The sequence below is a fragment of the Panicum virgatum genome, chromosome 5K, assembly GCF_016808335.1.
Source record: "Panicum virgatum strain AP13 chromosome 5K, P.virgatum_v5, whole genome shotgun sequence".
Lineage (NCBI taxonomy): Eukaryota > Viridiplantae > Streptophyta > Magnoliopsida > Poales > Poaceae > Panicum > Panicum virgatum.
Window position 1 is genome coordinate 43812542 of NC_053140.1, and position 114090 is coordinate 43926631.

Consider the following 114090-nt stretch of genomic DNA (forward strand, 5'->3'; position numbering starts at 1 on the left):
TTAGCTAGGTGGTTGTTGTGGTTTTAGTCCGATTTTCCCAAATTAACCGAGCAATGTGGGTTTTGTCTCATTTTTCCTAAAAATGAGGCCTTTGATCTGTAGTCTGCCACACTTTTTGAATACAATTCAGGTGGGGATACTCCCCCCGGTGACCATTCAAAAAAAATGTCACGTAAGTGATATCCTTTTTCCCCTTTATGTAGCTATTTTATTTCTCCCTAGTTTCAAAGTCACTTATGTGATGTATGTTTTTATTATTAGCTATTTTATTTCTATAATTATAAAATATAAAATCAATATTATTATTAGTTTGTCTGTTTTTTTACTTAATAAGAGAACTTAAAATTTAAAGTTATGAATTTATATATAGCTAGTTGCATCGGACATGCACTCGTCGCTCCAGTTTATTTGTTAGTTTGTTGTCCTGCTTATTTATTCATCGATTGTTTTAGTAAGTTGACCCGTGCTATTAGTTTATTATTATTTAATATTAAATTTGCTTAATTTTCTATCTATAGTGATTTTGTTTCTAAATTCTTGGCAGTCTTCTTAGCTATCTTAGTACCCCTTGAAAGGCCCTTGTTTGGTTTTGGTAATTGAGTGACAACTTAGATGGACTAATAAGTGTTTATGTTGAGATACACAGGAGATTAGTCCACACAAAGACACTAGTATGAGCAACATGTGCCATGGAGGAGAAATGGCTAAGGGTTGATGCTATGCTCATATAGTGTGATCGAGGAGCTCATTGCATATGAGACATGACATGGAGTTATGTGACCAAAGTGGAGAAGATCAAGACAAGGCTTGGCTTGATGGACCGGTTGCAATGGAGAAGGGCAAGTCAAGGCTTTGAAGCGAGGGACCGCGAGGCGGTGAAGCTTGGGCAAGATTTGGCGCCGATGGACCGAGGCAACGGTGAAGAGCGAGCAAGGTCAAGATCGATGAACCAAAGAGGTCATGTGATAATATGGAGTGGATCATATCATTCAAGAAAGATCAAGCCAAGTGTTGACTCATGATAATGATCAAAAGGCTTGATGGAGTTTGGTGCTTGTGTGGCATCAATATTTGGGAAGATGAAATGGAATGCGCAAGGCAAATGTATGACTTGTAGGGCATTTCATTTCACCGGTCAAAGGTTGTGTAGAGAAGTGCATGACCGGATTTAGGATAGATGGCCGTACTATCAAGAGGGGCAAACTTGTTTGCATATCGGTCATCTAGTGCCACTTGAGCGATCTAACATTGCGATGTTGCTAGGATCGAGTGACGTGGTGAGATCAAGTGAAAATCCTTTGAAAACGTTTGTGAAATGCTAACACACATGCACATGGTGTTGTTCACGTGGTGTTGTCGGCACATTTGCAAAGGAGAAAGAGTTGGAGTTGATGTTTATCAACTTGGGGAAGCAATAAAGGCTTTTCGGTGTTCTTCGGAGATTAGGTTGGCTCTTGGAGTGAAATACTGCTTTGATCCATTGTGTTTTGGATCAAATATTCAGTTGGGTTGTGTAGCCCTCTGAATAAACTTTCCATAGAGTCCAAGATCACCAAATTTGGACATTGGAGCTAAGAGTTATGTCCGTTTTACCGAGGTACATTTCTGTTGGAAATAGACCCGCGGACGGTCCGCTCCTTGGGGGCGGACGGTCCGCCGTTATCTCGGATGAGCTTGAACATAACCGTTTTTGGCTCTGTTGGTGGTCCAAAATGAACTGCGGACCGTCCGGTCCATGGGGGCGGACGGTCCGCCTTTAAAAGCTGAAACGGGCGCAGAAACTTGGTAGTTCTGTCTTGGGTGTCCAAATTGTACTGCGGACGGTCCAGCCCTTGGGGGCGGACGGTCCGCCTCCTACTGAAAATTCTGGAACAGAAACACTACGGTTTCTGTGTGTGCTCACTTTTTGAACTGCGGACGGTCCGCCCCTGGGGAGCGGACAGTCCGCCGGTCACTTCCAGATTTAGTCAGAGACGTTTGTAAATCGGTTGGTTCGAAGTTTTGAACCTCGGACGGTCCGCCCCAGGGGTACGGACTGTCCGCCAGGGGCTCTAACGGTTGACTCTGACACATAATTATTGCAGTTCTAGCCGTTGGTTTTGAATGGCGGACGGTCCGGTCTCTGTGAGGCGGACAGTCCGCGAAAACTCTGTTTTCACGGGATTTGAGTGTAACGGCTAGTTTGGAGCCTCCCTCTATAAATAGAGGGTGTGGCCGGCCATTTGAGGTGGCTGAGCACCTTGGGGACTTGGTGTCCATGTGTGAGAGTGCTTGAGAGCCCTCTACTCACTCTAACTGATAGTAATCATCCGATCGAGTAAGAGAGCGGTTCTAGTGCGATTGCTTTGAGAGATTGCATCGAGTGGCACTAGGTGATCGTGTTGCAAGCCGGTGTGCTTGTTACTCTTGGAGGTTCACGCAGAGAGCAATTCGGGAGAAGACGCCGAGGAGCAGAGAAGATAGAGGGACACCTCTCGGAGAGCCGGGTCGTGCTAGTTGTCTAGGGTTTGCCCTAGCCGACGTGGGAACCTTGCAAGGAAGACCACGTCGGAGTTCTGGAGCTAGGATCATCAAGATCAAGGTAGGGCCTCGGTTGTGATCTTGTGATGTACAATCATGGTGAAGTTATTTGTGTTTCCGAATGTTTAGCGACCATGTTCCCCTCTTCTGATTTCGTTCTTTTCTTTGGGTTCGCTTCATCTTAGATCTATTATCGAGATAGATCACTTAGCATGATCTTGTAGTCATGGTGGCTAGAGGTTCATGGCGGAACTACCAAAGTGAGTTCGACTTGCTTCAGGGTATCCCGTTGAAAAGGGAGCCGTCGTGACAGGCCGTCTCCACAGAGTAGGTTGGGTATCGAGGGATCGGATTGGAGATTTTGGGTTTAAGAGGCTTTTCATTGAGATTCAATTATCTTACTTCACTTTATCTAGCTGGAACTACAACATATGCATGATCTAGGTGATCTAGATTGGTTATCTCTAAATTTTCTTGCTACCTTTGGTGTTTGTCGTGTTTTTAGTAGATTAGATTCGTTTTCACATCTCACACAAAGGAATCTCTATGCTAGTAGATTGTTTCTTGTCTCTTTGGTTCCGTGGATTGATAAACCTTGGGGGAATACTCTGAGGGAAAAGCTACACGAAACCGTGCGCTTGTGGTATATAAATTGGGGGCGCTAAGGAGCGTCAACAAGTTTTTCTAGCGCCGTTGCCGGGGAACCATCGATTTAAGATCCAATCTTACTTGCATTCGTAAATATTTCTTGATTTTTCTTTTTTATTTTTTTTAGATCTCTTATTTTTCTGAGCTAACTAAAAAAACGGATCTATTCCACGAAAATCAATCTAATCTAGAGTTTGCTTTATTTTTTTTTAGGTTTTAGATCTTGTATATTCATCTTTTAGATCTCGTATATATTTTTCTTTTTCACTAACCCCTAACAGGAGATGGACGGGAGCCTCTCCAACAAACCCGAAAATTTTGTGGATGATCCAGAAAAAATTTACAGGCAAAGAAGACGAGAAGCACGATCAAGGAAGCCGGAACTAAGTAGATCCAGAAGTTGAAGCCGACGATTCATCAGTCTTCACCTCAAGCAACTCCACCAACAAGTCCAAAGGAGGCGCCACTTCACCAAGGGATGGCGCTACCGGAGCCAGAGCGTACGATCGGAGAGCTATGCACTCCGGACGTTCGGGACTTGCCGATCCAAAATCTCGACAACATCGGAGTTCCGTTCGAGATCAAGACTTCAATCATAAGGATGGTGCAAGGCTCGCCCTTCACTGGAAAAGAAGACGCTAATCTACATCTTCAAGCGTTCCTCCAACTATGCCGCACCTTCGACATGCAAGGGATGACTCAAGATCAAATAAGAGCGAGGCTCTTTCCATTCTCTCTACTTGGGAGAGCGCTGCAATGGTTTCATTCTCTACCACCGCACACGGTGCAAAATTGGGAGTCCTTGATGAAAGAGTTCATGACGGAGTTCTACTCGCCGGGCAAGACCCAGATTCTGCGCAACAAGATTGCAACATTCGCGCAAGCCCCGACAGAGACTATTGCCGAAGCCTATGAGCGCTTCAACGACTACATCCGCGCCGTACCTCATCACAAGTTCTCAAGGGAGGATGTGGTCCAGAAGTTCTATCAAGGCCTCACTACTGCATCAAGGGGGATCATTGACGTATCGGCCAGAGGTTCTATCATTGAGCTCACACCTACTCAAGTTTTCAAACTATTCAAGAAGGTGGCGGACAATGACGCATGGGCATCATCGAGGCGCCTGCAACCACTCCAAGCCGTGGGCGCCGCGAAGAGTGTATTACAAGTGGAACGCGAAGAAGTGCTAGAAGGGAAGATCGACTCGCTCATGAGAAGGTTGGAGAAGATGGAAGTGGAAAAGAGAGAAGCCCAAGCTATCGATTTGAAGGCGGCCGAAGCAAGGTCTACATGTGAAGAATGTGGAGAGTACGGCCATGTGCAAAAGAATTGCCCGGAGGAAGCCAAGATGCTCGATTACATGAAGAAGGGAGAATGGATTCCGCCGACCAACTTCCGCTACGGGCAAGGTAGACCCCAATTTAATGCAAGCTCTTCCATTCAAAACTCGGTACCTCTTCATATACAATTGAAGGAGTTTATGGAGGAGCAAGGCAAGATCAACAAGGACACCGTCACCAAGTTCAAGGACTATGGACAAGATCTTAGAGAACATTGATGGCAAGGTGACGGAGGTCGGGAGCTCTAACCTTCAAGTACTCAACATGATGAAGATGCTAGAAACACAAGTAGTCCAGCTCGTCGGACGCCTATCTAGCAACGAAGGAAAATTGCCCGGGCAACCTCAAAGTCCAGAGACGGCTAAGGCAATTCAAACTCGCTCGGGAAAGGAGACCGAAGAACCCGAACATGCAGCGGGAGCAAGGAAGCCTAAGCCAAGAGTTGAAGTGGAGACCATCATCAACGAGAAGGCACCTACTCCTATGCCAGAGATAGTCACCGAAGAGCCGGAGTTTGAGCTAGATGATATAGACACCAAGATTCTACCGCCAAGGCCACGATATCGGAAAGGTAAACATGAAGATGAGCAATTCAACAAATTTGTTGAGATGGTACGCAGGTTGAGGATCAATATGCCGCTCCTGGACGCTCTACAAATTCCGACGTATTCTCGCTACTTCAAAGACATCATGGGAAACAAGCGCGAGATACCGCCAAGCACTGTCAAGCTAACTGAGGAATGTAGCGTGGCAATCGCTAATGAAGCTCCAGAAAAGAAGAGGGACCCCGGATGTCCTACCATCCCGTGTTCCATTGGATCTCTTATGTTCGAAAGAGCACTTTGTGATCTCGGTGCAAGTGTGAGCGTCATGCCAAAGAATGTGTTCGAGAAGCTATGCTTACCGGAGCCGGAACCCACCGCCATGTGCCTAGAGTTAGCGGACAATTCCGTTCGCTATCCTTTGGGAATCGCCGAAGACGTGCCCGTGAAGATTGGAGAACACTTAGTCCCCGTTGACTTTGTGATTCTCGATATGGGAGAAGGGAGCAAGGCGCCTCTCATACTTGGGAGGCCTTTCCTCAAGACCGCAAGGGCAAACATCGACGTTGGCAAGGGGGAGATAAAGTTCGACATCAATGGCACCACAAGCGAATTCAAGTTTCGTCCACGCCTTGAGGTATGCAACATGATCAATGTTAAATATGTTCCGCCTCACCGCCGTGTCACAGAGGAGAAGCCAAAGAAAGAAGAGGAGCCGAGCAAGAAGGAAGCGAAGAAGGAGATAGAAGTCGTCGCGTCCATCGCGACAAAGAAGATCGTTACACCCGTCAAGAAGAAAGCTAAAAGCCCGCCTGTGAAGACCAAAAAGACGACTAACGTAGAAGACAAACCCGCACCAAGGATTGTGCGGAAGTGGGTACCCAAGACTGCAGCGCCATCACCGAGCGTTGGTCCGAAGTGAAGAAGAAGAAAGTCTAGCTATAGACTATAAACGAAGCGCTTTGCGGGAGGCAACCCGTTCGTCGAGTCAAGAATAAAGCTGCCGGGAGTTCAACCCGTTCGTCGAGTCAAGAATAAGCTGCCGGGAGGACAACCCGCGAAAGGTTTAGGTAAGTGAGTCGAGAATTTTGCTACGCAGGAACATGATATACTTTTGAACAATTGGGAGTTCGGTCAAACAATTCGATTTGGATTTTATTCGCTCGGTCATTCCAATGTTATTTCTTATTTTAAACCAATGACATGAGCCATCCTATGATTTATTTGCCTCTTCTTGAGAAAGTCACATCCAAAATTCCATACCTATTTTTGGCGACCGTCCTCTCCATGACGGCCGGACCAAGTTGAGTTAAAACACACGAGTAGAGCCGCGCTATGTTACTTAAATTCTTGATGCGTAGGTTCACACAAACATAGAGAGAATTTTTCAGTTTCATTACCATAGGACTAGAATTTTCCTAACCTTAATTATTCTCTTTTTCAAAATTCTCTCTCTCATTTTGGTAGAAATTAGAACCTAAACCCAAGACCCACGGTTGAATTCGAGATTGTTCGCTATCAATTCATGAAAGTGAACGGTTCCGGGGCAACTAAAATTAATGTAGTCGGGAAATATTTTTCGACTTACAAATGTAAAGATGTTTCAATTCCCCTCTAATTATTCATTTAAACTCATTGCATGCTTTGAGTCAATTCTGAAATTTCGAAGTTAGAGGAGGATTAAACATCTAAGCATCATTTGGAAAGGGTCTATGTGCTTGATTAACATCCATTGATCAAAGTGAGTTCACGGAAAGAGTTGTGCTCTCTACCTACCACCACATGCAAATAATTCAAAGGAGGGAGCAGCCATGCATGGGAAGGACAAGTGATTTTCAGCAAAGATGGCACCATGTGATGAATGATTAAGCATGGGACAAGGTGAATGACACAAAGTGGAGAAATAATGTTGCAAGTGGACATCAAAGGCAAAGAAGGAGTGGTTCACATGATTTGGGCAGTGCAAAGCATACAAAATGTACTGGACAGAAGCAAATAATTGCACCAGGAAGCCACCAGAGAAAATTGAAGTGGAGAAGAGGGAAAAACACCCTAGGCCGGCCGGCCCCAAGGCCCTAGGCCGGCCGGCCTGGCCCCTATTTATGCCCTCTGGTGCTCCCCTTTGGCAGGTATACTCCTCACTCAGTTCCTTGCTTATGTTCTTCAAGTTCTTTGCCCAGAAACATCAGTTAGAGCCCTGAAAAATTCGTCCACCAAAATCTACTCCAAAAATCTCAGAAAATTCACCACAATTCCTAGTTTGCTCTACTCTTCGATATATTGTTCTCCCGCCGGCAAGAAACCCCCGGTGTGTTTGTTTTTGAGTGTGTGCAGCAATGAGTCACCATGAGTGGCCTCATGAAGTTCATCGCCGGGAGGAGAAGGACACGTTCATCAACATCCGACGCATCGGCAAGTTCTTCGCGGAGGCACTCGGTCTCCGAGTCTCCGCGGAGCATGGAGGAAGACAACCCCGCACTGAGGAGCGACATGTTGCTCCTTGGTGGGATGAGAGACCCGAGAAGCTCCTCCATGAGATTCACCGAAGGGATGCCACCTCCTCCACGGCGTTCGACAAGGTCATCCGCACCACCACCATACAAGCCCAAGAATTCAGAATATGGGTTTATTATCTTGTCGAAGGAAGAAGAAGAAAGGCTAAAGTTCATGAAGGGAAGACTACGAGCAAATTATGATTTTGATGATGAAGCATTGGTGAAGCTAGGATTTCATCATGACATCTATGAGCTATTGGAAAACATCGGTTGGAAGTTATTTTCCGATGGTGTCACGGTTTATATGCAAGAAGAAGTGGCTCTTGAGATGTTCATGACATTAGAAAAATCAACGGAAATGGTGGATGGTGAAGAAGTTTCATGTCTGAAATTTAGGCTCAAGAATGAAGAGAAAGTAATCACCTATGGTGAAATAGGAAGCTTGCTCGGATTCAAAAATAATGCATATGAAATGGTGCAAGTTGAAGATGGAGAGCTTGATGAATTTTGGATAAAAATAGCAAAAGACTGTCAACCGCCAAAGAAAGAATATAAGTAATGTTACCTCTCCAAATATTCCACTCTTGGTTGAGCAAAAGAATTCTCGGGAGGATGAGAGAATCAAAGGTCACCGACCAGGAATTAAGTTGGATGTATGCTGCATTGGTGAAGAAGCAAGTAATTGATCCCACCAACATCATGGTTGAAAGGTGGCTTTGTGAAGCATCATCCGGCATGGGAGAAGTTGGTTCGGGATGTTATCTCACAATGATAGCCCGAGCAATGATTCCGAGGTTACGAGTGATCCAAAAATTTTATGTCCCGGGAAGAGATATTGGGATTGATCATTTGAGGCAAGGCCATGATATCGGAGGAGATGAAAAGAAGGGATTTACTATTTCTGAGATGGATATTTCCCTCCCCGATCAAAGGCTGAAATTATTTGCAAGAGAGGAGGACTGATTGGCGAGTTGAAAACATTGGAAAAAAGGTGAAGAAATCAAAAAGAGGAAGGTTAATTGAAGGGACATCGGTATCGGCACAACAAGAAGACTTGGAAGTAAATCTTCCACCGCCAAGTTCTGCTTATTGGAGAAATGAATTTCAAGGTGCATCAAGTGGACAGGGATACCCGCAAGGATGGATGAGTCAATGGGAAGGAAGCCAAGAACAAGCATGGGGGCACGCTGCGGCGGCACCCCCACCATTTAGCAACTACGGATGCCCACCCTCGTCATATCAAGGAGAGATGCCCGACCCATCATTTGGAGCACAATATTTTGACCTCCCTCAACCAGAACAAGGAATGAGAATTATGGGTGCTTATGCGAGAAGAAATATGGAAGATATAGATGTCATCCGGAGGCATACAACCCAACTAGAAGATGGAACTGCAGGAATTGCATATCAAATGGGACTTCTAGGCCTGGCGCCACCGGAACAATTTAATGGAGGAGCATTTCAGCAGTATTATGATCAAGGATACAACGCAAGAGCTAACCAAGGAGATTGATCGACGGCACGACCAAGAATAAAATGCTCGCATGTGTGGTTTGGATTTTCTATTTCTTTTCATTTATTTTCAGCATGTGTGCAAGCTTGTGTGTGCGTAGAGATTTTCTGTTTTATTTATTTCAGCATGTGTGCAATTTGTTTTCTTTTGTCTTCATCACCATGATAAATAAATGCATCACCCACACTTTAATGTCATGGTTAGTAATGATGATAGAAAGTTAATGCCATGTTAAAATATGATGATCGTTGCCGCTTTGTCTACTTTCTTGTGCTTGGTTTATGCATGATTAAACTAATGCTCTCTTTAACATGATCTGAAAATTAATTAAATGCCGGCTGATTCAATTGTGGAGGTTATGATAAATTAGGACCCATATCTTTTATTCTTGCTCTCTTACTTAAGCTTGTCAAGGAAAATTTATTTTGGATTTAATTTTGAGCTAACCTTGTCAATGATACCTTTTGCATTTGCTCTACCCTTCTACAAGCTTAAATGATATATCATAAAAATCATAGAGCAAGAATTATTTTCAGGTGAATTAATTCAGGATTTATCTTCTTTGGTACGAGACTAAGAAGTTGACCATTCCGTATTTTTGCGTACCTATCTTTTGCTAGCCATTCTATCCATGCATTGTGAGTTTCTATACCGGAAACATCGCAAACCTCACTGGATATCCACCCTTAACCAAAAACATCTTTTTGTGAAACACCTCCTTGACCACAACCTATATATTGAGTATATCTATTTCGACGGAAAAACAGTGGAATCAAGAGCAAAATTCAGTAAAACATAAGCTTGGGAAGCATCAAAGAATTCGCAGAAGAAAAATCCGAAGAAGTGGAGGCCTACAGGCAGTAGGCCGGCCGGCTCAACACCCCTAGGCCGGCCGGCCTGCCCCTTTTCCTCCTTTGTTGGCTTCAATCTTTCACGAGGAGATGCTCCCCTGAATTCCAAAGTTATGTCCAGAGAATTGATAAAGGTTTTGCGCACTCACTCCATCAAGTTATCATCACTTCATTGCTTGAGGACAAGCAAAAGTTCAAGCATGGGGAAGGTGGAGTAAGTGCATTGTGTTGCCAGTGGTTCTGAGGAGCAAATAGAATAAAAAAAAAGAGAGAAAGAAAGAAAAAAATGAAATAAATAATGATGAAAAGCTCCTCGGTTCCGTTTGCTTCATTAAACTCCGGGTACTTTGAAGATTATTCTATACTCAATTATTCCAACCATGTGCAATCCGATAACAAGGACTTTAGTCGTGCCTTGGGATCAACCGTTGCCATTTGCACATGTCCACCATCTAAAGTGTGTGTTCCATTCTCTCCCTCTCCACAAAGAAATTATTTTCCAATGGTCTATTTGACGAGTCTCGGTAAATCCATAAGAAGTATTTCTTGTTTTGATAATATCTTGATTATAATATCTTTTGTTAGGACTAACCTTTCCAGAGCTCCAGATAAAGCCTCACACATACATATGAGAGAAAGAAAGGAGAGAGTTCTAGCAAGTTTGAGAGACAAGATGAGCTGAGAGTTTCCATGAGCAAATTGCAATGAGGTTTGAATTATTGATCTTGGTTTAGCATTACTTATGGAACTTACTTTCTTACTCCTGAGACTTGTTTAATTTTGAGAGCATGTGCTTAATAATTGTGTGGAAGCATTTAACTTGTATCTACCTTCCACATTGAAAAAGCTGGTTACAACTTGAACTATTAACTGCAAAATATTTTTGGGAGCATTATGTTTTCTCGTGTATGATCAAGTACAGGGATTGGACACTGAAAGGCAGCGCTGATTTTTATCAAAGACTTACTCGAGGACGAGCAAGGTTTAAGCATGGGGGGAATGTTGGCGCTCCTTAAGTATCCATTTTATCCCCTGTTTAACTTAGATAATGGCATGAATTTAATATCAAAATCACTAACCATCCTAACCTCGGCCCAATTATTGGTCGTTTTCACGTTTGCACATATATTTTGGAGGTACTTCGTTTTTGCAGGTTTTTGACCAATTTTGGAGCATGAAATGGCGAGGCCCACGATCACGCGATGACAAGAAGAATGACGAAGGCCAAAGCCCGAACAAAGGGTCGAAGGCCATGATGATTGGAGGCCCATTCATGCACATCCACCCTCCAATGAAGCCCAAAAGACAAAGCCCACAAAATAAGATTGAGATACTTCGGAGCTAAGCAAAGCAAAGAGATATTTAAGGAAGGATTTTCCATCCTATCCTTCTCCTCGAAGAAATCTCGAATATAACGACGTCTAAAGGGGTGCAATCGTGAAAGACATAAACTCTAGAAGATTCCAGGAGGCTTGGGGAGAAAGTTGAGCGCGAGCCGGCGAAGGAAAGTGCTAGGCCGGCCGGCCTAGGCTCATTGGGCCGGCTGGCCCAGGCCTTTTTTAGGTCGGTTCGACCTCCCCTTTGACCGAGGGTTCCCTGAGGCTATTTAAAGACCCCTCCCCAAGGTTCACGCAGAGAGCAATTCGGGAGACGACGCCGAGGAGCAGAGAAGATAGAGGGACACCTCTCGGAGAGCCGAGGGTCGTGCTAGTTGTCTAGGGTTTGCCCTAGCCGACGTGGGAACCTTGCAAGGAAGACCACGTCGGAGTTCTGGAGCTAGGATCATCAAGATCAAGGTAGGGCCCTGGTTGTGATCTTGTGATGTACAATCATTCATGGTGAAGTTATTTGTGTTTCCGAATGTTTAGCGACCATGTTCTCCTCTTTCGATTTCGTTCTTTTCTTTGGGTTCGCTTCATCTTAGATCTATTATCGAGATAGATCACTTAGCATGATCTTGTAGTCATGGTGGCTAGAGGTTCATGGCGAAACTACCAAAGTGAGTTCGACTTGCTTCAGGGTATCCCGTTGAAAAGGGAGCCAGTCGTGACAGGCCGTCTCCACAGAGTAGGTTGGGTATCGAGGGATCGGATTGGAGATTTTGGGTTTAAAGAGGCTTTTCATTGAGATTCACATTTATCTTACTTCACTTTATCTAGCTGGAACTACAACATATGCATGATCTAGGTGATCTAGATTGGTTATCTCTAAATTTCTCTTGCTACCTTTGGTGTTTGTCGTGTTTTTAGTAGATTAGATTCGTTTTCACCATCTCACACTAAAGGAATCTCTATGCTAGTAGATTGTTTCTTGTCTCTTTGGTTCCGTGGATTGATAAACCTTGGGGGAATACTCTGAGGGAAAAGCTATACGAAACCGTGCGCTTGCGGTATATAAATCGGGGGCGCTAAGGAGCGTCAACACAAGCCTTGTATTTACATTCATCTATATCTTGTGCTTGTGTAGTTGCTCTCTAGTGTAACTAGTTAGCTTGTGTAGCTTAATTAGTTGATCTTGCTTAGATTGTGTAGCTAAGCAAGTTGAGCTCTTGGATTTGGATTGTGTATCCTTGTCCTTGAGCATCTAGTGAGCATAGGTTTGGCTTTGTGCTTTTACTCATTAGAATTGTGTAGGAGCTCCCTCGATTTGTGAAGTACTAGTGCTTAGACTTATGTGGCTTGGCATTAGAATTGTTACGAGAGCTCTTGCTAGTTTGGCACTGCATTTGCTTTGTGTAGGATCTTTTTGGAGGTGCTTTAGAGTCATAATTAGAGGGGTGAAGTCTTGGCTAAGCGAATAGTTTCAATTCCGCATAAGTTTTGGTTAGCCGGCACAATTAGTTTTAGAAAAGACTATTCACCCCCCTCTAGTCCGCCATCTCGACCCTACAAGTGGTATCAGAGCCAAAGTCTCTCATTTGTGGTCCTTACCGACCCGAGAGGATGGCGACTTATGTGCTAGATGTTGAGTGTCCACATATTTTTGATGGCACACATTTTGCACGGTGCAAAATTAGATGATATGCAATTTTAAATTTATTTGCCCTCAAATGTGGTGGATGGGGGATGTAGGTTTTTCTCATGTGTTAGATGAAGGAAATCTAACTCCAACACAAGAGAAATGACTAGATCTAGACATCCAAGCTACTAACATCTTGTTTAGATCTTTGCATAATTGCATTCTTGGTGAGATCATGGACAAGGAAACCGCCCATGAGATTTTAAGTTACTAACATCTTGTTTAGATCTTTGCATAATTGCATTCTTGGTGAGATCATGGACAAGGAAACCGCCCATGAGATTTTAAGTTATCTAAATGAGAAATATGGAGTGTCCTCCGATGATCATGATGATTATAAGACCAAGGAAGAAGTGCATGAGGATGATGAGCACATCCATGACATGGTGGTTGTGGAAGATTGCTCCACCTCATGGTCAAGTGATAATGATGATAATCAATCTACAATAAGTTCACTTGACATGATTGATGATGATGATGATTCAAGTGTTGCAAATTATGATTCTACTCCAAGCACACTTGATGATCAAGTTGGCTCATGCACGGATGATATTGCTACGTCAAGCTCATCTCCATCGTCACATTGCTTCATGTTACAAGGTGACACAAAAGGTATCAAATTGCAATGTGATTGATCTTAATTCATATGATGAGCTTTTGAGTAGATATGCTAGCTTGACCAAATTATTTGAGGAAGTGTTAACCAAAACAATCAAATTTGAAAAAGAAAACTCTTTTGTCAAAGACACATGTGAACAACAAAAGTATCTACTTTATGTCATAAGTTGTTCCCATGAGGAGCTAAAATTGACTCATGAGGAGCTTAGTGTTGCTCATGAGAATTTGGTACTAGACTATGCTTTACTCACTAGCAAGCTTTCTAGTAAAGTAATTAAAACTAGTGAGAGCTCATCACATGGGTCAAAAGATCAATTGCAAAATGTTGCTAACCCTTGTGATGTAGGCAAGAAACATGTATCCACCTCATGTGATGATTTATTGTCTATACCATGTACTTCACATATATATGCTTGTTCTTCTTCTACTATGCAATATGAGACTAACCTTGTAGAAAAAAACAAAGAGCTCCAAAGTCAAGTGAAGTATTTGAGCAACAAGATAGAGAGATGGACAAAATCGAAAGTCACACTTGAAAGCATAATAAAAAACCAAAGAAGCTTCGGTGACATGAGTGGCATTGGTTCCAACAAGAGTAAAGTAAAAGGCAAGAAATGGGGCAAGAATAAATATAATAGGAAGATGAAGAAGCAAGAAGAAATAAAGCTATCTCATTTCATGTGCTTTCAATGCCATGAGATGGGACACTTTGCAAATGGTTGCCCCAACAAAGAAAAGCTCAAGTTGAAGAAGGAAGAAGAGAAGCTTAAACATGTCAAATGCTTCAAGTGCCGCACTTGGGGTCACCTCACCTCAATGTGCCCAACCAAGCAATTGGTGAAGCAACAAGAACCTCAACCAAAGCCACAAGTTGAGCAAGAGAAGGTACCCCAACCTCAAGTCAAGATCAACCATGATGATCAAGTTGATGACTTGAAGATGATGAAAAAGAGAACAAGAAGGGGTGGCAAGGCAAGAGCAAGGCATCCAACTCACATTCAAGATGCCAAGATGTTTAGCAAGAACAAGATCCAAGAGAAGAATCCACATGCTCACATCAAGTGCCATAGTTGTGCAATATTGGGTCACCTAGCTTCGGGTTGCCCAAACAAGCTTGTGAAGAAGGCTCAAGCAAACAATGAGAAACAAGACAATGACAAGCATCAAATGAGTAAGTAAGAAAAGGCTCAACAAAAGAGAATATGCTACTTATGCCGGGAAATGGGACACATGGCTTATTCATGTCCCTTAGGTAACAATTCTAAGTCTATTTTAATTGATGCAAATATTATGCTTAGAAAGGATGGTAATGGTACCTCATTTGTTACTATTAAAAAACATCCCGCTATTCATACTAAGGCATTGCCAAAGTATGTTACTCCTAACTTGAGAGGACCCAACCTAATTTGGGTACCATCAAAACGTGGATGAATGTGTGTAGGTACCAAAGGCATTGGAAGCTTGATTCAAATTAAATTCTTATTTTTGATCTTATGATTGAATAAAGGAATTGAAGTTTTCTTTGCATATATACAACCCAATACCAAGTCAAAACAATGAAGTCCAAGTGCTACAACATACAAGTATCTTATTCTTGTTGTGAGAAATTCATTGGAAATATTTGATGGCTTGCAAACTTATTTGTGTTAAATCTTACTTTTGGATGAAAAATCTTTTTGCAAATTGAAAAATGAGCTAAATGTCTTTTACTTCTCAAATGTGGCTTAAAAACTAGTACATATGACATTTGGTTCTTATGTGCACTCTCTGCGTCAAATTTTTGATTTTTCAAAGCTTTTATGGGCTATTTATGAGTTTCCTTGATTTTACTTGTTTTATTTTTGATTTCTCATTCTTACTCACTCATTTGAGTCTTTGGATGGTGTTCATGCTAGTTTTGAGATTTTTGGAATTTTATTTGAGCAATAATCCCAATTCAAAGTTGAAATTGTGAAAGTAGGCAAAATTCTGGGCTGTCTGAAATTTGGTAGCGCGGACGGTCCGCGTGTAAGAGGCGGGCGGTCCGCCATTCATGAAGTGTTTCACCAGAGGCTCTGATCAACAGAAAATTGCAGCGCGGACAGTCCGCCCATGGACCGCGGATGGTCTGCCCGATGCAGCGGTAAGCTTCGGTTACACCGATGATGTGTCCACTATGCAAGCGCGGACGGTCCGCCAAGTATCCGCGGACGGTCCGCCTGAGATAAGTTGAATCTGCTCAGAAACAAACTCTACTCTGTCCAAATCAGAATGTAAACAGCAGACAGTCCGCCCAAGGCAAGCGGACCGTCCGCTCTTGCTGTTTTCAGGAGGATCCTGGCAGCTAGACTTATCATGAGCTACAAAGGTCCTCAAGTTGGAATCATCTTTACAAGTGACTGAAGAACCTAGGTTTGGTTTTGAAATGATCTATAAGCATGACGAGTATTGGGTACAAGGCCATTTGATTGAGAAGTATTTTTGGCACACTTTTGGTACTCAAGTTGAGAATCAAGACCAACCTCAAGTAGAAAGAAAAGGACTTAGAGCAGATTCCAAAATTGCTCATTATGACAAGTCCATTGTTTGACCAATCAACTAAATTCATTTCAAGTGAGTGTCAAGAATGGTTCTTGGAGAGATCACTTCTCTCTGGAGAGAGGCGAGCCGCCCAAGAGTGGGATTGACAAGCAAGGTGCTTGGAAGGCCAACATAGAAGTGGTTATCTAGAGTCATTGTAGATGCTTAGTTGAAGATATCAAATGGGTTGATCAAGAAAAGCAAGCAACACCCAAAGTAGAGAGATTCATGAAAATTCAAGTGATATTCAAATGGTATTCTCTCATGCAAGCAAAAATCAAAGAGATGAAGCAAGCCAACCACAAGAAGATAGTGCATTTGATGATAAGTGGTATTCATTCTATATGGGTGAAGAATGGTTTTCATATTGGTATTCATTGTCTTCACCAAGCTATTATAATTGGACTTCATGATGCTATTTGGAAAGCTAAATTGGAATCTAATGACTATCCTCTAATCCAACATAGCAAGGTGAAATTGCTTGACATATGCATTCATACTATGCTAAGGACATGATTAGTGCATATAGTCATATATAGTGATCATTCATGAAAAATAAAATAATTTTAAATGTTTTATGACGCCACTATTGCTTCTATGCTTGATATGATCTAGTGGTAACATATGACATGTTCATGAGCTAGTAAACCCAAGTAGTTGATCTAGAAAATGAGCTTTCAAGTGTTTAACTCAACATTGTCAAGATAACCCTTAGAATGAGGTGTGTAGAAGCTTGTCATTGGTTCAAACTGAGTTGAATTATTTGGGCAAGTAGTCTAGATCAAGTCAAAGAGAAAGAAGCTCATGGAAACAATCTCGTTCAAGAATTGATTATCAAAGTCAAATTCAACAAAGTGGTCCATCATGATTTTACAAGTGATACTAGATTCAATAAAAGGTATATCATTGTATCTCTACAAGTGATATATATGGTCATACAAGTGGTATTCATTCAAGTAGATCTAATGCAACAATGGTGGTTCCACAAGTGATCCTCAACTTTAAGTGATCAATTCAAATCAAGAAAGCTACCCTCATCAAGAAGAGCTCAAGATTCAAGTAGATTGACAAACACTTTGACATAGGGGAGGAGCCCCACTACAAGGTATCAAGGTCAAGAATCCTACTAGTGTCCTACATGTGGCATTTCAAGGTGGTCTTCATGCTTCCACATGTTGTTGTTACAAGTGGTGTCAATTCCAATCAACTTGAAAGTATCCATCAAAAATGAAGATTCAAGACTCAACCATCTACCCAAGTCCAACTCTTTGTATCAAACCACAAGCGCTTTATATGATTGCCTACAAGGGGTATTCAAGTGGTAACCCTACAAATACAAGAGGTACAACTTCAAGTGGTAGCCATTGATCTTCACATGGAAAATTTCATGTGGTTTCGGCCTTTTTTATGGTCATTGATGACAAAGGGGGAGAGGAATGAACAAAGATATGAATTATCCTTGGATGACAAAGGGGGAGATGAGATGAGAGTGCGATCATGGACATGGATCAAGAGGAGCAATATTTGGATGACAAAGGGGGAGATGAGATGAGAGTGCGATCATGGACATGGATCAAGAGGAGCAATATTGAGGAGGATCAATATTCTTGGACAAGAGGAGCACACAAGTAGGGGGAGCAAGCTCATGAACTTTTGTTTGCAACTTGTTTGTTTGCATTTGATATGTGCATATTCATGTGCTTGCTTGCATTTGCATAAGTTTTAAAATTTATATATGCATTGCTTGTGTGTGATGTATGCTAGTCATATAACTTGATTGATGATTTGATAACTAGCATGCATAGATTGTAGCTAGGCATTTTTTTTACAAGTGAATCAAGAGCCTTGCTAATATTGTTGATCTCATGAGGTTTATCCTATATACCTTAGCATCACTTAGTAGTGATAACAATCCCACAAATTTCATATTTATGCATGTGTGTGAGTTTAAAACCAAATCTCTTGAGCACACATGTAGGGGGGTTATCACTACCAAGTTGGATTTTTATGGTGCTTATCCAATCTTTTACAAGTGGTGTTAATGGTGGATAAGAAACATAAAATCCAAACCAAGTTAGCTATTTACACGTGTGTGAAGTGCTAGCTTGGAATATGCTTAATTTCCATATCTTTGTAGAGTTGTCATCAATTACCAAAAAGGGGGAGATTGAAAGGCCCTTGTTTAGTTTGGGTAATTGAGTGACAACTTAGGTGGACTAATAAGTGTTTATGTTGAGATACACAGGAGATTAGTCCACACAAAGACACTAGTATGAGCAACATGTGCCATGGAGGAGAAATGACTAAGGATTGATGCCATGCTCATATAGTGTGATCGAGGAGCTCATTGCATATGAGACATGACATGGAGTTATGTGACCAAAGTGGAGAAGATTAAGACAAGGCTTGGCTTGATGGACCGGTTGCAATGGAGAAGGGCAAGTCAAGGCTTTGAAGCGAGGGACCGCGAGGCGGTGAAGCTTGGGCAAGATTTGGCGCCGATGTACCGAGGCAACGGTGAAGAGCGAGCAAGGTCAAGATCGATGAACCAAAGAGGTCATGTGATAATATGGAGTGGATCATATCATTTAAGAAAGATCAAGCCAAGTGTTGACTCATGATAATGATCAAAAGGCTTGATGGAGTTTGGTGCTTGTGTGGCATCAATATTTGGGAAGATGAAATGGAATGCGCAAGGCAAATGTATGACTTGTAGGGCATTTCATTTCACCGGTCAAAGGTTGTGTAGAGAAGTGCATGACCGGATTTAGGATAGATGGTCGTACTATCAAGAGGGGCAAACTTGTTTGCATATCGGTCATCTAGTACCACTTGAGCGATCTAATATTGCGATGTTGCTAGGATCGAGTGGCGTGGTGAGATCAAGTGAAAATCCTTTGAAAACATTTGTGAAATGCTAACACACATGCACATGGTGTTGTTCACGTGGTGTTGTTGGCACATTTGCAAAGGAGAAAGAGTTAGAGTTGATGTTTATCAACTTGGGGAAGCAAGAAAGGCTTTTCGGTGTTCTTCGGAGATTAGGTTGGCTCTTGGAGTGAAATACTGCTTTGATCCATTGTGTTTTGGATCAAATATTCAGTTGGGTTGTGTAGCCCTCTGAATAAGCTTTCCATCGAGTCCAAGATCACCAAATTTGGACATTGGAGCTAAGAGTTATGGCCGTTTTACCGAGGTACATTTCTGTTGGAAATAGACCTGCGGACGGTCCGCTTCTTGGGGGCGGACGGTCCGCCGTTATCTCGGATGAGCTCGAACAGAACCGTTTTTGGCTCTGTTGGTGGTCCAAATTGAACTGCGGACCGTCCGATCCATGGGGGCGGACGGTCCGCCTTTAAAAGCTGAAACGGGCGCAGAAACTTGGTAGTTCTGTCTTGGGTGTCCAAATTGTACTGCGGACGGTCCAGTCCTTGGGTGCGGACGGTCCGCCTCCTACTGAAAATTCTGAGACAGAAACACTGTGGTTTCTGTGTGCTCACTTTTTGAACTGCGGACGGTCCGCCCCTGGGGAGCGGACAGTCGGCCGGTCACTTCCAGATTTAGTCAGAGACGTTTGCAAATCGGTTGGTTCGAAGTTTTGAACCGCGGACGGTCCGCCCCGGGGGTGCGAACAGTCCACCAGGGGCTCTAACGGTCGACTCTGACACATAATCATTGCAGTTCTAGCTGTTGGTTTTGAATGGCTGACGGTCCGGTCTCTGTGAGGCGGACAATCCGCGAAAACTCTGTTTTCACGGGATTTGAGTGTAACGGCGAGTTTGGGGCCTCCCTCTATAAATAGAGGGTGTGGCCGGCCATTTGAGGTGGCTGAGCACCTTGGGGACTTGGTGTCCATGTGTGAGAGTGCTTGAGAGCCCTCTACTCACTCTAACTTGATAGTAATCATCCGATCGAGTGAGAGAGCGGTTCTAGTGCGATTGCTTTGAGAGATTGCATCGAGTGGCACTAGGTGATCGTGTTGCAAGCCGGTGTGCTTGTTACTCTTGGAGGTTGCCACCTCCTAGACGGCTTGGTGGCAAGAGGCTCCGTTGAAGCCCGCAAGAAGATTGTGCGGTGCTCCGGAGAAGAGATTGTGAGGGGTATTGTGCTCACCCCGCGGGAGCCGCGAAGAGCAACTCTAGTTGAGCGAAACGTGAAGAGCAACAAGTGGTTCGGCCGGATCATGTGCTAGAGCTCGGTGTGAGCACTCCACGTGGGAGAGTGTGACTTGAGAGTCACCACTAGCAAGAGGATCGGCGGCAACCTTGGAGCTTGTCTCAACGGGGATTAGCTTGGTGGAAACCAAGTGAACCTCGGGATAAGAATCACCGTGTCAATTTTGTCTACTCTTCTCGGTGGTTTGCATTCTCCAAATCACAAGCCTTGTATTTACATTCATCTATATCTTGTGCTTGTGTAGTTGCTCTCTAGTGTAACTAGTTAGCTTGTGTAGCTTAATTAGTTGCTCTTACTTAGATTGTGTAGCTAAGCAAGTTGAGCTCTTGGATTTGGACTGTGTATCCTTGTCCTTGAGCATCTAGTGAGTTTAGGTTTGGCTTTGTGCTTTTGCTCATTAGAATTGTGTAGGAGCTCCCCCGGTTTGTGAAGTACTAGTGCTTAGACTTATGTGGCTTGGCATTAGAATTGTTAGGAGAGCTCTTGCTAGCTTGGCACTCCATTTGTTTTGTGTAGGATCTTTTTGGAGGTGCTTTAGAGTCATAATTAGAGGGGTGAAGTCTTGGCTAAGCGAATAGTTTCAATTCCGCATAAATTTCGGTTAGCCGGCGCAATTAGTTTTAGAAAGGACTATTCACCCCCTCTAGTCCGCCATCTCGACCCTACACCCCTTCTGTTTCAAAATACTCCCTTAGTTTTTATTTACATGTCATATTATGTTTGTCCTAAGTCAAATCTAGCTAACATTGACCATGTGTATAAAAAAATATAACAATAACTATACTCAACATATGCACCATCAGCATATATTTCAAAGTGGATTCAATAAAATAAATTTAGTATTGTAAATATTATTTTTTCTATGAATTTGGTCAAAGTTAGTCTAATTTGACTTAGGACAAACCTAATATGTCATCCAAATAAAAACAGAGGGAGTATAAGTCATTTCAACTTTCTTGAAGAGTCAAAGCATCTCATGTTTGACCAAAATTATACAACAAATTACTAACATTAATGATACCAAATAAGTACCATTAGTTTTTTCATTAAATATGTTTTCACAGATATCTACTCAGTATCATAAACTTTTGTAATCCCAATTTATAATTTTGGTCAAACATAAAATGGTTCATCTCTCTAAGAAAGTTGGAATGTCTTATAATTTAGAACCGAGGGAGTATTATACAAGTTTACTTGCTTCGTTTTTATGAACTCCATCAAGAGAAGCACTTTGTTGCTTTGATTACCCGTGTCTACGTGCACACGGTCGACTGGCTATTGCCTTGAAGGAAACATGGCACCTCAGCCCTTTTTGCTTAGCTCTTCCTCTCGCTAGTCCTGCCTGCTGCTCCTCCTCTACATAGTATGTTGTGGCCTTGTGCTCACTGGCTCACCCAGACGATGCCATTGCTTTTTTTATCATCTATTGTTGTTGTGCTGCAGAGCATGATCTGGCTCGTGGCGAGTATTTGCTCGATCTAGATGCTGATGCCGTTGGTTCAAGAAATTATTCCATCAATTCCTGCAATGCTACTCAATTTCACCAAACAAAGTGCTTTCTCAGTGATCTTCTAGCATCTACATTTTTTCATCTCATATTCGTCCTTCTGCTTGGGCGTCTATTGTTGCTGAGCTAAGACACCATAAAAATAAATCTAGCTAGATGCTTTGCTTTCTCTCATCATTATATCCAATCACGATCTCGTTACTGGTTAAATTGGACTGTCGGATAATAGACATCATGTTTAGACGCCTCTAAAGCATTTAGCCAAAGTGACATATATTCGTCACCTAGATCGATGGACGAAGGAGACGTTACCAAATTTACTGATGTCATCAAAGAATTTGATACCATGACACATCTGGTATGTCTAGTTGCTCAGAGCACCTCCGTATGCTCCTCCCCCCTCCTGTTTTTGTTGTTGCTGATTGCATCGAATTGCCTTGGATTTAAGATGAATTGAGCTCCATCTACCCCTTGAATTTAAGATGAATTGAGCTCCATCTGCCCATATCGGACTGCTCTTTATATTAAATAAAGATCAATTTACTTTTTTTTTGAAGAAACAGGAGGGGCAAGATGCCCCTACTGGTTAATATATTAAATATAAGATTTTTTAAAAAAAACTGAAGACAATATTTACTTTTTAAATATTAGAGACAAATTGAATACCAAAGCCAAATGAAGACAATATTAGAGACCAAATGAGGATGACAGGACAGTGTAGTGGGTACGGCGAGCTCCTAGAAAGTTGCAACAAACTGAAGGTTGTGTTTAGTTCGTGAAAAAGTTTGGGTTTTGATACTGTAGCACATTTCGTTGTTACTTGACAAATAATATCTAATTATGGACTAATTAGGTTTAAAAGATTCATCTTATGCTAATCAGTTAGACTGTATAATTAGTTATTTATTTCAACTGCATTTAATGCTTTATGCATGTGTCCAAAAATTCGATGTGATGGGTACTGTAGAATTTTTTTTAGAAACTAAACAGGGCCTAAACGAAGCAAGTAATCTTTATGGCTGGTTTGATCAATTTATTAAATATAAATATATTTACTTTTAACAATAGACTTTTAACGCTGCAAAAACAATGCAGTCCGTGTGATGTTTCCTTTTTTTATACTGTCAACAAACGGGAGCATGTTACCTTTATTAATGGAGTCCTAGTACCAATGCACTTTTAACATCGTGAAAACAATGCAATCCCAGTGAAAGCAATGCAATCCTAGTCAATAGGAAATATTATTATTTGGATTTTAATATGATATAAATTCTTTAGAATAATATACACCATCAGATCTTCATAAAATCCAACGGTGTATATCCTTCTATTTTTTGAATTAACGTGGGAATTTCTAGACTCTCTCGACGAACGTGGTGGCTTTTTTTAACACTATTGTATTAAGATAATAGATTTTCCCAACTTTCAGTGTTGAATTCTGATATGGATTTTTCAGATGGAGTTTTGTAATTGTGAGATACAACAATTTTCAATGATTTTTGGAATTTGAAGTTAATTTAGAGTGAGCCAAGTTTTTAAATTTAACCCTGATTTTATTAGTTGTAAACCTAATTAGTTGTAAACCTAATTTTATATTAATTTAGAGCGAGCCAAGTTAATTTATTAATTGTAAATTTAATTTTATATTAATTCTAAATAATCTGTGAAGAAGCATATGTTGATAGGCTAGTAGAATAAAATAGTAAAGAAAACCGCACGAAAGGAGCGTTGCATGTCAGGAGCTATGGAACCAGATATTTGTCAACTAGTCCCTTCAGTATTTGCAATTTTTACTGTCAATTCGTAGCAGATTCATAAAAACTCTAAATGGCTGGCGTTTACTTTGACAAGTGTGGGTTTGTCAAATTATTGGTGCACTTTGTCTTCCATGCAGGAATGCGGTGAGAGGACTCAGTAGTCCTCCTCTGAATATTCTGAACTGTACTAGCAGCATATCAGTATTCCGTATATGTTCCCCGTGATGTAGACCACAATGATCTTAAAAAAATTGACATCAAATGACAATCTTTTCTTCCTATCAATTGAATGCCAGTGGTCTATGGCTCTGTTTATTTCCGCGTTCGCTTCGCTTATGAGCCAAATAAGCGGAATAAACCCACCAAACAGCTTGCGTTGAACGCGCGTTGCACAGCCGCCGGCCATTGAAAATCGCAAAGATTGAACTGCGTGGCCCATAATCGCAGAAGCGGGTCGGGAGCTGCGTCGCGCTTGTTTCCCTCTCGCTTATCAGGCTCGCCGTCCCAAACAGAGCCTATACTCTACCACACCCTTCAGCTCCACATTGTTGACTAGCCGAGTACCTCGGACCACATATAGTGTCTTTGCTATTGTGCTCACATTCACACCCTCAGAAAGCCAGTGGCTATTCAACAAGTTCCATTCGAGCGCAGTGTGTGCGTGCGCCAGATCCAACGCCGTGGAGAAGCGAGAATAGCCAGGGAGCAATGGAGCATGCCTAGCCTCGCCACGGCTTAACCAGATATTAGGCAACCTAGTATATGGATTTATGACCAAAGAGATAGTGAAAAAAAAACTTTCTAATACCTTCCCTGAATTTTTAAAAAGCTAAAAAATTTTTGGCCTTGCTAAATCGCCGAATCAAGTATGAACCAAATATAGTTTAGTTGGTTTGGTTTCTTGTGCAATGAAACTTGTCCGCGTGAGTTCAAGTCCCCGACTGTTGCTCATATTTATCGCTAATTATCCTTTCGATGGTATAGTTGTTCGCAGGCAGTTAAAAAGTATGTGTGTGCGTGCATATAAGTATAGAAAATAACTAACCTCTAGCCTCATAGTTAACGGAGCATACAAGTCTGCAAAATAAACTAACCTCTACCTTCATAGTTAAGGTTGCTAAATGAGGCTTTTTTTTCAAACAATATAGGACTAACTTAAATTGTGGTGGCTGGAAGGTAAATCCTTCCCACTCACCCAATGTGCAAGGCCTTGCTGCTAGTCATACGTGCTAGCATGGACTCGAGTAGGGATGGATTCGGATTGAATATGTATGGAATCGAATTTTGATGACACATTTTACCATAGTTTGATTGGAATTCAAATACAAATATTATTATTATCGGATATGAATACAAACCGAATAGCTCAAATTCGGATACCTTCACAATTTAGAAGATAGCACCATCACAAGTATCGATTTATTTCATCAATGAATTTGTAATAGATGAAAACCAATGTACAAGATTACTAGTAGGGACTAAAGGATGAGTATATAGCACATGTACAGAAAGATAGCTAATAAAAAATAACATACTTATCAACAGTTTTTTAAATAATTAAATATATTAAAATAATTATAATATAAATGAAATAAATAAATAAATGGTGTACATCATTAGTAAGTAATAACAGAGATAATTTTTTTATGGTTTCATTAGGTACTTTTTCTTTGCGGATATAGATAATATATTGAATTTCCAAAACATCCATTTAGCATCCATATTAACATCATATTTGATATCTAGGTGATGTAAGTGTCAGATAGTAGAATAAAAAAACTAGCTAGCACTACTACAAGAAGCATTTTTAGGAGGCGGGTAAAAAAGTATTTTTAGGGACAGTTTGATATCTCCTCCTAGTTCTCGCAGCTAAAAATTCATTTTTAGGGGCGGGTGATGCTACATCCCGCCCCTAAAAATATTTTTTTACTTTATCCAAAAATTCATTTAAATCTTTACATATAGCAAAAAAAGTTACACTATAGTCATTGTGAACTATAGAAACATAAAATATACCAAGTATATTTCAGTGTATATAAATATTAAGATTGTGAAAATTTTAAAATATGACTTAAGTTTTATAAGATACTATATAGTTATAGATATTAGAGAACTTATAATAATTTTTTGGACCATTAAATGACCTCAAATAAAAAGTTATCAACTACAAAATTTCGGTGTCATTCTCTACAGTTTTGATATAAAGTTCGACTTCATATGAAAACATATAAAAAAGTTACGAATTTTTTTAGCGTGAGACCAACCCTAAAAATGGTGGTATTTTTAAGGACGGGTGACAGGATCACTCACTTCTAAAAATGGTGGCCATTTTCAGGGACGGCCCGTGTACGCCGCCCGCCTTTAGAAATGTATTTTTAGAAGCGGGTCGGTTGCTACAGTAGCCGCACTCTCTTTGTAGCAATGGCTCACATTTTGACCCGTCCCTAAGAAGAAAATGGGACGTTGCTATTGAGGCCTTGTTTAGTTGCCTTCAAAATTCCAAAGCTTTACAAGATTCTCCATCACATCGAATATTTCAACGCATGCATGAAGTATTAGATGTAGCTAAACAAAATAACTAATTACAAAGTTTGTCTATAATTTGCGAGACGAATCTTTTGAGCCTAATTAACTCATGACGGGATAATAATTACCAAATACAAACGAAAGTGCTACAGTACTTTACACCCAAAATTTACACATCTAAATAGGGCTTGAATCGTTTTTTAGTAGTGTAGACGTGTCATTTGCGGGTCTTTCTAATTCGCGCGCGCGTGTCATGAGCTGTCCGATCAAACCACCCACCGCATTACCCGCTGGGCGGCTCCCCTCCCGGGCTCCCCGTGGTCCGCACACTCACTAGTACAGTAGTACCCACTGCGGACCCCATTCGAGTGTCGGACTGAGGCCATGCACGCCGTGGCCCTTTGTTCTCTTTTATCCCTCCAAACAAAATATATATACGAATAAAAATATAAAACCAAAATTTGTCAATATAAATTATAAAAAAATATATGTAAAGATGAATCATTAAAAACAATTATAAAATAAAAAATTATATACATCATTTACTAAAAATTGTAAAAATATAAATTCACATATAAACAATATGTTCATAAATTATGCATGAAGCACAAAAATATTTGCATAAATTGCATGACATAAAATTTATGTGCATAAATTGTACTACAAAAATTATGCACATAGACTCCTGTTCATAAGTTATGCAAATAAAAAAAACATAAATTGTATGCACACGTTATATGAAACAAAAATTTATGTTCATAAGTTTACAAAAACACAGACTCATGTTCATAAGTTGTGCAAAATAAAAAAGCATAAAATTGTATTCACACATTATATGAAAACAAAATTTATGTTCGTAAGTTGTGTATTTACAAAATGTTGTGAAGTAAAATATTAAGGAACAAAAAATCTAATAAAAAAGAAAAGAAAAAGTCATGGTCGGATTACCGCTTGTGCCGGCTACTGCTGGCTGTTGGTTCACGCGGAGAAGGGAAATGAAAACTAATTAAAGTATGCATCACATCATATGTGGTGTGTGCATGCGTCTGCGCACCTGTCAGAAAAATCGAGCGCCCGCATGGCAGGCAACGCTCGCGCGTCCGATTGGATTTCCGGTCATTGGGGGGGGGGGGGGGGGGCACCTTGCTAGTTTATCGGTGATGTAAACAAACGATCCCACGACATTCCGTTTGCGAAGGGATTTTCGGAAACGGGTTCTCTCTGCCATTCGTCTGTTATCAGATTCAACCTGTTTAAACTCCTGCGGTCAAGTCAACAAACGATTTACGGGACATGGGAAGCTTCCTTCCTGGGCAGGTGTGTGTGAGTGGCAATTAGTGGGCCCGTCTTCACCAGCAGCAGATAATAATCCTGTGGGCTCTATGAGGTGAACTTGCAGCAAGACTTGCTATAAACACCACACCGCCACCGTAAGCATTGGCGAAACTCCCGACCAAAATGGCTTCTCACAACTTGGCTGTTTGCCGCCTCTGCTTCCTCTTCCTCCTCGTGTCCACCACGACCCTCTCCTCCGCCGCCTCTGACCCCTCCTCCCTCTGCACCATCCGCCCGTCCCATGCCCCCGAACGCATCCCGGCCGGCGATGAGGAGGCGCTCCCGCTCCTGCGCTCCTTGGAGCTCAGCGCCGCCTACTTCTTCGGAGGCGAAGACATCCACTTCACGAAAGACGAGAGCAACGCCACGTCCTACTCCTACGTCGCCCGCGCCTTCTCCTTGCTCCCTCTCCATGTCGATCGCACCACCGACCCCGCCCTCTTCCACGTCGCCGCCACCTTAACCCTTTCCGGCGGCCGCGACCTTGAATACATCGATTTGGGAGGCGGCCGGCGGCGCTACGTGGGTAGTCACACCGTCACCTTCTACCTGCACGGCTACTACTCCGCCGACTCCGCGGAGCTTTGCATGGCCGGCTCAGGCTCCTACCGCGAGGACGACGGCTCCAACGCGCGCCTCCTCGGCGTCGCCCTCCACCTCCTCGTCCCCAACCCGGCCAGCATCCTGGACCCCTTCGTCACCGGCCGCCTCAGGGGCGCCGGCTTCAAGACCATCTCCCTCGTCGCGTACGCCGAGGGCGACTACACCTACGGGGGCGGCGGCCAGAGCAGCGCCTCCTGCCCGCCGCGGCAGCCGTCTGCTGCTGCCCCGAGGCGCGGCGGCGACGACTTCTCCTGCGCGCACCTCCAGGGGCAGCTCGTGGGCCCGTACAAGCTGCAGCACGGCGGCGCGTCCACGTCGAGCTCCGGCACCGGCGCCCCTCCGCCGCTTCTAGATCCGCGGCTGCGGGCGCCGAGCATGCACGTCGGCCAGGTGCAGTGCGCCGCGGACGGCGCCGTGCGCGCGTACGCGGCGTTCTCCAACGGCACGGACACGGAGCGGCGGAGCAGGAGGCGGCGGCTTCAGCCAAGAGGGCGGCGCCCACCCTTCGTGGTCGGGGACGAGGTGGTCGTCGCCGAAGGGCGCTGGGATGCAGCTCGGCGCATGCTCTGCCTCCGGGCGTGCCGCGTGGTGCGCTCGGAGTCGGAGATGTCCGTGGCGGTGGACAAGGGGTGCGGCCTCGGCATGAGCTTCTGGTTCCCGGGAGTCTGGACGATCCGGGACCGGAGCGCCGTCGCCGGCGCGCTCTGGAACTCGACCCTGGCGGCGGCTGGCGGCACCAACGACGGCGGCTCCGGCGTGATACCGGTGTCCAGCGCCGGCGTCCACATCCATAGGAGTAACTTCTCAGACTTGAAGTACAGCTACAACGACACGTTGGTTGAGGCGGCGAGGAAGCGCTATCTCACCTCTGAGTTGAGCACTTCCAAGATGGCCATCAGCGGGTCGTTCATGCCCCCGAACTACACTCGCCATGACTTCGAGTTCAGATTCTACGACACCAAAGACAGTGGGCATGGAGACGCCTACCCGGTCGCCATCGGCTCGACGATCGTCTACGGCGATCAGCTGGTGGCCGACGATTCCTTCTCCCGGGACGCCGTGGTGGACCTGGAGAAGCACGAGCTGCTGCGCGTGAGCTACGAGATCAGTATACATCAAGTCATCCGACTCAAGAACCGGACGCGCCATGATCGAAACGCCTCGCCCATCTCCATTGAAGAGCGCAAGCTGACGGCGGAAGGTGTCTTCGATCCCAAGACGGGCATCCTGTGCATGATTGCCTGCCAAGAGCGCAACGGCTCGACGGACTGCGAGATCCTGATCACCGTCCACTTGGCCTCGCTGGACGCAACGGCACGCGCCCATGGAAGGGGAGCGATCAGCAGTCTCAGGAACAAGACGGCGGACCCTCTCTTCTTCGAGAAGATCGAGATCGTCCTGTACGGGATGTACAGAGGCCAGGTGGCCGAGTCGGTCTCGAGGATGGACCTAGAGAGCATCATGCTGGTGATATCCACGACGCTGCCGTGCGTCTTCGCCGTCCTGCAGATCTTCCACGTCAGGAGGAGGCCAGAGGCAGCCGCCGGCACGTCGATCACCATGCTCGTCGTCCTGGCGCTGGGGCACGTCGCCCCCCTGGTGGTCGGCTCCGAGGCGCTGTTCCTGAGCAGGAGGAGGCACTACGCCCCATTCCCGTTCGACAGCTACCTGCCGTACGAGCTGAGCCAGGCGATGATGAGGGCGCCCACCCTGATCGCCCTGCTGCTGCAGCTGCGCCTCATCCAGCTGGCCTGGTCGGCGCGGAGGAAGACGCCCGACGATGCCGGCCGGGGCGCGGCCGCCGCCGAGAGGCGCGCGCTCTGGCTGTGCGTGCCGGTGTACCTGGCCGGCGGGGCGCTGACCGTCGTGGCCCACGCGATGAGCGCCCGCTGCGAAGACTGCTCCCTCACCGTCCGCCTCGACCCGGAGCCGGCGACGCTGTGGGAGGACCTCGTGTCGTCCGCGGGGCTGGCGCTCGACGCGTTCCTGCTCCCGCAGGTCGCCATGAACGCGCTCGCCGGCCCGGCCGCCGGCGCCGGCAGGGTCCGGGCCCTCTCGCCGTGGTTCTACGCCGGCGGCACCGTTGTCCGGGCGCTGCCGCACGTGTACGACGTCGTCAGGGCCCGGGGCTACGTGCCGAGCCTGAGGCCGTCCTACGTCTACGCGAGCCCCCGGTACGACCGCTACGGCGTCGGCTGGGACGTCGCCGTGCCGTGCGCGGCGGCGCTGCTGGCCGTGCTGCTCTACCTGCAGCAGCGGGTCCGTCGTCCGGCGGCGGCGCCGCCTCTGTTCCCTTCACGGAGGAGGCAGGGCGAGTACGAGCTGGTCTCTAATCTTTAGCTCGAGGCCTTGCGCGAGCTCGACCCGTCACTGCTGCAGGTCAGGAGGGACGACCGGCCGGCCGCCGGTCTCGTGTGTCTGCTCCAATGTCCATCCATCGTCGTCGTCGTTACCACTGCGGCACGGCGCATTTCTCTGTCGCACCCGTATCTCGTCATGAATCTGCGCTGGCCAGTGGAGCACTGGTCGCGATGGCGCGTAAGATAATGTATTTTATTTTATTTTATTTTATTTTATTTTATTTTATTTCTCTCGAATAGCAGCTTCGTAATGAGAATCTCAATGGTTGACGTTTACTTTGAAAAGCTAGCAGTGGATCGGTAGCTTGGATTTTTCGCGCGAGCATTGCTAGTCACTCTCGTGGGTGCCATAATTTTTTCGTCCCACGCTTACCTTTCCTGTCTTCCCTGGCTGGACAGAGGTGTTAGTAGTGTACTGGTCTTCCTTGAATTTTCAAACCCTTCTAGCAGCTCTCGGTCTCATCATGGGAGACTCTTCAAGACTTCAAGCGTCGATATGTGCATAAGCTAGTCAGTATCATGGATTGTAATATCACATCATACTTTTTGTTCATATATTTTATCCAAGTACAGCACTTAGGGTGCCTTTGCTAAAACGAACTCCAAGGTGCTACAGCCAACTACGCCAAGGGAGGAGCCAACGGAGCTAGAAAAATGGTTCCTCCGGCTCTGTGCTACACTAGCGACCGGTACTGTGTGAGAATATGCTCCACTATAGCACGGAGTTAAAACGAACTCCGATGTGCTATAGCCAATTGCGCGAGGGGAGGAGCCGATAAAGCTGGAGAAAGTGGCTCCTCCGACTTCGTACTATATTAGTGATCGGTACTGTGTGAGAATGTGCTACACTATAGCACGGAGCAAAAACGAACTTCAAGGTGCTACAACCAACTACGCGAGAGGAGGAGCGGGCAGAGGTGGAAAAGTGGCTCCCCGGCTTTGTGCTACAGCAGTGTTACAATGAGCTACAGTAGATAAAGCCGATCGAAGCTGGAGGAGCCTGACCAAACGGAGCCTTAACCCCTGTTTGGATCTGGCTGCTAATTATACAATATTAAAATTATTACAAGTGGTTAAAAAAAACACACCCAACTATAGCTCGCAATAAATTACATACCAAGCTAATTAGAAGCTAGAGCTAATAGTTGGCCCTGAGCTATGCCAAACAGTTTTTTTTTTGGACTAGCTTCAGGCTTGAAGCCATTCATGAAGCTACCCATGTGCTTCCACTGACGGGGTGAAGTCACAAAACGTGGCTTCACCCAGTTTCACCAGGGAGAAGCTTTTTTGCCAAACATTTTTTAAAATAGTTTCAGTTTCGCCAGAGAAACTGCTTCACTAGCTATTTCAAAGGAAGCCGAAGCTATGCCGAACGGGGTCTAAATGCCCGCAGCTAACTTCAAAGGATAGCAAAAGGAGATATATAGCAGGTAAAATCTCAAGGTCCAACTCGACCCATCCGTGAGATATGAAATTGACGTGTACAAGAAAAGCTCCTATTTGGTTGTTGGCCAAAACTAATTCTAGTGGTAGATGTAGGCTGTAGCCTCCCACTACTCAAAACGCTAACCGCAGAGGCAGGCGCGCGCGTTCATGCATTGCAGTGGCTGGAGCCTCTAAGCTAGCCTCGACGCCTGCACACGGTCGGGCGCCGGAAAATAATATCAACCCGGCCGCGCGGTGACGCGCCGGTAGCGTGGCACGTCGTTGCATGGGATGGGGAAGTGGAGGAGGAGGACCGACCGTGACACGCACGGCACGGGCGGACGGGGAGGTGCGGAGCGGCCTCGCGCGGCGTTCTGTCCGTTTCAACGCGTTCTTGTTTCCATTCCATTCCGCTCCGATCCATCCCCGTTCTTGTTGACACGTAAAGAGAGGTGGCCGCAAGTCGTGGCTCGCGCAGCGTCGTCGTTGGCAGCGGCTGCCCCCCGGCCACGGCCAGCCCAATTTTATCTATCTATCTATCTATTTATTTATTTATTTATCTATCTATTTATTTTGAGTGGAGACCCGCCCAGACTTTAAAATGGCAACAGTGTAGCTAGCTTCTTTTGACCCCAGTTAGTAGTCAGAGAGCTAGGCTCACTACTAGAAAACAGGTCAAAGATCCCGACCAAAAGTGCCAGTTGTTTTTTCAACCGGTGCTAATGTGAGGCATCAACACCGGCAGCAGCAGCCGGTACTCGTAGCCTGTACCAGCCCGGCACTAGACATTGGGTACCTGGTCGTGGCATGACCCGATTCTAATGCTTCAACATGGGCACCGGGTAGTGCCAGAAACCGGTACCAAATGGAGAAGGCGACAAAGACACCGATTTGTGACATTGCCCGGTGCCTATTTTTCAGTCATTGGCACCGGGTGAACAAATACTCCGGCACCAAAAGATGTAGGCCCTCCCTTCTCGATACTTTTAAACCAGGCCGGCTCTTCTCATCTACTCCTATCTCTCTACCTCTCATTTCTCTACCTCTCCTCTCTCTCTCTATCTTATCATTTCTCACCTCGTGGGCGGCGCAGAGGCACGCACAGTGGCGCCGGCCTCGCAGGCGCGGGGTGGAGCGTGGCACACGCGCGGAGTAGGGCGCAGCCTCGCCGCCGCTGCCACTACGGGAGCAGGCCGCCGCAGCCGCCGCCGTGGTGGAGTGCGAGGGCCGCACCGCGAGCGTGAGGGCCGCACTGCCTCCGCCGTGGTGAAGCTCATGTATGGCCTGCATGGTGGCAGGCGAGAAGAGCAAGCTGTCCTGGGTGAAAAGGAAGCTGGGACCTAAACCTCCTCGGCACATAGATCCCCCGCGCGCGGAGGACTCTACCTCTCCCTACTCCGCCCACCCTCCTCGCCGCCGCGAAGAGGCTGCTCCTCCCTCGCCTCGCCTCGTGCTCTCCACCTTCCTACCTCGCTTCCTTCTCCGCGAGTCCTCCACGCTGCACGGCGTTAGCGCCGTCGCCTCCACCAAGCCCAGATCCGCTGCCCCAGGTACGTACGTGTCCGCTTACCCATGCGGGCTGACCCAAGTGGTGATGAGCGGCTGACCGATCCCGACACGCCTCGCTTCGCCTCTGCAGCGGGGAGGACGGAGCGCGAGGCAGGAGCGTGAGGAGCGTGCGAGTGGCCGCTGCGGCGGTCAAGGGAGGTGCGGGCCCGAGCGCGGCAGTAGGAGCGGCGACAGCCAAGGGAGGAGGGCGGATCTTGGCGGCGGAGCTCCGGGCCCGAGCGCGGCAGCAGGAGCGGCGGCCGGCACGAGTGGCTCGGAGCGTGGCAGCAGGAGCGGCGACGGCGACGGCGACGAGGCGAAGCTCCGGGCCCGAGCGCCGGCAGCAGGATGCCTGCTTATTTTTTTTGTTTGCCAAAAATGCTTTGATACCGGTTGTTCTTTCCAACCGGTACCAATGGATGCCTAAAGCACCGGGTGAAAAACCCGGTGTCCTACACTGAGGCCAATGGTCTCGGTTTGGGGATACCGGTTGTAAAACCAGTGCCTAAGCACCTCTTCAACCAGTTCTGAAGACTTGTTTTCTAGTAGTGACTCAGAGCAGCGAAACCCCGTCCACCGCGCCATGAGTTCATAAATCATAATGATTTCGTACTAAACCTCGCACTTACGCAAATGGAGCGTTCATAATGATTTCGCACCGTCCCCTTGTGTTAGTTAAACAGCCGTGGCGTATTAGGAGTAAGTAGCAATGTCTGTCTGACCAACATCAATTATTCAAACCTTGGAAAAGTAGTGGCATGTCACGTGCTCATATAACCATAGCAAATACATACAGTATCGTTCTGGCTTACTTTAACCCCAACTCTCAGGTAGCAACTCCGAAGCTGCAGTTGAAGAGCAGCAGCTCGATCTCTACCTGCTTCAGTTCCTCGAGATAGCACAAAGGCAAATTAGCAGCATCATATCGCGCACCGTCAGAGTAATTAAGCTCGCAAAGCAGCTCGAAGCTTTGCTAGTAGTACTAGTGCATATAAGATCATGGGGCGAGGACAGAATTTGATCTGAAGCACGCAGCAGTGACCGTGCACACCGAGTGACAGACAGCAGAGAGTGCACACCGAGTGACAGACAGCAGAGACGGGCTTTATTTCCTGTAAGGAACATGGCCCATCTAGACCATTGTTTGTAATTTTGGTGATTGAATGACAATATAATCAATGAGACTAACAAATTTGTGAGATCACATTTGTAGGAGTCTTTAGACCCCATGGATATGATTCAACACGTCTAATTCATCATCAAGACGCAATGTTCAATCTATCGTCGAGACGTCATGTCCAATCCACCATCAAGATGACAAATCCAATCAGTAGTAGAGGTGTCAAAGTATAGTGCCAAAGTTCAAGGATCCAATTGATCACCGCGACGAATTGGATGAGAAGATGCAGTTTCTACTGCACCGGTTTAACCGATGCCCCACCATCGGAACATCCGATGGTTGTCGGAAGAACCGACGCCACTGCATCGGTGTAATTGGGCGTGCATACTAAGCCAAGTGAGGAAAACTCAATAGCACCGGTTTAACCAACGGTTCACTCAGAGGCATCGATGCAATCAACGTACTATTGTCCAGAGACGATGTCAAGTGCGCAGCAGCCAAGCCTTCAGCACTGGAAGAACCGATGCCCCCATCGGAGCAAGTCGGTGCAATGATGTCAGCAAGGAATTATCAAGTGCAATGGCTACGAGAAGATCCTGTACCACCGGAAGAACCGACGCCCAAGCATCGGTTTAACCGATGGTCCCAAAAAGTTGCTGCAGCCGTGTCAGATGGGCCAAAGGCTAGAACCATTCTGTGAGTGACCGGAAGAACCGATGCTCTAGCACTGGAAGTTCCGATGCCTACGCAGAAAATTGGCCAACGGCTCTAAACGGCTAGTTCAAATTGGAGGAGGGCTATAGATATGAGCACCCCCGGCCATTTGAAGCTTGCTGGAGACTAGAGAGACCTCGTACACATTGAAGAACACCTCCAAGCCAACCCAAGTGCATATTGATCAAATCCTTAGGTTTAGCACTAGCTTTGTGAGTCTAAGTGCTAGATTAGCTTTTGAGTGAGTGAGTAAGTAAGGTAGAGATCCTTGTGCTGCGGTTCTTGAGTGAACCAACTATTATATCTCGGTGTGCCGGCTCCTTAGAGCATTGGTGGCTCGCCGGCACGTCAACGACCCTCCGGCTTGGTGTGGAGCGGCGTTGACAACATTGTGCGGGGGACGGAGGCCCCTCCTTCGTGGGCAAGCTCCCCTTAGTGGAAAGCAGGATCAAGGTGATCGTGATTGTGTTCACGGAAGAAACTTTATTGCCGGAAAGCGATACTCTTCGTGAGTGCTTCAACAACATGGGTGTAGGAACTGCCTTTGTGGCAATTCGAACCACGGGATAAATCCTCGTGTCGAGAGTTTGCTTCCTCTCATCCCTCCTCTTTAAACTTCTGAATTTCATATTGAAACTTGTGTGCCTTTATTTTTTTAGTATAGTATCTTGTTAGGATTGACTATAGGTTGCAAAATTCTTTTTGGGATGAGGGTTTCACACTAGAAGAATCATAATTGCACATCTAGATAGATTGATTTAGTTTAAGTTTTTGTGCAAACTAGTTGAAGCCATAGATTAAGATTTTAGAGTGCCTAATTCGTCCTCTCCCCTTCTTAAGCTAGAGCACCCGATCACTTTCATTTCATTTCGTCTTCCTCTCTCTTACCGACCGGCCTGGCCTAACGAACTGTGGAAGAATGCAAGGGATCGGAGCTAAGCTACTAGCGGTAATGGCGGTTTAATTTTGAAACAAGCACGTACGAAAGTTTCAACGCGCTAACCACCGCAAGTTCTAACATCTAGACCATACGAGTCTTCGGTCAGTCATCACCGGTGTGGACGACGGCGCGACGTCCCTATCTCCTCACTGATCGCTCGCTGACACCTCCTCCGGCAGGCTCCAGCTCCACCGCTACTTAAAGGCCAGCCAGCCAGCCACACTGACGGATCAGAGAGCACGCCGCAGTTGTTCGCCCGTGTCTCAAACGCGCACCCCCTCGCCGCCGTGCTCCGGTCAGCACAGCCGCCGTCGATCGTACTCGCCACCGGCGTCGTCCCCACCTCCGATCCAATCCTACTCCTCCCGACCGGGCAGTCACCTTGTTCGGCGGGCATGGACGGCCAGCAGGTGCTCGAGTCGATCCGGGGGATGGTGGTGGGCCTGCGGGGGATGGACGCGCGGAGCATCGCCAGGGCGTGGCCGGCCTCCACCACGCTGCTCTGCGTCTTGGTCGTCCTCCAGACGCTCCGCGCCACGAGGAAGCAGGAGGAACCTCGTCGTCCTCCTGCCGCCATGTCGGCGGCCGCGCTCGCCGCCCTTGTCCTTCTGGACCTGGTCCTGTCGCACTGGGTGTTCGTTCTCGTCACCTTCGTCTACTTGTTCAGCTAGCGCGGTAGCGCCCTGATGAGGCGGGGGCGGGCACGCGCTCACACGCCGATCTTTCTGTTGCTTTATTTAACATGTAATTGTAATCTGGTTCGTGTAATTAAAAGATGATGAACAACATCAGAAAAGCTAGCTGCAAAGGTTCCACGCCACGCAAAGTTAGCATCGTCTCGTGCTCTGATCTGCTTGCATTGTGTGCTCTCCTGCTTGTCAAGCGGTTCGTGCAGCTCACCAGCAAGGGTGTGCGCCCGATCGAGCTGAACGACCTGACGCTGACGGCGCCCAGCCGGAGCGATCGCCTTCTATCTTGAACCGGCGCAATGCATGGCGCGACCCTCCCTCCCAGTGTTTTCCATGAATCAACGATCAAGGCAGTACGACAGGGTGTAACCCATCAGTAAGACTCCCATCATCGGCCCCGGGCCCCCGCCTTAAACGACAATTTCGAAACTACTACCTGATAGTGTTCTACAGAAAAACGGTGGTGAATAACAGATATGTGAGCTCCGGCACTTGTGATGTCGATTCTTTTTTTTTTTGGTAATTTTTCTCATCTATATCTTTCTTTTATTTTTTTGGAAAGTTATAACTTTTGCACACAGTATTTTTATTTTCGAACAACTTCTCCGGACAACTTGAAAGAAATGAAAAGGCTTCGATCTCTACTCTCTAGAGAACCTTTTTGCAAAAACATGTTAAGAACCGAACCGAAGATTGTCCTGCAACTTATCAAGGAGGAAATGCAGCTGCGGTTTAGGACCTGTGGCGCCCCCGTTGTATCTTAGTTTCCCATGTTAAGTTTTTTTCGAGTATTGAGTTTATGCTTCTTTTATGTAATCACAACTATGTAAGACACTCGCATTCTCTTCTTACTTAAATGACATGGCAGTGCTCCTGCCCGAATTTTCGAAAAAAAACATGGCAAGAAAATTTTTCTGGGAAAACTTTTCATGACGGCTCTTCAAACAAGTTCCCTGGATAACTTTGTCAGATATATTTTCCTGAATACTTCTCCAAGCGAAATTTCTCAAAAACATGTGCAGACAAGATGTTTAAGAACATCTTCGGGTAAATTTTGGGTAGAACAACAAAGGGGATGGATGATTGCGGGAACTTGTGTCGGATTGGAGGCTCTCAAAGTTTTCACTCGGTGCATGCGTCCGCTGCCAGATTTTGGCATCTAATCCGTCTAAACCGCTGTCCATCGCCTTTTCCGTCACCCACCCTACAGAAAATTGCAACGACGGGGAGCTTTCTTGACTCGTGTTCAAAACGGACAAGCCCCGAGATGGATCATATCGGAATCTCCCGTCCCACGTCATCATGATTCCTCTTCTGCAAGTGTCCCAGAAAACTAACCGTCACCTTGCACAAATGGAGCATCAGTATTGTCCTCCGTACGCCTCCTTGCTTAAACAACAGTGCCATGGGAATAGCAAAGGTTGACGTTTACTTGGAAAAGTAGCAAGCATGACAAACATGCATGCACGTATAACACTGCGGACTGTACCATCCGTCCTCTCTTTACTCCCAAATCGGAAGCAACCTCGATCACCTGCTCCATTGAAGGGGAAACAACACTCTGTCAGAGCATGCACGTTGGCCATTAGGTCAGTTATCATCAGCCTTATCTGACATACCCATTTAAGTATGAGCAACAGTCCTTTAGATTAACTTGAAATACGCAGACGCAGGGACACAGAACTGTCCTATCCTTTTCCTCGTGCAGCAATGTAGTAGTAATCATCGATATGCATGTATGATGCATGGAAGAATGAAACCATCCGAAAGTTCTGTTCACCCTCCCGTGATCACTTGGGAACAATGCATAAAATGAGCAAGTGGTGCATTAAAATTCACCTCCAGTAATCTGAATGTTTGGTGAGAATTGTCTTACTATATTAGATGTTCTTGCCGTCTGAATCACAAGAATTAGATAGAGTGCTACCTAAAATCAGGGGTGGTAAGTGGGCATCAAATTTTAGTCTAGATAATCTAAGGCCCGAGCTCAGAAAGAGCCGAATCTTATCTTACATTAATACTCCCTACATCCCACAGTATAAGCAGTCAAAATGAGATTTGTTCCATTTTGACTATAAACAGTAAATAATTTATAAAGATCTCTAAGATAAAAAATAATATTACTAGATTCGTTACGAAAGCAATTATCATAATATATAAGTGCTCATATTTCAAATAATTCATTCATTAGAATATTGATGATCAAAGTTGAACAACTTTGACTTTGACCTAGAAATACTTATATTTTGGGACAAAGGTAGAGGTAGTACAATTTTGAGTTAACATATATAAATATAAGTATTTCTAGGTGGCGAAGAGAGCACTAGGGTCATTATCCGTTACCACTCTAGTAAAATGAGCAGAATGAATTTGTTTCAAACAAAATGAGCAGAACAAATGAGCACATGTAGAAATGAAGGCATCAACTTTGGTCAATTCTGCTCCCTCCGTCACAAATTATTACTAGTCATTTTGATTTTTCTAGATGCATAATTTTTGTTATGCATCTAGATATATATCATATCTAGGTGCATAGCAAAATTTATGTATCTAAAAAAACCAAAACTACTAATAATTTGGGATGGATGGAGTATTAAGAGTAAAGTCCATCACCGGTCCCTAAACTTGTTTAGCTGTGTCATCCCAGTCTCTAAACTTGCAAATCGACCGTTTAGATCCTCAAACTTGTTCAGCTATGTCATCCCGGTCCCTAAACTTATAAATCATCCGTTTAGGTCCTCAAACTTGTTCAGTTGTGTTATCCCGGTCTCTAAACTTGATTTTGAGTCTAATCTGGGTCAAAACAGGATGATCTAAAAACTCTATATTAAAAAATAATTCATAACTTTTTCATATGAACTTGAATGAAGATAAACTCTATGTCAAAATTATAGCCCTCGACACAGTCTACAACTTTGTAGTTGATTTTTTATTTGAAGTTATTTGGTGTCCCAAAATTTAATTTAAGTTTTAAATTTCAAAATCTATAGACTTATAGCAATATTTTGGGACCCTAAACAGTTTTAGTTCAGAAACTTTCAACTACAAAGTTATAGATCGCGTTGAGGGCTACAATTTTGATATAAAATTTGTCTTCATTCAAGTTTATATGAAAAAGTTATGAATTATTTTTTGATATAGAATTTTTAGATCGTATTGTTTGACCTAGATGAGATTCAAAATACAGATTTACGAATCAGAATGAAACAACTGAACAAGTTTGAAGATCTAAAATTTCTAAGTTCATGCCCCCGGCTGCCGATAGGCACGGCGGCGGCCACCGCGTGGCCCGCGCTCCAGCCTCAGAACGGCAGCTTCTCTTGCTCTGCCCTCGGAGCCCGGTACGTCACCAAGTACAGGCTGGAGTACGGGAGCGGGCGCGCGCCAAACACGTCCGCCTCCCTGCCGTGGTAGCGCGAGCCACGGATGAGCGTGAACCGGGGGTGCGCTGCGCCGCCAACGGCTCGGTGCGCGTGCACGCGGTGCTCTCCAACGACACGAGCCTGTTGGCGCCCCGGGACCGCTTCTCCGTCGAGGAGCTGGCCGTCGTCGCCGACGGGTTCTGGGACGCGGCGACGAGCCGGCTCTGCCTCAGCGCGTGCCGGGTGGCGCGCTCGGCGGCGCCGGGCCATCCGCCACGGAGAATCTGGCGGTGCGCGAGTGCGTGTTCGGCCCGGGACCGGGAACCGGCCGGCCGGGAGAGCAAGGCCGCCGCCGCCGCCACGGAGCGGAGCGCGCTGCAGGTGTGCCTGCCCCTGGCCGGGGGAGCCACCGCTGCCACCGCTCACTTGAGAAGCAGCCGCACCGCGCGGGGCGAGCCTGGCCGTTCGCCTCGGCCCGGCGCCGGCCACGCTGTGGGTGTGGCAGAGCCTCGCGTCCTACGCGGGGCTGGTGCTGGACGGGTTCCTGCTGCCCCAGGTCGTGATGAACGCCTTCTCCGGGTCCGGGGCCTGGTTCTACGCCGGGGGCACCGCGATCCGGGTGGCGCCTCACCTGTACGATGCGGCCAGGGCGCGGAGCTAGGTGCCCAGCGCGAGGCCAGCCTACATGTCCGCCGGTCCGGGCGACGGCCTCTTCGGCGCCGCGTGGGACACCGTCGTGCCGTGCGGAGCGGCGTCGCTGGCTCTGCTGCTGTTCTTACAGCAGCGGCTCGGCGCTGACTTCTCCCGTCGTTCGAGGAGCAGGCCAGGAGGTTACCAGATGGTCTCCTATCTCCACGGTTAGCTTTTAGCAAGGAACAGGGATGGCACTCCATCGGACTCCGTTAGCTAGTCTCTACTTCCATTTCCTCTCCGATGAGGCATGAATCGCTTCTCATTAATATCAGATCGGGCACCTTTGATTTTCAGAACGTCCATTTAGACATTTAGTTTCAGAAGAGTTGCTAAATGTGGCGCGATGGCTTGAGCTCCCCTTGAATACTGCGTATTCTTTAGTCCAAAATCAGAAATGCTTCTGGATATACAGGCAAAAAAATTGGAGTATACATATAGACTCAAATAGCAGGTAGTATATAAACATCTGTCCATATCAGTAGTATCATTTTTAAGCTGCACACAAATAATATATACCGATTGGTGTATCACTTGAGGCTGTAAGATGAGACGGGTGCGGTTCATGATCGAAGTTGTGGATGAAGTTAAAGAAACGAGGAGGGTAGTACCATGAAGATAAGCTATTAATCTGTGTTTTGAGATCCATCAAGTTCATTGCTCAGCATATGGTGCAGAAGAATATCAACCGTGGTACCCTTTGTCTTCACACTGCAACAAGTCAACGCTGGCTAAGTACAGGCTGCAACAGTAAGCTAACAAACAATAATACAGTGGATTACCGCATTGATCGCCGCTTGTTTCTTCCTTGGGGAGTAGGATCCTGCAAGGATAGAAAAATGCTCTCAATATATTAGTTATTTTGATTTTTTTATCCATATAATTGACCATACTGAAATACTTATGGCAAATGGGAAAAATGAGGACAGCTGGTAACAGTAAAAGAATCTAAGCATGTCAACTTTTTCTCTAGCAAGTATTTGCACACTAAAACTTGCTGAAACCATGCTATTAGTGCCAGATGCGCTGTTGGTAATAGGTATATAGTAAAGCTTCCTAATCAAATCAATTGGTAAGCAAGTAAACTTCAGAGTAGAGATATGAATTTTCCAACTTTTCCCAACAATATTGTAGCATTGTGACATACAGAAAGGACGATGTAAAACTTAAAACTGAATAGTGTTTCGGCTTCAATAGTAAATATGGTTCCAGCAATACTTGGTTAGTCACAGACTTGCCCACTAATTTCGCTAGTAGTACACTAATGTGTAATGATAACTTGTTGCGAGCAGAAATGTTAATCTAAATTTGTTATGAGCAGAAATGCTAATCTAACCTGCATGTCAGATTCTCCAGTTTTCTCCAGTTCCATCTCAGCAAAAAATGCCTCCAGGACAAATGCCACAATCTGAAAAAGAGAAGGCAATATGCAATTTACTTGACATATGTTTCTTTGCTATACCATCCCATAACTAAATATCTAACGACCACAAATATTAGGTAAAAGTATACTTGGAATTATCATTCATCAATGAAATTTTAATGCCAAGGGCGAAACAATCATAATTAATAAAGCTTCCATGGTTGAAGTGAAAACAAAAAAAAATCGATATCTTACCAGATTAAGCAGCAGCAGTACTGAAATAAGGTAAAAGCTGACAAAATAAACCAGGCTCCAAGAACTTCCAGTCAGGTGTGCATAGCTCTGAGAAAAAAGGGAAAGGTTGCAATAAGCAGGTTAGTCAATACAAACATTTCTTTAATACTTCTAGGCAGATAACTTCAAAACTTGTTTGGGTAGACAATCCAGAACCCATGAAATCGAGGGGGGCAAATGAAGCTCTTTCCCTCACTCATTTTACTACTTCAGGGGCAGACTTCAGTATTTTAATTTAATTTCTTAAATTTCATAAATTCAAGCAAACAAAATAATAGACAAGAATATCGAGGGAACAAACTAAAAGGATAAATATAAACAACTGGATACGTATCAGACCCCCCTCCCCCCCCCCCCCCAAAAAAAAAGAAAGAAAATAAAAGAATGAGGCAAGAAACGAGGCAGACTACACTCAAGGGTGCTTGTGATATTCTTACCTCCATCCAGATTTGCCAATTGCCCATCACTAACAAATTGAACAGAGTAACCATACCACTTGGGTAGTCATTGAAGTTAAAAAGAAGATAACTGAACATGTCAAGGGTAAAACTTGAGAATGGCATAGCAGAGTACATTTTGATTGCACAGTTGATGTTTTAGTGTGGAACCTATGTGAGCCATGACAAACTGTGGGAGGCTATGTGGATAACAAGAATGAAAAAGGATACTCGTTACCAAAAAGATCTGTTTCTTCCAACTTCGGGTTTCCTGCAAACACAATGCCCCCAAAAATCTGCAAAAAAAAAAGGGCCTCAACTAAAATGCCAAAAATGCTTATGATACTTGAACAATGAACGCATTGAGTTCAGCCTCAGGAAAAGCTCAAGGGACAGGTGTTATGAGTAGTTTGTGAGCAAAGTTTGAGATTGCATGCAGTTGCACAGTTGTTCAATTAAACAAATTAAATCAGCTCATTGCAACCCTTCTCCATGCTGTAAATCTGGCTAAAACCTTACACTGGACAGTTTTGGTAAATAATCATATATGCTACATTTTTTATAATAATTAAGCTTTCAGACGAACCAATTCAGGCATAAAATTTAACACAGGGAAGCAAAAGAATATAAGGACCTGCAAACCGATGGAGCAGTATACGCAAAGTATACAAAACACAATCCCCAAGTATGGCATCAAGCTAGACATAAGAGCAAAGAATGTCGCAACAAAAGCTCTAAAACGCCGAACTTGCAACAAAATTCTTGTTAAACGTAACATCCTTCCAAGGAGAAGATATCGAATCCTGTTTCAGAGAAAATAAGGAAAATGAATCACATATTTGATAGCAAGGTTGTCAGTTTAGATTTTTCTCAGCACCGCATCTTCTTGAAACCTGTCTAAGGGTCAAAATGTTCAATTTTGAATTCTTAGAAATAAAGTACAGACATCTCTGAAGTACAGCCTGACTCATCAGCACATAGGTCAACATGATTGTAACAGTGGCAGGTTCTTGGCTTCTTGCAATTACAATAACATGGAACTGAAGAATAGCATATTATAGATGCATAATGTAGATTTCTTCACAAGCATACTGACTTTGTTTAGTTATGCTATATTACCTCTAGGGCTGAGTTCTGACCTTCTGCAAGGTAGCATCTTGTTCATTCAGTTTCCAGGATTTTTTTGGGGAAAAAAAGCATGGTACCTTACTTGTAAAGACAATATATATTTATGACCTAACAATAGTTTGGAAAGTAATGCATACAAAACAGTGAGATTACCATTCTCCATTTGAAAGAAAAGGAAGCTTTGATGGGAAGATGAATGTCAAGGCCTCACCAATAACTACACGGAAATGGGATGTTAGATACTGCAACAATTATCTAGTGATATTTTTTTTTCAAAAAAATCGCTGACTTCAGAAGATGCCCTCATCGAAATTGAATAAGTAACTCAAGTCATAAATCTAGTAAGCATTAACTTGTTTACAGTAAGAACTACAGCAGATGGATCCAAACTCCCAAAATATAAAAAGAATGTTCTGTTGTTCCTCAGATTGCTTTGTAGGCAAATGATTGTTGTTTTGTCACTTATTCACTTCATTGCTATTCTTTTTCACTTTTTTCTGCACTTTTTGTTACCCCCTTAATGCAAGGCTATATAGTGTTCTACAAAAGTATATAGAAAAAAGGCTTAACAAGCATTAATATCTGGCACAATCATATTCTTCCATAAGAACATGGGTTGGATTAGGAAGTTGATTACCATTTCAATCTGAACCAAGACAAACAAATGGTAATATATACCAAAACTATAAATAAATATGCACACCATTTATTACATAATACATATAGAAAGATAGATTTACGTTCTTGTAAAATAGTAGAAGCGTAAAACATCACTGTAATGCATGACTGGACGAAATTAACATGTTTTATTGTGAAAATGGATCCCCCCCCCCCCCCTGTTGAACCAAAATATTTCGCAGTGCATGGATTTTTCTGTAATGATTCAAGATGGAAGAAATTGAGAGTACAAATAAACTCCCCTCCTAGAAATGAGAACATACTTACATATAGTCCAAGTAATCACAAAATCAAACTTGTTTTGTCCTTCCATCCAATAGGCGCCAAATCCTAATGAAAATATTTTGAGTGCCATCTCCACAACATAGATCCATCCTGCAGCATCGTATTAGTATTAATCCCTCATGTGTCATGGTAGCATGGGAGATTGAATATATGCTTAGATTAATGTTTCAGAAATTGTGTCCACCAGGATGAAATAGCACCATTGAAACACTTCAAATGCTCAGATAGGCGCCAAAAGGGAACATAGGAGGTGACAAAGAAAGAAGAAACGTAGGACATGCAATTCATGATTTCACGTGTGTGATAACACCTGTACTATAATGTTACCCCACTAAGAACATTATGGGTGTGTGAGGATTGAGTCTGGGTGGGTGTGTGGGATGTAGATGGTTTCTTTTCTCCTCTTTAATGAAATGGCATGCAGCTCTCCTGTCATCCTGTGTGTTCAAGAAAAAAAATGTTGATATTTATTCATTTGTTTTATGTTGTTCTGTCTTTATATGTTACAGATCATTGCGTTGATTCATATTTTGCCCCAGTACTAGGACTGTACTGCAGCCTATCAGGCTACTACAACATGAATAAAAAGGTAAATGTCCCTTCGACCAAATTAAGCACAAAAGAAAATTTTCATCAGAGGTAAGTAAATACTTGTTAAACAGTGCAGTTGACGACATGTTCATCACAATATACTTACCAAACACAAATTCAACTTCTTGCCACACTTTTTGTGAAGAGCTATTCTCTATATCTAGCTGCAAAAGATCACATATGATTTGTCACAGAGACAGACTTTATATGTGAAGAGCTATTCTCTATATCAACAGGTCACTAATTCATTGCAAAGTTTGTAGTTGTAAAAGAAAGGCATGCTAACTTATCTAGCATAGTTTTGTTTAAAAGAAAAGAGAGATTGAAGAATCATGGCTTTCAATGGAAAACTCGTCTAACTCTTAACTAATACAGTTGTAATGTATATTCTTTATTAGAATAGGAATCATGTCATATGAGTACTAGCATGAATATGAATAAACCAAACTTCTTGCTTGAAGTTCCTCATATGGGAAAAAAATATATCCACATATTCATTATGTGAACACACACTTATTGTGGGAACCTGTTACTTTTGCTTCCACCCAGTAGAAAGCGTTGTTTTTTTATTTGTAAAGAAATACTGATTATTTGAAATTTTGCTGCATAAATTCCAAAGATTCAAAATATTTGACCTGTCAGAAGCATCAAGCTATATATCATAAATCATATTTATTGATCAAAGCAACACTACACTGCCCGGAAAATATTAAAAAAACATGGCTGTTGATTGTGAGATTGAGTTAAATGTAAAATGTGAATAATAGGAAATAACACTGTCACTGCCATACCGTTGTTTCAATAATGACAGCAATTAGGTTCATCAGAAGAACAAAGACAACAATATACTCAAACAGGCGACTCCGTACAAAGGATTTTAGCCTTTCACATTGTGGTGAATGGTAAAAAGATGGGTACTTCTCCAGATAAGAAGGCTGCAAACACGTGTACAACATTAAGTCAAACAAGCGAAAATGTTGGGTATAACAGAATGAAATCATCACTAAAGTGATTCAAAGCCATCAAAACAGTACAAATCTCGATCTGAAAAGAACACTAAGTTTACACCAGTGTTGGTCATATTTTTGTATTGTAGCTAGTGCTCTCATGCAGGAAGGAAGTCAGAAAGTTATTATCAGGGGTCCATATAGCTGTAACTAAACATTAGAGAATGCTAAGTAAAGTTTTTTTTTCTTGTTTACATGAAAAATTGTAGTACTATAGAGAAAAATAAAGCATTGGGGGGCAAGGCTCCCCCTCTGCCCCCAACTGTATCCATGCCTGCTTATAATGTCTCATTGCCTCCCAAAATGTAAACGTAAATGTAAAAATCAAAAGGCCCTCTATGCACTTTCTGATTTGCAGCTCTCCTTCTATGGTTGATCATAATAACATTATTATCCATACATTGTACAGGCCATGAAAAATAACAGGGTTTTTTTGGCGTAAAATATGATTTCATTAAATTATAAGTTCAATATGCTGTATTATGGCTTTTTCTTGTATAATGACAACTTAGTGTTCAAAATTGTCTGTTTAACTTTGATCAAACTAGGCCAAATTTATGCATAAATTTCATGACACAGAATAAGCATAGGGTTATGAGCATCTAAGAAGTAAACATACTGGTGGTTCTTTCTGAAATTTTATAGCAATAGTATTGCATAGATCGGCAAATTCCTCCGGGGTAACCTGTATAAGGGTACACAATCCAAAATCATTAATACTGACAATTATTGTTTCTTCTTCACTGTGATGCTATTACTAATGATTTCGGCAAATTAATTTATTTTCTGATTTATAAATGCTAGAAATCCAAATGCTCTTAAAAATACCAAATAAATTCTAAAAAAACAAATCACAACATTTTTGGAATTCAATATTATTCCAACTCAAGTTGATATTTTATTTTGAATATTCATAGTAAATCAATTTTAAATCCGAAATTCCAATAAGACATTAGACAAATCACCAAATAAAAAAAGAAAAGCTAATATTTAAATACTATATAACAAACCATTTTGTGGGTGTGGGTGTGGGTGGGGGAGTGGGGGGGTATTACAGTATAAGAGCAGACTAACAGAGCATACCTTGAAATCACCACTCTGATCAAGCTCGGTAAAGATTAGTTCAAAATCTTCCCTTGAGGTCTTGGGTAACGACCTAGAAAGAGGCGCCATGGCATGAGTCATCAGGACGTTAATCTATTCAATAATTTCTAATGCAAAAGTTCCATCTTTAACTTGTGTGTTCACTAATGAACAATTAAAAGTTCTAGTGTCAACTGAATCGAAAGTTTGTATCAGTAGTAACATATAGAAAAACTGAAAATCACAGAGTATAACATGATGCATTTACTATAGCTGCCAAATGAGGATATTTAAACAAAATTGGTTCTGAGGTTAGTTATCAATGTCCTAAATAGAGGAGGAATTTTTATAATGTGTATACAATGCAACAAAAACAAAGCTTCTTAGACCCAAGAAAACTGTAGGCTATAGATAAAGATAAAACACAACCAAGAACCAACAGCAACAAGGATGAAAACCAAAAGAAATTTCAAAGTGTGTATGCCAATATACAGTCAGAGTGTCAAAATAACATAAACTGATAAATTAATATCATTGCTAAAAATTTAGAACTTTTTTGAATTTCTCAATAACAATAAAAAATGTACCAGAGTAAAAGGAGATGCTTTGGTTACCTGTACTTGTTTAGCTCAACAAGTAATGATAGGCACTGTTCCTTGTTGAGATAGCCCTGACCCTGGTGCACACAAAAAGACAAGAAAGCAATATCAACAGCAAAACAGTAAAAAGGTCTTGGTAAATGGTATTACTGCTAAGTGAAATAGTACATGTGTGTCCAAGAGAACAAAAACAAAAAGCACTCACATTAGTATCGATGAGATCAAATGCCTTCTGTAGAATAGTTTTCCTTATAAAGTCCATCTGAGCAAGTTGTTTTGCTAGCTGGATCACAAAAGCCATGCCATGTGCATATTCAAATTTTATTTACCCATAGCAAGAACACACCAGAATTCAGAATATAAGAACATACTTATGATCAAGATAATTAGGATGTAAGGAAGGAATCTACCTGCTCTTTAAAGCTATCATAAATGACGGCAAGAATTAAATTTGTTAGGAAGTAAACTCCTAACAGCACATAGATAACAATAAACAGGGCATACCAACGAGAGCTCCTGGTCAAATATATGTGAGAATATATGAGTGCATCAGAAAGGAATTATCATAAACGCTTCAGGAATTGAGATAGGCAGCTTACTTGTAAGCAGGGACCCATACATCAGGATTATTGGATGTGGTGAAGAGGACAAACATCTGGTATAACGTTGTACCATATGATGTAAAAATGGTCTTTCCTTGTGGTGTGTCCTCAAATGTTACATAGGCTAGCCAGCTTGCAAATAATAGGAACAACAGCAAAAGAGCCTGAAATGCAGATGGCAAAATTATATGATGAACTGAAAAGTTAATGTGCACAAAGAACTCATGGAAGCAAGAATTGCTAGGGGATAATCTCAGTGTATATCTCCAAACCCTAGAAGGGTGGGTAATATAGTAGCTGTACATGGGCCTCTAGATGGGCCTAACACAAGGGCCATATGGGTTGTACATATATACACCAACACCCCCCCGCAGTTTGAATTACCGGCGCAGCGGAGTTCAAGACTGGACAACAAAGAAAGCACACACAGGGACAACACCCCCCCGCAGCCACAGCTAGCCACCTACTACGTTGAGGCTGGAGCGAAACTCCGAGAAAGTCGAGGAGGGGAGACCCTTGGCGAAGATGTCAGCAAACTGGGAGGTGGTCGGGACATGGAGGACCCGAACATCGCCGATAGCGATCCTGTCGCGAATGAAGTGCAAGTCGATCTCCACATGCTTCGTCCGCTAATGCTGAACGGGGTTGGTGGAGAGATACACGGCGCTGACGTTGTCGCAGTAGACGAGCGTGCTCTTGGCGAGCGGGCTATGGAGCTCCGCCAAGAGCTGTCGAAGCCAGGACGCCTCCGCCGCGCCGTTAGCTACAGCACGGTACTCCACCTCGGCACTGGAGCGGGAGACAACCGGCTGCCGCTTGGACGACCAGGAGACAAGGTTGCCGCCCAGAAAGACAGCATAGCCGGAAGTGGAGCGGCGAGTGTCCGGACAGCCAGCCCAGTCAGCGTCGGTGTAGACAACCAGCTCAGCAGAGGGAGATCGGTGAAGAACCAGGCCGAAGTCAACAGTGCCACGGACGTAGCGGAGGAGACGCTTCAACGCAGCAAGATGTGACTCCCGGGGATCATGCATATGAAGACAGACCTGCTGAACGGCATATGTGAGGTCCGGCCTGGTGAAAGTGAGGTACTGCAAGGCGCCAGCGAGACTCCGATAGGCAGTAGCATCAACCACGGGATCACCAAGAGCAGCAGACAGCTTCGCCTAAGTGTCGATAGGAGTGGAACATGGCTTGCAATCAGTCATCCCAGTCCGCTCCAGAATATCAAGTGCATACTGCCGCTGGTGAAGGAGAAGGCCAGAAGAGCGAGGCTCAACAATAACACCCAAAAAGTGATGGAGCTGACTAAGATCCTTCATAGCAAACTCCTGCTGCAGAGAGGAGATGATGCGCTGAAGCAACTGCTGACTGGAAGCTGTGAGCACAATGTCATCAACATAGAGCAGCAGGTAGGCAGTCTCATCCCCACGGCGGTAGATGAATAGAGAAGTGTCAGACTTGACCTCGGTGAAGCCCAATGTCAGCAAGAATGTGGCGAACTAAGAATACCAAGCCCGAGGAGCCTGCTTCAGACCATAGAGAGACTTGTTGAGCCGACAGACCATGTCCGGACGACTGGAGTCCACAAATCCCGTTGGCTGACTACAGTAGACTGTCTCTGACAAAGTGCCATGAAGAAATGCATTCTTCACATCCAGCTGGTGCACGGGCCATGAGCGAGAGAGAGCAAGCGAGAGGACTGTGCGCACTGTAGCAGGCTTCACTACTGAACTGAAGGTCTAATCATAGTCCACACCAGGCCGCTGGGTGAAACCCCGGAGAACCCAGCGAGCCTTGTACCGATCTAGTGTGCCATCAGCCCGACGCTTATGCGTCCAAATCTATTTGACAGTGACCATATTGCAACCAGACGGACGTGGCACGAGGTCCCACGTCTGGTTGGCAAGAAGAGACGCATACTCCTCTTCCATCGCACGACGCCAGTGAGGATCCGCCAGGGCGTCGCGGACAGAGGAGGGTACCGGAGAGATCCGCGGCTCTCTCTCGGTGGCGGAGAGAGTCGCGGACTGAGAAGCCATCCGCCGAATCACCATGCGATGAATACGACCAGGGTCCCGATCGATGACGGGCGGGTGGTACACCGCTGGCTCGACACGAGAGCGAGACGGTAGAGGTGGCGGTGGCGACGGCTCCGGTGTAGGTGGCGGCGGCGACGGCTCCGGTGTAGGCGACGCTGGAGCCTCCGGAGCCGGAGTCAGCGCCAGTGTCGGCACCGAACGACGCCGGTACACCTGCACCGGCTAAGCGTAGCGCGCAGGTGCAGGAGGAGGCACCGGGGCCGCACGTGGCGCAGCAGGAAACACCGGGGCCGCGCGAGGCGCAGCAGAGATCACCGGAGGCGGTGCCGGTGTACCAGGAAACCTGCAGGGAAAGGACAGACAGACAAAGGTGGCTGAACCACCGGGTCAGGCGAAAACAGGGACTCCAACTCGAGGTCAGGGGAAGGTGTAGAGGAGGTGGAGTAGGGGAAATCCGACTCGTCAAACACAACGTGTCGGGAGATGAGGACCCGGCGAGAGGTGAGGTCAAAGCATCAGTACCCCTTGTGGTCAGGGGAGTAACCAAAAAACACACAACGAGTCGAGCGGGGCGCCAGCTTGTGAGGAGCAGTAGCGGAGATGTTAGGATAACATGCACACCCGAAGACACGAAGGTGGTCGTAGCGAGGAGGGGTACTGAAAAGAGCGTGGTGTGGAGTGGGAGCAGGGGAAGCCGTGGACGGAAGGCGGTTGAGCAAGTAGATGGCGGTGTGGAGACTCTCAGCCCAGAAGCGGGGAGGCAGAGAGGCCTGGATCAGAAGGGTGCGCATGACGTCGTTCGTCGTGCGAATCATCCGCTCAGCCTTGCCGTTCTGGGGAGAGGTATACGGACAAGACATACGCAGCTGAACACCCCGAAAGAGGAAAAAAGAACGGGAGGTGGAGTTGTCGAACTCACGCCCGTTGTCACACTGGACGGCCTTAATGGTGAGGCCGAACTGAGTGGACACCCAAACAAAGAAGTGGAGGAGGTGAGAAAGGTCTCAAACTTGGCACGCAAAGGAAAAGTCCAAGAGTAATGAGAGAAATCATCAACCACCACAAGATAGTATTTATCACCAGAAATGCTGAGTACAGAGAGGTCCACATGTCACAGTGAACAAGATCAAAGGCATGCGTCGCATGCGAAGAAAAAGGAGAAAAAGGAAGTCTAACATGATGACCTAGCTGGCACGCATGACAGAGGTGCTCAGCAGGAGCCATAGTATAAGGAACATCGGTACTACGACTGAGCTGAGCCAAAATGTCGCGGCCGGGGTGACCAAGCCGGCGGTGCCAGGTGGTGGAAGACGGCGTCGCGGCAAAGGCAGCAGACGAAGAAGAAGTCGAATGCGGAGCAGCGGAAGCAGGAAGACGAAGGGTGTAAAGGGGCCCCGAGCTGTCACATCGGAGGAGCGGACGCCGGGAAGCCGAATCCTTCACAGTAAGACCAGAGGAGTCAAATTCGATGGAACAAGAATTGTCAGCAGTAAACTGGCGAATGGAAAGAAGATTATGAATCATCTGAGGAGCAACAAGAACATTGGGAAGACGAAAATAACCAGGAGCAGAACCCATGGCGGTGACAAGAAGACAAGACCCATCGCCAACCATGATGGAAGAAGGACAAGAGGGATGTGGGGGTCGGACAGAAGAGAGGATACCGGCATCTGGGGTGGTGTGGAAGGAGGCACCCGAGTCGGCGATCCACTCAGTGCTGACCGGCGGTGTCAGCCCCATGGTGCTAAAGGACTGCGCCAGCGTGGCCTGGTCCCACCCCCCAGGCCAGGTCGGTGGCTGGCTGGGCTGAGCGGGTGGAGTCCAGGACGGCGCGAACAAAGGAGCAGTACCGGTGAACATAGCCGACGGCTAGAGCTAAGGACGAGCCCCCCCTCCTGACCCTGACCATGGGTTGCTGAAGGATGGCCAGAGCGTACCTCCAGGGGCAAGGGCAGGAGCGAGAGCCGGAGCCGGAGTCGACGTGCCCCGACGGCCCCCACCAGCACCACTACCGGTACCAGCACCACCAGAAGCAGGGCCACCAGTACCACCACCACCACGTCCCCCCGCCGACGACGTCCACCACGGCCCCCTCCACCCCCGGTCTGTCCGGTGGGAGGAGCACCAAGGAGGGAGGTGGCTGGCGAGGCGGAGGAAGCCGGTGGAGCAGCCATGAGCGCGGTGGAGGAGGACGAGGACGAGCCGGTCGTGGGACCCCTGGTGATCTCCTCGAGGACGAGGTCATCCCGGACCTGCAGGAAGGAGGGGAAGGGCCTCTGGCGGGTGATCCATGTCGGCAGGTGGTCATAGGTGCTGTTGAGACCCCGCAGGACATTGAGCACCAAGACCCGATCGGGCACCGGGCACCCGAGGTCGTGAAGAGCATCAGCCATGCCCTTCATCCTCCTACAGAACTCACCAACAGAGAGGTCCCAAAGATCCACGACATGGCGACGCTGTCGAGACGCAGTCACACCATGTCCCGCGCCTCGACTGGCGTGTCGAGGAGGACGTGGTCGTCGAGGGCGTAGCGGCAGAGGGCGAGGACCTGGTCCCGCCAGCGTCCGTAGGAGGAGGACGTAGGGTCGAGGAGGACGGAGACCAGGGCCTTGATGTTCTGGACACCGGCGACCTGGAGGTGAAGTTGGGCGACCATGGGATCGATCGGGTCGTGCCGGGGTCCACAACCAGAGGGCGGAGCCTGGTGGGAAGAAGAGGCGGCGTGCTCGGTGAAGGGAACGACAGGCTGCTGGCTGGAGGAGACAAGGAAGTAGTGCTCCGCCTCGGCGACCCGGAGAGCAAGAGCATCGGACGCGGAGCGCTCGCGCTCCCAAGCGAGGGCAGCCGCGCGGACCCTCTCCTGAGCCGCCACAGCCTAGGACTTGGCGGCGAGGAGGGCTGCGGCGAGAGCAGCGTCGTCCAGAGCAGCTCCGGCGACGAGGGTCTACTGCCCGCGGAGGGCAGCGGCGGGCAACGGCGCGTCCGCGGGGGGCATACCCAGCCCGCGCCCGCGCCCAGGGTGGCGGCGGCCGGAAGAGGAGCGCCGGGGGAACCGCGCCCTCGCCCTCGCTGCCCCCCCCCCCCCCCCCCCCCGCGCCCGCGCCCAGGGCGGGCGACGACTGGCTGGAGCCCCGACTGCGGCAAGAGGCACGGCGGCGGCCACAGGAGGCCGCCCTGGCACACGCGGGCGCCGAGCAGCGGCGCATTGTGCAACAGAGGAGAGGGGTGGTGCCGGCGGCCGGCCGGCCATGGAGGCGGCGATTGCGGCGGCAGGGGAGAGGAAGAGAGAGGCTAGTCTGATACCATGCTAGGGAATAATCTCAGTGTATATCTTCAAATCCTAGAAGGGTGGGTAATATAGTAGCTGTACATGGGCCTCTAGATGGGCCTAACACAAGGGCCATATGGTTTGTACATATATACACCAACAAGAATGTCAACATGAAGAAGCGCACAACTGATGAATGATGAAACCAAATGCACATAAAAATGAAAGATGACCATCTTACTACCAGTATCACTATAACTACACCTCAAAAGGTGTTTAGTGCAAGGATGATTATGAAAAAAACGCTTACTTTACTATAGAAAAGCACAAAGAACTACGAGCAAATATATGTGTAACTGAATGGCCCACCATGCTCCTGTAGATTCTATTTTATCCTTTTGCCCCTAGAAAAAAGGAAGCTGTTGGACAGGTAATCTGAATTTCATTTTCCTGGACTGGAAGTCAAGAAAATAATTTCCAGATACAGGTTATCCAATATTCTTTTTTGTTTTGAAATAATGAGATTGGAATCTGCTGTTTGAACGATAACAGAGCGTCCTGGGGAAGATTTTTTTATGTCACCCTCCTCTCTATTTTTCAAAGATATAGTATGTTACTAGCTAACCACCCTCCTTATTTATAAGATGGCACCCACCCCAAAATTTGGTAGTCACTCCACAAGTAACTTTTACTCCATACTTCCTCCAGACACTAAATAATAACTATCTTTTTCAAATGTTTATAGCCAACACATTAGAGATTTGACAATAGATATTTCTTTGGATATTTCAAATTAACTTTTGGGTATGGCTATAATCGTTGTCAATAGTAGTTTCAAACATCACACAATTGCTAAATGGTTTGATACTGTTAATTCATGGTCAAAGTAGTGTCATGCTGATTGCGTCACTGTCTGAAATGTCAGTTATTTGAAGACTGGAGAGAGTACAATTAAACTATAGTTAATGATTTTTCATTGTTAGTTTTGTTCCATAGGCATTGGAGAAAATCATAGTTTATTGTGGAGTCAACTTGGTACATATAGATATATGATAACAAATTGGTAATGAACAAAACCTTACCAAAACATTGAGATATGTCCCAACAATACCAACCAGCGTAACAGCACACATTCGCAGTTCCCTATTGCAGAAAAGGAACATCAATCAGAGTGTGAAATGCTCAGTAGTCCTTAACTAACAATGAATATGCTCTGTGCAGGCGTAACAACGAATATACTTTGTGCAGGCGTATCTGTATTATGTATCTCAAAGTCGTTTCTAAACGGTATGGCCTGCCTTGATAGGAAACCCAACTGTTATGTTCATTATGGTAGCAAGAAGCAGCAGCAGTTTGAGAAGATACAATGCATACCTGATAGTCATAATAAGAAATGCAACACGGATGTATGGAGCTATTCTGAAAGGTCCAGGACTAAACATAAACACCAGCATGTCGCATGTTAAGATGAATAGAAGAAGAACCTGGAATAAAAAGCAGAACCATGGACGAATTATGATGACTGGAACAGCAAAAATGCATACCCAAACCCATCACAGTAAATTTGGTAAAACTAGAAAAGAGCATCTTCTGCTTGAACATAGGCGCTATCTAGAATGCAAACCCCAAAAGAATCTAGACCTGTGCAAAGCTACTGTGGTGCTACTGACTGAATTTATGTAGTTCATCTGATCCAATACAAAATATGGAAGGAAAAAAACTTATGCTGAGCGTAACAGCATATATCCTTTTACAAATTTAGTGGCTACTTTGACTCGAAAAAGTATATGCATTACCAAACGTAGTGATATGGTACTCACTGCTTCTATTTGTGGGAGAGAATAATGCTTGTATTCCTCCAACCCTAGATGGGTGGGTATATATAATACCTATACATGGGCCTCTAGATGGGCCTCTATACACACGGGCTCAATATACTCCAACACCCCCCCCCCCACGCAGTCTGAACTACCGGCGCAGCGGTGTTCAAGACTGGACAACAAGAAAGCTAACACCCCCCGCAGTCTGAACTACCGACGCAACGGTGTTCATGACTGGACAAGATGACAATACAAATAGAGTACAAAGGGCAAATACCCCCCGCAGCCACAACTAGCCACCGGCTACGTTGAGGCTGGATCGAAACTCCGAGAAGGTCGACGAGGGCAGCCCCTTGGTGAAGATGTCAGCAAACTGGGAGGTAGTCGGAACATGGAGTACCCGAACATCGCCGATGGCGACTCTGTCGCGCACGAAGTGTAGGTCGATCTCCACGTGCTTCGTCCGCTGATGCTGGACGGGGTTGGTGGAGAGGTACACGGCGCTGACGTTGTCGCAGTAGACGAGCGTGCTCTTGGCGAGCGTGCTCTTGGCGAGCGGGCTGTGGAGCTCCGCCAAGAGCTGTCGTAGCCAGGACGCCTCTGCCACGCCGTTAGCGACAGCCCGGTACTCCGCCTCGGCACTGGAGCGGGAGACAACCGGCTGCCGCTTGGACGACCAGGAGACCAGGTTGCCGCCCAGGAAGACGGCGTAGCCGGAGGTGGAGCGACGAGTGTCCGGGCAGCCAGCCCAGACAGCGTCTGTGTAGACCACCAGCTCAGCAGAGGACGAGCGGTGAAGTACCAGGCCGAGGTCCACAGTGCCACGGACGTACCGGACGAGACGCTTCAACGCAGCAAGGTGTGACTCCCGGGGATCATGCATAGAGAGACAGACCTGCTGAACAGCGTAGGTGAGATCCGGCCTGGTGAAGGTGAGGTACTGCAAAGCGCCGGCGAGACTCCGGTAGGCAGTAGGATCATCCACCGGATCACCCAGATCAGCAGACAGCTTCGCCTGAGTGTCGACTGGAGTTGAGCAGGGCTTGCAATCAGTTATCCCAGCCCGCTCCAGAATATCGAGGGCGTACTGCCGCTGGTGAAGGAGAAGACCAGACGGGCGAGGCTCAACAGTGACGCCCAAGAAGTGGTGGAGCTGACCGAGATCCTTCATAGCGAACTCCTGCTGCAGAGAGGAGATGACACTCTGAAGTAACTGCTGACTGGAAGCTGTGAGCAGAATGTCGTCGACATATAGCAGCAGATAGGCAGTCTCATCCCCACGTCGGTAGATGAAGAGAGACGTGTCAGACTTGGCCTCGGCGAACCCCAGTGTCATCATGAACGTGGCGAACCGAGAGTACCAAGCCCGAGGTGCCTGCTTCAGCCCATAAAGAGACTTGTTGAACCGGCAGACCATATCCGGACGACTCGAGTCCACAAATCCCGCAGGCTGAGAGCAGTAAATAGTCTCTGACAAGGTGCCGTGAAGAAACGCATTCTTCACGTCCAGCTGGTGCACAGGCCAAGTGCGCGAGAGCGCAAGCGAGAGGACCGTGCGCACCGTAGCAGGCTTCACGACCGGGCTGAAGGTCTCATCATAGTCCACTCCAGGCCGCTGAGTGAACCCCCGGAGAACCCAGCGAGCCTTGTAGCGCTCCAATGTGCCGTCAGCCCGACGCTTATGCGTCCAGATCCACTTGCCAGTCACCACATTGCAACCAGACGGACGCGGCACGAGGTCCCACGTCTGGTTGGCAAGAAGAGCCGCGTACTCCTCTTCCATCGCGCGACGCCAGTGAGGATCCGCCAAGGCGTCGCGGACAGAGGAGGGTACCGGCGAGACCCGCGGCTCTCCCTCGGTGGCGGAGAGAGTCGCGGCCTGAGACGCCATCCGCCGAGTCACCATGGGATGGATATGCCGAGGATCCCGATGGATGACCGGCGGGTGGTACACCTCCGGCTCGGCTCGAGAGGGAGCCGGAGGAGGCGGCGGCGGCGACGGCTCCGGTGTCGGCGTCGCAGGAGCCTCCGGAGCAGGAGGCGGCGCCGGTGTCGACGCCGAACGACGCTGGTACACCTGCACCGGCTCAGCGTACCGCTGTGGCGCCGGGTTCGGCGCCGAGCGACGCCGGTACACCTGCACTGGCTGAGCGTACCGCTCAGGTGCAGGGGAAGGCACCGGTGCCGCGCGTGGCGTAGCGGGAGACACCGGGTCCGTGCGCGGCATGACCGGAGGTCCGGGGGCCGCGCGTGGCGCGACTGCGGGCACCGGGGCCGCGCTCGGCGCAGCAGGGATCACCGGAAGCGGTGCCGGTGCGCCGGGAAAACCTGCAGGAAAAGGACAGACAGGTAACGGTGGCTGAACCACCGGGTCAGTCGGAAACAGAGATGCGAGCTCGGGATCAGAAGAAGGTGTGGAGGAGGTGGAGTAGGAGAAATCCGACTCGTCGAAGACGACGTGTCGGGAGATCAGAACGCGGCGAGGTGAGGTCAAAACATCGGTACCCCTTGTGGTCAGGGGAGTACCCAAGGAACACACAACGAGTCGAGCGGGACGCCAGCTTGTGAGAAGCGGTGGCGGAGGTGTTAGGTTAACACGCACACCCGAAGACCCGAAGGTGGTCGTAGCGAGGAGGGGTACCGAAAAGAGCGTGGTGTGGTGTGGGAGCAGGAGAAGCAGTGAACGGAAGGCGGTTGAGCAGGTAGGTGGCGGTGTGGAGGCTCTCAGCCCAGAAGCGCGGGGGAGAAGCTTGGATCAAAAGGGTGCGCACGACGTCGTTCGTCGTGCGAATCATCCGCTCAGCCTTGCCGCTCTGAGGAGAGGTATACGGACAAGACATACGCAGCTGAACACCCCGAGACAGGAAGAAAGACCGTGAGGTGGAGTTATCAAACTCCCGCCCGTTGTCACACTGGACGGCCTTAACGTTGAGGCCGAATTGAGTGGACACCCAGGCAAAGAAGTAGAGGAGGGTGGGGAAGGTCTCAGACTTGGCGCGCAAAGGGAAAGTCCAAGAGTAATGAGAAAAATCATCAACAATGACCAGATAATATCTATAGCCGGACATGCTGAGTACAGGAGATGTCCACAGGTCACAGTGAATGAGATCAAAAACATGCGCAGCATGCGAAGAAGAAAAGGAAAACGGAAGTCTAACATGACGACCTAACTGGCACGCATGACAGAGGTGCTCAGCAGGGGCCCTAGTACATGGAACATCGGCACTACGGCGGAGCTGAGCCAAAACGTCGCGGCCGGGGTGACCAAGCCGGCGGTGCCAGGTGGTGGAAGAAAGCGTCACGGCAAAAGCAGAAGACGAAGAAGCCGAAGGCGAGGCAGCGGAAGCAGGAAGCCGAAGAGTGTAAAGGGGCCCCGGGCTGTCACATCGGAGGAGCGGACGCCGGGAAGCCGAATCCTTCACAGTAAGACCAGAGGAGTCAAATTCGATAGAACAAGAGTTGTCAGTAGTAAACTGGCGAATAGAAAGAAGGTTGTGAACCATTTGAGGAGCAACAAGAACATTAGGAAGACGAGGAGCAGAACCCACGGCGGTGACAGGAAGGCAAGACCCATCACCAACCATGATAGAAGGATAAGAGGGGTGTGGGGGTCGGATAGAAGATAGGATACCAGCATCGGGAGTGGTGTGGAACGAGGCACCCGAGTCGGCGATCCACTCGGTGCTGGTCGGCGGCATCAGTCCCATGGTGCTGAAGGACTGCGCCAGAGCGGCCTGGTCCCACCCCCCAGGCCAGGTCGGCTGCTGGCTGGGCTGAGCGGGCGGGGTCCAGGTCGGCGCGAAGAGTGGGGCAGCGCCAGTGAACATGGCCGCCGGCTGGAGCTGAGGACGAGGCCCCCCCTCCCGGACCCTGGAACGGCCACATCGAGATGCGCCCTGACCATGGGTTGCTGAAGGATGGCCAGGGCGTACCTCCAGCGGCAGGGGCAGGAGCGGGAGCCGGTGTCGGCGCGCCCCGACGGCCCCCACCGGTACCGGTGCTCCCAGAGGCAGGGCCACCAGTGCCACCACCAGCACCCCAGCGCCGGCGACGTCCACGGCCCCCCCTCCTCCGGTCTGCCCGGCGGGAGCAGCACCAAGGAGGGAGGTGGCAGGAGCAGCGGAGGAGGCCGGTGGAGTAGCAACGAGCGCGGCGGGGGTGGGCGAGGGCGATCCGGGTGCGAGACCCCTGGTGATCTCCTCGAGGGCGAGGTCGTCCCGGACCTGCAGGAAAGTGGGGAAGGGCCTCTGGCGGGCGATCCAGCCCTTCAGGTGGTCGTCGGTGCTGCTCAGTCCCCGTAGGACATTGAGCACCAAGCCCAAATCGGACACCGGATCCCCGAGGTCGTGAAGAGCATCGGCCATGCTCTCCATCCGCCGGTAGTACTCACCGACGGAGAGGTCCCCCTGCACGAAGGTGCGGAAGGTGGCGTCGAGCTGGAGGGCGCGGTACTCGGCGTTGCCGAGGAACTGCCCCTCGAGCGCCACCCAAGCCTGCCGCGCAGTGCCGCCGTGAGTCCTGACAAGGTCTTGCAGATCTAGGGAAATGGTCCCAAAGATCCAGGATAGGGCGACGCTGTCGAGGCGCAGCCACGTCACGTCCCGCGCCTCGATCGGCGAGTCGACGAGGATGTGGTCGTCGAGGGCGTAGCGGCGGAGGGTGAGGACCTGGTCCCGCCAGCGGCCGTAGGAGGAGGACGCGGGGTCGAGGAGGACGGAGACCAGGGCCCTGATGTTCTGGACGCCGGCGGCCTGGAGGTGGAGCTGGGCGACCATGGGGTCAGTCGGGTCGTACCGGGCTCCAGATCCAGCAGGCGGGGCACGGCGGGAGGAGCTACCGGGCTCGGGGTCGACGGGCAACTGGCCGGAGGAGATGCGGAGAAAGCGCTCCGCCTCGGCGACCCGGAGGGCGAGGACGTCGACCGTGGCACGCTCGCGTTCCCAGGCGAGGGCAGCCACGCGGACCCGCTCCTGGGCCGCCGAAGCCTCTGACTTGGCGGCGAGGAGGGCCGCGGCGAGAGCGTCGTCGGCCTGCTGCCAACGGAGTGCGGCGGCGGCGAGCGGCGCATCCTCGGGCGGCATACCGGGCCCGGTCCACGCGGGAGAAGCCTCAGGAAGGGCGGCGTCGACGGCGGGCTGTTTGCCGGCCGCGACAGTGGCGCGATGGGCGGCGGCCCCAGCGGGCGCCAGCATCCCAGGTGGCGCTGGCAGCGGCCCAGGCAGTGGCGCAGGCGGCGCAGGCGGCTCCAGCAGCTGCGGTAGCTGCCCGGGAGGCGCCTGGGGCAGGGGCCGGCGGATCCGGGCGGAGCAGAGGCCCAGGCGGCGGATCCGGGCGGAGCAGAGGACCAGGCGGCGATGGATCGGGTCGCGGCGGCGCCTGCAGAGGACGGAGCGACCGGCCAGGCGCTCGGCGCAGAGGAGGCGCCAGCAGCAGAGGACGAGGAGGTGAGGGGAGGGAAGGAGGAGAGAGGAGGGGGCGCCGGCGGCCGGCGGCCGGCCATGGCTGCCGGCGGCGGCGGCTGCAGCCCTGAGGTAGGAGAGGAGAAAACCTAGGCAAAAGATACCATGTGGGAGAGAATAATGCTTGTATTCCTCCAATCCTAGATGGGTGGGTATATATAATACCTATACATTGGCCTCTAGATGGGCCTCTATACACACGGGATCAATATACTCCAACACTATTTACTATCTTTAGTCATTTACTCCACTAAAAAGAAGAAAAAAAGCACCATGTTGGATGTTGACATGGTCTTCAAAACACAACTTTAGCTACACAAACTAAGTTATTTACAGAACCTATAAACATTATATGATGGTTTTATACATCACTTTTTATATGATCAATCAAAATATGCATGAATTTATTGATAACCTAAATACAACAAGTGTGACTGTGCATTCCAAAGTGACACTTGTGTTTTAATGGATAGAAGATATTACAATGTATTAAACCTACTTTCAGTATTTCAAGCCAGATCTTCGCTGATATGTATCCAAGAATTCATAAGTGAAGATAGATATATTACCTTCAACTTATTCATAGAGTTCTTCCAGAAAAGATGTAATCCTTCATAGGAAAGTGGATAGAAGACATCCAAGACAAGAATGACAAGGGTAAGCCCCTGAAATTAAGAGCAAACAACATCAAGCTCTAATCTCTATAGTCATTATAAACAATATATGTTCTTCAATCAAAATATGTGTATTTGTGTGTTATGATAGCTCAACTGAAACCAATTGCAAAAGTGCACTTCAGGTAATTGGACGTGATTATTCCATAATCCATATGCATGGTGTGACACAAACTATCCACTATTCTACTACTAACCAAACTGCCTTGAGATTTTAATTAAGTTCTTGCTTGAGCACAGTAGCACTACTCGTATCAAGGAAGCCTTACCTCATATATAAGTGATTCGGTTTTGTTTAAGTATGGCAGCTGCCCAAGAAAGTAAAGATCCCTTTGGTCACAAGTATGTAGGGTATATTTCTGGCACCATAGAGGCTTCTGAAAATGCAAATGAAATATCTCATTAAGTGTTGTAAATTTTAATGATCCATACAAAGACGAGCCATTTTGTAGCCAAAGCAAATTTGGTACACTCAAGATGCCTAGCTTTAGCTAACAGTAACACAAGGTCAATCTCTTGACCTATGAACCATAACAAAAAAAAATTCTCAAACATGCAGGAGAGCTGTGTATCAATATATTAAGAAGAAAAGGGTGTAAAGAAACCATAACAAATTGATACGGCAGTTTTTGGTAACTAACCTCAAGGAAATTCAATAGAATCAAAGCAAATAGGTTAAGCGACCACAGCCAATCCAATCGAAGATACACGAAATAAAACCGTATGGCCCTCTCGAACCTTGCGTCATTCAAGACATCCTCAGGGATACCGACACCATCTTCTGCCTGTGGATCAAAACTGCAATAAGATTTTCGAGGTGCACGACAACAAAAATCTAACTTCAAATTTCCAAATAAGCTTCTATGTGTTTTCTTCATTTACTCTCAAGGAAAAGGTGAGTTTCACTTTATTTCGAGGTTCGAATCAAAATTTAAAAATGAATGCCATGATTACTACAGTAAAATGTTGATTCTCTAAGGTAAACCATTTTGTGCCAGCCGTAAACATTTTTTTTACTTCGAACTGTGAAATCACATGTGAAATACGACAACAACATAGCACGACTAAGCGTAATCTCCAGGCAAGCATTAGAACTACTCCCTCCTTCCCTGTTTATAAGGCATACACGTATATCAAGATTCAAACCTTGTCATCTTTGACCAATAATTTGACTATTAAATTTTTATTTTTATAATGCAAATTTCATATAATTAGATTCATAATCAAATATATTTTACAATGATTATAAGTTTATAATCAAAAGTGATATAATATATGATAAATAAATGGTCAAAGTGTTGTTTAGAAGACCGTGTCATGTTCCACCATGCCTTATAAACGGGGAAGGAGGGAGTATAAAACTTAAGTATGGAAGCCACACGCACACTCTGGTCAACGGTCGACTCCACAAGCACCAGCACGTAAAAACACTCCTATCCACCCCCAAACCAAACTGAAAACGAATGAAGCAGCACCTCGCCTCAATTCTCAGTTGCGGCAAAGCAGCACAGCATTTCGCTTAGCGAAGCAGAGCAAGGGAGAGAGAGCAGTGCGAGGCGGAGCGGGAACCGACGAGGTCGACGAGGGCGGCCGCCTTCTGGTACCGGTCGCCGTAGGCGAGCGCGTCCGAGCGCCGTTGGTACTGCCTCCCGCCCCTGCCGCCGCCGGAGCGGCCCCCTCCGGCCGTCGTGGAGCCGCGGAAGCCGCGCCCCTCCTCCCCCTCCGCCTCTGCCTCCGTGATGAGCGGCGCCTCCGCTTCCCTCATCGCTCTCCACCCCTTCGACGCGCGGGGGCGCACGCCGACACGGCCGAGAGATCTGTAACTGTAACGATGATCTGAAGCGAAGCGGGGGGTTTCGCTGGGGGGGGGGGGGGTAGGTTACGAGCGATGTGTTGAGAAGGTGGGGGCGGGGGGAGTGTGGGAATGTATGTAGGATTAAGTAATCCGGCGCGAACGTGTTCAGCTCGGAAGCCCGCCACGCCACGCCACGCTCGCGGACATGTCCGTCGTAATCATGTCGCGGTTTAGCAGGCTGGAGCGGGGTTCCCGGGCGGCGCAGCGGGGCGCCGTCGCGGCGCACACGCGTCCGCGTCGGCACGCTCGCGCGCAGGGGGAGCTGGTCCATTGGTGGGCGACGGTGTGTGGTGTGCCGCGTACGGCCGCTGCCGTGGTGTGTCGGCCGAAAGGTCCGAAACGGGTAGCTTTCGGGACGGATAGGTTTGGCATGAGGTCACCAGAGGGTTATCTGGCAGGACGCGGACAGTCATTACGACTTTGTCCTGCACTGTTGCCAGATTTGTTTTAGTAGGGAGAAATGTTTGAATTCTGCAAGTCCACAGGTGATGCCTGATTTCTCGCTGGTATTTTTTTTGGGTCCTCTTGCTCAGATTTCTCGGAGTGCCTCCTTCCCCTGCTGATACCGTGCTATTAAGAATCATAATAACTATGCTTAATAAGCCAAGAAGGTTATGCTCCGGTTTAAATGACACGTGGTGCCCCGTTACTTAGAAAAGGAACAATTTGGTACCATTTTGCAACGTTCACGACACTCTGCTCATCTTGCGACTTTGCTTTTTTTCTGTTCTACTCTTCTCCCTCATGTTCCCAACATTTTTGTTGCCTCATCACACACCGCGAAAAGCACGAGAAATAAGGTGTGTTTGGCCGTCTTCTAGTATGTATTACCACACTCCTTTACCAAACCAAGTACAAGTACCACCAATAGTTTACTCGTCTCAAGCAAGATTAAGAAGTTTTGTGTTTTATGAAAATTGGGGGAAAATAGTATATACCTATTGAGCAAAAAAATAGTTCAAGATTAGCAAAAATATAGTTCAAGATTAGCAAAAATAGTTACGTTAATGAAATAAAACATAAGAACTGCGACATGTTTTATGGGAAAATTTTTAATAACTATTCTAAATTCCATATTTTTTTATAATCAACTAACCAAACACACATATAAATCGGAAAATCCAATACCAAGCATATTGTATGAGCTACAATGACTAATATGTACCAATGTACTATGAGACAAAACTTAGATCCAAAGTGAAAAAACTAGTGGAGAGGTATCGCCGTATCGGTGGATTATGTAATTAAGATAAGTTGGATCGCGGAATCAAAGAGGAAAAAGATGTCCACCTGTCTCGGTTAGAATACACGTTACTTCCTCACTGTTCATACAATGCAATCATGCTAGGGAATAAGATGAACCGTATTCGCGTTTCGTTTGCGTAAAAGCAAACCTCCGCCTTCGAACTCCTCGGCCTGACCACCATACCCCACCCGCAGTACCAACTCCTCCCGGATAAGATAACACCGCCTGCACGAGCACGAGCAGCAGCTCGGCCGCCTCCCAGCGCAGCCATGGCCGCCACCTCTACCTCCCCGCTATTCTCGCTCTCCTCCCTCTCCGCCTCGCTCCCTTCCCCCACCCGGCTCCCCACCACCCTCTCCCTTCGCACCCTCTCCCCACGTGCCCGCCTCTCGGCCTCCCTCCCCTTCGCCTCCCCACATGGTACGGCTCAGGCGCGCTTTTGGTTTCCCTTCCTCAGCAATGTCTCTGCGTTGCCTCATCGGTGTTCTTGCTGCGCGTGATTCTTTCAGGCGTGTACGGGGCCTGGGCCGCGGCGTCGACGTCGTCGGCGGGGAGGTTGAGACGGCGGGGGCTGGAGGTGGTGTGCGAGGCCGCGACCGGCCGGCGGCCTGACTCGGTCGCGAAGAGGGAGCGCCAGAACGAGAAGCACCGCATCCGCAACCACGCGCGCAAGGCTGAGATGCGCACCAGGATGAAGAAGGTAGCTGACCGACGCCTAGTGGCGGCGGCTGCATTCTTCTCCCCTTGCTGCTTATAATTTCGCCAGCAATTTAACCGCATTGTGTGATAGAATAGCTTAAGTGGCACTGCGCAGTTAGAAAGGGAGTTTAGTTTTGGAAGCGCACCGGTAACTGCCAAGATTGCAGTATTGGTACCTTTTTCTGAGTTAGCTTTGTCTTGAAAAATCAGCTTGTTAGATGGACTCGATTTGTGAAACGCAGGACCAATTCGATTGCTGAGCTTGTTGTTCGTTAAGTAATTGGGAATTTTGGTTTACTTAGGCAGTTTGGCTGTTAGCCGGTATATATCATGTGTTAATGTGTATGGATTGAAGAGCATGGAGAAATGCACAAGAATTTCTTAGACTATGCATTTGCAGAGTTAAACACTATTGGTGTTAATTGAAATATTAAAATGTCAGCTCATTATTTGAATATATATGTGGAAGTAAATAGTTTGCTATTCAATTACAAGGTAATATTGTATGAATCATTGCCATTAAAAAAGGCAACAGCTCAAGAAAAAGGAGAGACCTAATTAGTGAGTTTTATTCCTTGGTTTGCTGCGACTGAATTATAGTTGTTTTCTGTTGTTGTGATAAGTTGTATAACATGAAAAGGCTGATGGGGATGGGATATGAAATCCCACTCTCCTACAGCATTCAATACTGTTTTGCTTTAAAAAGAATCATAAGTTGTTACGCTTTCATTAGGTCTTCAGAGCACTTGAAAAGCTTAGGAAGAAAGTTGATGCCCAGCCTGAAGAAATAATTGAAATAGAGAAAATGATCTCTGAGGCGTACAAAGCAATCGACAAGACAGTGCAAGTTGGTGCCCTGCACAGGAACACTGGGAACCATCGCAAGTCCAGATTGGCAAGGAGGAAGAAGGCCATTGAGATACTCCGTGGCTGGTATGTTCCAAATGCCGAACCTGTTGCCTAGGATTCTTGAGAAATCATTGTCATGGATTAGTGGAAGCTTTTCATCAAAGCTCACCAATTTTGGGCGACATGTTATTCCACGGATCTCAATTGCTTGACAAGTTCTCTCCATTCAAGTGGTCTGTTTATACTTTTTGTATCATCTTCTATGTTTATGTGCTTGCTCTGTACTAGAAGCCGCAACTAGAGTGGCCAGTTCTCCCCTGCTTCTGTTATTGTTCACCTCGCTGTTGTAAAACTTCAGATCGGAAAATTTAAAATATAGCTGTCATCTGATCTGTCCAGATTTCCTCAGCTGGAGAAAAATATATCAGTACGCATAATCCTATTACTTTTTTTTCTTTTTTGAGCAGACGCATAATCCTATTACTGCCCTGCCATTGTGCAAATGGTTAAATATCCATCGCAACCATTTTACTAGTTACGAGGGACAAGGTATGAGGCTGGATAACACGTTGCTTCCTTTCTGAATGCGGTAACTACAAAAGGGATATTTTCTTTTACTTTATACCCTGACATTTTTTTATCAAAATGACCCTAGTTGCTTAGGATTGTTGCAATATATTTCAAACTTCAGGAACAGATTGCCAGCAGTTACGTATTACTGAACTTAAACTTCTGTACAATGCACAGCAGTTGCGTGTGCAGAGGTCTCTTAGACTCTCCAACAATGAGAACCCAAATAGGGGCCCTGTTTGGTTTGTTCTGGTACTAGGAATAGTAATATTTTGACCGCTTATTACGGTTTCAAACAAAGTCAGTTTACAAAACCAATTTTAAAATCCCTGCGCTAGGAACCCTGAAGAATCTAATGAGGTCTTTGACCGCGTGATTAGAGGATGGTTACTATAGTATTATTGTAGTCAATCATCGATTAATTACCGTCATTAAATTTGTCGCGAAAAGTTACACTCATTCCTAAAAAGGTTTCGCAAATAGACTTCATTTAATATTCTATACATGCGAGATTCTTATCTCGAAAAACATGCACGCTAGGTCCTAGTGGGAACCAAACAAGACCAGGATATCTATTCTCTGGTTTGGGTCATGCACACAAGCAAAGGATCCCCACCCAAAACTTGCCATTCTCCAACATGAAAGGCAAATCAGAGAACCCAAATCTCCTCCCGTCCACTGCCATGGCACCGCCTCCATGGAACGCCGCACCTCGCCGCCCGGCCGGGGGCCCCGGCCGTGCCGCCACGGGCCTGCCGCACCTCGACGCGCCGCCGCGGGCCCGCCCCGGCCGCACCTTGCGGCAGGCAAAACACTGTATGTGTCTACTACGTGACCCATTTTGGATTTGGGTCGCGCTTCTCCTACGCTGCTGGAGACAGCTGCAAAAGTGTTTTGCTGGCATTTAAGGCCGGGCTTTTCCGATCGGCTGCTTTTGTCTGGTCAAACCGGCCCGGTTCCGGTTTGAGCCGGTACCAAACCGACCCAAATTCAAAATTTAAATTTAAATTCAAAAAATAAAAAATTCCTAAAAATTCCTAAAAATACTTCGAGGTGCGAGAAACCTAATGGTGTCAAATTTTCTCAAAAATTCGTTCATTTAGTATAGTTTGCGGTGATTTGAAGTTAAAAAAAACGTGCATACAAATTATACAAATACAATGTAAAAGTAGTACAAAAGAGGGTTGAAGGGTTCATTTAGACTAAAATATGTTATACAAATATTTATTTAGTATACTTTGCGGGCATTTGAATTTAAACCAAAAAAGAAAAAAAATTGAATTTGACCGGTTACCAGTCAAACCGACCGGTATACCGGCCAAACCGGATGGTATACCGGTCAAACCGGTCGGTTCGCAAATGCGCCGGACGATTTGAATTTGCACTGGGATTTGACCGGTTTCCGGTGAAACCGGTCCGGTTTACCGGAACCGGAGTGCTCCGGTTTGGGGTGTCCGGTTGGGAAAAAAAACCCTGGATAGAATAGCTTGGCATTGTGTGATCCAAAGCAACAGAGAATCACTTCTCCAAGCCAAGCTCTGTTGCTTTCTTGGGTTACATTATATGATCCAAACATTTTTTTTCCACACCTTTGTTCGTAATCAGGTACAGGTTCAATCAATCTATCTATATTAAAAAAATCGAAAATAATTGAAAATATTTCTCACCTAAATTGGATCCACCATATTCCATTGTACCTCTCACGCTGGACCCACCTGCGAGTTAGGAGATGTTTATCAAAAAGCAATTGTTTTTGTCATCGCGTCCGCATCTTACCTGTATTGTACCCGCTGATTTGTTCTGCCCATTAAGATCTTGGTCCTCGAATTCCTCTGACCTCCCCCATCGGCCTCCACTTCAAGAACTCTTCCTTCCAGCTCCGGCTCACCGGCCGTTGCCTCCTGAGGCGTCTCTCTGTCGAGGACGGCGCCCCGGCCGCGACGCACCGCCAGCTCCAAACGAAGAAGGGCAAGGGGGTGCCGGAGGGCCACATCCCTGTGTATGTCGGCGAGGAGGGTGGCCCATCGAGCACTTCGCCGTGTGCGCTGAGCTGCTGGGCGAGTCGGCGCGCTCCTCTGCCGTGCCGCGCAAGAGTACGGGTACGCCCACCCGGGAGCGCCCTGCGTCCCTGCATTAGCCGCCGAGTTCCGCCGCCTCCTGCTACGATCTCCGATAACGACCCCGCTGCTGCCTCCACGAGCTGCCTACGGGCGGATGTCAGGTGCACAGAGGTGGCCAGCGGTGGTGCCAATCCCGCGATCCCATCGACAAGACCTGCTTTGTTTTTTGTTCAATTGATATGCTTTTGGTCCGTTAGATATCCACTAGCTCCGAGTGTCATCGACACAAAACTACCTAGACTGAAATTTTAAAAACTGTTTATGATATTTTTTTTTCTTTTCTCATATTATTAGTATATGTTAATAAATTTAATATCCATAATATTCTTATGACACTTCCACTGAGATTGATCTAAGTCAATTGATGTCGTAGCTTTTTGCTATAAATTTCATCTAACTCTTGACTGGATTCCCATGATTTTTGTGACAGTGATTATCATCAAATTGTATGTCTATATTCCAGGTTGGGGTAAGCATCTTTTTTCATTTTGTCACACAATGTCTATGTTTCTGAATTTTTTTCTTTTTGCATAATGTGGCTGATTTGACCTATTATTTTTCTATAATATAGAAATCGTATTGAATGTTTATGCAAAAAAATTGATTTTTCTTACCGAATATTTTGCTTACCCGCCTGCTCATACCCCTCCAAGCTCGCCGACGTGCAAGCCAATCTTGCTAAGGTCAGATCGAGCCTTGCGAACGGCTCGCGAAGCTCCAGGCCCTGTGAACGGAGGAGTACCTTGCGCTTATTAGGGTGGCGCGCCGTGCCGACCCGGGGCTCCTCTGGTTTCGGCGGCAATCACGGGCCAGCGCCCGTGGAGCGACAGGCGCACTGAGGTCAACAATCTCTACAACAACAGCGGCGACAATGATGACGGGGACTGAGAGGAGAGGTATTCCCGCCGGACGAGCTCATATTCACGGGGGTGTTCCTCTTGCAAGAATCCCCACGCGGTGCCTCCTCACCTTGCGAGAATATGATGGAAAATCCCTCTGAACTAGCTTATGAAGAAGAGACAGGAAGCTTGTGTCTAATCACGTTCACGTGCGTGTCGCACGTGCATCTAACCCCTCACACTAGACCCACTTGTCCGGTTGGAGGGAGTTGAGAGAGAGGGTAAACCCATAAAAATCGCATGTTGGAGAATATTTTTGCCAAAATCAATTTATTTTTCTCACCGATCGTTACCCTACCCGCCGGCCTACCACGCGCCCTCTCTCTCTCTCGGACGCTCCCGCAGGTGGATGGCGCCACGCCCAAGATCGTCCTCCACGGCCGCGGCGTCCGAGCTCCCTCTCAAGAGAAGTCAAATGCCACCGCATCTTCAGTCTGATGTTTGTGCATTCGATAAATGAGAAACTACTTGCCAATCATCCTGCTGTTTCTCCGAAGAAACTACTTGCCCACATCTCCCATTCCTCACTTTTGCAAATGAGAACGACTGATTTTGCTTAGCTGATACTCCTTTCATCCCAAATTATAATTCATGTTTTCGTTTTGGAACGAATCCATTCCTAATTATTAAGCTGATCATGAATTCATGATGTGACGATGGGTGAACAGTACCCATTCTACTTCTAAGACAAAGAATCTAGTAGAGGACATGTCCATGTTCCAGGAACACCAAGCATTCACCAAAAAGAATTAATTGTCAATTATTGTGTCATGTGCCTTCATGAATTTTGAGGAAGTGTGACCTACGTGTGTCACATCGCTCTCGAAAGCATTATTCACCGAAGCACGTGCGGCACGCACGTGTTTAAGAAAACTACAGATCACATGTGCTATATTCATAGAACAAATGTAATAGAATCAAATGTTTATTCAACATCTTTCACACATACTTTGAGATTGCAATATCTCGTTGCTTATAGCGTTGCTAGGCATATATAAAGAAAAAGAATAAGCAAGAAAGGTTACCTCAGCCAAAAATGTCACCTTTGATTAATATCACCTTGATTAAAAAGCATGCAAAAAAAAGTCTCATATAAAAGAACATGCCCACCATGGCAGCAGCTACCTCGCGGGATTAGTAGCTAGGAATAAAATTCAGCGTGAGAAAGAATATCTACCAACAGGCACAAATAGTTACAAATCGAGCACAACTTGTTTTTAATATAAATGCAAATGCTTCACAGTACCTCTGCAGAGGTAAGCAAATTGAAGCAATTGAAACTCTTTGCTAAATTTTTTTCTTTTTCGACACGAGGCACTCCCCCATTTCCATTACAGCAACGGAAATTCCACAGTACAGAGTATCAAGAGCCAGACTGATGGGACAAAAGAAGAAGGGGAGGAAAGGAGGGGGGCTACCTAATCTGAGTCAGATCAGGAAGCACTGCAAAGTTAAGACCCAGGCTTCCTAGGTCGCAGCAGTACCCCAGTCGGAATATTACACCACACGTTTTAACACCAAGTTCACAAGACTGCAAAGAGAGACGAGAGGAAGACGCCACTTCAGTTCTGATCACCATCCTCTTGTTCATCGTCGGAGGGAGAGGGGAGGATCCTGGCAGTGCTTGACCGGGACGGTTGGCGGGCCATCATCTTGTGAGCGCAGGTTAGCAGAGCTTGAACTCCCTCCAGGATCTTCCCTTGTGTTTCAGAATTGTAGAGACCTGTCCAATAAGATAATAAGGAACAAACATGGGTTAAGATAGGCAACGGGTTCTTTATGACTTTCTTCTCGAAGCATGCCTTATTCCTACATTTCCAGATGGCCCAGCATACTGCTGCACAACCACTGGTGTAGATAAAGTCCCACCAGGCAACCGCTTTTTAATCCAGAGTTTATACTGATGTAAATTTGCAGGAATATCAGTGGCTCCAAGGCAAATTCCAATAATCCCCCAGGTTACCCTGGCAACAGGACATTGGAAGAAAAGATGCTCAATAGATTCATCAGTGAGACAGAAATGACAGGTGGGACTGCCTGTCTAGTGCCTTTTGATCAGGTTGTCCTTTGTCAGAATTGCATTGTTCTCAACAAGCCACAAGAAAATTTTTATTTTATAAGGGATTTTAGCTTTCCAGACATGTTTGAAATGCTTTCTTGAGTTTTCTTTAGTCAGGAAGTTGTACACTGACTGAGAAGAAAAAATCTTATTTTTATTCCACGCCCAAACTGGAGTGTCTTCACTGTTCACAAAAGGGTGATTGTAAACTGAGTTAATTATTCCCAGCCATTGTTCAAAAAGAACATGAGGAAGCCATCTACTGAAATGAAGCTGGCCCTGTTTAGCTAAGAAACTGTGTACAGAGATATTCTTCTCACAACAAAGGTCAAAAAGGACAGGGGCGAAGAAGCTTAGTGGTCTATTATGTAGCCAAGAGTCCAGCCAAAGGGAGGTCTTTCTCCCATTTTTGGCTACCAGAGATCTACCCATCAAGTAGATAGGCTTTATTTTCAGCAGATCATTCCACACAGGTGAGTTGTTAAGTCTGTGCTTCACAGAGCTAACAGTCTCACCCTGCATGTACTTCATCTTAACAATCTCCTGCCACAGACCAGTCCCAGTTTCCAGCTTCCACCACCACTTACATAATAGGTTAATATTCATTAATTGAATGTTTTTGATTCCCAGACCACCATACTTTTTGCTCTTGTTGATGATCTCCCATCTGACTAAGTGGTATTTCCTTTGGTGACTACCACCCTGCCAAAAGAAGGTTCTTCTCTGTCTATCTAGTCTGCCAGTTGTGGTTTTTGGTAGGAGGTATATGGACATGTGATAGACAAAAGAATTAGACAGACTAGAGTTAATCAAAGTAGTTCTTCCAGCTATGGAAGTTAATCAAAGTAGTTCTTCCAGCTATGGAAAGAGATTTCCCTTTCCATATGGCTAACTTCTTGTCATTCTTCTCTTCTAGCATGGTCCAGTCCTTAATATGTAGCCTACTTGGACTGACAGGGACTCCCAAATATCTAATAGGGAAGGAACCAATCTGACAATTAAAAAGCTCAGCATATCTTAAGCTGAGATTATCATCACCATTGAGAAGAAGCACTTCACTCTTGGAAAAGTTGATCTTTAGACCAGACATAAGCTCATATATATACAACAGCAGCTTTATATTTCTGGCATTGTCCAAACTCTCCTTTAAGCAAACAATGGTGTCATCTGCATATTGCAAGATGGCCACCCCAGAGGGAATTAGATTGTCAGCCAAGCCAGTCAGCATCCCATTTCTTTGGGCGTGTCTGACCATTCTTGTCAGATAATAAGCAGCAAAATTGAACAAAATGGGAGAGAGAGGGTCACCCTGGCGTACTCCTTTGTGACTCACAAAATAGGGCCCAGATTGGTCATTCACTCTGATACTTATAGTTCCACCGGAAACAACTCTCTTGATCCAGTCACACCAAGTGTCAGAAAAACCTCTTATCTTGAGATAATTAAAAAGAAATTCCCAACAAACCTTATCATATGCTTTCTCAAAATCAAGCTTGAGAACCAGACCCACTTCCTTATTCTTTTTAGTTTCATGCAGGATCTCATGTAAAGCCATGATTCCATTCATTATATCTCTCCCCTTCATGAAAGCTGTTTGGTTAATCAGAATCAATTTCTCAGCCAGGGGTTCAAGCCTCAAAGTGAGTACTTTGGTAATCCACTTATAGAGACAGTTAAGAAGGCAGATAGGTCGATATTGCTGTATTTTTTCAGCTTCTTGAACTTTTGGCAACAGGGTAATAATTCCATAATTCAATCTGCTCACATCTAATTTTCCAGAGTGAAAGTCCCCAAACATTTCCAAAATATCCTCTTTGATAATATCCCAACAATGTTGGTAAAACTCAATTGGGATTTTATCAGGGCCAGCAGCCTTATTCTTCTCCATCTGAAATAAGGCAAACTTAATTTCTTTTTCAGAAAAATGCTTAGTGAGCTCCTCATTGTCCAGCACATCCACCTTCTCTCCATTGTCCCAAAGATCACCATTTAAAGGCAGCATGTTACCAGGTGCAGGTCCAAAAAGTGTCTTATAAAAATCAGTGGCATGTTTCACCAGGTTGCTATCACCTTCAATGAGATTATCTCCATCTAAAAGGGATATTATGGTGTTTTTCCTTTTTCTGCCATTTGCAACTCTATGGAAAAAGTCAGTGTTGTTATCCCCCTTGAGTAGCCAATTCTGATCAGATCTACGAAACCAATAAAGTTCCTCTTCCTCAAGAATTTCCAAGATTCTTTTTTGTACCCACATTTTCCTATGTAATTGTGTTAGGTCTAAAGCCTGAACTTCTTCCATTGTTTCCAGAGATAACAACTCTTTTTGCAGGGCAGCTTTCATTTTCCTTTGCTCACCCTGCCTATTAAAACCCCATCCTTTGAAAAATTGTTTGAATCTTTTCAATTTAGCCTGTATTCTGTCAAATGCACAGTATGCATGACAAGGCTTGGCCCAGATATCATGGACCAGAGTTAGGAAATTAGGGTCTTTGAGCCAAGAAAGCTCAAATTTGAAAGAGAGCCTATTCAGGGGCTGCTGCTGAAAAGTAGTAAAAATGAGTGGGCTGTGATCAGAGACTTCTCTAGGGAGTTTAAACACCATGGCTCTTGGAAAATTATCTTCCCAACTCTTACTGATTAGAATTCTGTCTAATCTTTCAAGAGTGGGAGGTGATTGATTGTTGGACCATGTAAACTTTCCACCAGACATGCCCAGGTCCAAAATATCATAACAATCAATGATGGAGTTGAAAGTTTTAGAGTATCTGGAGAGGGGGGACGGTTTATTTTTCTCATCAGAGGACCTGATTATGTTATAATCCCCTCCAGCAATGTAAGGTTCCTGGCAATCACCACAGAAGGAAGCCAGCTCAGCCAGAAATTCAGATTTGTGTTCGTCATGGGCAGACCCATAAATATTCAGGAAGTTCCATTTAATTTTTCTAGACTTGTCCCAGAGATTAAGTTGTAAGATGTACTTTCCTTCTCTAAAAGACCCAACATCCAAGAATTCCAGCCTTATTCCACTCAAAAGTCCCCCTGATTTCCCTTTGGAAGGGACCCACTTCCATAGATAGGCCTGGGAAGGATCAAACTGCCTTAAAATAGAGTTATCTATATCAGCTTGCATAGTTTCTTGCAAGCCTAAGATGTGAAATTTGTGTTCCATGATTAAGTTTCTAAGGAAAGAAGAGACACCTTTTTTCTTGATGCCTCTACAATTCCAAAAAAGCCCTTTCATTTGATAACAGTAGAATTATGTAGAAAAGAGGAGGGTTTAGAGGAGCCAGAGTCTCCCTTATTTGGGTTAGCACTCTGAGGGTTTTGACAAGGTTTTTCCTTGTTTGAACCCTTCTTCCTTTTCTTTTTGGGAGCAATAGAAATGGAGCCTTTTTGGTGGCCTCCTATTTCTTTTGGGGGTGACAGTCACAAAATCATCACTGGCAATGGACTCATCATCCTTCCATTCTAAAGTGTCAGAATTAAGAATAATAATTTCACTATCATCAATTTGTTGTGGGTTTTCACTAACAGGTTTCTCTACAGCTTCCTAATTCTTTTTATTAAGCAGAATTCTAGTTAACTCAAGGTCTTTCAATAAATCAACAGTATCATAAGTAGAATCAGGAGGAGGCACTCCCAGATTCACTATTCTTTCAACAAGATCATCATCAGCAAGAATAGAGAAGGAGTTAGAGTTTAGGGTGTTGTTACCTGAGAGAGATATTTTCTTGGCTTTCTCCTTCAACTTGATGGATCCAGGTGAGGCTCCCTCCTGTGGCTTTTGTTGGATTCTCTGACTCCACCTCCTGTCTTCTCTTTGGTTCCTCATCATATCACACGGGTTAATCAGCTTAGACAGATCAAGATTCTCCCCCTCAACCTTGCCCTCTTCTACAACAGATTTAGCATTTTGGAGAGTATCAGGAAAAGGTGACTTGGTGGCCGGGACGACACTCTGATCAAGAACCATGTTCCATATCTCAGTTCTTGTATTGGATGAGATGTTTTTTCCTTTATCTAGCATCTGATGCACAGACTTCTCAAAGTCTTCACTGCTAGCAGAGTCATCATCCTCACTCAATTCACCACCAGGTTGATACGTAGCAGCAGGAATGGCCTCATCTTCAATGTCAGTTTGAGGAGCAGTCTCCAAAGTGTTAATTATAGAACTGGGGAGAGATTTAGTACTGCCAATCTTCCTAGGAGCAGAGTAAGAGAACTTTGATTGAACTGGGGTAAAACTAACAGATTGGATTCCTTTATCACCACTTCCATAATTTTGGAGAACAGGGTTGACCACATTTTGCCCTTTACCAGAAGATTGACCCTCAGGAGCCATCTTCATTTTTTTGGCACTTGGTTGCCCCTCAGCACCAGACACCTCCACAAAGCCTTTTTTAGTTTCTTTTTTCATGTGCTCTGATTCCTCAAGTTCAAAGAAAAAGTCAAAGATGTTGAGACCAAGATTTCCCTCTGCAGACTCAGGGACTTCATAGACATCTCGGCAAGCAATTTTCACTCTCACAAAATCCAGTTTAAATCTTGTGCTTTCATCAATTTCCAAGGTTTTTCCCACTAGACCTCCCACCTTTGCAATTGTCCTGATAGACAGATCAACAGGGATACCTTTCACTTTGAACCAAGCTTGCTGAAGCCTTCCTTTTGCACCAACAGAGGAAGACCATGGTTCCACAATCATTTGAGTCTCAGAATTCTTTTTACCAAGCATGAAGTTACTATAGTCCAGGACCATCTTTGCAGTAGGAAAACGCATGCAAAACTTGTTATCTGCAATCTATTTTGCACTCCACCTCCAGTGTTCAGTGCTGGACACATTCTGAAACTCTTGTTCAATTTCTTTAGCATTCATTGTCCCCTTAACCACTGTAATCAAGGCAATGCTAGCTCTTTCTTTTGCAGCTTTGTGATCAATGTGTTCATCAATAAAGAAAAAACTCTGATCTGGCACCTGAGCAGCACATAACTCAGGGCCGAAATTCCATAATGGTTCTTTCTTGCAGTCAAAAGATTTGTGATTATTATACCCACATAGTTCACAGACAGTTTTCCTCTTACACTCTTCAAACACATGATTCTTTAATCCACAGAAAGAACGGCCTAATTTGGGAGGGTGGAGTTGAGAGTCAGATACCTCGGACTGTTTAGGTGGGACTTGCTCTGCCTCTTTAGAACGCTGTTGATTGAGATTTGCTGAAGATTCCTGCCTGGGCTCAATCATTTCATCACGATGCCCCCACTTTGAACGACTTTCCTGAGAGTGATCTTTATCTCTTGCACCTGCAGCTCTATCCCAATTGGCGTTGGAAGAACTTCCACCACGTGATTGGCCAGAGTGGGTACCAGGATGATCCAGATCCCGAGTGCCTTCTCCTTTAGGGATCGAATCACCAGCAGAGGGATCTCTGCCGCGACCGCCCACCCTCTGCCAGACATTGCCACGGGCCTCAGTACGACCCATACCGCGCCCCATACGCCCTGCACCAAAACCATCTCTGCGTCCCCCTCCACGATTTGCAGTGGGAGGGGCCATCGTGGTATGATTCAAGTTGACCCGAACTGCTTGCGCGTAGGATTTTGGTGGAGAGGATGTCTTCGGTTTCCTCTTGAGGAAGAACCCTACAAACCTAGCGATGCAGCCATGGAATTTCGGAGGAGAAAGGGGGAGTGGGGATGGAAAAGTAGGATCGGGTCGAGTCGACAGATCCAGATCTCGAATCGAGATCCCATCACCCGTCTCCAGGCTCACCTCCGTGGAATCCTGCACTGGCTGTGTGCCACGCGTCATAGGATGTGTGCCCAAAATACCCTCAACTACCCGCGAGGGAGGAGGTGATCTTACCTTCATGGGGGTGACAGGATTCTTCCCAAAACCCGAACGATGTGGGTCGAAAGTTCCCGCGCATCCGGCGAGCTCCGGCGGGCGAGGGCTTGCTGCCGATGAGATGGACTCATCCCTCGTAACCGCCGAGCACCAGTGAAATTGGATCGGCGTGTCCTTCAACTTTACAGCATCCTTCTCGAGCCTGTCAATGGGGAAGCGTGACGCCGAATAGGCTCGTCGGAAGCCCCTCACCGTCGAGTCGACGGGAAAGCGGAGGGTGTCGCCGCCGCCCCACCCGGGTCGGGGAGGGTGAGGATGGAAACGCGACATCTCCTCTCCGCTCGTCTTGGGCTCAGACGAATTTCGCGGCGGCGCTTTCTTGAATCGGCGTTGCCTATTTCGAAACTCTTTGCTAAATGGGTGTTAAATTGTGACGCTAAATCTCCATCCACTCCACACCTAAGTATCCAATGGGATCCTCTGTTTTTTAAGCTAAATCAACATCCAAAAAACAAGCAAATCAAAACAATCTCAGCATATCTAGGATAGGAAAAGTAAAATAAAAAAACATCCCTCTTTTCTACCTCCATCGCTGGCCTTTCTACTCGCTGTCTCGCTCCCTCCTATCCCAGGGAACCAGGGGCCATGCCCAAAGATAAGAATCCTCCTCCACCATGGCAGCGTGCGCAAATCAAATAAAAGAAATCAACTGCGGACCCCGAGGGGAGGTAGTGGAAGAGATTATCAGTGCATGAGTGGATCCCGTCTCTCAGACTGTCTAGACAACAACCTCCCCACCGCCGCGGCCGAATACGCCATGGGTGTCTAGACGGCGCCGCTGAAGATTAAGAAGGGCGCAACAATGGGCGAGGCAGCGTGGGCGCGCTCCATCGCGGAGAGAGAGAGAGTTTCATGTTGGCACTATTTATTTTTTTAGTACAGTACAACGCAGACGCTCACAATACGCACGCACACTCACCCCTATGAACACACGTACGCAAATCCTACCCTTATGAGCACCTCCGAAGGACTGGACCGGCAGATCTGGAGATTCCCGAAGTCACCATTAGCGTCTCGTTGTCGACGGGAACGTCGCTTATCACTTAACGCATAACGCCGGAAAATTCTGGAATAAATCCAGAAAAATGCGAGCACCCGTGCCAAGTCGAGGGCTTGAACCCGGGTGGGTAGGTTCCACCACAAGAGACCTAACCAACTGATGTATGATCAGTTCGCTGTTGGCACTAACTGTTAATATGCTGATGCTTCTCCCTTTTAAGTCTGTCTATGAGTTAACTTCGTCTTGGTACAAATTGGGTGCTCCAGATATCAAACTTGTTATCACAATTTACTGAGTTTTGTTTGTTTTCAGTTAAGGCCAGTAATAGAGGTGGGATATCAGTGGCCTAATCTTGCATGAATTGAGTCCTCGACTATATAATTATGCTGCTGCTCTCATGTTGCCTGTAAGTGCATGCAACAAATTTCATGTCTATGTCTGCCGATTGCTTGGAGGCAGCTGACATTCGAGACCTACCATTTGTTTTTGGACCAACACTTCCGCTACTACTTGCTAGAGTAATAACTTATTTTATTCACCTATGCCAGATCAAGAACCTTTTAGGAATCCATGAAAAGAAAATATTTTTGATATGTTAACTGAGTAGGCATGGCAAACAATATGGTAGTTTAGCTAATGTTGTGTATTTATCTAACATTTGTGCTGGCAATGCAGTATTGCAACAGTAGATATCTAAATATTTCAAGTACCAGGGATGTATGATGGTGCCCAGAAGTTTGGCTATGGAAGAGGTTTGGATGATTCAGATATGAACTTCTCAGCAAATAAGCATTCAGATGATCAAGTCTACCACTTGCTCTGAGAAAGAGAGGCCAGCGTTACATGCAAGTGCTTGAAACACCACTTAACAAAAATGAGATGAGAAGAAGATTTCATACACTTAAAGTTTGCTTGTTCTTCTCCTATGTACAGTATCTGTGTCTTATACTCTTGAGAATGTTAACTTGCTTCTGCCAATTTTTTACATTTTTACAGTGTCCAAGCTACCGATTTGTGAAAGTACATTGAGATATCAGATGTTTGAAATATGATTGGGTGCAGATGAATTTTTAACTAATCTCTATATGTTTAAATATACAATATAGAATATTTGTTCAATACGTGCGTGCCGTACACAGCGTCCCTGCACCATGGCTCACACCGCCAAGCAGCACCTGGACCGGACCATTGCCGCAGCCAACTCAGGACCATCTGAGCGTCCGTGGCCCGTGGGCATGGCAGGGTGCCATGGCTGGACACTACGCGCTCACTGGGTGTTCGATATAATGCCTGAGCTAAGCCTGGAGTCCTTCATTACAGATATAATGCATGAGCTATATTTGCTGTTGTTCAACACATTCGTACAGGGACGCACTGAACAGGGAGTTCGAGGAAGGCCACAATCCTGAAGCTTTTTGTCGCCGTGGACAAGGTCATGCATAACTACCCTGTGCTCCTATGATTCAGTTTTAAATCATCTGCTCCTTTGATCAGTTTGTGTATTATCTTCATCCTATATTGTTCTCATGCTCGACAATATACATCAGGAAAATACTCTTCTTTTCTTAATCCTTTCATCTGATTAATATATTTTTCGCGAAATCTGATCAATATGTTGATATAACATATATTAAGTTCATATGCTACGGTCTGGTTATTTGTCCAAATTTATTGAGGTTTCCATTCCATTTAATTAGAGTAAATTATGTTTTATGCAGTAGCATGATATGACAAGCTTGGCTGCAGAACTTATTTGTTTGCTTTCTAGAAAGAAGCCACATATTTCTGTTGGAATAATGATAATATTAAGAATTACAAAGTACCAGCAAGTCATGGCTTATTTATGAATGGTGGTATATCAGTTTGCTTGTATTACTGAAAGCTAGCTGTTTTTACTAAACTGGAGACGGTCAATGGCTTAATTTATCTCTTACGATGTGTAGGTACATTTGGCGCTGGCAGCAAGTTAGACTCCTATAGCATGTCAAATAGTCTTACGAGAACAGTTTAATATATGCTTGTCACGGGCTCAAAAAAAATGTGTCTGTCACTTGTCAGAGTGAGATAGTCTTCTTCTATGATTTTTTTTATCTTTTAATGCTTGTATTTTTGTTTATTTTAGTGGCAAGCAGTTTGAAAATACTCTTCTTTCATGGATAATGTGATTTTTAAAAATATGTCAAAAATGAAATGCAGATACTCTCTCCAACTGAAATAAACATCTATTTAATTCAATGCATTTTCGAATTAAAAGCTAATTAAGTTTCTTAAATTACGTGCGTGTCGCATGGAGAAGCCGGGAACGTGGCCACGTTCCTTGTTCCATGTTCCTTGTTCGGGAACGGGAACGTTTCGGTTCCGGGAACGGGAACATGGCTACTATGTCCTAAACTCTCATGGCTGCTCTTCATGAGAAGTTATGGGAATATGCGAGTTTGGTTGCATAAAAGGTGCCCTGCAAGCATTCAGAAGCATTCAAACGTTGTCATGATTGAGGTGGAGCAGTTCAGGGAGAAGTGGCATGAATCTGTTCTTTCTATCTGTTGGTGAAGGCAAGTGTTGGCATGAACTAGGAAGAAATGTGCAGATTATCTGTTTTATCTTGGCGAAATACAGCCCATTGAATGCAACCTCAAAGTATTTGTATTAAATCTTGCATGGTTCTCGTACTTAGGTTTTGCATGGCTTTGGCTATTCATAAGCATTTTTTTTGCTAGATTTGGATTGTTTGGTTAGATGCATCTCTTTAGGATATGTGACAGCAAACTGCTTCTGGAACTTATAAAGATTTCTGCAAATGGCTAGATTCAAAGCGCAGGGTGGATTTACAACCGCAAATTGGCTCTAAGCAATTTACGTGTCCAATTTGAAGGTCTTCCTTATTACATTCTACAAAGAGTAAGTAATGCGCAGCTTTCTGATGGTACTGATAGCGCATCATTTTGGTTTGTGTATAGGATGGAGGGTGTCTACCGCCTGCTCCTGCATGAAAGGAAAGTTATGCAGGATGGTACTTCAGATGCAAAGCTTCATGCTCCGATACAGTATGAGAGAGTTGTGATTACTGCTCTTGGAACTACCAAATGGCAGGTTCAAACAGTCGAGCTTTCCATATAGTCTTCAACCACTCTCAGCCCTGTATGATTTGGCTATGTTTTAGAAACATCCATTTGTATTTCTATTTCTTCTAAGGCCTTTACTCTCGTAACTTGCAGCTGGAGCAATTTGAGAGGGAGGTAAATGCAGCTGCATTCTCTGACAAGTCAAAGTCGAGAGAAAATGCAATCTTAAAATTTAGACAATTCATTAGAGCTATAGCGGAGCAGATTTCTCAGGTGGAAGAAAGTTTGGAGAATCTTAGCATCGGTTCTAATAGAACTCCAAAACATTTACTCTAGTGAATATGATGGAGATGGACTGGCATCCTTTCTCTCTTTCTTCAGAATGGCTAACAGCATATCACGAAGAACACTGGGCATCGACTCTCTTTCTCACATCCTATCCTTTCTCTCCTTCTCCTTCTCCTTCTCCTTCTCTTTCCCCAGGATGGAGAGCAGCCTTTCACGCAGAACACGGGGCATGGGTAGAATCTCTGTTGTAGTCCTTTTCACACTTGGCGAGTTTGAGAAGCGCCTCATCACGCATGTCCTCCAGTACTTTCCACAGGCCTGCAGCACAAACAAGCACAAACATACTTGTTACCCTAAGGCCTTGTTTAGATGCAAAATCCAAAATTCCAAAACTATCTTGCGGTCATACATAGTATTAAATCTAGACAAAAAAACTAATTGCATAGTTTACAGGCAAATTCCATAATTAGTTTTGTGATTAGTCTATGATTAATACTTTAAATGTGCAAAGATTCCATTTCAAAAACATTACAGGGTGCATCTAAACAGGTTCATTTTTTGAGAAATCCTTTTTTGAAGGAATCAAGACACAAATCATAAGTATCGCGTAAAAATAGAGATTCAAGAATTGGCAAAATTATCAGATGCATGGCCTGATATTGGAATTCCATTATCTGCTTGTAAAATGGTAAGATTACATCACATTATAACTTATTGTTCTGCTAATAGTTCAAACTGAAAATAAACAAACTTTTATGTGTAGATTGTCATGCCATTTCAAACAAGTGGAAAATACATGTTGCGAGAAATATTATTTAAGTGAAACATACACTGTGTCGCTTTTCCCCAAGACTTCATGTCCAGGACACCCCTTAGGGCAGTCCTTGTGTGCTGCATGTTCAGAACGTTGTTTGCAACGTATGCAAGAGCGTCATAGGATTTCGCCAGGTCTTCATTGATTGCGAGTAGCGCACCGCTGCCTGGGTTGAACCCAGCCGGCCAGTCGAACTGACAGTGGAGAAATTAGAAAAATCGATGAATCAAGATCAGAAAACAATAATTGAGAACTATACAGTACATAATATAACAATAATTGAGAGCTATAGTGAACCTAATATAAAAACAAATTGCAGTCAAAATCATGAAACGATATCAACATATGACACACCAACAAATCGCAGCTACAAAACTAGAAGCGCGAATAGGATCGGATATGAATCAGAGGTACCCATGACACCAAACAGCTGCAATAAACCAAAGAGATGAAACGATATATGAATCTGAAATACCCATACATGTAACAGAGCTAGCAAAACAAACAAATCGTCGCAATAAATCTAGGAGGTCGAACGGGATATGACTCACAGGTACCCAGACCAACAAAACGCTGCATTAAACCTAAGAAATCGAAGGACATATGAATCAGAGCTACCCAAATCACCAATCGCCTGACTAAAACAAGAGGTTCGAAGGTCAGAAACTAGAGCATATGAATCAGATCAGAGGGAGCCTAGAGATAGCATGAACAAACCTGCTCAGGAAGCAGTACGAGGGGTGGGCAGCGGGCCAGGCGGGCAGCGCGACGGCGTATAACACGAAAAGCTCGGCGATTGGCACGGGCGACGGCGGCGGCGTCCATCATCGGAGAGAGTTTGAGATCTACGGGCCGGAGCGTTCGACTGGTAGGGTGGGGGTGGCGGCGGCTGTTCGTTCATCAGGCGGCGGCTGTTCGTTCGTCAGGTCATATATAACGTGACTCAAGCCGTTGGATCTAAAACCCCTTAGGTTTGGATGTAGATATTGAAGCCTGGAATTCGGAATTGGCATTGAGTTCATCCAATATCAGTTGTTTGGCTGGTCCTGGAATTAGCATTGGAATTCGACATCAATACCAAGCGGTATTCACCGCACCTGCATCCCCTTCATCTCAATACCAAGCCACTCCCCTCGGTTTTGCGCTGAATCGGTCTCTTCCGCGATTCCCCACTCGCGGGCTCAACTCCCTCGCTCCCTCCGTCAGATGCGGTGGCGGCCCGACCCCTGTCACCCGCGCCGCCCCTCCCCTCCCCCCCATCCCCCGGTGAATCGTGCCGCCCCTCCTCTCCCCTGCCTCCTCCACCGGCGAACCGCGCTGTCCCTCCTCTCCCCTGCCTTCTCCGCCGGCAAACCATGCTGTCTCTCCCCTGCATCCTCCGCTGGTGAACTGCGCCGCCCCTCCTCTCCCCGACCTCCTCCGCCGGCGAACTGCGCCACCCCCTCCTTTCCCCCCTCCACCGGCGAACTGTGCCACCCCTCCTCTCTTCCGCCTCCTCCATCGGCGAACTGTGCCACCCCTACCCTCCCCGGCCTCCTCCATGGAGAGCCGCGCCGCCTCCTCCCCTCCCTCTCCGCTGGATAGCTGCGCGCGCCACCTTCCCTCGCTCTCCGCTGGAGAGCCGCGCCGCCCACCTCCCTTCCTCCTCCTCTGGACCCCTCCCTCTGGGTGCTGCGCCCCTTCCAATGGCCGCGCCGCTCCCCTCTCCATGGCCGGCGTCCTCTCCTCTTCGACACAGGAGAATGGGGCGCTCGAGGCAACGGCTACGCGGAGCAGGAAGGGGCACAGCGGCTGCACACGGAGGAGGATGATGTACCAATTCTCAATTTGACGGTATGGACATCCAAACACGAATTGGTATTTGCTATCTCATCGAATTCCATCTTACAATTTCATCTCCATCCAAACAATAGCTTTGGTATTCGGCCCAATACCAAAGCTGGTCTGATTTGGTATTGAGCTCAATTCAATACCAAGACTTCCAATGTCTACATCCAAACGGAGCCTTAGATCCTAGGGCGATGAGTGGCCCCGTGGATTGCCCGAGAGGGTGATGACTGGATTTTCAGCCCGAGAGGGTGTCGTGGCCGATTTCAGCCCATGCCCAAGAAAACACGAATCAGAGAGCAGCTGGGCCGGGGGCAGCGGAGGATAGGCGAACCGTAACCGTCGGCGGAGGGCGAGGCGGCGCTCGCTGCCGGTTGGGCAGGACCCCCGATGGGCGGTGGCCGGCGGCAGCGGGTGAGGAGAAGACGGCGGCGGAGGCGGGGCACTGAGCTTCATAAAAAAATCGTAGATACTTGCTCATTCATGACACTCGATCCTAAACAGAAAAATCATAAAATCATAAACACAATTAAGATTGACAACAATAGGATTTGTTTGCTCATTCATGACACTCGATCCTAAACAGAAAAATCATAAAATCATAAACACAATTAAGATTGACAACAATAGGATTTGTTCAGTTAATCCCCTCTGCAAAGGAACTGAGGGGATCTTGACTCGGAAAAGACTTAATCCGCGCGCGCGAGAGAGAAAGAGCAGGATAGGCAAAGAGGGTTTACCATGTTCCGTGGGGATCGAAGAGGATTGGGTGGGATTGGAAGGGATCCAGGGATTTAATCGCCCCAAACCCCCTTCAATCCCCCCAATCCCCTTGCGGAGGCGAACAAACCCGTAAGGTAGAACCGGCCTGACCTGCCATGAACACGGAGCGATAGACCCCATGACCATGAACACGGAGAGACATAGAGCCCATGGTCGGGAACACCCATGCGAGTGTTGGAGTCTCTCCTTCCTTTGGGGAAGAAGATGAGGCGGCGAACATGGTATGGTTGGGGAACGAGTAAGGGGCAGAGAAGAAAGAGTCCATCACGGCTCCCTATTAGTAGCCGACGAGAGGAGCCTCCCATTAAATTAGGGGTTCACTAGTTTCCATATTTTATAAGGGATTAAGGAAATTAAATACCCAGCCTGGATCACGCGTCAAATGCGCTCTACCCGACAATAGCGGGTAATCAATGCCATGCTCCGGCCCGCCCACCACCCACTTGGCCCATATGCTGTCCACATTCGTCCGTGCCTTTCTCTCGACTTTGGAGGCGCCTGCCGACCACGCCTCTTCTTTAACTTTACCAGCACACCCGCGGTCCCGCCTCGGCCAGTCGGCCTCACATGTTCTCGACTGCACCGCGCCGAACCAGGTCCACGATAATACTATTCTACCGTACGCCATGCTGCACCCTCCATCGGTTCCTCCGCCCCTCGTTCACGCGGTCCCCGCAACATTTTTTTATCAATCCACGCAACCTTTTTTTTATCAATCCACGCAACCATCTTCATCGGCGCTCCCTTCAAAAAAAAAAACTTCATCAGCGCTGTATGCAGTACGTGGTATAAATTTAAATGGTCATACTCAAATTGAGATTAGCCTTGTTGTTGAAATTTAAAACTGGGTGGTCATAATTTAGCCTTGTTGTTGAAACTTATAGTCCAGTTTTCAACTATCCTGCCACCTAGTTATAAAAGACATAAGCAGGTTCAACCATCTATATCAGTTTATAATAAGCTAGACGAAAAAGAGCAGTAAGATCACCATCTCCATCTCAATCACAAAGAATTGCTTTTTGACATCTGCTTCTCTCAAAGCATTTCACAGCAAAAGAAAAGTGGAAAATCAATATGGTAAAAGAGAAATGCAGAACAGAAATTGTGCTCACCTTGCCTTGATCTGTCATATTCTTTTGGCCTTCTTTCTTCTCCTTTCCAAAATTCAGCACAAAAAGAGATAGACTGAAAGAAAGACAAGACAGAATAAATGATGCCATGGTTCCTCAGTATGCATCTCCAGATGCCCGCAGACAGCTGCTTGTGAACTGTGTAGTCCCAAGTTGAGGATTACCTGACGCACAGATGCTTGGGAACAAAATCTGTACGTCACTCGTGTCATTGCTTCTACCTACAGCTTGCCAATATAATGTAGAAATAAGGGGCCATTCAATAAATCAGGAGATGGATTATTTGTTTTCATCAGTTGACATCTGTCGTGAGCCATCCTGCTCGCGGCATTTTAGAAAACTTGTTAAAAAGAGGATGCCAAAGTATATGAGCCAATCTGGAAATATGACGGAAATGATGTTAACAACAGTATCATAGCTGAGCGGAAATTGAGTGAAATTATTAGGGGTTTTGTTATTAAATTAACACAATCTAAAAACTCAACCTGCTGAGGGTAAGATAGCCTCCAGGTATTTTGCCAAGAAGACAACCTCATGCTTGTCGAGAAAATCCCCAAACATCTGCCCCACACTTAATCAACGGCATCATAGCTCGTGTGAGATGACCAACGACCTGGGTCGGGCTGTAAAGATGTATTGCTTGAGCCCCTGGGCTGATTATATAGGAGTACATGGCTTGGAGGGCATGTAGCCTCTCCTAGAGATAAGGAAGATTATCCTGGGATTACAATCAATCATAAACTAACCATATCCGGAGTTGCCTAATATACTCTAACACGAGCCTTAGACTCATGCTTTGGTGTGGGAAAGACGAGGGGATTCTTTTAACCCCAGCCTGAAATTCGGTCCCACGGAGAGTCGAACTCAAGATCTGATGAGTGCTATTAGAGCCACCTAACCAATTCAGCAAGAGGACCGCTCGCAATTAACACATAATCTAGAACAGTTTCCTAAATGAGAACACTATGGTGTAAATGAAGCAAAAGAATATAAAATAGGTAATGGACAGGATCTACCACTAGAACTTTGCAGACACTGGTTGCAGTATCAACAGAGTCGAACGTATCGAAAGCCCATCAAAATATTCATGCCGCTCACAACATGCTTCTTCACCTAAACACGGATGAAAAAAAACATTGATTAAACAGCTGCAAGGACCCTTGCTAACGAGTAATCTGAAATCCTGAAACCTGGAAGGTTGAATCAATGAACATGCCATTGTAACAGAGTCGGCAAACAATCAAGAAAACATAAAAGTGTTGGAGTATATTGAGCCCATGTGTCTAGAGACCCATGTGTAGTCATTATATATACCCACCCTTCTAGGGTTGGAGGAATAGAGCAATTATTCTCTCCATCATGGTATCATTAGCCTAGGGTTAGGGTTAGCCTCTCCTCTCCTCTCCCTCCCGTCCATCCCGCAGCAGCCGCCGCCGCCGGCCATGGCTGGCCGGCCGCCGGCGCTGCAGGCCCCCTCCCTTTCCCTTTCCTATTTCCCTCCCCTCCCTTCCACCTCCTCTGCTCAGGCTGCAGGCGCCGTGGACGCGTGGCCCCTGCTTCCCCATGGTGCTGCAGCCGCCGCCGCCGCCTGGGCCCAGCCCTCTGCTCCGGCCGCAGGCGCTCCAGCCGCCGCCGCCTGGACTCCGGCCACAGGTACCTCAGCCGTCGCCGCTTGGCCCGGCACCTCCCGTGCTCGCGCGCCGCCGGTCGCGTGGCCCAGAGCTACCGCCGCCGGCCTGGCAGCGCTCGGCCCCCTGCCCGATCCGGCCGCTGCCGCCGCCGCGGCTGGCGCCGGCCCGGAGGTGGAGGGGGCAGTGGGGGACGCGGAGCCGCAGATCCAGGCACCGCCGCTAGGACCGCCTGGGCCGCCCGAGCTGCAGCCGCCGCCCCAGCCTGGGCCGCACGCGCCCCTGCTGCTGCCTGAGGCGCCTGGGGCTGCTGCCGCCGCGCAGGCCGCCCACCGCGCCGCCGTCGCCGCCGGGAAGCTGCCCGCCACCGACGCCGCGCCAGATCCCGCGTGGCCTGGCCTCGGGATGTCGCCCGCGGACGCGCCGATCTCCGCCGCCGCCCTCCGCGGGAATCAGGCCGACGCCGCTCTCGCCGCGGCCCTCCTCGCTGCCAAGTCCGAGGCTTCGGCGGCCCAGGAGCGGGTCCGCATGGCTGCCCTCTCCTGGGAGCGCGAGCGTGCCACGGCCGACGCCCTCGCCCTCCGGGTCGCCGAGGCGGAGCGCTTTCTCCGCATCTCCTCCGGCCAGTTGCCCGTCGACCCCGAGCCCGGCAGCTCCTCCTCCCGGCGTGCCCCGCCTGCTGGCTCTGGAGCCCGGTACGACCCGACCGACCCCATGGTCGCCCAGCTCCACCTCCAGGCCGCCGGCGTCCAGAACTTCAGGGCCCTGGTCTCCGTCCTCCTCGATCCCGCGTCCTCCTCCTACAGCCGCTGGCGGGACCAGGTCCTCCTCACCCTCCGCCGCTACACCCTCGACGACCACGTCCACGTCGACCCGCCGATCGAGGCGCGTGACGTGACGTGGCTGCGCCTCGACAGCGTCGCCCTGTCCTGGATCTTCGGGACCATCTCCCTAGATCTGCAGGACCTCGTCAGGACCCACGGCGGCACCGCGCGGCAGGCTTGGGTGGCGCTCGAGGGGCAGTTACTCGGCAACGCCGAGTACCGCGCCCTCCAGCTCGACGCCACCTTCCGCACCTTCGTGCAGGGGGACCTCTCTGTCGGTGAGTACTGCCGGCGGATGAAGAGCATGGCCGATGCTCTTCACGACCTCGGGGATCCGGTGTCCTGATCGGGTCTTGGTGCTCAATTTCCTACGGGGACTGAGCAGCACCTACGACCACCTGAAGGGCTGGATCGCTCGCCAGAGGCCCTTCCCCATCTTCCTGCAGGTCCGGGACGACCTCGCCCTCGAGATCACCAGGGGTCTCGCACCCGGATCGTCCTCGCCCACCACCGCCGCGCTCGTTACTACTCCACCGGCCTCCTCCGCTGCTCCTGCCACCTCCCTCCTTGGTGCTGCTCCCGCCGGGCAGACCGGAGGAGGGGGGGCCGTGGACGTCGCCGGCGACGGGGTGGTGGTGGTGGCACTGGTGGCCCTGCTTCTGGGAGCACCGGTACCGGTGGGGGCCGTCGGGGCGCGCCGACACCGGCTCCGGCTCCGGCTCCCGCTCCTGCCCCTGCCGCTGGAGGTACGCCCTGGCCATCCTTCAGCAATCCATGGTCAGGGCGCATCTCGATGTGGCCGTTCCAGGGTCCTGGAGGGGGGCCTCGTCCTCAGCTCCAGCCGGCGGCCATGTTCACTGGCGCTGCTCCACTCTTCGCGCCGTCCTGGACCCCGCCCGCTCAGCCCAGCCAGCAGCCGACCTGGCCTGGGGGGTGGGACCAGGCCGCTCTGGTGCAGTCCTTCAGCACCATGGGACTGACGCCGCCGACCAGCACCGAGTGGATCGCGGACTCGGGTGACTCGTTCCACACCACTCCCGATGCTGGTATCCTATCTTCTGTCCGACCCCCACACCCCTCTTGTCCTTCTTCTATCATGGTTGGTGATGGGTCTTGCCTTCCTGTCACCGCCGTGGGTTCTGCTCCTCGTCTTCCTAATGTTCTTGTTGCTCCTCAAATAGTTTACTGCTGACAACTCCTGTTCTATCGAATTTGACTCCTCTGGTCTTACTGTGAAGGATTCGGCTTCTCGGTATCCGCTCCTCCGATGTGACAGCCCGGGGCCCCTTTACACTCTTCGGCTTCCTGCTTCCGCTGCTTCACCTTCGGCTTCTTCGTCTTCTGCTTTTGTCGTGACGCCTTCTTTTACCACCTGGCACCGCCGGCTTGGTCACCCCGGCCGCGACGTTTTGGCTCAGCTCCGCCGTAGTACCGATGTTCCATGTACTATGGCTCCTGCTGAGCACCTCTGTCATGCGTGCCAGTTAGGTCGTCATGTTAGACTTCCGTTTTTTTTTCATCTTCGCATGCTGCGCATGCTTTTGATCTCATTCACTGTGACCTGTGGACATCTCCTGTACTCAGCATGTCTGGCTATAGATATTATCTGGTCATTGTTGATGATTTTTCTCATTACTCTTGGACTTTCCCTTTGCGCGCCAAGTCTGAGACCTTCCCCACCCTCCTCCACTTCTTTGCCTGGGTGTCCACTCAGTTCGGCCTCACCGTTAAGGCCGTCCAATGTGACAACGGGCGGGAGTTCGATAACTCCACCTCCCGGTCTTTCTTCCTGTCTCGGGGTATTCAGCTGCGTATGTCTTGTCTGTATACCTCCCCTCAGAACGGCAAGGCTGAGCGGATGATTCGCACGACGAACGACGTCGTGCGCACCCTTCTGATCCAGGCTTCTCTCCCCCCGCGCTTCTGGGCAGAGAGCCTCCACACCGCCACCAACCTGCTCAACCGCCTTCCGTCCACTGCTTCTCCTGCTCCCACTCCACACCACGCTCTTTTCGGTACCCCTCCTCGCTACGACCACCTTCGGGTCTTCGGGTGTGCGTGTTACCCTAACACCTCCGCCACCGTTTCTCACAAGCTGGCGCCCCGCTCGACTCGTTGTGTGTTCCTCGAGTACTCCCCTGACCACAAGGGGTACCGATGCTTTGACCTCACCTCTCGCCGCGTTCTGATCTCCCGACACGTCGTCTTCGATGAGTCGGATTTCCCCTACTCCACCTCCTCCACACCTTCTCCTGATCCCGAGCTGGCGTCTCTGTTTCCGACTGACCCGGTGGTTCAGCCACCGTTACCTGTCTGTCCTTTTCCTGCATGTTTTCCCGGCGCACCGGCACCGATTCCGGTGATCCCTGCTGCGCCGAGCGCGGGCCCGGTGCCCGCGGTCGGGCCACGCACGGCTCCCGGACCTCCGGTCGGCATGCACGGACCCGGTGTCTCCCGCTGCGCCACGCGCGGCCCCGGTGACTTTCCCTGCACCTAAGCGGTACGTTCAGCCGGTGCAGGTGTACCGGCGTCGCTTGGCGCCGAACCCGGCGCCGCAGCGGTACGCTGAGCCGATGCAGGTGTACCGGCGTCGTTCGACGTCGACACCGGCGCCGCCTCCTGCTCCGGAGGCTCCTGCGACGCCGACACCGGAGCCGTCGCCGCCGCCGCCGCCTCCTCCGGCTCCCTCTCGAGCCGAGCCGGAGGTGTACCACCCGCCGGTCATCCATCGGGATCCTCGGCATATCCATCCCATGGTTACTCGGCGGATGGCGTCCCAGGCCGCGACTCTCTTCGCCACCGAGGGAGAGCCGCGGGTCTCGCCGGTACCCTCCTCTGTCCGCGACGCCTTGGCGGATCCTCACTGGCGTCGCGCGATGGAAGAGGAGTACGCGGCTCTTCTTGCCAACCAGACGTGGGACCTCGTGCCGCGTCCATCTTGTTGCAATGTGGTGACTGGCAAGTGGATCTGGACGCACAAGCGTCGGGCTGACGGCACACTGGAGCGCTACAAGGCTCGCTGGGTTCTCCGGGGGTTCACTCAGCGGCCTGGTGTGGGGATGAGACCTTCAGCCCGGTCGTGAAGCCCGCTACGGTGCGCACGGTCCTCTCCCTTGAGCTCTCGCGCACTTGGCCTGTGCACCAGCTGGACGTGAAGAATGTGTTTCTTCAGGGCACCTTGTCAGAGACTGCTTACTGCTCTCAGTCTGCGGGATTTGTGGACTCGAGTCGTCCGGATATGGTCTATCGGCTCAACAAGTCTCTCTATGGACTGAAGCAGGCTCCTCGGGCTTGGTACTCTCGGTTCGCCACGTTCATGATGACACTGGAGTTCACCAAGGCCAAGTCTGACACGTCTCTCTTCATCTACCACCGTGGGGATGAGACGGCATATCTGCTGCTACATGTCGACGACATTGTGCTCACAGCTTCCAGTCAGCAGTTACTTCAGAATGTCATCTCCTCTCTGCAGCAGGAATTCGCTATGAAGGATCTCGGTCAGCTCCACTTCTTGGGCGTCACTGTTGAGCCTCGCCCGTCTGGTCTTCTCCTTCACCAGCGGCAGTACGCCCTCGATATTCTGGAGCGGGCTGGGATGACTGATTGCAAGCCCTGCTCCACTCCAGTCGACACTCAGGCGAAATTGTCTGCTGATCTGGGTGATCCGGTGGATGATCCTACTGCCTACCGGAGTCTGGCTGGCGCTTTGCAGTACCTCACCTTCACCAGGCCGGATCTCACCTACGCTGTTCAGCAGGTCTGTCTCCATATGCATGATCCCCGGGAGTCACACCTTGCTGCGCTGAAGCGTCTCCTCCGGTACGTCCGTGGCACTGTGGACCTTGGACTGGTACTTCACCGCTCGCCCTCTGCTGAGCTGGTGGTCTACACCGACGCTGACTGGACCGGCTGCCCAGACACTCGTCGCTCCACCTCCGGCTACGCCGTCTTCCTGGGCGGCAACCTGGTCTCCTGGTCGTCCAAGTGGCAGCCGGTTGTCTCCCGCTCCAGTGCCGAGGCGGAGTACCGGGCTGTCGCTAACGGCGTGGCGGAGGCGTCCTGGCTACGACAGCTCTTGGCGGAACTCCACAACCCGCTCGCCAAGAGCACGCTCGTCTACTGCGACAACGTCAGCGCCGTGTATCTCTCCAACCCCGTCCAGCATCAGCGGACGAAGCACGTGGAGATCAACCTACACTTCGTGCGCGACAGAGTCGCCATCGGCGATGTTCGGGTACTCCATGTCCCGACTACCTCCCAGTTTGCTGACATCTTCACCAAGGGGCTGCCCTCGTCGACCTTCTCGGAGTTTCGATCCAGCCTCAACGTAGCCGGTGACTAGTTGTGGCTGCGGGGGTATTAGCCCTTTTGAAAGCATCTAGGCCCATAATTCGAGTTTTGGTAATTAATGACAACGGTTTGTGGATTAACGATTTCATTTGAGATGATGAGTATAGGTTGATCCACGGATGAAAGAGATTTGGTTGTGAACGTATGGAGTTTTGGAGATGATGAGCAAAGCTCGGGCTCAAGGCAAAGGTATAAAATAGGGCTTTTATATTTTACCGGTCACAAGGCGTTTAGTGGATGAAAAGTGACCGGATTTGTTGGATAGATAGCCGTACTATCAAGAGGGGTTGTGTACTCATGCTTGATGGGTCTTTAGTGTCATTTTGCTCAAAATGTCTAGTTGCATGTATGAGGGCTAACGGCGTTTTGAAAAGATTTGAAAAAGACTAAGTTTGAGAGCTGACTGAGTAACGGCGGACAGTCCGCACCAGAGGAGCGGACAGTCCGCGCCCGTTCCAGAGGGCTTGCAGAGGCTCTGGTGGGCTGGCGGACAGTCCGGCCCAGGTGTGCGGACGGTCCGCCACTGTATTTCAATTTGTACCAGAAAGGGTGTCTCTCTGGTGTGGGCTTCAAAGTTGAACGGCGGACAGTCCGGCCATGGAGCGCGGATGGTCCGCCGGCTAATCTCAGTTTTGTACCAGAGAGGTTGTTTGTCTGGTTTGGGCTGAAAAGTTAACTGCGGACGGTCCGCTCCTGAGGCACGGACGGTCCGCAGGCTAATCTCAAAGTTGTTCCAGAGACGATGTTAGTCTCTGGTGGTGTGGAACTCTTAACTGCGGACGGTCCGCCCCTGGGGCGCGGACGGTCCGCCATGGCTTAACGGCTAGTTCTGACACGCATTAAATGCACTCTGAGTCACTGGTTTATAACGGCGGACAGTCTGGTTTTTGAAACGCGGACGGTCCGCGACTTCGCAGAAAAAAGTGTAACGGCTAGTTTTTGAAGGGGTGTCTATATATACCCAACGCCCGGCCATTGGGAGGCTCTCTTGGCCATTTGGACAGCATTCTTGACACATTAGAGCTAAGGCATCCCTCTCTCACACACACTTGCTTAGAGATTGCATTTTTGAGAGTGTGAGAGCTTCCTAGTGCATTGCATCAAGAGTTTGAGCTTTGTGGCATTATGGATACTTCAAGCAAGCGTCATCAACTTGTTACTCTTGGGAGTTGCCGCTCCCTAGACGGCTTGGAGAAGTGGATTTCGTGGAGCTCCTCCAAGGAGATTGTTGAGGAGCCCCGATTTCGGTTGTGAGAGGTCTTGTGCTCATCTCACCGGAGTGGTGAAGAGCAACTCTAGTGGAATCGAGGTGTGGAGCGGTTCCGTGATTCAAGCCGGCTCAAGATCAAGAGGTTCTTGATAGAGGAGCGGTTGATTCTTGGAATCCACCTTAACGTGGATTAGGGGTGACCGGCAAGTCATCGACACCACGGGATATATTCTTGTGTCAAGCATGGTTACTTCACTTGCTCACTTTTATTCTTGTCTTTACTTTGAGCAATTTACTTTACTAGAGCTTGATTTGTGTCTTGTCACCCTAGGTTGCAAACCCATCTAGAGATTGTAATAGCATGACATAGGGCTTTCCTTTGTTACTAATTAAATTTCTCTAGTGTTGTTGGCTTTAGATTTTAAACCGCCTATTCACCCCCCGTCTAGTCGGTGTTCTTGATCCTACACCTTTTGTGCTCTTTTTGTACTCTCATCTTGTCCAGTCTTGAACACCGCTGCGTCGGTTGTTCAGACTGCGGGGGGTGTTAGCTTTCTTGTTGTCCAGTCTTGAACACCGCTGCGCCGGTAGTTCAGACTGCGGGGGGTGTTGGAGTATATTGAGCCCATGTGTATAGAGGCCCATCTAGAGGCCATGTGTAGTTATTATATATACCCACCCTTCTAGGGTTGGAGGAATAGAGCAATTATTCTCTCCATCAAAAAGTACAGCCTCTGACAGAATAAAGAAAGCACCACTATAGATAATAGCTATAGTGACAGTTTAGGTTTATGTTTTTACCCCCATACCTCACTCTGATCCAAGGTGAGGTATGGGTCTGTACTTGGATCTTTTCTTCTCCTTAATACAATGATATGCATCTTCTTCTTAATATAATGAAGCGCAGTTCTCCTGCGTCTTTCGAGGAAAAAAATACAATGATATGCAGCTCTCCTGCGTATTCGAGAAAAAAAAAGGATAATAGCTACTGTTAGCAGCTCAATTTTCACTCTCATTGAGCTGAGAGGATGACACTCAAGTTAGGGAAGTTTTCTGGGTTTTCTTCATTCACACTCACAATGCCATGCCTTCCAACGGGAGGGGTGGCCACACATATATACAGCCAGCCAAGGAGCTGCTAACTGCCTAGTCTAAGATGCTCCTACTGTCCTAGAAAAGTAGATGCTAACTGCTGCTGTCCTACTAACTGCAGCTGTCCTAGCAAACTAAAAAACAGTCCAAGATGCTGTCCTCTAGGGGCAGCACGAACCCACTGCATGCTGCAGCAAAAAGGAGATGCTGCAGCCTCACAAAGACCAAGAGTACAAGACTTATTCCCTTCATTCTCCCCCTAAGCCTTGTGCGTCGTCTTGTGGGAAAGTTGGACCATCCCGGTCCGTGGAGCAAAGCTCAAGGAACTTGATCCTCCCAAGGGGCTTGGTGAGCAGATCCGCAAGCTGATCCTTGGTGTTGATGTAGCTCGGCTTGATGCTCCCTTCCTCCAAGCAGCCTCGGATGAAGTGATACCTCACCCGGATGTGCTTGCTCCGTTCGTGGAAAACGGGGTTCTTCGCCAAGGCCAGAGCGGACTTGCTGTCCACCCTGAGCTCCACTGCTCCAGTGTCTCTGCCGAGTAGATCACTAAGCAGTCGAGCGAGCCAGAGCGCCTGAGTCGACGCGGTGGAGGCCGCTATGTACTCGGCCTCGCAGCTGGACAAGGCCACCACCTGTTGCTTGACCGACTGCCAGCTAACGAGGCACTCGCCGAGGAAGAAGAGGATCCCGCTCGTACTCTTGCTGGTGTCGATGTCGCCGGCGTGGTCGCTGTCGCTGTAGCCGACGAAGTGTGCCGCCCCAGGGCACCTCGGGTAGTGGAGACCGTGGTCGAGAGTCCCCGCAACATAGCGGATGATCCTCTTCACGGCCTGCTGGTGCTCCGTCGTCGGTCGCTACATGAACCGACTGACGTAGCCGACGGAGAACGCCAAGTCCGGCCGTGTGTGGGCGAGGTAGCGGAGGCTCTCCACAAGACGCCGGTACTGAGTAGCATCCACCTCCTCCGCCGTGCTGTCACGGCTCAGCTTCAGCCTCTCCTCCATCGGAGTGAGGGCTGGGTTGCAGTCGGTGAGCCCAGCGAGCTCGACGACGCGCTTGGCGTAGGCGGTCTGTCGGAGTGTGATCCCGGAGTCGTCCTGGTGCACCTCGATCCCCAGGTAGAAGGAGAGAGGCCCCAAGTCGCTCATCTGGAAGGTGGCCTTCATCTCCTCCTTGAACACCGCCACCTCCGCATCCTTGGTGCCGGTGATCACCAAGTCGTCGACGTAGACACCCACCAGCAGGGCATTGCCTCCTTTGCCCCGCCGGTAGATGGCCGCCTCGTGCGGGCTTTGCTCGAAACCCATCCCCTTGAGCGTGGAGTCCAGCTTGGCGTTCCACGCCCTCGGGGCCTGCCGCAAGCCATAGAGGGCCTTGCGCAGACGTAGCACCTTACCCTCCTTGCCGGGGATCGCAAACCCCGGCGGCTGGTGCACGTAGACCTCCTCCTTCAAGTCGCCGTTGAGAAACGCCGACTTGACGTCCATGTGATGGACACGCCAGCCCTCCTGGGCAGCTAGCGCAAGGAGGAGTCGCACGGACTCCATCCGTGCCACGGGAGCGAAGGCATCGTCGAAGTCGACTCCCTCCTGCTGCACGAAACCTCGTGCCACTAGGCGAGCCTTGTGCTTGACGACGGTGCCGGCCTCATCCCTCTTCAGCTTGAACACCCACTTAAGGGTGATCGCGCGGTGACCGCGAGGGAGATCAGCAAGCTCCCAAGTGCGGTTCTTCTCAACCGCGTCCATCTCCGACTGCATCGCGGCACGCCATGCCGCGTGTCCCTCGGCCTCTGCAAAAGACCGAGGCTCGCCGTCGTTGCACGCGAGGTGCAACTGCGCCTCCAGGTCGTGAGGCACCAATCCCGGCACCGGCTGATCGCCGAGAAGGTCCTCCATCGTACGGTACCGCAGCGGCTCACCGTCGTGGTACGCGTCGATGCGCTCCTCGTCGTGAGAGAGCGGAGTAGCGAACTCCACCGGGCTGTGAGCAGGTGCTGGAGTAGGCGTGCCCGGAGGAGTGGCTGTCGGTGCTGGAGTGCGCGGCGTTGCCGGCTGTGGTGGTACAGCTGAGGAACTCGGCGCAGCCGGAGTCGTAGCTGAAGGGAGTGGTGCCGCCGGTGTGGCGGGCGCCGGAGTCGGTGGAGGCTCGGGGACCGGGGTAGGCACGCTCAGCGAAGAAGAGCTGCCTACTCCCCCAGCTCCCTCGAAGTGGACGTACTCGACGGTGAAGTCGTCGTACGTCGGAGCCGAGCCGTCGTCCACCGCCTTGTCCCACGCCCATCCTCGCCCTTCGTCGAACACAACGTCGCGCGCTGTGCGCACACGCTGTGTCTCCGGGTCGAGAATGCGGTAGGCCTTCGAACCCGCCGCGTAGCCGATGAACACTCCCGGAGTGCTCCTGTCGTCGAGCTTGCCGATGTGGCCAAGCTCCTTGGCGAACGCGAGGCAGCCGAAGACCCGCAGGTGGGAGACCGCCGGCTTGCGCCCATGCCAAGCCTCATACGGCGTCATGCCGTCGAGTGCCTTGGTGGGCGAGCGGTTGAGGATGTAGACGGCTGTCACCACCGCCTCTCCCCAGAAGACAGTCGGCATCCCCCTCTGCTTGAGGAGGGCCCGGGCCATCCCCACAACCGTCTGGTTGCGCCGCTCGACGACGCCGTTCTGCTGCGGGCTGTACGGCGCGGAGTAGTGGCGCTGGATGCCCTCATCCGCGCAGTACGCCGCGAACTCGGCCGCCGTGAACTCACCGCCGTTGTCGGTGCGCAGCACGCGCAACTTGCGGCCGCTCTCCGCCTCCGCAGCAGCCTGAGCACGCCTGATGGCGTCCGCAGCCTCTCCCTTGCTGCCGAGGATCATCACCCACATGAAGCGGGAGAGGTCGTCGACGAGCAGCAGGAAGTAGCAGCCGTCCTCCTGGTGTGACCGGTGTCACCGGGCCACACAAGTCCCCGTGTACGAGCTCGAGCCGCTCCTTGGCTCGGAAGCTCGCCTGCTAGGGGAAGGAGTGCCGCCTCTGCTTCGTCAGCACGCAGACGTCGCAGAGCTGCTCCACGTGGTCGAGGCACGGGAGGCCTCGCACCATCTCCTTGGCGCCGAGCCGCTTCAGGGCCTCAAAGTGGAGGTGCCCAAAGCGCTCGTGCCACTGCCATGCCTCGTCGTCCCTGCGAGCTGCAAGACAAAGAGGCTGAGCCACCCCGACATGGAGGATGTAGAGGCGGTTCTTCCCTCGAACCACCCTGGCGAGAAGCTGGCGACGGTGGTCCCAGATGCGGAGGACCCCGCTGTCGATCACCACGCGGGAGCCGCTCTCATCGAGCTGCCCAAGGCTGATGATGGAGTTCCGCAGCGCCGGGATGTAGTAGACTCCGGTGAGCATCCGGTGCTCTCCGGACTTGGCGGTGAAGATCACGGAGCCCACGCCCTTGATCTCCACGGCGGAGGAGTCCCCGAACCTGACGGAGCCACCTACGTCGGCGTCCAGGTCGGAGAAGAACTCCCGCCGCCCGGTCATGTGGTGCGTGGCGCCGGAGTCGAGGTACCAGCCATCGACCCTGTCGTCGTCGGAGCCGTTGCCGAGGAGAACTCGGGCACGCGGCTCGTCGAGGTGGAGTAGAGCGGTGACAGGCGGTGCCGCCGGCTGCGGCTCCATGTCCCCGTGGAGTAGGAACAGAGCCGGCTCGTCATCCGGCTGGGCCTCCGCGACGTGGGCTTGGCCCCCACGCCTCCGCTGCGGACAGTCCCTGGCCCAGTGGCCGGGCCTGCCACAGTTGTGGCAGGCGTCGTCTCGTGCCGCCTTGGGCCTGTCAGCGGCGCCGCCCTGAGCATCTCCGCGGGCGCCACCCTCGGCGCGCCCTCGTGCCCCGGCTTGGGCACCTCCGCGCCCCTTTCGCGGCTTGCCGCGCTTGCGGCCACCAGTCGAGGAAGAGGGCTCCCCCCTCCTCCTGTCACCGCGCCGAGCCTCCCACTGCTCCTGAGTGAGGTGGAGCTTCCCACCGATGGAGATGCCTCCCGAGGGAGGCTGTGGCTCGTCGCTGTCGACGACCTATCGCCTCCTCGATCGTCATGGTCGAGAGGTCTAGCAGAGACTCGATCGAGCGAGCGGTCTGCCTGTACCTCTCGGGGACGCAGCGGGAGAGCTTCTCGACGGCTCTCTCCTCGTCGTAGGTGTCGTCGCCGAACTGCACCACCTTCTGCAGTAGAGTGTTGAGACGGAGGGCGAAGTCATCAACATCCTCACCTGGCTTGAAAGCCAGGTTCTCCCACTCCTTGCGAAGTGCCTGGAGAGTGGTCTTGCGGGCGCGGTCGCTGCCGATACGTGCTGCAGCGATGGAGTCCCAGGCCTCCTTGGCAGTTCGCTTCTTGGAAAGCGTGAACTGCATCTCGGGCGGGGCTGCTGCGATGAGAGCATCCAGCGCCCGTCGATCCTCATCGTAGTGGACGTCGCCGTACCGGACTGCCTCCCACATATGCCGCACCTGGAGCTTCACCTCCATGACTGCGGCCCACTCAACGTAGTTGGTCTCGGTGAGGGTGGGCCACCCACCACCGGGACCGACGTCCCTGACCACCGCCTGGAGGCCGTGGTAGCCGGGGGCGCCGCGCGCACCCCAGCCAGGAGCTCCGCCACCGCCCTGCGCGCCGCCGCCAAGGGCGCGGCCGCCGCCAGGGGCGCCGCCTCCGCCGCCGGGCGCGCGGCCCCCTGGGCCGTCGCCGGGCGCGCCGCCCCTGGGCCGCCGCCGGGCGCGCGGGCCCCTGGACCGTCGCCGGGCGCGCCGCCATCTAGGCCGCCGCCGGGCGCGCGGGCCCCTGGACCGCCGGGCGCGCCGCCGTCCAGGCCGCCGCCGCCGGGGTGGACTGCTGCCCACCGCGCGGTCCGCTCCCGCGCTCTCTCCCTCTCCAACTCCTCAAGGTCCTCGTCGGCGGTGGCGTCGCCGGCGATGGAGCCGCTGAGGCTGCCGCGCAAGGTCTCAACCTCGACCTCCGCCGCACGCGCTGCATCCTCCGCCGCCTCTGCTTCCACCTCCGCCCTGGCCGCCGCCAGCTCCGCTGCAGCCAGCCTGGCCGCCCTCGCCGCTGCTGCAGCGGCTTGTGCCGTCGCTCGCCTGCGCTCCTCTGCCGCGGCGAGCTCGGCATCTCGCTGACGCCGTGCGCTCGAGGCGACCGAGCGCTGAGACGGTGCGTCGGACATGGCGCGCCTCCAGGGGGCTGCTGCGTGGAGAAGACGCAGCCTCAGACGAGCTGCCGCTCGTCTGCTCGGGTGAGGAAGGTGGAGTAGAGGGTGCAGCAGGTGCTGCTGCGCTAGCCGCTGCTGCTGCGCTAGCTGCTGCTGTGCTAGCTGCTGCTTGGGAGGGAGAAGTGCAGGAAATGTCTAACCTACAGGAAAGTACGGCTCTGATACCAGATGTTAGCAGCTCAATTTTCACTCTCATTGAGCTGAGAGGATGACACTCAAGTTGGGGAAGTTTTCTGGGTTTTCTTCATTCACACTCACAATGTCATGCCTTCCAACGGGAGGGGTGGCCACACATATATACAGCCAGCCAAGGAGCTGCTAACTGCCTAGTCTAAGATGTTCCTGCTGTCCTAGAAAAGTAGATGCTAACTGCTGCTGTCCTACTAACTGCAGCTGTCCTAGCAAACTAAAAAACAGTCCAAGATGCTGTCCTCTAGGGGCAGCACAAACCCACTGCATGCTGCAGCAAAAAGGAGATGCTGCAGCCCCACAAAGACCAAGAGTACAAGACTTATTCCCTTCAGCTACTGCCACTTCAAAATCTGTTACTGGTGAAGCGGTAATAGTTTACTCAGGAAAAGGGTGGATAATCTACATTTTCAGAGCTGTGATCATTTGGTAAAATAACAGGGGAATAATAGAGCGGGGAATATTCCCAGGCACAATGCTTTGTATCAAAAGGAAGCTTTCCAAATTCCAATAAAGTCCATATGCATTCTCCTTAGATAACTTGCAAACTAAATATACCTCAGATCTTTCACGAGGATCTGTTAGCTTTGGAATATATTTGAGAGCTTCAGTTTTTTGACCAGTATCAGTGCATGCTTCCACAAAAGGTTTATAGCCTGTAAGTTGAAAATAGAGATGTCAGGCGTGAACTTCACAACATTATCAATTTACCATATTCAAACACGGCATAGACAACCTAAAGCGAAGTGTTATTATAGTGAAGCAATATTCTTATGTCTGAATTTATCCAATGAAGATAACCCAATGCTGAGAACTGAGAAGTTAATGTTTACATCATTGCTACATGGTTCAAATCAGGCTTCAAATTTTAAGCACGACGAAAGAAAAAATTTCTAGTTGGCATAAAGGTGCTACTTTCCAAGGATAAGAAATCCTTTGTGCAGGACAATGATGAACTTGTCCGCACCCATAGAAGAAGACCGATATAAATATCAGTTCAATATAAACTTAACCTTCATGCAACAAAGTCATATCTACAAACTCACCTCCTGGTGGCCTTTTCTCTCTTGAAAACTTTTCCAAAGCAGCACATGTTTTAAGCCAGTACCACCTCTTACCAGGAACCTGTGCAGAAACAGGACCATCAGCAAGACTAAAATACAATATTAATTCAAAAGGTTTATGCATTTCGAGATCATCTGAATGCCTTGAATTCTGACTTCACTTTGAGTGTAGCTTGCTCATTTCCCATTGCAATACAGGTTTGTATTGTATCACTAACACTAGAACCCACAAATATCGCCTGCTTTGTGGAAACTTCAAGCTCATGCTGTGATCTGAATGAGAAAAGGTAAACAGAGTGACTAAGACATACTCCATCTACTTTTATAAGGCACACACGCATATCAAGATTCAAACTTTGCAATCTTTGACTAATAATTTTTTATTTTTATAACACAAACTTTATATGATTGGATTCATGATCAAATATACTTTACAATGATTATAAGTTTATAACCATAAGAGATATAATATATGATAAATGAATGGTCAAAGTGTTATTTGGAAGACCGTGCCATGTTATACCATGCCTTATAAAAATGGATGGAGTAACTATTAAGCAGAAGCTGCACATGGCTTCACCCGAACTACTAAAGCAATGAGTTCAGTAAACCTGAACTGCAAATTTACCAAGAAAACAACGAAGAAAACGGTCTCAACAGAACAATTAGCATTACCCAGTTGTAGGTTACTCAAAGACCAATTACTATGCATGAAGTTGCCTATGACTAAGGTTTGGGAGCTGACAAGTGCTAGTATAACCTACAGAATGAAGCAAACATATGTTTCATGCTGATTGGATTGATAGGAACCGTATTGAGTGAGCTTTGAGACATAAATTTTTTCTCGAAAGCGCAGGAGAACTGTGCCTCAATATATTAAGAAGAAAAGGAGGGGTAAGAACCCCAAATGGTACAAAACAGGGCCTGTACCAAGCCCAAGACAGACCCCTTAAGACTATTACAAGAACACACACAAGGGGTGAGACCTGACCAACAAGAACCGATGACAAGCACCTAATCCTCCTGATTTCCTAGGGCGAGGACGTGTGACACTCCTCGAGCCCCAGCAAAGGACCACTGTCGTAGGTCCTCTTTGATGACCGAGACAACACCATACACATCCGGAGTAATCCCATCAAAGACGCAGCGGTTGCGATGCTTCCAGATGGTCCAGGCTCCCAAAATAAGAATGGAGTCAAAGTCTTTTTTTAACCAGACCATCCACTTTAGTGCTAGTGGCCATCCACCAATCAAAAAAAGAGAGGTCATTCAGTGGAGCCAAGGTTTGTAGATTGTATGTTTGCAAGACCATGAACCATACTTGTCGGGAAAAAACACATGCAACCAGCAGGTGATCCGCAGATTCCTCAGCCTGATCACAGAGAGGGGAGGCAGCAGGGTGGGGAAGACCTTTCCTGGCCAGGCGATCTGCAGTCCAAATTATGTTCAAAGCAGCAGTCCAAAGGAAGAATTTGCACTTGCCTGGAGCCCAACTCTTCCAGATTTGTTTCCAGGGGGCAAAGCTAGTAGCTCCAATGAAAAGAGCCTCATAGGCAGATTTGTTAGTGTATTGTCCAGAGGTAGAAAACTGCCACACATGAACATCTTCCACTTCTGCTTGCAAGGAGAAGTCAGAGAGGAAGTCCCAAAGTTCAAGGTATTCCGCAAGGACTTCAATAATGAGTGCTCCTTTGATAGGAGACATAAATTTTATTATCGTTTTTAGTTGCATCACACGATCTAGATTTCTTATGTAATATTAACCTTGCTAACAACCAAATTACTGTAAATTCTTCGGCATTTGAATGTCAAAGGAGCAACAGAATCCTAAAATGACACATTCAGCGCAATATCACATCCTCAAATACCTTAGCAATTTGCCATGGCTCTTCAGAAGCTCTGGATTCAAAAACATGTTCCTTGGTCTCAGCAAAGAGTCTATGGGCCTGCTCAATGAGCCTCACTTGCAGACCATAGAGAGGAGTTCCCTTGCTTGCCATAGGATTCTTCTCCAATTCCCTCGATTCCTTCAACAAAAGAAAGGCGGCATCCTGCAATTGTTTTCAATAGCTTAGGCAATTGAAACGTAAAAGTAAATTTAATATATAGTAAATCCTAGACTGATTATGTATTAAATTTATCTGGATGATGGAACTAACTGCTAGAGTGTAAGTATAAAAAGGCAGAATAGCGTGCTACTGAATTGCAAATAATATGAAGGCCGGCATTCATGTATTAAAGAATCAGATATACAAGAACTGGGATATTATTGTATATGCAACCTACTTGAAGTCTCCCAGTCGACAAAAAGAAGTCCTTCAAGGCTTCATGCTAAGAATGTCTGCAAGCAAGCTAGAGATATTCAACTATGTCGAAACAGATGTATAAAGTTGATGCAGAAACAGTAAATAAGAAAGATGCATCACTTTGCATATGCCATAAACAAATCTCTAGCCGCAGGCCTCACATTAATTACACTGAAAAATCCAAAGGCGCCTTCTGTAAAATTTATAGTCATCACAGAACATTAACATGATACAACACTTGAGAAGAAGCACTTTCAGTTATACTTCCCAAAGTTTAGTCTCCATTGACAATTAGCTTTTCATGCTTGATTTGGATCCTTGAAAAAATTACCAACAGCTGTACCTTAACTGGAAATATTAATCTTTTATAGAGGACAGAGGAGATTTACCTTCTCTACAGCTACCTTCTGCCAGATATGTAAGAGCACAAGATACACAAGATCAGTATCACTGCTTTCAATTGCTTTTGATAATGTTTTGTCTTGTTCATCAATGCTTAGCAACATGGGAATCTGTGAAGGTGAAACGAATCAGATGATTTTCAAATGGAGATCCTTTCCTACTAGATACGAACTGAGCCTTTCCCCTTTTTCTGTTATTTAAGCATGCTAGATTTTCTGTAATTACTAAAGATATACCATATCCTGTAGAGATATGGCCTATTAGCATCTGCAAAGATACAAAACCAGCTAAAGCTATCACAGGCTCAGAAGTCAGAACATCTCACTCAGATAGAAGGCAAGCCTATCATCAACCTAATTGAGAATAAGAATTTTACAAAAGGTTCTTAGATATCGGAACTATTAGTTCAACTACCACATCTTAATCAGGTTACCATTTCAACCTGTAAACCAGAAAGACACCAAGCAGTTTATCTATACAATTTCATTTATGATGTACCCAAAATACCTCAACACCTATATAATTAGGACAGAATTATGAAGAAACCATATTCTTTACTTAGTTTCTATTGAACATTCCTATTTTTTTCATTTTATGCCTCACTCCTCAATCAATCAGTTGCATGTAGGGGTGGTAAAGGGCCCTCAAATTTGGCCTAGATAATCTAAGGGCCGGGCTCTAATCCTATACAATTTTGAGCTAAAAAATTAAAGGGCCAAGTTGGGCTGTGAAGTGACCACTAGGGCCATGGCCCATTACCACCCCTTGCATCATATCCACCTGAATCATCAGCACAAAAGAAAACTTGCCTGCTTTGAGGATTGTAATTCATGATCAACGAGCATTGCAGCCAACCTTCGCCAGTCACAATTATCTGCATGAGCTGCTACTGCAGCATATGATATCCCTTTACGTAACCTGAGCTGCAATAGAAAGAACATGTAATGATGCAAAACAAGGATACACAACTGCAGACCTGCAGTAGCATATGCATTTACCAGGTAAAAGTATCAAGTATAAGCCTGACTATGACTTTAATAAACACAAATGAGCTGCAATAGAAAGAACATGTAATGATGCAAAACAAGGATACACAATTGCAGACCTGCAGTAGCATATGCATTTACCAGGTAAAAGTATCAAGTATAAGCCTGACTATGACTTTAGTAAACACAAACCTTATCAAGCAAACCCTCAAGAAGGACTGTATCCGGAATAGTTGCTGATGCTGTAAACTTCTCACATGCCCAATGCATTATCACAACCTCCTATAAAAGGTTTGTGTCATGTGGGGATGCCAGTATCAGCGTCACCCACACGCGCGCAGCTTCACCAGCAGCGCACCACCGCCGGCTCAGGCGGAAAGGAAGAAGCGGCAATCAGTGGCTAGCTCCCTGAAAAAAGGAGTTTTTCCTCCACATGATTTTGAAGCAAAAGCCAAGTACTCAAATATCTTCACATATGAATGTCCAGTTTTTTCAACACCTCAACTAATGTTCAAATCTATTCAAGAAAAGAAATCTATCAAGGATCACTTGCTTTGTTTGCCAGGAACTGGCTCAAGTTCCCATCGTCTGAAATAAGGAATTTCATCTGGCAGCCTTGTGTGGAAGAAATTGCGTAATATTGGTAAGCTGTAGTTTCACATGACTTCGATGATAATTAGGTGCTCGAATTCAAAAGGTTGGTTAGATAACACTTTTACTCCAGTTAAGAAGGTAATCTGCTATTCTGCTTAGTATAGTTCTAAAATTACCCAATTCTTGGGCTTAAAAAGGGAACCTCTTCAGGAAGCTTTTGGGCCTAACGGCCTAACCTTGGCCTTTGCTGAACTAATTACACTAAAAAAATTCAAATATTGGAAAACAAGCTCACACATAACTTTCACTTCAATTGGTACACTTTGACCCAATCCAGTGATCTCATCCATTCATACAAACTTGGCAGAGTAATGACACTAGTTATCTGTTGATGAGTATTATTCTACATGCGACCATAAAGATAGACACTTGAAAGCTATAGCTGTGATATACTTTATCTAAAACTAGTTGAAGTTCAATTTGTGCACTGATCAAGGATACAACTTATTCTCCAATCAACAACTTAAAATTTGTAAGTGTAGAAAAGAAAATAAAAGGCAAATATGATTACTTACAGAATAGGTAAAAAAAGCAGTAGTAATAAAGTGCACAATATAACATCCTAAAAGCACAAAAACCAACCTGCAGAAAGCTAGGCTATAAGTAGCAGCTCTTAGCAATGTGTGTTGGCGTGAAACATCAAACTCATGGCCAGCAGAATCAATGCAAGCCTCAATTTCCTCTGGCAATGAAGATGATATTAGCCGATAGTTATCATAAGCCTGCAAGCGTGGATTATTGTAAATGTCCCACTTCTGGTTTTCATGAGATGAGGTAAGCTTAATGACCCATATGACAAAAAATAGTTCTATGCTACTTGTCTACTTGAGTTATTAACAAACTTTGATACAATCTGCATGTAGCATGTGTGGAGAGTCATAATGTGAAGCATAAGAAAACAGGTTAAGATGAACTTTAGATACATATGCTACCAAGCAGAAAATACGAAAGGTACAATCGTTAATGTTGTGCACGGTCGCCAGCACCTGCATTGCTATCAACAACCTGTGTGAACAAACTCTGATACTACCTTCCGGATCAACAAAATAGTTTAGAAATATGAGTAGAGAGAAGGGAACACAATATTGCTCATATAACATGTATTTATGGATAAAATAGTAGTATGCCAAAGGTCCTGGTCTTTAAGCTAGAGACTGGTGTATAACTGTATACTAGTAGTCCTACAAGACAATAAAATGGTGTTTAACTTCATTCAGAAATCAGAATTTATCCAGATGAGAATGGAGCTACAAAAGTTCCGTGGATTAAAAACAGCACCTTAGCAATTTGCCTGTCATAGTGATCTTCTGCACGGGTCCAATTTCAAGCTCCTCTTCGAGCACTTGCAGGCCATCCTTATCTAGGTATGCCCCTTATCTACCGCGATCACCCGGTCACCAACTGCAAGCAGCACCTCTGGGCTCCCTGACATGAAAAACTGCTCCACCACTGTCATGCTCCTCAAGTCCTCATCACCGACGCCTGGGTCGGCGAGGTCACGGGGGTTAGGATCGGCAGCCTCGATGTCCGTGGCGACCACAACGCGGATGTCCACTTTGAGGATGGCTACACCTCCGCCCCAGAATTCAGCGTCGGCGACGCCGCCAGAGGCCGGCGGGAGTAGGGGCACGGGGCTGGAGGCTGGAGCTAGTGTTGGACTGCAGATACGGAAGGCGGAAGCCGAGTAGAGCCATCTGAGAGGAGGGCGATGAGGCTGTGGGAGCTGGAGAAGGAGAGCGAGTGGAGTCGGGGAGCAGGGGCGGCCAGGGCGCGGAAGCGATGGGTTGGCCCGATGAGGAGAGGAAGAAGCGGCGGCGCCGGGAGGGCTCGGAGTAGAGCTGCACGATCATAGAATCGTCGCGGACGGCGGCGATCGGACCGCCGAAGGGCGCCGCGGCGACGATGTGGGTGGAGAGGTCGAGGCGGCCGATCACGGCACCGCAGACGCCGGAGGAGGAGGCAGTGGAGCGGGAGATGGGTGCCGGGGCGGACGAGGGGAGAAGGTGAGTACGGCGTGAAGCGGCGGTAGAAGCGGTCGGAGAGGGGGGTCCCACTGCGCCGCGACCGTGTGTGGGTGGGTGTGCGGGTGTCCCGCAGCATGAGCAAAAAAAAAAAAGAGAAATTTTCAAATTTGACATCCAATTCGTGCACTTACGGAATTTGACATCGAATTTGCAAGTCTTCCACAATTTGATACCGTGCTTGCGAATTTTTTCAGGTCGGTCGTTTCTCATCCCTTTTCTCCAGTTTTGTTTTTTTCCATTTTCTTTTTAATTACCGGGCTATGAAAAAAGGAGTATTATGACACCTTTTGAGATAGCACTATTAGATTTAGAAGTGACGCTACAATTGAACATGGGAGAGAGAAAATCGATATATAATTTACAACAATTATTGGTGTGGCACACCAGCACAGCAGCCTAACATAGAAGGGCGCGCGAAAAGACCTATTACTCCTGTTCCATCACTTTCTTCTACCTCCACCTCTCTCGCTTCATGCCACAACGTCACCAGCAGCTCCCACATCACTTCTGCAGCCATCACCGGCTCCGCCGCTAGGGACTCTGCGTCCTCGGCCTCTGCCACCACGCACGCTCGGCGTCTGATGAAGTCTAGGACTGATCTTCTGAGAGGTAAATGTGCGTTCGATTGGTGGAGTACTCGATATTGATGATCCGGCTTCAAATAAGCATGATTCAAATCCTGCAACCGCTACACCATTACTCCATTGGTTATCAGCCAAGCACAACTTGATTGACCTCACCGAGAAAACTTTTTCTGCAAGCGAATCAAAGGACACAAGCAAGAAGATGTAAATACGCAATCTGATAATTACAAATATGAATAAAGCGAATCACCGGATGAGTTCAAGCACTCGAGTCGAAAAGACTAATCGACACAGTCGAGGAAAGCAAGTACAAGGGCTCTGAATCAATGTATAAGGACTTGTCGTCACAGATACAACGACGCACTCTTTGTTTCTCGAAGGAAAACACAAGAACTAAACAAAACCCAAGTCTAAGCGGCGGCGGCTACTGAGTTTATGGGAGAAATCAGGGGCGTCCTAGGGTTGGGGGCTACCAAGGGGCTCCCACAACATGGGCTTAAGGCCGGACACGATACAAGACCTGAAAAGACCCAAAACATGTGACGCAGCACCTCTCCATGGTCACACAGAATGATCCACGAGGCTTCTAGAGCTAGGACCAGAACAAAAAAAAAGTGTCTCATCGTTACGATTCCAACGCCTCTAAGAACGTCTTATTTGGACACCGTATAAGGGAGATATCGCCGGTTCAGCGCAGACATGTCGGTTGAATCAGAACCGAACTCGCTGTCCAATTTGGTGACGAATTGAAACTTGGTGATAAAGTCGGCTCGTGCATGTCCAGCGTGGTGATGTCCTCATCATCCTCCCCTTCTTGAATTAGAGTCGTTCTCGACTACATCCCATCATCAATCTCCTGTAAAGGGTTAGTGACAGCAGGATGCATTGTACGAGACATAGTCTCATTGGTAAGAAAATATAAATCTCGACAAAGCATAGTATAACAAGGTGCATCCGGATTATCACATAAGTCAGCAGCAACAGATGTAGTTGTAAGATAAATATCTTACTTTAATTTAATTCCATTATTTTAGCATCAGAAGATTCATTGCTAGTAGATATAGTTTGAACATTTGCAGCAAAATTTTTAAAATGTTTTCCATCCCACCTTAAGAGCAAGATGATACAATCGAAAAAAATGAGTCCATTCCTTGTAATCGAGAATGTTCTGTATATCACGGTTTAAACCACCAAAGAATCTAGCACTATTTTCATTATCATCCTCATAAATACCACAACGTGCTAGACCAATAAGCAATTTCTGATAATATTTCTCTACTCTTTTATCACCTTGTTTTAAAGTTTGTAGTTTTAAACGTAAATTACGTTGGTTGTTGGCATTTATTAAGTTGATACCGAGTTTGCGAAGATCTTGGCAACGGCCTCAAAACACCTGTTGGCGTTCCTTAGTGCAGTCACTAGAAATGAGGGCGCCAACCCATCCTAGCAATTGTACCCAAGGGGTGTTACTCTCGTGGTATAATCTATACAATTACAGATGGGTCCGTAAGTGCACGGATATACCGTTGTAGCATTTCACCCGGAGAGTAAGGGTATCGTTATTTATTTATTCCCAAGAATGGCAATGGCAAAAATATTATACTCAACATTAACCATGACATTGTGCCTCAAACAATAGGAAAAACTCTAACAGGGGTAAGTCGAGATAAAGAAATAAGCAAGGGTAATGCGACACAGCACACAACCACACTCCAAGAGGAAGGAATAAAAGAGAGAAACAACAAAACAAAGGACTAATCTATCCTACGTTAAGTCAGCTGGAGCTTAGACTAGGTTAGGTGTCTTTGTGCTTCTATCCAAAGCTGGGGTCATGTTAGGACATGGTTAGGACTACAGATGCCAGAAAAATGGGATAGCGGGGAGAAGATCCCGTATCGGAGTATATTATCTCTTTGCATAAACTCCTACCCCAAACCCAAACGTTAGGGAATACGCTAAACGCAACACAGTTGTTACACCGAACGGATAGGGCTGTCACCACCTGCCGTCTACCCCAGTCACACCATGGAGCACAGTCATATCCGAAGGATCCCGCATAGCCGAGCACCACGCTCGTGCATGAAGTCACTACCCTAGCGTCTCCGGGTCTCCCACCCTTCGGATGGACAATTAAAACGCTATAGCAAACCTGAAAGCACAACGAACCCCTATCCATACCGAATCATCTGGCCTAACCAAGACCTTAGCATAATTCATGAACGAACTAAGCATAGATTGATAAATTATCAAGATAACAAAGCAACCATGGCATATCTCTATATAATGAATAGAAGTCTGACAAATCGGATACAAAGTCATATCGGGAGCCGAGGATTGCTCAACGACCCCGAGAACGACTTGCTTCGCTACGAAAAACTAGTCTAGCTTCACTACCTAGCTAAGAGAGCAAGAAAGAGAGCCTTCTTGGAGAGAGTGAAATGAGATGTGTGTGTTGAGGGGGGTGAGAGGGGACTCTATTTATACTAGTGGAGGTTGGTTCCCGCCAAATGCACGTATGGAAGGTAATTAGGAGACTTGGGGGCGACTCTTTCTCGAAATGCACCTGGACGGGAGCTAGACCAGGTTTGACCGACCCCACCTGGCAGGCCCTCATCCTTATCCTTCTCTGGCAGGCTGACATGTGGGCCCTGATATCTTTCTTTGTATGTATTATGCGTGGCGCGCCCGTTTGCTCTGCGAGATGGGCCCTCCTTATAAGTGGGTGACGCCGGATGCGATCTTCTGCGTAGTTGTGTTGCGTCTGCTGCGTATTTTTGTCTTATTCTGCTCTTGCTCATCTGGAATGTATAAAACTCGAAAACAACTGTGGAGCAAGGTTAGTGATACAAATATGTGAGTAAAGTGTATATTTTTCCTTTATTAATGAGTCTAGTTGACGGTCGAATTTGGCCCTTAAGAACCGTCAACAATTCTCCCAAGCTAACTCTTTGTTCGTCCCGAGCAAAATTTTAGGCTTAGGTTGTTGATCAAGAGATGCTACAATGTCGCATTCTTGACTTATGCACAAGGCACAACTGAGTGTTTTTATCTTTATTTTGAATAAGTTGGCTTTGTTCGCACCTTTTACCTCACTCCTGTGGGGCTTATAGCATTATCTTCATCTTTAGCGGTTGAGAGTCAGAACAACTTGTAGAGTACCATTTATCCACTTCTTTGCTCAACCGTCAATTCGGAAGTTTTATAAAATTTTTGAAATAATTTTTGTAAGTTTCTCGGGTGATCTTTCGGATCGCTCAAATATGTTTTATTCCTTACTAAGATTTTTTTATGCGCCTTTCTTTTCCATCCTATTAATGATTAATGATTGATGCTAGACCTTCTGTGCGCCTTTTCTAATGGTGGGTGGCGGTCTAAATTACTGGTCGGCCAGCTAGATCTATATAGAGAAAAAAAATAGCCATGTAAAAAAAACACGCCGGTCGTGCGTGGTGGTGGCACCTATCCGCCTATGCTCGCAGGTGGGCCTGGCCTTGTCCAGCCCATTTCTGATCAATCGGGCGAGAAGAGTAGCGTGATGGGCTGCTATTAGCTTGCTGGCCCACGACGGCAGGCTGGATGGCGGTGCGGGTGCCGGAGGGATCCGGATCCAACTCGATAACAGCGCGTGTGAGAGCCTGATGGAGGAGAAGCGGAGTAGCGGACGGCTCGCAGGCGGAGGCAGAGTCCCGGGCCAAGAAGGGACCCGATAGGGTCTAGGGTTGTGGGGCTATATATTCGGGCCTCCCTGGGGGCCCACGAACTCGCAAATCAGATCTAGGGTTAGAGAGAGACAGAGAGAGGGAGAGCTGCCATGGCGGTTGAGGCGGTGGAGATGAAGCTGGACGCCGTGATGATGACGGCCCCTGGTTCCGGCTGGCTATTTCCGGGGCGCAGCACCAAGCCCGCGGAGGATTCGGCGGCCTTCGCCAGCGGCTTCGGCGAGTTCGGCGGCACCAAGCGTCCCGAGGCTTCGCGCAAGATGGCGGTCACCCTGGAACGACTTCATAACGAGCATGACGCTCGGAGCGGGGAACAAGGCGGCGGCGGTCAAGGCCAAGCCGGCGGGAACCAGGAAGACGAAGATGATCAAGGTCGAGCAGAGCTACATCGACTCGCTCCTGGCGTTCCGCTTGGCGTGCCCCCCTCGGCCCTTGTTCACGGACTTCACCGACAAGGCGCTGCGCCCCAGCTGTGAGAAGGCCGCTGCTCTCCTGAAGATCAAGCAGGAAATGGATGATGAGATCCTCAAG

General features: G+C 47.8%; 3 protein-coding genes, 1 long non-coding RNA gene and 2 pseudogenes across 5 annotated transcripts; 3 read left to right on the top strand and 3 right to left on the bottom strand.

Annotated features, from left to right (window-relative positions):
- Positions 1-27344: 27344 nt before the first annotated feature.
- LOC120707604 lies at positions 27345-30848 on the top strand. Its single transcript, XM_039992534.1, has one exon. The coding sequence runs from the start codon at positions 27529-27531 to the stop codon at positions 30346-30348; it is 2820 nt and encodes a 939-aa protein (XP_039848468.1). The 5' UTR covers positions 27345-27528; the 3' UTR covers positions 30349-30848.
- Positions 30849-41213: 10365 nt separating this feature from the next.
- On the bottom strand, positions 41214-63948 carry LOC120707605 (two pore calcium channel protein 1). Its single transcript, XM_039992535.1, has 23 exons — positions 63757-63948; positions 62825-62968; positions 62453-62560; positions 62079-62174; positions 55605-55714; positions 55313-55373; positions 48921-49087; positions 48732-48837; positions 48527-48604; positions 48337-48398; positions 47723-47795; positions 47259-47324; positions 46424-46567; positions 45739-45796; positions 45024-45131; positions 44232-44295; positions 43585-43753; positions 43182-43246; positions 42951-43041; positions 42475-42561; positions 42193-42264; positions 41639-41679; positions 41214-41567 (listed from the first exon to the last, which is right to left on the bottom strand). Exons 1-23 carry the CDS (start codon positions 63946-63948, stop codon positions 41483-41485), a joined length of 2247 nt encoding a protein of 748 aa, XP_039848469.1. The 3' UTR covers positions 41214-41482.
- A 1478-nt stretch (positions 63949-65426) lies between these two features.
- On the top strand, positions 65427-67240 carry LOC120707606 (30S ribosomal protein S20, chloroplastic-like). The gene is made up of 3 exons (XM_039992537.1): positions 65427-65704; positions 65794-65984; positions 66717-67240. Exons 1-3 carry the CDS (start codon positions 65554-65556, stop codon positions 66945-66947), a joined length of 573 nt encoding a protein of 190 aa, XP_039848471.1. The 5' UTR covers positions 65427-65553; the 3' UTR covers positions 66948-67240.
- A 12784-nt stretch (positions 67241-80024) lies between these two features.
- Positions 80025-80514, bottom strand: LOC120710699. Its single transcript, XR_005689986.1, has 2 exons — positions 80285-80514; positions 80025-80204 (listed from the first exon to the last, which is right to left on the bottom strand). It is a non-coding gene; the product is annotated as an uncharacterized LOC120710699 (long non-coding RNA).
- Positions 80515-82343: 1829 nt separating this feature from the next.
- Positions 82344-83558, top strand: LOC120710133 (annotated as a pseudogene).
- LOC120710134 lies at positions 82673-109300 on the bottom strand (annotated as a pseudogene). The gene is made up of 14 exons (XR_005689833.1): positions 108514-109300; positions 106771-106945; positions 106402-106515; positions 105580-105702; positions 105311-105383; positions 105171-105225; positions 104753-104935; positions 103028-103157; positions 102867-102945; positions 102379-102476; positions 87454-87510; positions 87272-87344; positions 83566-86903; positions 82673-83053 (listed from the first exon to the last, which is right to left on the bottom strand). The product of XR_005689833.1 is annotated as a protein VACUOLELESS1-like (transcript).
- Positions 109301-114090: the final 4790 nt, after the last annotated feature.

Coding starts and splice junctions, on each gene's coding strand:
- LOC120707604 (XM_039992534.1), top strand. CDS start 27,529: ATGGCTTCTCACAACTTGGCTGTTTGCCGCCTCTGCTTCCTCTTCCTC.
- LOC120707605 (XM_039992535.1), bottom strand. CDS start 63,948: ATGAGGGAAGCGGAGGCGCCGCTCATCACGGAGGCAGAGGCGGAGGGG. Junction 62,969..63,756: donor CGGCCGCCCTCGTCGACCTC/GTCGGTTCCCGC, acceptor TTTGATCCACAG/GCAGAAGATGGTGTCGGTAT. Junction 47,796..48,336: donor GTTGAGCTAAACAAGTACAG/GTAACCAAAGCA, acceptor GCCTCTTTCTAG/GTCGTTACCCAAGACCTCAA.
- LOC120707606 (XM_039992537.1), top strand. CDS start 65,554: ATGGCCGCCACCTCTACCTCCCCGCTATTCTCGCTCTCCTCCCTCTCC. Junction 65,705..65,793: donor CCCCTTCGCCTCCCCACATG/GTACGGCTCAGG, acceptor TGATTCTTTCAG/GCGTGTACGGGGCCTGGGCC. Junction 65,985..66,716: donor TGCGCACCAGGATGAAGAAG/GTAGCTGACCGA, acceptor CGCTTTCATTAG/GTCTTCAGAGCACTTGAAAA.